The following is a 123848-nucleotide window of genomic DNA, read 5'->3' as shown; positions in this document are numbered from 1 at the left end:
CCTTCTGGCTCACAGCCAGCTGCAACCAGATGTTCAGTTACTGGCTGAGGGCTAGCTGAAAGCAGCTCTTTGTCTGATGAATCCATGCTGTCACTGAGCACGCACTGACTTAGAACTCTAGGCTAGGATCTAGAAAGCCATCAAATGATCCTGTTACCTCAGTTGCCAGCCTTTAATCCACCAGAAAAGGGGGAGGAGAATCCATTAAATTGGATTGTTCTCCTCCAGAATAAAAAGAGGATCACAAGTATTGTGTCCTTGTGTGTTTTTTTTTTAATTATAAAAACACATACATCTATAAAAATAAGTGCCAGGTTTTAAGGAATCAGCATGGGAAAAGGTACAGCAGACTCTTTGGTATGATTTCAAGCTCTTGCTCCTTCACATTGATTCTGCCTCCTCTTTTAAGCTAGAAGTTCATGAAAACTTCCCACAAAGCTGTACAGAACAACATCTTAGGATGTTGTGACACCAGTGGCATCAACAATTTCAGCAGGCAAGATTAGCTCTGTCAGACAGAAACAGTGTGACCTTCAAAACCTCCATATTCTGTATTTTCAAAAATGCTGAGTAAAGCTATCATGTACCTTTTAAGTCTTCAAACATCACAGATGACAATAAGGTATCATATTATGGCTAACCCTGACACATCTCCCTGAGGAGGAAATCTCATAATTCTGTTGCCATAACTAAGAAGGCCCTTTCTTGAATTGCCACTGGGCTGTTCCATATGAAGACACTTTCCTGTGGAAGTCACATTGTTGCTCTGGCTTCCAATGCAGTACGCAGACACAGGGGTGCCCAGGTGGCAGGTTCACCCCTGCATTTTCCTTTTCCATATCCTTGCCATGGCTATTTCTCCCATGCCATTTGGAGGTTCTTTCAAGGACTTTTTTTCTTTTACCGGTAATTTACTGGTAATTTCCCCCCCCCACACACCCTTAATAGAAGTAGGGTAGGGAGAATGGCTGCCATCGGGATTGGGAAGAGAAAATTGCTTACATTCGTTTGCGACTGGGAAAACCCAGATGTTCCCCACCATAAAGCAGCCATCTGAGCTGCAAGCTTTCCCAGAATTTCACAGCAACACAGGTTTGGGGAAGACTGGAGAAAAGCTATGGAAATCCTTAGAGGTGCACAAATGTAACAGGTTGCTGGAGACAAATGGGGAAAATCCTGCATCCCAACAGCATTGAACCTGGGGTCAATAACCCAACAGCATTGAACTTGGGGCCAATAACGTGGGAAAGGCCACACACATGCTGACATCACATGTCTATTTTAAAGTGCTTTAAGCACTGTTTGGGAATACCCATCCACTTCTGCATTGTGGAATACCACACCATGGTATGCTGTTCCCACTCCAGCTTGTGTGGGAAAAGACCTTGGAGGAAAAGTGGGATAAAAATGCATGAAGTAGACAGAGGTTGCAAATTAGCCTGGCTTCCATTTTATGTGAGTGGGGTTTTGAAAATGAAGGAGAGGAACTGTGAACACACATCAGCATTCTCACCAGTACTTTCTTGGATGAAATGCTGGTGCTGAGGGGGTGGCAGACTGAGGGCTGAGGAGGGTCAGGATATTGACTAAGAACCTGGTAGTGCCCACCTCAGGTATGTTTCATGAAGAATGTGAGGTATAAATGTTTTAAACAAAAAAAAATATTGAAGGTTCATCCATCCTCCAAGCCCATCTTACTAAAACAGGCAAAAAGAGTGACAAAAGAAAGTTCCCACATATGCAGAATTGCTTTGCTTGTATTACATTTGACAAGTATAGTGATAGTTTCAGGGAGGTTTAATGCCAAATTATCCCACTGGTTCAGTCCCATCAGTCCCCTTAAGAAGATTGTTTTCCAGATTTGGGGTATGATCCTAAAAGTCTAGGGCCATTATGGAGTAGTCTGTCCATAAGTCACATCTCCTGTCCTTGCTTCAGCTGCAGGTCTCCTGGGAGGAAGAAGCATATGGGAGATACATTCCAGACTCATATCCAGTGACACCTGAAAGACCGGTAAGTCTCCCATGCCCCTTTCAAATGCTGTCAGCTTTCATAGATGGAAACAGCAGTTGAAGGACATAGGTCAAAATCAAGCTCCCACATGCAGCATTCATATTCACAATTGCTTTTCTTATATTCTGTATTTGAAGTATGGAAGCTGTCAATATCTTCAATTATATCTAATACAGAACCCCTGAAACTTCCAAGCAGCTAGTTTCTCTGTGTACTTGGGAGGATCACTTTCCAAACTGGGTGGGGGAGGGGAGTGCAAGAAGGTTCTAGAGTTGCAGGAATCAGACAGAGATATTACAGAGTAGTCTGTTCACTCCGAAGTCACAAATCCTTGCGTCTTTGCTATCTGCTGTAGGTGCAATGTGGGGAAGAAATGATTTACCCCAGCCTATCAGTGGTTCATGTGCAGAGTGCAAAACAGAGAACTGCTTGAAAGTAGACTCTGGGAAGAAATTGAGCCACACACCAGCACCTAGTATAAAAGTAGTGTATTTACAAACTATATACAATACAACTAGTGCGGTGAATAACATTAAACTGAGTGACAAAGTGCTATGCCAGGAACCAACTCTCGACAGAGAGAAATACTGTCTGGCACAGTAGTCCTTATATATACAGCACAGCCAATCACGGCAGTCCACACAATTGCTGACTCCAGCAGGTGCTTTCCCCTGGTTACAGTCCAGCCAGAACCGGCTCACTCCCAAGGTTGATCTGACCTGACCTGTCAGATGCTGTCACTGTAGATCCACCTGCTGCTCCATGCTTCTGTCATGCTGTGGACGGAGGACTCTATATACTGACACAGCCAACAATATGGAATTAGTAGACCTCTTCCAGCCACCTATGAAATGCCAGAAAGACAGGTAAGTGTCTGGAGTGTTCTGGGTTTTCTCCGAGAAAAACAGCTTTGTGGGCTTGCTGCCTGAAGTCTATGAGTGGGTTTATTGCTATCACCTTAGTCTAAAGGGGAACACAAGGTGGGAGTCAGGGTCTAGGATAAATATATATATTATTTAAAAAATATTTTTAGCGGCCTTCCATCCTACAGAGCTCAAGGTGGCTTATAATATTAACAAAATATGTAAAAAGCACTAAGGACAAAACAAAAATGTAAGTGTTCCATAATGTGTGGTAACGGCGAGAAGATAGTCCCCTGATAGCTCTATTCATGTATCTGTCAGAGCTTTGAGCAGGATACCCATCCCAGCAGAAGGAAGATTATCACCACAGTTCAGAACAATAGGTTTTCAGTAGTATTTACTGGCCTGAGAAGTGTCTCTTTGCTTTCATCATGTCCTCTTACTTTTTACTATTCACCTTTCAGAGTTCAGTCATCCTCCAAGCCCTCCCTAAAAATTCACCTGAAAAATCTAGAAGAAAACAAAGAGACAAAATAAAAGCTCCCATAGTAAGCATACAAATGCAGAATTTCTCTGCTTACACTGTGTTTCAAGTGTGAATAACCGTTTTCGCACACAGCTCACCTCGGAGTCATGCCCCTCTTCACTACGCAGCGTCTGGCCGGATTTCCCACCATCTGCGCCGGAGGAGCAGGAAGAGCCACGGCTTCTTCGTCGCAGACGGAAACTGGGTTTTAGCAATTTCCGTTTGTGACGCAGAAGCCGCGGCTCTTCGTGCTCCTCCAGTGCAGATGGTGGGAAATCCGACCAGATGCTGCGCAGTGAAGAGGGACGTGATTCCGAGGTGAGCTGTGTGCGAAAACGGTTCAAGTTGTAGTAAAGTTTAACACTGAATTCCATATCTTCCAAGGGATCAGTTCCCTGTGTGTACTCAAGAGGAGCCCTTTCCAAATGGGAGAGGGGGATAGTGATGGGAGTGGGTTGTCGCCACAAACTTGTTGTCAGCAAATCATGAATCTGTCATCTTTTTGTGTTCTTTCACTGGCAGGTGGTGGAGGAAGAACAGCAGTCCCGCTGCACCATACTGTGAGGACACTCCCTGCAGTCTCATCTAATCTGATGCTGTATGTGGATATATTTGGGACAGCTCATTCTGTGCTGTCATTTTGTAGAAAACAAGAAAAAACTACATTTTGGGAACTGGGTTTCTCATCATTGATTGGCGAACTGTGGCCTGCGGTAACAAATCAATGCACTGTTTTTTTTCCTCTTAAGAATGAATCAGCTAGATACTTTGTGTCTTGGGGTGGTTTCACACAGGAGATTTGGCCCGACCTAGCCCCATCTCCCATTTGGATTAAAAGCGCAAGCACATCGGCCCTCGGAGCCGCACCCGTTCTCACCCCATCCAGATGCCTCCTATCTGCATTAAAGCTACCTGGATTTTCCCGATAGTATTCCCCTGAATTGTATATAGGTCGCGTAATCAGCTGCTGTCTGAATGCCCCTGCACGACTCATAAGCAGAAGAGCTCTGTGATCACGCCAAGCCATTCTAGCATGGTCGGGGGGGTTTTCCCTAACCCCTCTCCAGGGTGCGCTTCTCTGCTTGAGTGTGCACGGGGGATTTTTTTTTTAAAAAACCCTTTCCACAGCTGGTCCGTGATTGAGCCACACTAGCAGTGTGAATGGGCAACCATGGATTGCTGCTGGAATCCTGCAGCTTCAATGACGGCTGATGATAGCCCGAAAATGGATCAAACTCAAGCAAGTTTTTTCTCAATGGGATAATATCACGTCAATTTCACAGTGTGAAACCAGCCTTGGTGCTAATTCTCTTCCAACCTTGATCCTGTGGAAATCCACAATGGAAATACACCCTAAGCATTTGTTTGCACACACCTGGTTCAGAGAGTAGTGTCTCAAATGTGTTGTTCTGCAGTAAATCACTCTGGGCAAGCCAACAAGAAAGGGATTCCAGAGCATATCTGCTACAATCACTAGCTGATCACTTTTCCCAGGGTGAAAGATTTTTAGTTTCTAATATCTGCCAACTCTTCACCCTCTCACTCAGCTCTTTAAAATTGGGAATTTGACCCTGGGTCTCACAGACCCATGTCTGACACTCTAACCATTACAGCCCACTGACTCTCAAATTAGATTTTCTGTGGTGTTCATACACTTCTCTGCTTCCTCCTGGGGGAAGCTCATCTGTTTCTGCTCCTGGGCAACTTCAATGGCACTAACTCAGCTTTGGTTTTGTCTGCACACTGTATTTTAATGGCTTTTCTCTCACCTCAGATTCCCACCTCCCCATTCAGTTTCTATTTTGCAAGACCCAGTGTTTTGAAAGATAAATGGAAACCTTATATGTTTATGGTTGCATGTTATGTATCTGCAATACTTTGCCATCTCCTGCCCGATCTCTCGTTTGTTCTTTTCCTTACAGTTTCACAAGTGGGCAGTATTCATAACACTCCTAACCAGGGTGATGTTTCCATGTTATCAGTATGGCAGTAAAAAGAGCCGCCTTAGGCAAGATACGGATTTCTGCATTCTCAGAGGACACTCTAAGTTTGCAAAGAAGCATCTGCAAATATGCTGTGACTTGGCTAGCCCGATTGCAGAAGCTAAGCAGGGTCGACCCTGGTTAGAATTTGGATGGGAGACCACCAAGGAAGTCCAGGGTTGCTCTGCAGAGGCCAATCCCCTCTGACTGTCTCTTGCCTTGAAAACCCTCTGGGATCACCATAAGCTGACTGACTTGACAGCACTTTTCACCACCACATACACCTGAAAGGCCCTCTTCTGGAACAGCACCATGAGGATTCAGTATGCGCACTGCGGATTCAGTATGCGCCTCGCTCCCTTTGGGAGCGATGGAATATTGAAACTCATTAAAGGAAAAAAAGACAACCGAGGAAAGAATATGCCTTTCTTGATTCCTGAAGAGCTGTTAGTATCCAGAGGGTGTCAGGGGAAGAGTTAAGGTTGAGTGAACATACATTATGAGGCCTTTCTATGGAGATTTCTCAGTCGATATTCTCCTGCCACCTTGTCCAGATACTGTTCACAAGTGCAAATTCGAGGGCTTATTTGTCTGCCATATCCACACACAATATAACCATTGATCTTTCTCATCTTGCTCATTCTCTTCAATAGCACACAGGCATATCTGTCCATTGCCTGACAATTATATGCAGGGCTTTTTTTTTTTTTGGAGCAGGAAAGCAGTTCCAGGTGGCTTGGTGTCAGGTGTGTGGTCTAATATGCAAATGAGTTCATGCTGGGCTTCTATTAAAAAAGCCCTGACTATATGTATTTCTGAACTGGAAGAATTTTTCATAAACACTCCATGTCATCTGTCAAGCCAGTGACTTGAGAAAGTTTATTTCAGCTCAGTAAAAACAGGGCACTTTGCACTACAAAGAGGTGGGTTTTTTTCAAAGACTCCACTTAATCTATTTTGGGTTCCTTCCTTTGCTCTTTTTTAATCTTGCTGGGGGTGGAGTGTGGGGTGGAGATTGGAAAACTTATTTTTTCACAGTTCTGTGATGGGATGTGGTGCTATGTTTGTTTCCCTGCATCTTAAAAGATGGTCCAAATCTAGTTCTGATGTTTGTGAATGTGTATGTTTTTTTGCTACTGAGCATTGCACGTTTATTTAGCTTCTTTAAAAATAATGAAAAAAAATAATAAACAGGAGATCTCACTGACATCCTTTGTCAACCCAGATAATCTAATAAAGATAGTGTCTAGACTGTTGTACCCTTGAGGCTAGCGGACTGTAATGTGCTGTATGGGGTCTGCCCTTGAAGACGGCCCAGAGACTTAAAATTAATAATTTGTTTAAAGTGTGGTGGTCTAGTTGCTGAAGGAATCTAGTAAATTGTTCCATATTGGTGAGAACTTGAAAAAGCTACAGTTGCTGCCAATTTCAAAATACTGATTTGAACCTTTAACCCTCTCTAAAGGACCTGAGACCAACATATTTGCCAGACTATATGTCTCCCAGTATAAGCCCTCAAATGCTACAGTTTCAGTGCTGAGGGAGTTAGGATAGTTTCCTTGCACTTCTTGAGAAAAATTAGAAGTCAAACTATTTGAAAGGATTTCTGGAAACTGATGTGCTGGTTGTTTAAATCGTTGCTGCTGGTTTTGTTTATATGGATGCAGCACAGAAGTATTTTTAATAAAGGAACATGTATCTGTCTTGTAAGGGCTATCTGGAAACCTTCTAAGGAGCACTGCCAATTCATCTTCATATACACAATTAAATATGTGTTGGGTGACTGATAAATATGTTATGCACACACTGACAATTTATGTGTTCTTGTGCATACCACATGTGATTTCAACTTTATGTGCGGTAAAGTATGACTTTTTTAAAAAAAAGCCAGGGCTCAAATCTACCATTGTTGGTGGCGGGGAAAGGTTTTTATGGAACCTGTTAAGCTAATTTTTATACTCACACAAAAGAGGAGGGGAATGCTTAGATTACCTTCAGCCCCCATCCCTACCATGAACCCCACACATCACAGCTCCAGTGTGTGAGTGAGAGAACTTGTATCTGTTTTGAAAAGATACAGAGAAGCCAAAAAAGAAGCTATTTCAGCTAGCATTTAAATGAATGGATCTTGAAAGAGAGCAAAGGAAATCATGTTCCATTTTGTTATAAAAGCACCTGGTGGTACTGTGTAACGGGATGAAACTAAACCAAGGTCAAACAGTTATGCAGCAGGATGTTTTGCTGAGCCAAGCTGATAAGGGCGCATATTCTATGCTTCAGAACAAAGAAACAAAACTTAATATGAGCCAAAACTGAGAAAATGAAGCTTAAGGTTTAATGGCCATAAAAGTGCTGAGGCAGGGGAAATGGGTAGGGGGAAAACACGGGGTGCGCACGTGTTAGAGTGAACGGAATAGGGCAAACAGATTGTGAGCCTGTGGGCCAACTGGTTCACAGGGCCAGCCTAGGCGTGTCAGGGAAGGCTTAAAATTAGCTGCACAGCGATGCAGACTTTGGATTTCTGGGTGGGTTTACTCGCTCTGATTTCTCTGTGCTTTGCAAACCACGCTCAATAAATGCTTGCTCCTCTGACCTACTCGTCCAGAACTCCTTTCTTTCAAGGGACTGGCCTTCTGGCCGTAACAATCTGAATGGCTGTTTTAAGATTACTGAATGCCATCTTTGAATTGTATTAAAACTAGCACCAAATGTTTTTTATCTAATGTTTTAATTTGAATGTTTTATTGTTGTTTTATTATGAATTTGTGAGCCACCCTGAGCCTGCTTCAGCGGAGAGGGCGGGATATAAATCAAATAAACGTAAAACTAAGTCCCCACTGGTGACGCATCTCTGTCAAATGGTCAACTAAGACCTTCCTGTAAGAATTTTTCTGTTGGCTAAAGGTGGATCCAGCCAGATAAATTGGCTTAAAGTTTGTGAATTTGAGAAGTTTTTGAGGAGAATCTTTGCAAAGAATTGCCTAGCAAAAGGAGTATAGTGCTCCAGGCTGATAGGTGGTGGGTGGAGTAGAACTGGAGAAATGAACCTGCTTTTTGGGGTGCTGGTTTCTCCCAACTGGGCAGGTACACTTTTCAGGGAGCTCCAGACATACTGCCAGGAAACCCAGGGAAATTTTTAAAAGGGTAAGTCCCAGCTGATTTAGCAGTGAAGGCCGCTTTTAAGTGGTCAGACATATTTTTATTAGTCAAATATTAATTTATTTGTACACTTTTCTCACTGAAACACAAGGCAGATTAGGGTTGCCAATCCCCAGGTGGGGGCAGGGGATCCCCTGGTTTGGAGGCCCTTCCCCCGCTTCAGGGTCGTCAGAAAGCAGGGGGAGGGGAGAAAAATGTCTGCTGGGAACTCTGTTATTCCCTATGGAGATTTGTTCCCATAGAAAATCATGGAGAACTGATCTGCGGGTATCTGGGGCTCTGGGGGGGCTGTTATTTGGGGTAGAGGCACCAAATTTTCAGTATAGCATCTAGTGCCTCTCCCCAAAATATTCCCCAAGTTTCAAAAAGATTGGACCAGGGGGTCCAATTCTATGAGCCCCAAAAGAAGGTGCCCCTATCTTTCATTATTTCCTATGGAAGGAAGGAATTGAAAAGGTGTGCCATTCCTTTAAATGTGATGGCCAGAACTCCCTTTGGAGTTCAATTATGCTTGTCACAGCCTTGATCTTGGCTCCTCCCCTAATGTCTCCTGGCTCCACCCCCGAAGTCCCCAGATATTTCTTGAATTGGACTTGGCAACCCTACAGATTATAAAATTTTAAAAGGATGTTACATAAACTGTACAATATATACTAAACAATGTGATAAGATTGGACTAGAAAAATTTGAGTTCACTCATAGTTTATTAATTACTTTTGAGGTTTACACTTTGGTTTTTGTAAGTTCCTGTACTAAGGAATGGAAGAAGAAACTACCATTTCCCAAAACTGAATTTAAAAAGTTATTTTCCCTATCAAGTTATGAGAGTTTATATCTCACATAGGCTCCTCTGTGGCTATTTGACTAATGCTCACGTGTATTTACATGTTATCTCATTAACTAGTTCAAAGGGACAAATCAGCTGCAAATGTTTTAATAAGAAGACAGTTTTAATAGGAAGACAGTTACAAGTCAAATGTTTTAATAGGAAGACAGTTACAAGTCAATGGGACTACACTTAGTAACTTCTGAATAAACCTGGGCCATGGAAGCATTAGAGGAGGGTCCCACAGTTCTAGGAATAAGCATCCAAGAATATGTCATTCCTCCAAGGGTTTGCCCCTTCCCCGCTTTATGCTCACAACAGCCCTGTGAGGTAGGCTAGGGGGAGAGAGGCCCAAGGTCATCCGGTGAGCTCCCTGCGGGATTGGAACCCATGGAGTTTTGCTTTCTCATCTCCCCCCCCCCCCCCCGCAGCCCAACACTCTTAACCACTGGTGGAGACATATTTATTACGTTAAGGTACAAGAAAAACGTGCAGGTCTGCGGAGAAAAAGGTGGGGTAGTGGTGATGGAGGAGGAATCCCCTCCTTTTGAAAAAGGCAGAAGAACAAACGGGTCACCATTGCGCCGGCTCCCGGCTCAGTTTCGCTCTCCCCCCCTTCTTCAGTTTCTTTTTCTCCGCCGAGGAAAAGGAAAGTGAAACGGGGAGGTTTCCAAAACAGACTTGCGGTTTTGTTTCCTCAAAAGTTCCTCTTTGCTGGTGACGTTTGGAGAACAGCGCAGTTTATAAAGGGCCCCGGAGCTGCTTCTCGGGTGACTGCGGACTTCCAGTATCGCCTCATCGGTCCTCGAGATGGTAAGAAGGCAGCCACATCGCCGGGGGGGCGGGGGGGGGGGGCGTGTGTGTGTTTGCATGATGCCGGTGGAGCTGCCAGTTGGTCGGAATAGGATGGGCTGCCCCTGCCCTGGCGGCTTTCAAAGCGGCGGGAGAGGCAAAAATCACTTTGCGCAGTGATGGGCATGGAGGATGAAGGGGGTGGGCATCGAACTTTTGTTAAAGACAAGGAGTTTGGAGGCGACGCGCCAAGCAGGGGGTGGGGTGCGAGAGCAATAACTTGTTCTTTACACCGTAAACAGTTCAGTTCTATACCAGGATCATTTGGGGCATGATGGGGGGTGTGGGGAGGGCTGCTCTTTTCTTGATGTGCCACCACGAAACGTTTAAAAGGAAAGAAAAAAGCCTTCTCAGTATTAATATACTATACTGCAGGCACCCACTAGTCTTTTAACTATCCCAAAGGGTTAGTGTACTTTTCCTTAATAACTTGGCTCAGCACGTCAAGGCATTAAGGAAGAGAAGATCAGAGAGAATCTCTTCTTTAAAAAATGAATAGCAATGAGGGAAATAAAAAGATCACTATCACTGTGATCGCACACACACACACACACACACACACACACTAAATAATGCAATTTCAGTGCACTTTCCAACTGGATTTTGCTGCTTCACACAGTAAAATCCAGTTGGAAAGTGCACTGAAAGCGGATTGAAAGTGCATTATTTAGCGTATGTGATTGCAGCCAATAGTGACTCTAACTTCTAATTCTAATATAATAGGTAGGCAAATCTTACCTCAAGGGGCTGCAGAAGATCCACGGCAACTGAGAGCATGTCCCTTCAAAGGTCAGTCTCTCCCTCTGCCTTCTTGGGATCCAGGGAGCAGAATTTCCACACTGACTTCAGATTGAAGACAAGTTTGGAAAAAGATTGATAAGAAACCTGGGAGATGCAACAGCTAGATTCAAGTCCAGGAGCACCTTAGAAACCAAGATTTTTTTGAGCATAAGCTTTTGAGAGTCAAAACCCCCTTCATCAGGTACCCCTTTTGTCAGGTACCCCTTCATCCAGGTACCCTTTTGTCCTAAGCTCATACCTCCAAAATCTGGTTGCTCTCTCAGGTGCCATAGGACTGGCTGTTCTATTACAGACCAACGCAGCCACCCTCTGAAACTCTCCTCTTGGGGGGTGGAGCAGGACTTGATTTTAGCAAGGTTCCCTGGTTTAACGTGTAGGTCAGGGCAAGTCCAGACTTGTTCTTGTGCATGCGCATCTGAAGCCTTCATGCCCCTTTGCCTCTTAGAACTGAAGGGAAAACTGGTCCATTCAAATTTGGGTTGCCAGGTCCAACGCAAGAAATACCTGGGGACTTTGGGGGTGGAGCCAGGAGCAAGGATATGACAAGCATGATGGAACTCCAAAGGGAGTTCTGGCTATCACATTTAAGAGGAGCACATGCCTTTTAAATGCCTTCTCTCTGTTTGGAAATAATCAAGGATAGGGGCACCTTCTTTTGGGGCTTGTAGAATTGGACCCCTGGTCCAATCTTTTTGAAACTTGGGGAGGATTTTGAGGAGAGGCACCAGATGCTATGCTGCAAATTTGGTGCCTCTACCTCAAAAAAAACCAGCCCCCCCAGCCCCAGATACCCACAGATCAGTTCTCCATTATTATGGGAATTAGTCTCCATAGGGAATAATGGAGTACCCAACAGACATTTCCCTCCCTCACCCCTGCTTTCTGATGACCCTGAAGCAGGGGGGAGGGCCTTCAAACTGGGGGAATCCCCTGCCCTCAACTGGGGATTGGCAACCCTAATATTTCAAATAAAAGTGACAGAATTAGATGTGCCCTCTACATACTTCACATTTTGAAGTCTCCATGGCAATTTGCAAAGTGGACTGCAAACATGCAAAGAGGGGGAGAAGGATGTAAATGAAGAGCTGAAACCCAGTGTGGGCCCAGCCTAAGCATGTCCCTGCCTTTCCCTAGCAGGTAATACTGATGTGGGGGTATTTCCAAAAACTTCTTCCTTATGCCTATCAGTTATGCTACAGTCCTGCCATCCTCAAATTCAAATATTGCCTGTGTCATAATAAGGACATCTTCAGAATATCTGCAACATGGACAATATGGATTTTAACACTTAAACCGTTTTCGCACACGGCTCACCCCACAGTCACAATCCTGTTCCCTCCGCAGCGTCCGGTCGGATTTCCCACCATCTGCGCCGAAGTTACAGGAAGTGCCACAGCTTTTGCGTAGCAAACGTAAACCGCTAAAACCCAGTTTACGTTTGCTATGCAAAAGCCGCGGCACTTCCTGTAATTCCGGTGCAGATGGTGGGAAATCCAACAGACGCTGCGGAGGGAATAGGATTGTGACTGCGAGGTAAGCTGTGTGCGAAAACGGTCTTAGAGAATCCTAAAAATTGATGCATGTTGGCTTTTTGGCATCCCGAGCTACAGTTTCCAGGATCAAGGGCCTAAACCAGTATCATTTGATAGTATAAATATCCTATAACTGGCCATAGTGAATTGTTGCTGCTGCTGTACTCACAGGGGAAGGCAGTCCCAGTCAAAAAATGTTAAAAAGACTGATCTGCTGTGAATTACATTGATTCCATACCAATTCTACAAAGTGGTTGTGTAGTTCTGAATTGCAATAGCATGATGTTGTATATATCAATCACCCTCTTATCAGGCTCCCCCGCCCTCCAACTTTCCTATCTTTTGTTCTTTCTTTTCCTTAGGCCTTGTGCTTGAATGTGAAGCTGCTGACAGGAGAGATGCATTCCCTGAACACCACTGCCAGCAGAACCATCTGGGAACTCAAAATCCAAATTGCCCAAAAATCAGGGGTGTCACCATATCAGCAGAAACTGGCCTGCCAAAACAGCAGTCACCTTGACCTCCGTGATGGAGCCCAGCTGTCTGACTTTGGGCTGCAATCTGGAGACACCATCATGATGGTGGTGAAAAATGAAGAGTCCATTACCATTTTCCTGAAGAATGACAGGGGCAGAACCAGCACCTACAATGTCATGCCTTCAGAGAAAGTGGACAACTTCAGAGTCCGGGTTCAGCAGCAAGAGAACATCCAGGCAGAACAGTTCTGGCTGACTTATCAAGGGAGGTCTTTGGAGAATGGCCATAAACTATCAGATCTCAACATTGCCCCACACGGCACCATCTACTTAAATCTGCGCCTGCGTGGTGGCTGGATTGGCCAAGCTGGCCTCCTGAGCTTTGCTCAGTGTTTCTTAGATTTTTAACAACCTTCTCAGTGCTGGGCGGGGGGGGGGGGAGGGGGAGTGGAGAGGAAACACCCACTCTTCTTATTTGTTCAAAAACTGATGCAGATTCTTGTATCTAGTCACACAAATGTAGCCTGTTGTTGCACACAAATATCTGTAACCTGGGAGTAGCAATTCCAACCATGGCATGAGAAGAGAGTCAGAGGATCTTTGGCCTACCCCCGAATGCTCTTGCATGAAGGCTTCTTAGAAACTATTTCTTCCTTCTAAGGCTGACATTAATTTAAATTACTTGCCAGTATTGTCTCTCTTGGGGGGCCTGAAGCAGAAGATGGGTGGTGCCACTTCAGCAACTTTCTTCCTGTTAATTCGTTACCAGTTGGGTGCCAGCTTGCTTTCACCCTCGTTTCCTTTCCAAGGAGTGACAGCCTGGAAATCACATACAGATCAGTGAAGAACTGGAACCAGAACCATCCAGTGCTCTAGGTCTTGGCTGATGAAGGACATGTCTGCCTCCGAATGCTGCCTGTTACTGCAACTTTGTGCTCTCCCAGGTGGCTACCCCTTGCCTTTAAGTAAGGCCTGCTCCACAGTGTTACAGACCACTGCCTGTGAGTTCTGAATTTTTCTCTTGCAAGCCAAGCAAGATGGTTAAAACATCTTCCCACTCTCTGTTTGGTCCTATTTAAATGCTCCAGTATTGTAATTCTGTTGATGTATTGCATAATTCTGAATTGTATTGTGTACTCCATTCCTGTGTTCTGTCCTAGGTACTTTTAGCAGTTGGTATATTAATACAATTTTTCAAAAATCACAAAAACACTGTATGTCTGGCACCCTTCCTCTTTGCACGTATTTCTGAGATTTTTACTAGTTTGTTGTTTCATCTTTCAACCCCAGTGAGTCATTTTCTGGGTAATCAGATTATTGGATAGCTGGAAAGCTTACTTTTATATTGGCCCTATTCTGATGAGAAGGAAAGGAAAGGTCCCCTGTGCAAGCACCAGTCGTTTCCAACTCTGGGGTGACGTTGCTTTCTAATGTTTTGACGGCAGACTTTTTACGGGGTGGTTTGCCATTGCCTTCCCCAGTCATCTACACTTTCCCCCCAGCAAGCTGGGTACTCAGTTTACCAACCTCGGAAGGATGGAAGGCTGTCAACCTTGAGCCAGCAACCTGAACCAGCTTTCGCTGGGATCAAACTGAGGTCATGAGCAGAGGGCTCCGACTGCAATTCTGCAGCTTTACTATTCTGCGCCATGGGGCTCTCTATTCTGATGAGAACTCTGTCCTAAATTGCATTTTTGCGCACTGGCTGACTGCCATCTGCTGGCTGTTCTCAGCTTGCTTGGTACTGCCCAGAGCCTTTTCCTTGGTGGCCCCTGCACTGTGGAGTGTGCTCCCTAAAGAGGATTGGGGAGCATCCCCTCACTGCAAGGCCAGGGCTTTGATGGGTTATGAACAGGCATCTTTTGGGTTGGTAGGGAGAGATTTTGTTTTAAAATTGTTCGGTCTTTGTAATTTTTTAATAAGCCACCTTAAGCCAAAAGGAAGGGAGGGGTATACATATTTTAATAAATAAAAAGTATTGCACAGACAAAAGGGGTGTGTGTGTAGGACCTGCTCTTTTTCTGAGGGTTGCCAGACACTGGGTGTGGCATGGAGATCTTCTGGAATTACAACTGATGTCCAGACTGCAGAAATCTGTTCCCCTGGAGAAAATCAAGGCTGGGGTTTGGGGAGGGGCCTCAGCATGGCACAATGCCATAGAGACCACCCTTCTGAGCAGCCATTTTCTCCAGGGGAGCTGGAGATCAGTTGTAAAAGTAGGAGATCCCCAGGCCCAGCCTGGAGACTGGCAACCCTAGCGTGGTAATGAGATAGATGAGGGGAGGGCCAATAAACTGAAGTTTAATCCCCAGAAGACAAGTGATGCTATCGGGCAATGACAAAGCCGCTTGAGGACTGAGGAGTCAGCATGACCTGGAGGAAGCTGCGCTCCCTTGCAGTAGCAGGTTCATAGATTGGGGATGCTGCTGTATCAATCAGTTAGTGAAAACCTTTATTTGCCTAGAGCAGGGATGGCCAAACTGGGGCTTGGGAACCCCATGTGGCTCTTCCACACATATTGTGTGGCTCTTGAAGCCCCCACTGCCCTGTTGGTCAGCTTGGAGAAGGCACTTGTCTCTTTAAATCACTTCTCAAAGCCAAGCCAGCTGGCAGCTTGGAGAGTGCATTTAAAATTAAAGTTACTTTCTTTCCACTTCTCCCTCCTCCCCGTCTTATTTGTATTCCTTCCTTCCTGTCTTGCAGCTCTCAAACATCTGATGTTTATTCTATATGGCTCTTATGTTCAGCAAGTTTTGCCACCCCTGGCCTAGAGGGTGCTGCTTTGGCTTATAGCTGGAGGCTTATGTCTCTTCCTTAGAACCCTTTAGCAGCTTTGGCTGACACATCAGCTAACAGCCACTCTTCAAAAAGAGTGATTTGGACATACAGTTCCCAACCTGTATGGCTTGAATATACAGTTGCCAACCTCCAGGTGGTAGCTGGAGATCTCCTGGAATTACAACTGATCTCCAGGTGACAGAGATCAGTTTGTCAGTAGATAATGGCTGCTTTGGAAGGTGGACTTTATGGCATATCCCATAGAAGTCCCTTCCCTCCACGAACCCTGACCTGAGGCTCTGCCCACAAATCTCCAGATATTTCTTAACCTGTAGCTGGCAACCCTACTTGGACACAGGGATCTGTGCTCTGATCACATGCAGGTTAGGTTACTGTGATGCACTTTAGGTGCGTGCGGATTCCTTCGAAGGCTGTTTGGAAACTTCATATGGTTCAAAATGTTGCCAGGGTTGGATAAAGGAATTGTGTCACCCCTGTACTGAACTATCTATTGGCTAGCCATTAAAAAAAACCTGCCAATCACATGCTTCTTTATTTAGACACCCTGTGTTATCATCTCAAAGCATCTCCCATGGATCAATTACGTAATCCTCCTCCTGTGCAAACTATTTGGCTTTCTGGTTTGCCCAAGTCTCTTACCTGAGTTGCCTCTCTGTTTTCAAATGCCACATTCCTTGTAGGCCCTCTGAAAGCCCATCACTCAAGGTCACTCCTTTCTCTGGTAGGAAGGTCAATGGCTGTTTTCTCTGTAGTTTCTCTCTGGGAGGCATATTTCACACTGACTCTTGGACCTCCATCAGCTGCCACATCCCACTCTTGCTTGGTCCTGGCTCCTTGCAGACTTACTCCAGCCCTGTTCTCTTTCTTTGTTATCCATTTGTTTTTGGAGACCACTCAAAAGCGCTGGGTTTTGTTTTGTCCCTGTCCCACCTGCCAGTGAATACCCTCTTTCTAAGCTCTGTGTTCCTCCCTGCAGAAATGAGGTGGGTGGCTACCACAGACAGTTTTCCCCCCTCAGTGGTGGCCCTTCAGCTTTGGAATGCCCTCCCCTTTGAGGCTCACCTGTTACATGCTCTATTTCTCCTTAGTATACACAGACATTTAATCTACCCACCTCCTTTAAACCTGATATTCAGGGGCTGCATCTAGCTCAAAGGCTGTTTTATGGACATCATTTTAGTCTGCTGAATGTTGTTTTGATGGCTTGTTTTAATATACATAATTTTTGCTTGTTGCTTTTATGATTTATTTGTTTTGTGACATGGTGAGTGGCCTTAAGCAAGTCTCTCATAAGTACATAAGAGAAATGTTGGATCGGGCCAGTGGCCCATCCAGTCCAACATTTCAAGTCACACAGTGGCCCAAACCCAGATGTCATCAGAAGATCCACCAGTGGGGCTGGAATTCCAGGAGCCATCCCTCTGATGTCTCACAAACACCAAGAATACAGAACATCCCTGCCCCATACATAGTGTTCCATCTATACCTTGTGGCTTAGTCAATGATGGATCTCTGCTCCATACATTTATCCAATCCCCTCCTGAAGTTGTCTTATGCTTGTAGCAGCAACCATTCCTTATGGCAGTGAATTTCACATGTTACTTACTCTTTTGGTAAACTGCCCATAAGTTCTTTTTTTTTTTTGTGAGAAAGGGAGAAAAATACTTATTTCTCTACCTTCTCTATCCCATGTATAATTTTGTAAATCTCGATCATACCACCCATCAATCATAATTTCTTCAAACTAAAGAGCCCTAACCTCTAACTTTTCTTCACAGGGAAGGTGATCCATCCTCAATCATTTTAGTTGCCTTTTTCTGCATCTTTTCCAATGCTATAATATCTTGTTTGAAGTGGAGTGACCAGGACTACACAATATTGAGGGTAAGTGCTGAAACCCTGAACTTGATTCAGTATTCAATCTGGAGCCAGTGCAGCTGATAGAGCACCGGTTGTATATGTGCTCTCAAGGGGGTCCCATTAGGACCAGCGCAGCTGCATTCTGGCCCAGTTGAAGTTTCCAGAGCAAGTTCAAGGGCAGCCCTGCATTGAGTGATTTACAATAGACCAATCTATAGGTGACTGTTGCATGGATAACTGTAGCTAGGTCAGCATGGGATAAGTAGTGGGTCAATTGCTGGGCTTGGTGCAGATGAAAAAAACACCATCCTGGCTGTATTTGTGACCTGTGCCTCCAAAGAAAGGGAGGCATCAAGAGTTATGCTCAAAATCCTGACAAAGAGATGTGGTAACAGCCGTATCCCATCAGGAGCAGGTAACAGAAGCCCTCCCTGGCCCAGCCACAGTACCTCTGTCTTCAATGAGGAAGAAGAAGACCACAGATGTGTACCCTGCCCTTCTCTCTGAATCAGAGTCTCAGAGCAGCTTACAATCTCCTTCCCCCACGATAGACACCCTGTGAGGTGGGTGGGGCTGAGAGAGCTCTTACAGCAGCTGCCCTTTCAAGGACAACTACGAGAACTATGGCTCACCCAAGGCCATTCCAGCAGCTGCAAGTGGAGGAGTGAGGAATCAAACCCGGTTCTCCCAGTCCATGCACCTAACCACTACACCAAACTGGCTCTGAGTTCAGTTCAGTTTAGTTCAATGAGTTCAGTTCAGACGGTTCTGTTTTAACCATTCCATCATGGCCGCCAAACAACTGGTCAGCTCTTCTGGGATGGCATCTGGCTATTCATTCACTAATAGATACAACTGGGTATAATCAGCATATTGATGGCAGCTTAGCCCAAGTCTCCAGACTAGCTGGGTGAGAGGGTGCATATAGATGTTAAACAGCATTGGAGAGAGGATCGCCCCCTGAGGAATGCCTCACATTAAAAGACCAGCGCCACTCTCTGTCCCCACCCTTGGAGAAAGGAGCACAGCCATTATAAGGCAGTTCCACATATATATTCTAGTGATGGCAAGGTAGTGGGTCAACAAATTATGGTTGATTGTCAAATGCTGAAAAATCTAACAATATTAGCAGCGTCAGCCTGCCCTGGTCCAACTGTCCATGGAGGTCATCTGTAAGGGTGACCAGTACCACCTCTGTCCCATGATGCACCAAACTGGAATGGATCCAAAGCCGATGTCTCATCCAGAAAGCTCTGTAGCTGCCCATTCAACTAAGGAAGGGATGGAAACTGATCCTGAGAATGAGTCAAATCAACCCACCTATTTGCTTTGAGAAAGATCTGATGGGGCACCTCTAGGTGCCAATCAGTACCCCACCTCTGATTTTGCCAGTTTGTGGTACCCCAAAGGAGGTGCTAGTGGTGACCCAAGATGACATGTGGAGTCAGAGAGTGAGACAGGAACTCTTTCTGATAGAGTTGCCAAGTCTTAGTTGGTAATTTTTTTTGGAAATTTGGGGGCTGAGTCTGGAGAAGGTAGAATTTGGGGATGGGAGGGAACTCAGTGAGGTATAATACAATACAGTCTAACCTCCAAATCAGCCATTTTCTCCAGGGCAACTGAGCTCTATAGTCTGGAGAACAGTTGAAATTCCAGAGATCTCCAGGCCCTACCTGGAAGCTGACAACTCTACTTTTTAATCACCAATGAGGGACACAATAGAGTAATGGCTTGGAGACAGATGGACTAGTGTGTGCATGTTTGTGTGGTGGAGACAGTCTCTGGCCACAGGGGGCACCCCTGCTACAGGGATGGGCAGCTATTGTCTGGCTGGAAAGAGAATCCTCCAGCCTCACAGCTTTCAAGCAAACGTGGCTTGCTCATTGCAAGAGGGAAAGCATGGGAGGTGCTTCTGCAGCTCCACTGAAGAAGGCTTCTCTGGGATGAACAGAGCAGGGAAATAAAGCATGGGCATTCTCTTGCTATAACACAAAGCTCCCAGAGAGCAGGGCAGGGCATGCCATAGTTGCAGGATAGGAGAAAGAAGGAGCAAGAAGATCCTGGCTGTGCCAAAAGACTTCTGGAGAGAGGATCCCAAGAGGGGTGTGCGCATCTGCCTGGACATCTCCTGCCCATCCCCTAAGCTGGGGAAGGACCCATGATGGGCTACTGGGATTTCTTCTGGGAATTCTGGAACTATGAGACCTCCAAGGTGATTGTAGTGAAGAATCGGCAACTGGGAGTGATCTACAGACTGGTCCAGCTGCTTATCCTGGTCTATTTTATTTGGTAAGTGTTCCCACAAAATCTTCAATGGGAAGAGGAGAGATGCAGGTCTGGAACCATTCTTGGTGGGTGGCTATGGCATGCACCTTCTTTATTAGCTTTACCTATCAGGGGAAGACGGGATGCATGGACATTTTATATGTGTATGTGTGTGTGTGGTGTGCATTTGGGCGACACAGTCAATGTATACGGTGCTGTTCATAGTCTCCTAAGTAAAAGTCAGAAGTCCCTGCCCATAAGAAATTTACCATTTAAATTATGTCTTTTAATCTAGGTATTGTTTTGATATAAATAAGGCAGCTCACCTGCAGTATGCCATGGCCTCTAGCGATGCGCCCTCTATAACCACCCATTTGTCCCTATTAAAGTGAAATACCAGCTGAAAGCATGCCACTGTAATACATCTGCTTTACAAAATGCTAAAATATTTACAGTTTCAAATCCCTGCACTTAAACAGATCCAGGTTGTGAGATCTGGTTCTCAAGTCTATCTCATGGGCAGTGCCAAAGACAAAAGATGTACAGCTGCCATTGGTCAGTTTGATATCTGTCAATGTGCTTTATACCTGGGGAGATGAGGCCAACCCCAGAAGGTCCCAGGTTCAATCCCTGACATCTCTAGGTCAAGGATCTCAGGAAGCAAACTTTGGGAAACACCTGCTTGAGCTGCGGTAGAGCTGCTGGCAGCCAGAGTCAGTGGCATACACTAACGGCCTGGCACTGCATTAGGCAGCTTCCTGTCCTCCCATCCCCATTACCCTGACATTTCAAATGGCTTCATTTGATCCAGAGTCTTGCTTCAGAGCTTAGATTCAATTCCAGGGCTTAACCTCTGAAAGTGTGAAATGGGGCATTAATATAATTTACATTCTGTTCAGTTTGGACAGTCTCCCAGCATTGCTTTCCCAGTCTCTGACACTGTGATGCTAGCAGAAGATAAAAGAATATTAAACAGGCATTTTCTATCCCACTGGCTGATCTTGCCCAAATGGAACAAATTCTCTACACTTGTGTGGTCCAATAACTCTCCCTGGTAGACAAAGCCAAGAACTTGCTTCAGGGCTTAATTTCAACAGGAGGTTGAAATATGTTAAGCCCCAGAGCATATTTCAGAAGGTGGTTTTGGGCTCTTGTTACAATCCCCCCAGTTTGGTGGGGATCCCACATACCAGCTGGGTCAGAGTTGGAGCATGTACACAGAGCTTCTCTGTTGGCTAGCTGTAACCAATCACATCCAGTCTCTCCACAAGTCTGACATAAATTAGTACCACATTTTTTGAAAAAAAAACCTTTCATCCATCACAGGTATGTGTTCATCATCCAGAAGGGTTACCAGGAGAGCGAGTCAGGCCCTGAGAGCTCTGTCATCACCAAGGTGAAGGGAGTCACCCGCTCACAACAGAAAGTTTGGGATGTGGAGGAGTACGTGAAGCCACCAGAGGTGAGGAGGACATGACAGTGCCCCCTGCAGGCAGGGAAGTAAGATGCATCCAAAAGCCAAAGGGCAGTGGTTGGATCCAGAGGTAGACTCTTCAGGGCTGACCTAACAGATTCTGGGCAAAGTTAGGAAAGAATCTTGCCTGAGGCTCTGCAGAGCCATTGATGGGTTGGGATACCTTGTAATCATACAACATGAATCTGTGTGTGTGTGCTTGGAAGTCCCATTATGTGCAATGGGCTGACTTTCATATAACAGTGCATAGGATTAAAGCCTCAAACTGCCAATAGCTTTCATCCTTTTTACATCCTGGATGTACATTGATAGAGGATTCACCTTTCCATTTTATACTGTACAAGTCTACCTTGTCTTCCTAGCCCACCTGTACACTTTCTCTTCATATCCTTCATCTATTTTACTTTACTCCCCCCACCTTTATTTATTATTGACTTGGTCCAATCTTATTCCACCCTTCCTCCTAGGAACTCAGGGTGCATACATGGTTCTCTCCTGTGCCCTGTATCTTCACAAGAACCCTGTGGGGTAGGCTAGGCTGAGAGGGAATGACTTGCCCAAGATCTCTCAGTAAGTTTCATGGCAAACAGGAATTTGAATCTAGAGTCCAGCACTCTAACCGCTACACCACTGACTTAAAAAAAATTCCCCCAAAGGCAAAACAAAATACCATATGCAGCCTTGATGTGATCAAGGGTCACCCAGTTTGGAATTCTGATCCATCTTGTGATGACCAGTGGCGTGCTTTGGAAAATATACAGCACTGCTATTGCATGAAACTTTACCTTGGTCTGTATACCTTGAACTGGTGCTACGTTAGGTTTTTGTTTCCTCCCTTTCTCTGTCCCTTAAGTGAGAGGAAGGGATGGAACCAGAGTCCACCCTGGTAAGGAAGGGAGGCAAAGCATTTTGATAGAATTTACTTGTGACATTCAGTAGTGACTTATCCTCATTGTAAGCAGGGCTGGATTAACAATTAGGCCAAGCAGGCACTGGCCTATGGGCCCCCATGCCTTTAGGGGGCCTGGGGTGGCTTCCCCCCCGGCCCCGATTTTCCTCCTCCTTGCAGCCAGCAATTGAGCTGCTCTTTGCCCAACTTGCCTGGTGCGGCTGATGCTGGCATTGTTGCCAAGTTTGCCTCTCTCTGCCTCTCCCCTACGGTTTTGTCAAAGGGGCTTTTCAGAAGGTGCCTGCAGGCTGCGGCAGGGGCCATAAGCAGTGGGGCAGCTGCTCCAACTCTAAGATAATTTGTGTGGGGTCCCTGGAGATTTTGACTGCCTAGGGGCCTCCACAGGGTTTAATCTGGCCCTGATCGTAAGCAGTGGTCCATTGCTTAGATTGCTATGTGGTGTTCTCTTGAACAGGCAGAGGCTGAGTTAACTGAATGAATAGAATATTACCCACTCATGAAGCTGCACCCTTCTCCTATCTTCTCCCCCCTCTCCTCTCACCCACTATATTCTTGGGGAGGGGTCATGACTCAGTAGTAGAGCATCCGCTTGGCATGCAGAAGGTCCCAAGTTCAATTCCCAGCATCTCCAGCTAAAAGGATCAGGCAGTAAATCATGAGACCCCACAAAACTACTCAGGCAATACTGATCTTGATGGACTAAGGGTCTGATTCAGTATAAGGCAGCTTTATGTGTGTTCATGTGTATTTTCTGCAGGGAGGGAGTGTATTCAGTATCATCACCCGTGTCCAAGTCACCCCTTCACAGACTCAGAAGACCTGCCCTGAGGTAGGAGAGCTGAAGTCAGAAGATGTCTACAGCTTGTCCCATTTCCCACCCCCATTTAGCTTTTCACTTCCTGGTTCCTTTGAAAGTTATTACTTCCTTAGAAATGCACTAACCGCTCTACAATTTCTGTGGACATAATTGTCACGTTTTCCTTCACAAAATGCATTTATTAATCTGGTTTATTAATCTGAACTTCCAGCTGGCACTTTTTGACATTTTAATTTGATGTTATGAGCACTGTAGGATAACTAAAAGTTTGAAGTTACACACAGAGATACAAAAATTAAACAAAATATCTTAATGCAGTGCACTTTAAATGTTCATTAAAAAACAAAATGGGTCTTTTAACCATAGAGGTCACACTAGGGTTGCCAGGTCCCTCCTGGCAGCCAGTGGGAGATGGGGGTGGGTTTGCCAGGAGCAGGAAGTTTCATCCAACAAGTCAGCAAAGTGCCCACATGACTTCCAAAGTGACCTGGAAGTGATGTAGGCTAAAATGTTGGTTGTTTCTCTCTTTCGTTTGGGGGGGGGGTGTAGTTTCCCCAGCTGGCCTGCTGATTGTCAGCAGAGAGGTGGGTCTGGCAGAGTGGGACCCCTGCCCCCACCGGGGGTCTGGCAACCCTAGGTCACACAGTGTGCAGTACACACTGCATATAATAAACTCTTAGTAGCACACTGTGAAGTACACACCCCATACAATATAGTATATGCTCAATAGCACTGACTGGAACTAATAAACCAATGAAATCTGACAATATGTATTTCAGCCAAAAAGACCTTCAGTAGTCCCAATTTAATATCACTTCAAATATCATATTTGAAGGTTCTTGTATCGTAGTTGACTGTTTCAGGTATTGTGTGGGCATTCCAAAGTATATATTGTGGCACAGAGATACTCTGTGGAAGCTCTACATCTAGCTCATGATCTTTATAGCCAATCCAAAGGGAATGAGATACGGTATAACCATACTGCATGCAGTGATTCCGTCACCCACCGTGTGCATATGTGTGCTGCAGCAGTAAATTAAGATAAGTGCATGTGATATGAAATTGGGACCACTGAAGAAGGACTTTTTGGGCAAATTGTGCCTAGTCAGATTTGAATGGTTTATCACTTTAACAATATTTTAAATTTCACTGTATTATTAAAGATATATTTTGGGTTTTATTAATCTGTGCTTGTAACCACAGCATTTAGGAATCCAATTCCATTTCTGGGTTGGGTTTTTGCACCTTCTTTGGTGTTACTGTGCATACTGTGCCAATTATTTTTTGTTAATTTCTTTTCAGTATGGAAGAAGAGGCTTGTTTTAAGAGCTCCCTGCTTTCTTTTAGACTACATCAAAGGGGTTTCTTATTTTTTTATTAGTTTATTTATACAATTTATATCCCACCCATCCCGCTAAGGCAGGCTCAGGGTGCATGGCATTTGGTGGCATTCTGGTTCAGAGTGTAACTGTTTGTATTCTATGCAATTTAGGTGAGAAAAAGAATAAACAAGTATTTCCTTTTAGTCATTCCAGAAAGAATTAATTCAAAAGCTATATTAGTTGTATTCTTCGTGAAGGGTACAACCCACCCTGAAATTTTGCCTGTGCAAGTCCCTTTGAAATGAATGGGAGCTGAGCCAGAACCCAGACTTTTAAAAAACCAGACAAAGAAAACAATCTGACTTGAAAGTTCTTGATAAACAGGAAACCAGGGAAGATGGAAACCCATAATCCATGAAGGGATGCCTTTGCCTGCCCCTGAAATACAGCAGTTCTTATCCCCCTTCTTACTATTCTCTCTCCTGCCCTCCATAGAGTGCGAAGGTGCGCAGTGCCATGTGTCGCTCTGATAGTGACTGTGTGATGGGTGACATGGACATGCTGGGGAATGGTGAGTAACTGCACAGTCATGTCAAGGTTTGGCATAATGTAGAAGCTAAGAGGCAGAACTGGGAAGACCTTGGTTCAACCCTGGTGCCTCTTTTGCAGATTCACTAGGTGGATTTCAGACACACAATCCTTTTTTTTGCATAAGAGCACAATAATACCACCTGGACTAAGAGAAGGCTGTGGGATAGTCACTGTCCATATGTGCACTGTATCCCGTTCCTGTATCCCATGCATCTTTCCCTATAGGAGAGAAGACCGGTCGCTGTGTCCCTGCCAATAAGACCTGTGAGATCATGGCCTGGTGTCCAGTGGAAAATGGAGCAGCTGCCAGGTAATGAGAGGCACTGTAGGGAACTCAGGGTGGACCATGTGGCAGCAGAAGTCCCTTTCCAACCCACACTTGGTTCTAAGTCACTTTGCCAATGAGAAGTGCATTGAAAAGTTTGTACCACTGGAGGTTGATGGGACTGCTGAAGAATGTTGAGAGTCACATGAGAGAAACTTGGTTGCCTGTGGTGTTTTGAATTACCTATTACCTCCAGTAGGCAGGTATTCATTACAAAAACATGTTTGGTCATGGATGACAGCAAGACAAAATAAATGTGTGTGTGGTTGTGTAAGTACCTCTTGCACAACAGTGCCTCTAGCACAACACCTTTGGGTCTCGGACCCAAATTATACATGGAATTGGCAGATGTGGGGCTGTCCCAACTGTGTGATTTCTAAAGGGATGAAGGAGCACTCAGGTAGGGGCTGCTGACCCCTTCTCCCGGCCTCCCATGCTCTTACTCCCACTGTGCAGTCAAGCGCACCGATGAAGTCCCTGGCCAGGTCCCCTTTCATTGATCTCTGATGCCAGAACTGAGCACAGACAGGAGAAAAACATTTGGGATGGAGACAGGACCGGTCCTGCTACTAGGTGACTGCCTAGGGCGCCAGCCTTCTGGGGGTACCAAATTGAGTGTCCCCACATGACTTGGTGACATAATCAGTGTGTGTGTGGTGGGGGGCACACCAGAAGTTAGCCTTGCCTAGGGTGCTAGATGGTCTAGGGGCAGCCCTGGATGGAGAGGCTGATGGGGTGGAATCAACAGTGGAATTCCTCTTTGCTGCTTTGAATTGCACCCCACCCAGTTTATACATGACTGGGACAGATCTGAGTTTAGAACAGAGGTCAACCACATTCACCTGTATTTTGGGCTCCTTTTTCTACCTTTTTTTTGACAACCAAGCTCTTGTGAAGCTCCTGGTCATTTACTGGGGCTTTCTGAGAGGTTTGTGTCTAATGTATGATTTTGTATGAAGGGGTGGTGGCAGTGGATCCTCCTTGGGGAGACATACATTTGGAATGTCAGTTTGCTCAGTGACAGTTGATTGCTTAGGTTACCTGCAGACATTAAAAAAATAGCCTCAGTTTAATCCACAGTGAAATGATGCAAACACAGTGCATTAAATGACTGGAACTAACTGGACTCTGCTTAAGGTATTTTTTTAAACACAGCTACAACTTTGTGACCTTGGGGTGGTGCTACTGAACAAACTGGCATTAAACTGAGATTCCTGCATTTGGATGTAATGTCTAACAAGCATTATTATACATCAGGATTCAAAAGCTAAGGATTTCAATGTGTTGCTCTCTGGCTCATCAGAGATAGTTGGGTGGCCAGGATTTGAATGTTGTCCTAAGCCAGAATTTATTCAAACTGGGGTTTATAAACTATGGTTTAGAGTGTCATCTGAATGCATCCAATGTGTTTCTTGGGATCTTCCTCACATCCAAGCAAAATGGAGGGCCAGGTTTGTAGATATTAACAACAGAAAGGAGCTGAGCTTTTAGTGCCAAGAAGGAGGTGAGTGTGGCCCTTTCTATCTCTGCTTCTTACTTCTTGTTTTGGTTCACTAGTGAGGAGCTGGGGAAGATGGCACCGGAGTTCACCATCCTCATCAAGAATAACATTCATTTCCCTCGCTTCCGCTTTTCCAAGTAAGAACTTTCAAGGGTCTGGTGCTGATGACCATGGGAGAGCTCTAGGGGTAGGATGGGGTTCCAGGTCAAGGTGACTACTCATCCCAATGTGAAGGAAGCTGGTCAGAAAACTAGAGGTGGGTGGTGACTTGGACAGATGTTTAAAGATTGGCTATGGAGTGGGCAAACTGGCTTCCTTTAATCCACTTCTTGCTAACTACGCCAAAATGTTTCTGTGAAAGGACCATTCAGAACAGTACTGGGCTTTCTGATCCTCACTCTGTCTCTTCCAAGAGGGAACATCAAGGAAAACAAAGATGGCTACCTGAGGAATTGCACCTTCAATGAGACCACGGATCTCTACTGTCCCATCTTCAAGCTGGGCTTCATTGTGGCACAAGCAGGCGAGAACTTCACTGAGCTGGCTGAAACGGTATCCATGACACATTAGAATTGCCCCTCTTTCTGACCAGACCTTTTGATTGAATTCTAGTGGCCACTAATTTAAGATAAAAATGAAACAAATTTGTGCAAGAGGGTAGGTATGGTGTGGCACCTCCATTTGCTGAGGCAGTGTACTTCTGAATATCAGAACGGGTTCTTCCATTGTTTGAATTGCAACAGTACTCAAGCTTCATCACCAGCCCTTCTGAAGGATATGCTATGTGCCCTCTTAGCTGGGGGGTGTATTTGTAGGATCTGTTCCTTTAAATCCTTGCAGCATGTTGGTAACAATGATTATAATAAGTGCTAAAGAAAGTCTGGGAAATTACTCAAGAGAGACCTTTTAAAATCCACTATAGGCTTCTCTGCTTTCATAGAATCATAGAGTTGGAAGGGACCTTCAGGTCATCTAGTCCAACCCACAAATACCTCCCCCTTACACACCCAGTGGCACCTGTTCTAGGCCCAGAAGATGGAGGGGGGGAACCCCTCCAGGATCCCTGGCCAAAATGTCCTGGAGAAAAATTGCTGTATGGTGAACAGCATTCCCTGGGTATGTAAGAAAGGGCCACAAGGACTAAGCACCGATGCAACCCTTGCTGCCCTTCTTCTCACGATCTGCCCAGTTCATAGGCTGGCACACAGGCAAAGCCTCCAAAGAGGGCCATTGAGTCCAGGCTCCTCTTCCACCACATCTCTGCAGGAGAGCCCACCACCTCCCAAGGAAGCCTGTTCCACTGAGGAATCACTCTGTCAGTACATTCTTCCTAATGTTTATTTGAAAACTCTTCTGATGTAATTTCAACCTGTTGGTTCTGGTCCAACCTTCTGGGGCAACAGAAAACAATTCTGCACCAGCCCTTCAAGTGCTTGAAGATGGTGATCGTATCACCTCTCAGTTGTTTCCTTTCCAGGCTAAACCTACCCAGCTCTTTCAGCCTTTCCTCGTAGGACTTTCCTCCAGGCCCTTCACCATCTTTGTTGCCCTCCTCTGGACACATTCCAGCTCTTCTATGTTCTTCTTAAATTGTGGTGCCCAAAACTGAACACAATACTCTAGGTGAGGTCTAATCAGAGCAGAGTAAAGTGATACCATCACATCACATGATCTGGACACTATACTTCTGTTGATATAGCCCAAACTTGCACTTGCCTTTCTAGCCACCACATTATACTGCTGACTCATGTTCAGTGTATGGTGATGATGATGATATTGGATTTATATCCTGCCCTCCACTCCAAATCTCAGAGCAGCTCACAATCTCCTTTATCTTCCTCCCCCACAACAAACACCCTGTGAAGTGGGTGGGGCTGAGAGGGCTCTCACAGCAGCTGCCCTTTCAAGGACAGCCTCTGCCAGAACTATGGCTGACCCATGGCCATTCCAGCAGGTGCAAGTGGAGGAGTGGGGAATCAAACCCTGTTCGTCCGCACACTTAACCACTACACCAAACTGACTCTCAAGTCCCTTAAGACCTCTAGATCCTTTTCACACAAACTACTACCAAGTCAAGTTTTCCCCATCTTATAATTATGCACTGGATTATTCCTACCTACATGCAGAACTTTACATTTATCTCTGTTAAAATTCATTTTATTTGTTTTAGCCCAGTTTTCTAGCCTGTCAAGATCATCTTGGATCCTGACTCTCTTCTACTGTATTTGCAACCCCTCTCAATTTAGTATCATCTGCAAATTTAATAAGCATTTCCTCTATTCCATCATCCAAATAATTTATTAAAGATATTAAACAAAACAGGTCCCAGGACAGATCCTTGAGGCACTCCAGTTGTCACTGCTCTCCAAGAGGATGAGGAACCATTCACAAACACTCTTCGGGTGCTATCTATCAATTAGTTACATTTATTCTGGGTTAAAATTTGGCAATATAAATAAAAGCTGTGGTTTAATTTTGGGCAGTAAGCAAGGGATTCCTAGGATTAGTGAGTTGTAGTTATGTGGTCAACCGACCTGTGATTGTATTATGAAATGTAGCTCTCACATGACGAAATTAGTAGAAAGATATAATTTGACTGCTATATAATTTATAGCATGTATGTATAATCAGCACTGAAGGCAGGTCCAGAAGTTACTTCATTGTTACACTTTTCATGTTTAACTAGCATTGTTTTATTCACAAAACCTATCTGGATTTCCCAAGGGAAAATTATGGTGTGTAAGTGATATTTCTAGCTTATCCATTTGATCCTCCATTACGCTTTAGATCACAACAGCATCTGGCTACTGACTGAAAAAGTTGATGTCTTTTGCTAGGTCATAATGTTTTAAAGCTGCGATAAAGTGTACCACCTGAACATGCAGTAAAATACAATCTTAGCAACCTCTGCCCTAACCCTGGTGGATACCAGCAATCATATTGACACTTGATTTAATACCATTGGTCAAACTGAGGAGCTTGCAGCCACCTCAGGTAGTCAAGACAGAGTGCTTCTACAAGCTCTTCTTTTGCAGGCTTCCCTGGCACAGGTCCCAGGGCCATAGACAATAAGGGGGCACTAGAGGTGGTGCCTCTAGTGAAAGGGAACATTGGGGATGATTGGGTGAGGCATTGCAAATTCTATAGGAGGCACTGCAGTGAAAGGGAAGATTGGGAATGATTGGGTGAGGCACTGCAAATTCTATAGGAGGCACTGCAGTGAAAGGGAAGATTGGGGATGATTGGGTGAGGCACTGCAAATTCTATAGGAGGCACCGCCCCCAGTGGCACCCTGGGCTTTGGCCCTGACTGGTCCAGATCTACTTTTGCTTTCTATCTTGAAATGTTCTGTGCCATATTGCAGAGCCCTCACCTGAGACCAGACCACACATGATCCTGACCAGATCAGCACATGTATTTTTTAAAACTAAAAAGAGCAGCTCAGGGGGAGAGTTAAAGACTGGCACAACAGACCTTGATTTGCTCCCGCACTGCTTCTGAATCCAATGCCTCCTTGATAGCTTTATGCCTTAGAAGGGAAAAAGACAGGAAGCTGTATTGTGCTGTCTTTTTCCCTCCTGGAGGCTAAAGCAACTCAGAGGATTGCTAACAGAGGTAATGGTGCTGGAGGAAGGAGAAAGATTTAATTCCCCTTTCAGTGTTGCAGCTCCAATCCATATTGCCCACCTTGGGTAGCTTTTGACAACTAAAATAAACCTCGAGTCCAGTCTTAAACACCCAGTAGAACAGTGATTCAGAATTAGTTCCTACCACAATTCCATCCTCTCCCTTTCTCTCCAGAGGGAAGCCATAGGAAGTCCTGACCTCATATTCCTGTTGGGAAACTGTAAGGTCAGCTGTGAGGTAGAAGCATAACAAGGACAGAGCTGGAGAAGGAAGGAGAGCAAAACTTGAACCTAGAGGCATTTTCTTTTTCTTCTTTGCGCTTCAAAAATAAACTTTTATTGGATTTTGCAGCATTACATAGGTATAATAGAAATAACACAATCGAAAACAGGATAACATAAACTTAGACAAAAGATAAACGCAGTGTAAACTAGAATGAGTTACAGTTCAAGAATAAAATTGCATAAAGAGACTAGAGGCATTTCCCACTCTTTTTAGCAGTTTTGGCTCTCTGCAAATGTTCTTCAAAGTGCTGATAAGTCTTTGATAGAGCTCTCAGCTTCCACCTGAAGGTTCCAGATTGTTAAACAGAATATCTGTTAGTGAACAGATATTCTTAGTTTTCACTCTCTCAGCTCTATAGAACTCACTTTTTAGAACTTTCATTTGGCTGTTCTTAACATGTTTCTCAGACAATAACCTTGAATCAAAAACAGTTAATTTCACATTTGCTCTGACCTTCTCACCATCCAGTATGCATCACTGCTAATTCTTTGGATTTATGACGGGATTCACACTTAGCCTTTCTACATAAACTCTTTCCCCCCCTTACGTTGAGAATTATACTTGAAAGACTCATGGGGTCATTCACACTAAGCCTTGGCTCTTTCCCATTTACCCATTAAGATTTTCCCTTCACACATGAAGAAGTGGGCAAAAGCTCGCTCTGGAAACCTCATATTGAAATAAGTGTACTTAATCTTTACAGTACCACCAGGCATTCATTTTATTTGGAATACTGTGTGCTGTTCTGGTCAATGCATGTCAAAAAATATATGCCCTGGAAAAACACTGGAAAAGATGCAGAAAAGGGCAACTAAAATGATAAGGGGATGGAACACTTTCCTATGAAGAAAGATTAAAGAGGTTAGGCCACCTTAGCCTGGAGAAATGATGACTGAAAGGTGAATGATAGAGATTTACAAAATTGTGCACAGGATAGAGAAAGAAAATAAGTACTTTTCTTCCTTTCTCACAATTCAAGGACTTGTGAGCATTCAATGAAATTATTGAGCAGTAGGCTTAGAACAGATAAAAGGAAATACTTCTTCACCCAAAAGGTAATTAACACATGGAATCCCCTGCTGCAGGAAGCGGTGGTGGCTACAAGATAGCCTCAAGAGGGGATTGGATAAACTTGTGGAGCGGAGGTCCATCTGTGGCTTAGCCAAAACATATAGATAGAACACACTGTCTGGGGCAGTGATGCTTTGTATTCTTGGTGCTTGGGGGCAACAGTGGGAGGAAATCTGGTGTTGTGGCCCTGCTGCTGGACCTCCTAATGGCATCTGGGTTTTGGCCACTGTGTGATACAGTGCTGGACTGAATGGGTCATTGATTTGATCCAACATGGCTTCTCTTATATTCTTATTTCACGCTCACAATCATTCTACATAGATTCCAGCTTTTGGACAGCTGTAGGGGGTAGAAATTATCTACTCTTATGTAGAAGCCCACTAGTGTCTCCACGGCAACTGAACAACCTTGGGCCAGGCACTTTCAGATTTTTTAAAAAATTCTTAACCTACCTCACAAGATAATTGTGAAGATAAAACAGGAGAGGAGGCTGGTTGGTTCAGGTGCCCCAGGCAGGATCCACCTAGAGCAGGGATGGCCAACAGTAGCTCTCCAGATGTTTTTTGCCTACAACTCCCATCAGCCCCAGCCATTGGCCATGCTGGCTGGGGCTGATGGGAGTTGTAGACAAAAAACATCTGGAGAGCTACCGTTGGCCACCCAGGACCTAGGGCATTTAACATTCCTCCCTGCTTCCATGGTTAGAATCTTTGTCCAAAGCCCTGCAGACTAGTATGAGGCTGTTCCCCCCTCCCCATGTACCCTTCAGAATTGCCCATGCCTGTTGCCACCTGTCTGTTCAAATCCCAGCCAGGGATATTGCTTCCAAGCCATGGCCTCTGCCAGCCAAGGAGGTTGCATTTGCCAATTCCGGGTAGCTGGCTGGCCTTTAATTGCCTTTCTTTTCACATCAATCAGCCCTAATAGCTCCTCTGGGATAGAGTATATTATCAGTTGCTTCAGTAAAGCTGGTCTCTCAGCCATCCGGGCAGCTCTGAGCTTTGTAATTGACAGAAAAAGCGGTCAAGGGGCTTCAGATTAGCTCTTATGGGCCAGGCAGTGGACTTGAGTCTATTACTTAACCCAGGGAGGTTCAGATACTTTGCTCCTACATGGACGTGAGAAGTCTTTGCAAGATCTTTGGAGGTGGGGGTGGGGGAGAGACACAGATAGTACGTGCTGGAAACTCACCTTTATAACAATTGGTTTGTTCCAGGGCTTTCTTTGTAGCAGGAACTCCTTTGCACATTAGGCCATACACCTCAGATGTTGCCAGTCCTCCAAGAGCTTACAGTAGGCCCTGTCCTAAGAGCTCTGTAAGCTCTTGGAGGATTGGCTACGTCAGGGGTGTGTGGCTTAATATACAAAGGAGTTCCTGCTACAAAAAAGCCCTATCAGTTTGCAGATAGAGACAGGATTATAAGGGGACAGCTGCTTGGTTTAAGTAATGTGAATCTCAAAGCAGCATCCAGTAGAGTAAGCTCCCAACTCCAAAATATAACAGGGTTGAGCACGTTAGCTGCTTCCATTAGCCTGCCTTGCCAGTGACTAATGCACAACTCAGTTTTCCACAATCCATATTGCAAACCTCAGTTTTCCATCACAGCCTGGGTTTGTGGTTCCTGGACCAGTCACCTGCAGTGTGCCATGAGGCATGTGCAGGATGACCCCATCTGGTGGGTGGTGCTAACAAATGTGAGTTCTGCCTGTGTTTCTCAGGTGAGGCACTAATGTGGCTTGGATTGGGCCAGCTTGTCTATTAACTGGTTTTGGAATTGTCAGCGGCTCTGTGGAAGAGATCAGGGTACAGATGCCTAACAATGATTATGAAATCAGATATGGTTAATAAGGACAGGTTCAGGCTGTGAGTGTGTAAAGTGCTGTCAAATCACAGCTGGCTTATGGGGACTCTAGCAAGGGGCTTGCAAGGCAAGTGAGAGGCAGAGGTGGTCTGCTGTTGCCTTCCTCTGCAGAGCCTTCCTTGGAGGTCTCCCTTCCAAGTACCAACTCTGCTTAGCTTCCAAGATCTGTCAAGACTGGGCTATATACTATGCTGCCTCCCTACCAGTGGCTTATGTAAAATCTTTGTTTAATGCAAAGGAAGTTTGCAGTCTATAATAGGTTGGCAATTTCTGCTAATATCTTAGAAAAGGGAAAGCCCACCTGAACTACATGAAATGTTGGTTTGCGTACTGGGTCAAGGCTCTCCAGATCTGAATCACCTTCCTTGCAGCCAGACTGCAGTGGTAGGAAACTTATTTTCCTGAGCTCCACATGGTCCAGTTCAGAACAGGACCACATTGCAAGTGGAGAAGGAGGTTTCAGCCTTCCACTATACTATTTTCCAAAGCTAAAAGCAGAAAGGGGTGGGGTATTATTTGCCCTACTATGTGGCTGCTCGGGCACTGAATATTACTGGAATGCCTTTGCTCAACTGCAAAGGAGAACTTCACCTTCTGATCCAGTTCCTAATTCCTTTCTTGACACAGGCATTTCTCTTTAGCTCCATGTTATTCTTGTCCCCTGGATCCCACTTCCTGCTCTAAGCTTATTAATCTTTAAGGTTTTATCTGTTTTACCTGTTTTAAATGTTTAATCCTTTACATGTTTAAATATTGTTTAATTTTATGTCGGATCTATTATTGGAAGCCGCCCTGAGCCACTCGTGGGAAGGGCGGGATATAAATTCTAAATAAATAAATAAATAAGCCCAGGATTGACCAAACCATTGTGAGACAATAGAGGATGGGTGGAAAGTGCTGTCAAGTTGCAGCTGACTTATGGTGACCCTGCAGGGTTTCCAAGGCAAGAGATGTTCAGAGGGGGTTCACCGTTGCCTGCCTCTGTGCAGTGACTCCTTTGGTGGTCTCCCTTCCCAGAATGAACCAGGGTTGACTCTACTTAGCTTCTGAGATCTGATGAGGTTGGGCTATCCAGGTCAGAGTGAGACGATAGATATCCGCTCATAAATGGCACTTAAATGCAAAAGTGTTCCTTTCTGAAATGTTAATAAGGAAATGAATATTCCAGCATGTTCTCAATGGACCATATCCATTATAGACCATGTAATATAATGACTTTCAGTTTTGTTCTGTTCAGAACTGCACTCTCTTCCTCACTTGGGGTGCTGAAAACACATTGTCCCTGGTATTTGGAAGCAGGCAATGGGAAAGGAGAGCACAAAAAAGTATTCAGAAGGCAGCTTTGCCATTGCTAATTCTGCACCTGCTTTCTTTTCTTAGGGTGGTGTGATTGGAGTTATCATCAACTGGAATTGTAACCTGGACCTGCCGGACTCCACATGCAACCCCCGATATTCCTTCCGCAGGCTGGATCCCAAGTGGGCTCAGGCGTCCTCTGGCTACAATTACAGGTAACACCACACTCTGCTCAAGCCATTTTGTTGCCCTGAGGAAAAATAACATTGCAGCTTCTTCCTCAGTGTCTTATTATTGTTGGTGGGTGGATATGATTATATGCTTCTGAATGAGTCACTGTTCTGCATATGCTGCTTGATGTAGACTTGGGGAAAGATGCAGCAGGCAGCCTCCTCTAGAGGCACGAAATTCTGCTGCTTCTTTGTAGTGCTGGAGGTCCCAAGTAGCTGTGCTGGTACAAAAATCAAACATATGTAATGCTCTTCATTTAAGAGCCTTCAGAGTGACACAAAACAGCGTGCAGGGTTGAGAGGACTTCAGAATTCGTTGTCAAGCTGGATGTTGAAAAAAGGGGCAGGGGGAGATTTTGGGTCATGGTTTTAAGGCTTTTGTATGTATCCTTAATACAGTGTCATGTAGACTTAATGGGTGCCTGATTGATCAAATATCGGTTGCAGCTTTGACCCTTCTGGAAAGACATCATGATGATGGCTGCCTCCAGCTGCCAAAGTTAATCAGACATCTAACAGGAAACAGAAGACCCTTCAAAGGCTGAGGGCAGAAGAAAAACCTGGTAGCTCTTATAATCAGTGATGCTCCCCACCTCAGTTAGTAGTCTTCCAAGTCTGTCATTTCTCAAAGGCTAAAGGTGCATATCTGGGTAGATGAATTAATATTTTCTAAGTCAGCTGCCTGTTGTCTGCTGAAGAAAGGTTAAAATGCTTGGGGCTCTATAGCTTGGAGAAACGCCGACTGCGGGGTGACATGATAAAGGTTTACAAGATTATGAATGGGATGGAGAAAGTAGAGAAAGAAGTACTTTTCTCCCTTTCTCACAATACACAAACTCGTGGGCATTCAGTGAAATTGCTAAGCAGTCAGGTTAGAACGGATAAAAGGAAGTAATTCTTCCCCCAAAGGGTGATTAACATGTGGAATTCACTGCCACAGGATTACAAGCATAGCCAGATTCAAGAGGGGTTTGGATAAAAATATGGGGCAGAGGTCCATCAGTAGCTATTAGCCACAGCATATTATTGGAACTGTCTGGGGCAGTGATGCTCTGTATTTTTGGTGCTTTGGGGCAGGGGGGGGGAGCGGCAAAGTGGAAGGGCTTCTAGCCCCGTTTGTGAACCTCTTTTTTTTGGTCATTGTGTGACACAGAGTGTTGGACTGGATGGGTCATTGGCCTGATCCAACATGGCTTCTCTAATGTCCGTAGGACGTGATCAGAGACCTGAGCAGGGGAGGGGAGGGGAGTTGGTGCCAATAACAATGAGATAATTTCACTCCACTGCTAACTCCGCTTTTGGCATCCAGGTTTGCCAAGTATTACCAGTGCAGCGGGAAGAGCACTCGCACCTTGATCAAGGCCTATGGGATTCGCATTGATGTGATTGTGCATGGGCAAGTGAGTGAGATGTGGGTCTTTCCTATCCCTCCTCCCCAGTGGTTTGCTACTTTCCCAGTTCTGCAGTGGTACAAGACTGGGCTACACTCAATAAGACCACACTGCTAGCGGTGAAGGTCCTCTGGTTGCTGATGCCTTACACTGTGTTGGTGCTGAGGTCCTTTCCTCTTTTCAACAGGCAGGCAAGTTCAGTCTTATTCCCACCATCATTAACTTGGCCACAGCCTTGACATCTGTGGGAGTGGTGAGTATTTGTGCCTCTGCTGTTGCTTTGTTCTGGGATGGAGGCTTCCTTAGGACCAGATTTATCCATCTTGTGCCCTCTTCTCTAGGGTTCCTTCCTCTGCGACTGGATTTTATTGACCTTCATGAACAAGAATGAAGTGTACAGTGCTCGAAAGTTTGACCAGGTACAGGCTTGTTGTTTGCGTGCCAGGAAAGCTGGTTCAAGAGATATTAGTTTTTCCACCTTGGGCCCTAAACAAACACTCCACCTCACACAATTGTTGCCAGGCCTTTGTGAGGCTTTGTTGTTCTGCTTGAACCTGCCTAGAAGTAAGACCACCGAAAAGGGAGGGGCCATGGTCACTGGCATCAACAGAACTGAGCCAGTCATGAAACTTGTTTCCATAGGATGTTCGGTCTGGGTGGTGCCTGTGTGTGTGGGGAGGGGGAGTGGCCCTTGTCAACTCTGCTGGGAAGGCATTCCGTGATGCAGTTTTCAGGGAAAGCCGAGAAAGCACAAGAGCTGTCTACTGTTGAGGAATCTGTGATGGCCTTCCAAAGAATTTCAGGCTGACCCAGAATCATTTGAAAAATCTATGCTTTAGAACTGATCAGGAGTGCAACAATGAAATCAACTGCATGTGGGGAGGTGGTGCAATTTTTGTATGCTAATGAGTTCTCCCTTGACACCTCATTGAGAAGAATGCTCCAGTTTAGTCCAATCTCTATCTGTTGCATTTCTGTTCTCAGAAGGGGCTAATTTTTTTTAATGATCCTGCAGCAGTCCTTGTCCTTGGAACAGTCCATTCTACCCAACAACTCCCCCTGGGCTGGCTGCAGACCACACCTTAAGTCTTGCAGGATGGAAGGAGCAAGGGGGGTACAGCCAATTTTAGTTCACCTGGTCTTCCTTCCCTCCCCCATTGCCAGTTTGGGACTCCACTCATCTGTAAAATCCAGCCACTAACTCCCCCTTCTTTCTCCCACCTCTGGCCAGATGACCAAGAGCCCAAAGATGACCCCAACCACGGAATTCAGCACTAGCACTTCCTGCACCCCGGACTCCTCGCTTGCAGATTCCAAGGCTCCTATCCACCTCTGAGCCACGGGCCCTGTGCCTCTTCCCAAGTTTCCAGGCCTGCTCATGCATCTGATGGACTCATCTCTTTCCCTCTGACTGCTCCTGCTGTAATAAATTCATTAGCCTTCAGTGGTGCCACAGGCTTCTTCACTATAACGCCCCCAAACAGCAATACTTGTTGAATCCCCCCCTGCCCCCATACAAGGTGCTTAGCAAAGAGAATTTAATAAACCCGGCTTTAGATCTGGGTTTCCAGTTAGCCAGACTTCATACCTTTTCACCCTGGCTCTAACAAAGTGAGCATAGGCTGGTCATTTCCTCCTGCGCAGGCTGCAGCAGACAGCTCAGCCAAGTAGTGCCATCCAGGCCCAATAGCACAATACTGGCTTGCAGAGAGAGGCTGCCCAGTGTGTCTCAGGCATTCCTTCAGGCATTCTCAGCATGATTCTGGTCAGTCTTTTTCCATCAAGGGTGTTAATCTGATGCATTTAGTCATCCTGTAAAGCAGAGACCTGGACCGATTTCCCACTAAACTTGCACCACTCTCTCTCCTCTTCTCTGCGGGGCTGCTGCTGGATTTTGCACAGACTGCCCCGGACTAGCAAGTTGCTCTTCAAGTTCTCTCCACAGCAGGCAAGATCCTCTGAAAACCAGTTTGTCTGCCACGGAGGGAACTTGAAAAGGGGCGGGGCAACTCACCAGCTGGAGACAGCTTTTGCAAAATCCAGGAGCAGCCCCGCAGGGAAAAGGAGCAACAAGACCGAAACAAGATGAGTGGGAAGTCAGTCACAGCGGTTCATCAGCCTGGTTTTGCCTCTTTCACAGGAGGTAGGTAACTTTTTAAGGTGAACGTATGGCCTTAGCTTGAGTTCAGGATAAAACTGTCCCAGGTGCCCAGATGTTTAGGGGATTAGTGCAGTCCAGTGATCACTCAGCAAGCATCTCTGCTTCTGTTGCTCCTCAGTGGCAATACCTGGCAAGGGTGGGGGGATTGTACTGAATACACCTGGTAAGTGGTGAGGATAATGTATAGGCTGGCCTTCGGGCATTCCTAGGATAAAGGTCCGGGCAGGGTGGCATGATGGAGAAGCAGGTGGGACTCAGGAACCTTTCACTGCATTTCAGACCTTCAACTGGTGCAGGGTTTCTCTACTCCTGCCAAACTTCCCTTCATAATGTTTTAGGGGCCAGAAGTCTCTTGTTCACATTTAAACTATGGAGAACATTTGCTAGTTGCTTGCCCTCTTTCTTCATTTTGGAATTCCGCACCCCCCCCCCCCCGGAGTACCACAATCCTTACCCCCCCTTGCCATGCTTGCTTGCATGTCCTGTGGATGGCTGCACAGCCCTGCTGCTGCTAAGTGCTCGCTGAGTGGGCTAAGTCAATTAGAAAAGCATTTGGAGGTAATTGAGGAAGGCGAGCAGGCCGATTGATGTTCCTAATCTGATTGTCCAGCTCTTCCCCCTCCAGAGAAATCCCAGCACATTACCAGCTCCCACTACTCATGAGTGGAGTTTGCCTCAGACAGAATTCCTTTCATGCCCCTACTAGGTGCATCACCAACTAGGAGAGGTCTACTTCTGAGCCTGACAGATGAACGGAAGCAGCTTGAAGGAAGCAATGATGCCTCAGGAGATGCAGCAAGAGGACCTCTCCCAACACAATCAAACTCTAAGGTCTTTGGGAAAGAAGAGACCATAGAGTTGCAAGAACTCTACCTGCTAGGGCCACAAAGAAATTTGCAAGCCACTGGGGTTGAAAGACGCAATGATGAAGGCCCTTGCTTGGCTATGAAAACAGAATGCAGTGGCAGCGTAGACTAAGAACCCTTGACCTTTTTAGCATCAGGGTCCTGCTCTTAGTCTGCTTACCAGGCAGGCTCTTGGCCATCAAGTGAAAGGGAAGCCCAGTTCCTGTACTTTTGACAATTACTCAGAAGAGGGAATTCTGGATGATAGAAGGTCAAGGGCTCTTAGTCTACTCTGCCATTGCATTGTTTTCTTAGCCAAGCAAAGGCCTTCATGTCATTGCATCTCTCAACCCCAGCAACTTGTGAAGAGGTGAGAAAAGTTGTGACTACTGAAATTTCCCTTTCTTACACCCTCCTCAGAGGCAAGACAGGTTCTGGTTACTCTGGTTTTGCCTTTGAAAACTAAATAAAATAGTGGTGATGCTGCTGGTGCTGTCCTGGGGTGGCACACAGCCTTCTTGTAGGCCTCAACTCAGCAGCTGAAGAGAAACAACACAAGCAGCAGCCTACGCAGATAACCAAAGGCAGGGAAAAAATAGCACCCCGGTCTTATTTTCTGGAAAATCACCTGCCCTCTGAAGAGGAGAAAGAGGAATATTTCTCCATCTATATAGGGCACGTCATACAGCCTTGCTGGCATCTCCTACTGCATTCTCAGAAAAAAATAAAAATAAAAGCCAGGCAGCCAAAGAAGCCAAGCATTAACTGGATCATGTTGCTTCCACAATCCAATTACATTCAGATTTCTCTGCACCCTTGGGAAAGGTTTGGTTTCCCCCTCTTTATCAAGGTGAATGCTGGTCAGCTCAGCTTCATAACTGTCCTAATGGAGTACAAGGTGATGAAAATGGAGTACTAGACACTGTTGAGCTTGCTCCTGCAGTCAAGCAGCCATAAAATCTGATACAAGCGGGAAAGGGAGTACCTTGGGAGAATGCTGGGAAAAGGTACTGGAGCCATTGGTTAAAATCATTAATGTCTCACTGAGGGCCCGCTCCCTGAAGGGAGCAATTAGACTTCTGCTTGGAGAAAACCCTTCATTGGCTAGGATGAGGTGGGCGCTTATTGTGTGGAGGTGAAACAGCTCCAGTAGTTCTTGGATGACACATCTGCCCATAGCCCATTTAAATCTGGTCTTAGGTCTGGGTTCAGAACTGAGATGGTTTTAACTGATGAATGATCTTTGTTCAAAAATAGACAGGAGACACATGAACCTCAGAACATTGGTCCATCCAGGTCAGTGTTGTCTACTCAGACTGGAAGCAAGTTTCCAGGTTGTTAGGTAGAGGTCTTTCATATCACCTACTACCTGATCCTTTCAACCAAAGATGCTGAGGATTGAACCTGGGACCTTCTGCAGGCAAAGCATAAGCTCTACCACTGAGCCATGGCCCCTCAGTCATCCCTGTTGACTACTCCATTCTTATCCATTGGATAGAATATAGAACTGATGTTGAGAGAATAGCCCTTCAGTGGCTTTGGTCTTTTCTCTCTGATGGGGTAGTTTACACCGGTGGAGCAGAATCAACAGAGTGGGACTTATTCTGTAGAGTAGAACCCACAGGGTTCTCTTCCATCATTCACGCTCCTTTCTATATTAAACTGTCAAATGAGATTGTCTGGAGCTTTGGGGCTGTATGTCATCAGTATGCATATGGCTCCTGCTCTGCCTTTTGTTATCCAGGCCTCTAGATGCATCCATCTTGGTTCTGAACTGGTGCTTTGAAGCTGTGGTCAGGTGGCTAAGGCAGAAGAAGCTGAAATATTATCCAGACAAAACAGAGGTGATGAGGGTCAGGAAGGCTGATGTTCCACAGGATTTGGAACCACATGTTCTAGATAGAGTGCAGTTGGGCATTTGCAGAACAGTTTAAGAGCTTGGGGATGCTCATTAACCCAACTTTGCTGTTAAAAAAGCAGGTTGGCATAGCGGCCAAGATTGCCTTCTGTCAACCACATCTTTGCCAATTCCTATTTTTCTTAGGCTCAGCTGACATGGCCATGCTGATCCATGCTTTAGTAGCCTTGCGGTTGGCACTATCTTAAAACAGTTACACTGGCTGCCATTTTGTTTCCAAATCTGATTCAAGATGCTGAGTATGACCATTAAAGTCATTCATGGCCTTAGACCCATTTGTCTAAAAGACCATTTCATCCCATGCCAACGATGTGTGCCAGCTATGGCCCTCATATTGCCACCTACTGGCTATTCTCCTGCTTAAGGTAGATAACTTGGCATCAATCAGGGCCTTCACCCTTGTAAGTCCCACTTTGTGGAAGGGGCTCCCTGGGGGGGAGGGGCATCTTAGGAATTTTAGGAGGTTTTGTGAGGCCATTTTATTTGCCAGGGCTTTTATTGAGGTATAAACTGCAGGCATCTTGGGGCCAGAGTTATTCATGGTTCTATTTTGTTGCTTTTAAATGATGGTTACAAATAATAATTATTTGTAAGCTGCCTTGAGCTACAAGAAAATGTGGGATATAAATGGGGGGGGGGGTGGACTCCAAGGCAAGCTTTATCAACATGCCTGTGCAAATTTCCAGCCTTTTTAGACCCAGGAGCCAGTTTTTAACAGGCTCCACTAGCCCCACACTGTACCCTGCTTGAGTGGACCTATTCAAACAACTGACCAAGAAATTCCTCAAGCTCCTGTTTGGTAGCTGATGTGATGTGTTGAAGCCACAGGTTGTACAGATCTGCTCTAATGCATGAGTGAGACCGCTTCTTTCTGCTGCTGCTTTCTCTTCAAGTAACAGCAGTCGAGTAATTGGTGTAATCCACTTAATACCAAGACAGAATGCAACTGGAAGGTCAACGGTAGTGCTGCAGAAGGCGAGTGGGGGGCTTTGCTTCCCCCTCCCCTCTTCGACCCAATCTGCCCAGACTTTGCAAGGATCCATTAGGAGCACTAATGACTTCTTTACTAATGCATGAGCAGAGAAACTGCCTTGCTGTTCCCAACATTCGCTGAGGGTCGAGGAAGGATGTTGCTGCCCCCTCCCCCAATTGATGGGATGATGATGTGGGCATGGTAAGACTGGAGTGTTGTGATGTGGGAGTAAAGAAATGCACTAAATGAGCCTCTGAAGCAGAGCTTCTAGATAACCATAAAGGCCCTTGACACCATTAGAGGTGGATCAGCTTCCCTGGGAGGCTTCTCTACATGTGGATGAGCACAAAAAGGCTGATTGTGAAACAAGTCTTCAGTTGCTCTTGCCTTCTCAAAAGAGGGAAGCTGTTACTGACACCCTGAGATCTTCTGGTCTCACAGAAACCCAACAATCTCACAGCTGTTCCCCTAAAGGCTCTGTGGCGGGAAAGAGAGATTGACATGAGTTACAAAGCTATGCTTTGTGGACTTTCTCTGCCCAATGTGCATATGTGTCTGAGGAAGGGAAGCCTCCAAATTGTTATGACTCTAAAGTACTCTCAGGGCTCCATATCTGACAGAATAACCATCTCAGCACTGTTTTATATATTCTCCATAAGAAGGCAACAGGGTCACGAGCTGCCTTCAGTCCTTGGTGTCAGAGGAATGAAGAGGACAGGAAGGGCTGGCCTCACTGTGCTCATCAGGAAAAAATGTTGGCAGTTGTTGGAACCCCCCCCAGTTTATTTATGATTTCTTTTAAAAGCCCAATACAGAAATACAATAAAATTTGGGCAGGAGAAAGACACCCCTCCTCATCCCCCACCACTGGCAGAACCTTCCCCAGAGCCCAGCAAAAATGGGGGGCTGGAAGCAGCAAGAGGGATGTCTGGACTGGGTTTAGCACAGTCTGGTTCCCTGTTTCTTCCCAAGCCATTTCACAGTTGCTTGTACTGTCTGTTTCCCTGGAGCATGTAAGAAATGCCAAGTTTCTAAGCATGTTTTGGCCTGGGGCAAAGCTGAACCAGCAGCTCAAGTTCCATGGCTGTCCAATTAGGGGTGCAAACGTGAGCCCAGTTACTTTGCCTGACAAGGTGGAAAGGCCAACTGAGGGTTCTCTGACAAGGTGTCAGAGAAACTGAGGGTTCATCTGTAGTAGCCATTTAATGGTTTCCAGCAAGTAGGCCATGTTGTAGTGCTGGGCAATGCTCTGGAAGATCTTCAGATGCTCCATGAAGGTCTATGTTGGAAGGAGATGAGAGGAAATTAGAAACGAATTAGAAAAAGGGCTTGAACTAAGCATGAAAAGAAGGATGCTCACACCCATGTGACTGCTGCTCTTAGGGAAATGGAAGGAGGTGGCCGAAATATACCTTGGTAGGCAGGAGAAGGTCAAAGTCCCCAGCGCAGCTGCAGTACATGGACATGTGCGTGTCCTTAATGCCTTTGCACTTCTGGCACACCTGGAAGAAAAATGGCACTTGGAAGCAGGGTCTATGCTTGCTTGGAGTCACCTAAAAATGCACCTGCCCTATATTTTTGGCGCAAGCTCAACAGCTATCCCCCAAATAGAACCACATGGTCCAAAGGACTGGAAGGCTGCTACCCTCCTTCTCTCCCCACTCCCAGTGACAGATGGCAAGAATAATTAAGTGTGCTACTACAAGAGCCCACAGAGCAAATATTTGCTGATGCAAGGGAGCCAGGCCACATTCTACAGAAAAGGGAAGAGAGAACTTGCTTTGTATCACCAACTCTTTCGTGACTGATGATGAAAGACCTTAAGATCCCAGCACAGTTAAACACTTCATCCCATAGCAGAACTGCTTGCAATTGCAGGACTTCAGGCTGCAGATGTGAAACTGCATGACTGAATGCCCCTTTATTTTTTAAAAAAGAAAAAGGATAAGAGACCTCCTTGCAGATGAAGGGAGACAGATGAATTTCAGGGAGAAACAAGCCCACCTAGCATTCTCCACAATGGACTAGTTTCCTATGCACAGTCTGAAGTATCACCTAGAAATGGTTCTAACCTCATGATAAGCTGTTGGGTCTAAAAGCCCTCCAAGAGGACCACTTCTCTTAAACACACTGAAGTTGGGATTATTAGTAGTGATTGAGTACTAGGTGCTTAGGACTTGAGAGCTAAAACTAACCCATAATTCTCAGGCCCAGCTGGAGAAATTGTGAGGCTCTACAATCTACCATGACCTGGGCTATCCCTCCTCACCAGATCCTGAAGCGTAAAGGCCATCATCTTCTTCTGCAAGGCTTCCACCAGAGCCATCTCTATGGCATCAGAGTCGTAGTGGGCATGACAATTGGAACACTCCCAATTGGGCAGGACGGAGCCATCCTGGAAGGCAACACGCACAGAGAGATGGAGGTGAGTGGCTTCCAAACAGCAAGTTAAGTTGGAAGTTATTGAAGGCATCAGGCTTGATCCAGGGAGCCCACATTAGACTACTCATTTTTAAGCAGAGGGTTATCTCTAAGCAAAGGAAAACAAGCATGCCACCACTGGAGGAGGGTGCCCTGGTGAAGGCTACTACTCTCAGTTTCTCCAGGTTGCAAATCCCTGCCTGGAACCGGTGCAAATCCCTTTGGGGTGCCACTCCCTCCTACCATTCTAGACCTGCCTGTTTCACAGCACCTTCTGCTTGTTTTCTTGGGCTGGAATATTTTTTCCCTGCTCATGGTTGAGAGGACTGGGAGCTGGGACATCCAGGTTTGCCATGGGAGCTGGGACATCCTGCTCTGCCATGGAAGTCCATCTGGGTGTCAGTGGGACAGTCACTCTCTTGAGCCTAACCTACCTCACAGGGTTGTTAAGATAAAATGGAGGACAGGAAATGCTGCTGCAAACTGCTTTGGGTCTCCACTGAGGAGAAAAATGGGATATAAATACATTCTTAAGGAATGGATTTCAGAACTGAGCTATTGCAGATGGCTCTCATTTGATTCACCGATGCCCAGTGGTGACCTTGGGCCAGCCACACACTCTTGGCCTAACATGCCTCACAAGGTTGTTGTGAGAATATAGTGGAGAGGAGGAGGATGTAAGCTGCTTTGGGTCCCTGCTGGAGAGAAAGGCAGGGTACCAATGAAGTGAATAAAACATGCTCTCACTGCGTTATCGCTTCCTTATAGAATAACATTTTTGGTATAATGTAATATCCCTAACGCTTATGCTTTGTTTCAGATTTTTGTAATCCCAGTCCTATTATACTGCTTACGTCTTGTCTTACTGATTGCATTGACTTACACCATGCAATCCACTTCAAGTCTCAGTATGAAAGACAGATAAGACCCTTTGACAGTCATCTCGGAAAGAACCAAGGCAATAGTTGCCCTGTGGCAGGGGACACTCCCGATAACCTGAAAGCATAGGTGGGGGGTAAATGGGTGTCATTTTAAGTAGCTTCATCCAGTACCCCACAGGAGCCATTCAGGCAGCTGACATCAATTCCTCCAGCCAATGAGGAAGTGGGTTTGAAAAGACAGACATCAAGCCAGGAGTATTGAGTCATTGTTGGGAGCTTGGTGAGAAGAGGCAACAGTGGCAGCCTTGTGGCACATGGGCTACCCATTACCTGGGAGAGGGCTGGGTCCTTGCAGAGGTCCAAGTCCCTGCAGAAGTTGCAATTCCTGCAGATCACCTCCGGGAGAACGTAGGAGCGACAGGGGTCCCGAAACTGGGCCTCTTCTGAGAATTCACCCACTTCAATTAAGCGAAGCAGGTCCCGCTTCAGTTTGCTCACCTGGTTGGTGATGTTAGTGTCCAGAGACAAAACCTGGGAGAGAAGGAACAGATAAGAGCCACCTAGCAATTCAGCTTGTGTGAGTGTGTGTGTGGAACCTTAGCATCTTCTCCTCACTGGAATTTTATAATTTGCCTACTCTTACAGGCACCTCACTTGCATTCTCCTCCACCATCATCTCTCCTGGTTTGGGCTCAAGCCAGCAGGGGCTGTAGATCAGCACATCCTGGCAACTCCTCTTACCTGACAGACACATTTAATGAACTCCAGTGCTGGGTTGTTGAATATCAGGTATGAGCCAGGCAGGGCTGGAAACAGCTCTGAAGGCTCTGTGGTACGGCGAGAACCGCTCACTTTCTTCTGGATCTTCTGGGTGATGGTGAAGAAGCTCTGGGTGAGTTCGTTGGCAACATACTCCTGTGAGAAGGTGATCATGCCTGAGGGTGGGGACAGAGTACATAACAGACAAACATATATGGGCTGTAACTTGGTGGGCAGACCCAAGCCTCTTCCAATTGTCAAATGACACATTCTTATTTCTGAGCCATTTCTAGGGTGCAAAGGCCATCCCTTCCACCTCACAACCTTTCCACCTTACAATCACCTTGCAAGGCAGGCTAATAATCATCCCATTTAACAGATGGAAAAGAGCAACATGCTCAAAAAAACACTTTTAAAAAGTAGTTATTTATATTTTTTTTAAAAGGGGACTTGCCAGATAAAGACACTTAACATTTGCTGCCCATACAATGATCCTGAAGGGTAAGTGCTGTTATGTGCTATTACTTATCCACGTGGAGCAGATTAAGCAGCTGAAGAAGTCCAGTTTCCTTAAGCACTTCTGCGACTTTGTGGCTAAGCTGGGATCTGAGCCAGGGGCTCTCTAGCTCAGCATTCTCACTTGCTACACTACACAACAGTTTATGCAAAGTATGGGGAGTGAAGCAGTCTGGTCCTCACCAGGCATAGCACCTGTCTCTGCCATGGGCTCCTGGGAGATCTGGCTGTTTGCTCGTCTCTTGATGGGGGTGTTGCCAGGGGAATTACGCCGCATTTCCTCCTTCATGCTATGGTACAAAGCAACAATGTAGGCTGGGAAAGACACACAAGAATGGTAAGAGGACATGCAATGATCCCTCTTCATGGGAGAAGCAATGACTTTGGTCCCACTTTCCTGGGAGTGGAAGAGGGAAGCAATGGCTTCATCCGAGAAAAGACCTTGTTGGATTTGACTGGCCACATGGAAAAGTAGGTAGACAAATGCAATCTGAATGACTTTTCCAAGTGCTGAGCAAGCAGTAGAACTGAGATGCAGATAAAGATTATGAACACTCTGATAGGGCATTATTCTCCCAGGGAGGTGGGAAGCCTTGAACCTCACCAGACACAATCATGAGGAAGTAATTCTGACAAGAGGCTGCCTGAGGTAAGTATTGCATGATGTTCCAGTTGTTTTCTAGCTGTTCTTCCACACCATCTTCTTCCACTTCTGCTTCTTCATCATCCAACTCCTCCCCTTCACTGCTTTCCTCATCTGCTGCCTCCTTATTGCCCGTCTCCTTCTGCAACAAATGGTTTAAAATCAGTACTTGTAGCCCATGTTTATCTCTCCCATTCTGAAGCCTCTGGAAACACACTCATGTTCTTGATCTCTGAAAGGATTAACTCCTCTGTCTCTGAAGAGTGTCAGGCAGGAAGGCCTGAATGTCACTACAGGTAAATCTCATGGACTCAAAACCTGCCAACCACCCTTCTTGGTGGGCCTCTTACCTCCCCACAGGGGACACTGGAGGCCACTTTGCCCTTGATTCCACCATAGTTGGCTGGATCCATCCAGAGCAAGAACTCCCAGCAGCGCGAGAAGGAGATTGTCAAGGAGTGGAAGATTTCCTTCGAATGGATGCTGGAAGAGAAAAGATGGCCATTACTTCAAAAGACAGAGGGTATGCCTGCTGGGACAAAGAGGGACTTCTCCTAATGCTAAATATGTCATCATGAGAACATAAACTGAGCATACGAAGCTGCCTTATACTGAATCAGACCCTCAGTCCATCAAAGTCAGTATTGTCTACTCAGACTGGCAGTGGCTCCTCCAGGGTCTCAAGCTGATGTTTTTCATGCCTACTTGCCTGGACCCTTTTTAGTTGGAGATGCCGGGGATTGAACCTGGGACCTTCTGCTTACCAAGCAGATGCTCTACCACTGAGCTACCGTCCCTTCCTGAGCAAAGCCCATCAGCCAACACCCTACGAAGCAGCAGCTTTACTGGATATCAAAGTGCATCAGTCAACATCCTGTCCCATATTGAAGAAATCAAAAGTGAATTATGCAAGAGCTCATGTAGCATCCATGACTAAAATGGAAGCCCCGGATCATCTTTTTAAATATCACCAGTCTAAGAGGCCACTATTCTCTCAGCCTGAACACTCTTCCCCCTTCAGTCTGCAATACAGCAGTAATATTGATCAATTTTAAAGGGTTATTGTAAGAATTACTGAAAGAATGCTTCCAACATTATACCAATAATAATAAAACTGTCCATTTGGCATGATTTATTCTGGATACCAGGGCATGGGGGTGGCGTACACTGCACAGCCTGAACCACAGTCTGCACTTCTACATCTGTCTAGGATGCTGGAGGGCAGGAAAGTGGGTGCCAGGCTATTCAGGCTCAAGAAGTACACATTCCAGGCTGTGCTGAATTCCCAGAGTGCTTTCTTTTCAAGAGGATGGTGTTGGAGAAAGCAGCAGGAATTTTGTTTTCCTGATCTGGTTCAAAAGTCTCAGATCTGTAGCCATCCCTTCCCATGGCATTGCCCGTAACAAGGCACACCTGTTGGTGATGTACTCTACATAGGCGAGGGCATCCTCTATGCGGCGTTTCTTGGTGCACAAGATTATGCGGTTGAAGTTGGCATAAACCACTGAGGAGCCAAGGCGCTTGAACTCTGCAACCAATCTGGGGGAGAAAGCAAGAGGTGAAAACAGGAGTCATGCTCATATATTTCTAGAACTTGTGGCTTGGCTCTTCCTCCAACTTCTTTGCTTTGGACTGACCAACGTAATCTGCAGAAGGGATTGTTTTCTTTTTGAGTACAGTGATGCTAACTGGGAGGCTACAGGAGAGTAAAGAGTTCTTGGCTTTGTCCACTGTGCTGGCCAACTGAAAACTCCTGTAACTCCCACAATACTAGAACTTGTGGCAACTGAACTAAAAGATCAGAATCAGGCAGAAGATTCTGAACAAAAAGATCTGAATCAAACACTTCTTCCATAAATACCCATCTTAATGTACAGAATTCTCTGGTATAAAGAATGCAGATAAATGGAACATTTTTGTATAGAAGAAAAATACAAAATGATAGCAGGGAAAAGCCACCACATCCATACTTGACTTGTCATGCTCCAGAGGAGCCCAGCTGGCATCTGTTGAAGACTGAAAGTTGCAGTAGTTGGACCTTTAGTTTCATCCAACCAGCTAGTCTTATGTGCAGGATGAAAGTACAAGAGAATATTGGTCTGAAAGTAGGGGTGGGCATGGACTGGAAAAATTTCTACAGATTTTTTCAGTTTATGAATCAGTTCATAGTTTGCGAGATCCATGGGGATTTAAATGCCTCCTGAGCTGACTGCCCTAGCAGACTGCCTAAAAAAAATTACAGTCCATGGGTGGTCTGTCAAAGCAGCAAATAGATGAACCAGGCAAACAGACTGTGAACCAACCCCCCATTGGTGGCGAATTTTGGTCTGTGGATCAGTCCATACCCATCCCTACTGGAAAGCCTTGATGCTACTAACTAGCCCGTGAGCAAAAGGAGATTTGGCTAAATAGTACATAACTTTATTTGCCCCTTCATACCCCTGTAAGTACAACTCATTGGAAGGCAAGGGAGGACTCACTGCAAGAACAACTTCTTCATCATGTTGTGCAGTGTGCGGTGCAGTGCAGGGTCATAGAGCAATGATGTTGGTGAGCGTAGCCAGCGGTAGAAGTGAATCACTTGGTTATCAGCATAGACATTGTGGTACTGTGTGATCTCCTTCACCCAGCCTACCACCATGCTCTTCAGGATCCTGTGAAAGCATACAAAATCCTCTTTGTATGACACACACCGAGCCAGAAGCTGCCACACCTTTCTGGTTTTCAAACTGCCTTGAGCTTGAGACAGTAGGGTGGCCCTGCTAATTCTATCATTGATAACTGAGATGGCCCCCTGCAAAAAACTAAGCCACAGACCATACCTGAAAGTGTGGGAACAGAGAGCTGTTTCATCATAGCTGGCTGGGATACTGGCTTGGTTCCCTGTGACCATGTCCTCCAGCGATGCCTGCTGAATCACATCGAAGCTAACGCACATGCTGGATGCCCCCTCCATGTCGTTGATGTGGTGCGACTGCAGGATGGTGTTCACAGCAAGGCTCTGGATATCCAGTTCCACACACACTGCAGTAGTGGGGGGAAAAAAAGGGTCAGGAGCAAGAGGGCATGGCAGCAACTCTACATGACCCTGGCTGGCAAAATGTGCATCTCACTCTTAATTTCTAAGGAGGCAGAGCTGAGAAAAGGGCCAAAATTGTCTCCCCCTCTTCCCGTAGCTGTAGTGAAGCAAAAATGTTTGCATCACTTTTAGCTATCAAATTAGCTAGGTAAATGCTAGGTTTACCTTTTGTTAGGTAAACGGATGCCAAAATGCAAGACGGTGTGCCACCTTCAGACCTGCTTCTTTTGTTCTTGTTAACTCTGATGACTAGAAGCTGCTATGTTATTTTCCTTCAAACCAGACTACCATAACTTATCAACTTTACCACTGGAAATTACCAAGGACAAGGGAAAACCTGACCTATCAATTGTCCACCCACCCACAAATTCATGAAGACTGGTAGGTGCTCAAGAGTTCTCATGCAGTGTAACTGGACAAAATTGCACCAAACATTAGTTACTACTGCCTTTGAAATCTGGCCATGGATTCAGATTCACTCTAAATGTTACCCCTGAAAAAGACAGCTTTTTCTTTGATGCACTGTGCAACAGAGAACCCGACATCGTTTCACTAACTTAATAAAATGCTGGTGGTGGAAAATGCCATCAAATCGCAGCTGACTTATGGCAACCCTGTAGGGTTTTCAAGGCAAGAGACATTCAGAGGTGGTTTGTCACTGCCTGTGTGGTGTGATACTCGTCTTCCTTGATGGTTTCCCATCCAAAAGCTAACCGGGACCCTGCTTAGCTTCTGAGACTGTCCCTGTCCCTAAAGATATCCAGCTGTCCTCAAATGGAGCCAGGGTTTTTTTGGCCCTGGCTCTGACCTAGTGAAACTCTCTGCCAAACACCACCAGGGCCCTGTGGGACTTAATGCAACTGCACAGGGCTGGTAAGGCAGAAATATTCTGCCAGGCCTTTGGATGAGGACAGCGATGGTTCCATCACAGCGGGCACCCCCTTCCTTTTTTCATCCATCTTTGCTTTGGCCCTCTCCTCACCTCCCTGTGACTTTATGACACAGTCCAAAGTGGGGTAGCAAAGAAATATATGACACCATCTGAAATAATATAGCTGTCCTTTTCGATTTATTGGTGTAAATCACCTAGAGCCTTACATTGGAGGGAATAGACAACGCATAAATTGAATATAATAAATAGTTTGGGCCATCCAGGTTACACCAACTTCAGAAAACATCTATGAATATTACCTAGTGAGGCATAGATGGTGACCACACAGCATGCTTGTTTCAGCCTCCAGGCTGTAAATTTTAGACAACTGCCCTCAAGTACAGCTCCCTTCTACTAGTCAGCGATAGTTCATGAGTCCTACCAAGATTTTATGGAAGTGAGTGGGTGGTAGTGTTTTAGGCTCACTTAAGGTTACTCCTGAATCAGATGGATTTTCCTCTGAAGCATAGTGTGGTGTGGGACTGGGCACCAAACAACTTGTTCAGACCATCAAAAATAGTGAAATGGGCCAGAATTTTGATACTTTGAAGTTGCACAATATTTGGACATTTTTCTTCAGGAGAAACTGTTCCCACTGCAGTCTGAGTTAGTAGTTCCATTACATACAAGGGCTTCCTTTTCTCCCATTACTCACCTGTGGAATAGCAGCCCAGGTGATTGATCTCTACAGAGACCCCCTCATCAAACTCCATGACCAGGCTACTCACCAGTGGAATAGCAGCCTGGATGATTGATCTCTACAGAGACCTTCTCATCAAACTCCATGACCAGGCGACTGTCATCTGCCTCTCTACCCCCCAGGTCTGGGCGGGAGGTTGGAGAAAGCCACAGAAGATGGTTGTGGTGGTGGAGGTGGCGGGAGAAGAACAGGTCTGTGCCGAAGGTGGAAATGTCATCAGGAAGGTTCCCAATAGGAATGTGATAATATCTAGGCAGAGGTGTGCAGGGGAGAACACGGAAAAATCAGCAGAAAGCAGGAATAAGACTACAGAAAGAAACCTAGCCTAGCTATTTGTTTAGGCTTCATTGTTGGGTTTCTCATTCAAGCTCTGGAAACCCACATGGCCTGAAGCACAATGAGATAACAGGTGTGCAACCAGCTCCTATGATTAGCAGGGAATAAGAATTCCCTGGATTGCCCAAAGGAACAAAACAAAAACAGTCCAATGGTGCCTTAAAGACTAACAACATTTATTTCAGCATAAGCTTTTATAAGTCAGAGCTTACTTCCTTCAGAGGCTATGGCATCATGTATTCATGATTTTAGTCATTTGTATGCATGTTAATTTATGTATTCATAAGTTCTGTAACTGATGTAAGGCTCAGCTGTTGGTCAGTTATTGCACAAAAAGTTCAGGACTGATGCTTAACAAGACACTTCTTTAGTGTAGCTGAAGAAATAGCAGAATTATTATTCATGTTCTAAAATTTAGCATTAAAGTCTGCCGTGAGAGTTTTAATTAGTGATTATCAAGAAGTATCCTAGTTCATCTGTTCTTACCCTTATGAATTAATTAGCTTTAGGTGTCAGTGATTTTACTCAGAAGATACACTGATGTTAAGAGTTAGAAGAATTTATTTTTTGGTCCTATCTATCACTTTCTCTGTATAATATGCTATGTAAGAGTCTGATCAGACTTTCCATAGTGGCTTCCAGTCAAAAGGGACTATTTTTTGGTGAGACTGTCTTATGTGCTGGGCTTCCCATTTTACAAAGTATTCTGCCTGGGAGCTTAAAACCTCATTTGCCTTATTCATAAAAGAAATGGTATTTAGCGCAAATTTAGAACGACAGGAGATTGGATTTTAATCACATGTATTTCCTCTGGAAGTATTGGCTTAATTTGCACCATTTCTATTTTCAAAGTTTTTGCCTATCAAATGCTTTATTCTAAATAAAATCATTAACTCGGTGAAGTTCTTTCATTGTTCTGCTAGAAAAAGATCTGACTAATGATATTTCATTGTGCTGTCAGAGTTGAATCTCTGAAGGTTTGCCTTAAACAGACCTAATGAACATGTTTTGTGCTGTATTCAGCTAATGATGCTTTTGCCTCTCAAAACCTGAATTCGATGCAGATCTCTAGACTGGGTGTGAATAAAATAATTCCTCACAGTGGAAAGAAAGACGCATCTGAAGAAGGGAGCTCTGACTCAGGCCAGCTCATGCTGCAGTCTTTGAACTCATGAACATGACATATACTGAATGAGACCTCTGGTCCACCAAGTGTGGTCACTGTTGTCAGCTAAGCTGGCAGCAGCTCTAAGCTGGGCTCTCAGGCAGAGGATCCACTGTTTTAATGTTACAACAGACAAACGTGGCTACCCCTGCCCCTCTGGATTAAACACAGCGGGCCTAGACCCTTTGCCTGCTGCTCTTCAACATCTGATCTCAAGGACCCAAAAGTGGAAAACACAATCTCCAGGTTTAGATGAACATGCAAAGCTGCCTTAAATTGAGTTAGACCATTAGTCTATCAAGAACAGCTGATCTCAGCTGAAGTAATTTACAACACCTACTACTTGTCTCTTTGTCACTGGAGTTGCCAGAGGCTGAGCAAGGAACATTCCTACATGAAAAGCCTGCATCTACCACTGAGTCATGGCCTGGCCCACCACCCATTCCAGAGATCCCAATGCCTACCTGCTCATTTCAAAGGCCTGAGAGAGGCATGTGTCCAGGTTGAGGTAGTGCCGGATCATGCGCCTGGCAGCATGGCGCTGCCAGTCCAGGACTCCATAGCTGATGTCATCAATTACCTGGACAGGAACCAGCGGGAACTCCTCAAAGACAGGCATCCCATTCACCAACCTCTTCAAGTCCCAATTTGACTGCACAGCAATCAGGGAGGGCCCCCTGCGCTCATCCTGACACAGAGAGGAAAGAAGCATTTGGATGGTGGGGGCAGAAGGACAAGGTACATTCAGAAGCAGAAAGGGCAAATAAATTTTTTTTCCCAAAGGGAGGGAAGGGAAGGGAAGGCAGGGAATCAGCCTTCTGGATGGATGGCTGCTTTCCTTGCCCTTCAACAGTCTGCTTGTCACGCCTGGCTTATACTATGAAAGCTGAGCAGGAACAATGTAAAAAACGAATTAGACAAAATAAATCAATTTATTGTACAGTGCACTTAAAATACAAATTAAAAACAGAGGCCTTGAACTTAACCTTTAGATTGAAACAATTGCCCTGATCCGAATAGCCCAGGCTAGCCAAATCTTGTCAGATCTCATAAGCTAAGCAGCAAGTATTTGGATGGGAGACCCCCACCCTCCCAAGGAATACAAAGGCTGGATGTCTCTTGCCTTGAAAACCCTTTGGGGTCACCATAAGTCAGCTGTGACTTGACAGCACTTTCTACCACCCCCACTGAAACCACTGGACTAAATGGTCCTCAATGTACATTAAATAATACAAATAACTATTCACAAGTTGATGACATACATGAGACCACAATCACGGTAAACAGGACCAAATGTGTTTTGGCCCAATAGGCTTTCATCAGTGGTCACTAGTACATAGATAGACATATACATCAAGAACAATTGTTGATATAATAAGCCAAAACAGGTGTTGATTGATTCACATTTTATACTATTTGGCCAAATGGTGACATTATCAGGATCATGGAGCTTGTTTCATGATTTTCATGCTCACAAATTAAAATGTGTGGTTGTGAATTACATCTAATTTTGGCAGTACCCTGACCTAGCCCTGACCAGTGTTGGCTAGGATTTGGAAGGGAGATCTCTAAGGAAAAATCAGGGTTGTGACACAGAGGCAGGCAATGGCAAGCCACCCCTGAAATGTCTCTTGCCTTAAAAACAAGTCTAGCTTGCTACCTGGTGGTGCAGAACACTAAAATAGAACTTCTGTCTGCCAGACAATATTAGGACCTCCTGGCTATACTACCTACACTGCCATATGATAATAATAATTTTAGCAGTTCATACTCTCATGGCATCTATGTATACACCAACCAGACATTAATTTGTGGATATTGAATTTGTATTTTTAAATGTACACTAAGGATTTCTTAGTCTGGTGATTTCAATCTAGAGGCTAAATTCAAGGCTTATGTTTTTAATTTGTATTTTAAGCATAGTGTACAATACTCTGATTTACTTTGTTCCTGCACAGGAGGTGGTGTTGAACAGGTGGAGGAACTCAGCCCCCGATGGAACAGCCCCCTGGCATGCAGCAGAACACAAGCAGCTTTGGTGAGAAATGCCTGTGGATGGCACAAGGAAGGCTCAATGTGAACAAGTGAAACCTTTTGTGAGACCCATCCTGTGAGGCTTTGGATCAGATGATGAATGCTTTGTAGCACTGAAGTTTTAGTTTTACCTTGTAGCCCAGCAGCAGGCGCTGGATTGCCCTGTAGACTGTCTTGAGGTCTGTCTCAGCCCGCACTTCGAAAGTGTGCTTCTCTGGTGGAAGCAGCTCTCGGCCCACCTTCTCCACCATAATGTGGTGCTCTGCTGAGTACATACTGGTGAGGTTTGGCATCTGATTACTCCGTACCTAATTCAAACATGCCATGTTAGTTGAGGGAAGGAATGACATGACAGAATTATTTGCAAATTAAACATCTGGCCTGCAGATACCACAAGATGGCTGTCTGCAGTCATCAGTGTAGAGAGACTTTAAGCAGGATCTCTAGAAATGTGCAGGGCCTATACTACAATTCTGACATCTGGCCTTAAAATGACAGAACGTGGTGCCTGCTCCTCTTTATGACTACCTCTGGGCTCAGAGATTCTAACTCCTGGATGCCTCGGACCATGGTTCTCACTCCCTTAATGAATTCCATTTCATATTTAAAGGGGGGGAAATGCTTTGGGGCTGCTTGTGTATATCTCAGATAAAGAACTAGCGCTTCCTCACCAGTACCAAATGAAAGGCCCGGAGATCTTTGGAATACCAGTGCAATGGGAGAAAGCAGAACAGCTCACAATTGCCTGCCTACAGCTGCCCCAAGGGTGATGAGAGAGGCAATATTAAAAGAGTTTACAATGCATCTCTCCATCATGAACTGGCTTTGAACTGAACTGACAAGCACATGTTCAAGAAAATCAAATGCTGCTTCAGTCAGTCTTGCTTTTCTCCCCCTTTTGTTTTAGGTGGACTATCTGATATTAAAACATATGGGGGAAGGGGGAGAGGAGCTGGTATGAATGTTCAAGCATTTATCCATTAATGTGTCACCACATTAATTTTTTAAAAGCAAGTCAAAATGGCTCCAGGGATTTGGGGGAAGTGGGAGGACTACAGCAGAAGAGAAAGGCTTGTTGACGATATTTGGAGAGGGTAGCCAATCAGCATTTCTGCAAAACTTACAAAGACGTTTTCTCCCCCAGAGTTCAGCACTACAGAGGAATGTTTGCCCTGATTACAAGGAGGGATTTTCTAGGAAAGCCTAAAAATTTCAGATCTGTAGTCATCCTCGGTTCCAAGAAGATCTTACCGTGTCTACCACAAAGACAGATGCTTTGCGTTGAGAGGGGATGAAGAGGCCAAAGAGTGCCTTCTTGCCTTGGGAGTTATGATATAGGTAGATGTGCTTGATACTGCCTGGAAAAGTAGAACAAAGTCCTGTATCAGAGCAGAAGGGCCTTCCAACTCAGCAGCACCCACAGGCTTTATGGCCTTCCTTATTACCTGGCTCTAGGTAGCTGAACTGGGCCAGAGAGCGCATCTCCAGGTGTTCCAAGTCAAAGGCTTCGGTCTCTCGGCCAGTAAGATGCCTAACTAGATGCCTGTTCACCATGCATATGCAGCCCAGGCAGATCAAGGCTCGCATTATTAATGGCACCTGAGAAAGAAGAACCAGTTGTTAAGCATATGTAATTCACAGCATAGGTCTTAGCTACTACTAACATTTCACATCAGGAGTGTGACCTCCAGCTGCCCAGGAGGAACACCCTGAAACATATGAAAATATAAGTGGCGATGTATGATAGTTTTGCTGAAGAGCCGAAAGTAATTTGAGGAGCCTTTCTTCCTTTGGTGTGCATAAATACAAACTACAATTCTTCAATCAAACTATGGTTCTTCTCTGGAAAAACAAGCAAAACTATTGTCTAATTGCCTACCTCCACCGCCCTCCTGTATGGGATAAGACCATGGGTTACCTGGGTCTCATATACTCCCTCAATGTCTGGGGCAGAGAGACTGGCATTTATTTCATTGATGTGCTCCTGATACATATCCTCAGGCACAGAGTACTCATACAAATTGCAGACAGGGTTCAAGCGAGGAAGGGTTCTGTTCACCTGCCAAGAGAACAAAAGGAATCAAAAAATGTTCTATAGGCTAGTTTACATGTTCCAAGGGCAATGGGGAACTCTATCATGCTCTTCTGTGCCATTCTGTGGCAGCAGAGTGAGGGGTTCCCAAAAAGCTCTCCAGTGTTAAAGATATAAAATGTTACATTTCTGGGGCTTTGTTGAACAATTCTCAGAAGGGAAAACATGAGTGGGCTGAATTATGGACCTGCAGGAAGTCACCTGTGCTCAGCAGAAGTCCACCCTGGAAAAGCAAGACAGGAGAAAAACCCAGCAAAGGAAGTCCCCTTCACTTCCTGCAGTCAAATGAAGTCTTTCCTTCTGACTTGAGATCTAATCCTTGGATTCTTTTGCAACATTGGACGAAAAGAGCAATGGGGAGAAGAGGTACAAAACTGGGGCAGAGTGCAGTGGGAAGATGGAGAAGGGGTGGTTTAGAAATCTACTTTGCTGTTAGCATACTAGATGCATGGTCTTTCAGAATCCTGGAAAGGTTTGCGGCACTGAAAACTTGACTTGGTGTCAACTAAGTGACCTGCCAGCTGTTTTGCAGAATTAAGTTGGATTCTAAGCTTTGTGCAGGAAGCTCATAATAAGAGAAGCCATGTTGGATCAGGCCAATGGCCCATCCAGTCCAACACTGTGTGTCATACAGTGGCCAAAAAATCCAGGTGCCATCAGGAGGTCCATCAGTGGGGCCAGGACAGTACAAGCTCAAAACAGACAGAAGCTGGATCAGCCTTTGTGGCAGACAGGGAATAAAACATGATCCCAATTCATTTATTGCTACATGGGCCAACATACTACACATTACGGTAGATTCACAGCTGTTGTTGAAAAGTGGCAATCATGCACTTACCCTCTCCCTCAATATAGTAGAATTCACCTCATGACATGATACTGCTCACATCTCTGCCTATGCATAATTATCAGCTAAAGATGTTGAGCATGGATGCAAATACCCAGAACGTCACAATGCTATGAGTCAAGTTCTCCTACAGTCAAATTTGACTACAAGAAGAAAGATTAACAGCCAAAGTTATAGAAAACACACAAAAGTACACAAAAACAGTAGTTGCATGTCTTGCTCCTCTAAGAGCACCATTTAGCATGGACCTTAGTCCACACCTTCCTGTCTTTTCTAACTAAACACCTGCAAATGCTCTGCAGTACAGATACATTCAAGTGCCTATAACAGATTCTGTTTCAAAATTACAAAATTCTGGATCCAGTCTTGAACAGACAGCCTTGAAGGCCTGTCTCCACTCTACCCATCTTCAGCCTGCAACATGTGAGCCAAGCAAGGAGACCAACACACCTTCCTATAGACAGGGCCCTCTTCTGGTTTAGGGATGCGCTGGTTGACATAGAACATACGTGGAACATTCAGCTTAAGGCAGTGCAAGTCGCTCCCAATCAAAGCCCACAGCTTGAACAGGCCTGGCTGGCTGGTCTCAGCAATCTAGGGAAGAAAGTAGGTTAGAGAAAGAAGGGAACTTTTGAGATCTGAAGAGGCAAGGTTCACTTTGATGGGATGATTTCTGACCTTTTCACCCACAGAAATTTGCAAATGGAAAGGGAACAAGATACATATATACCTATATACATACACAGACCAAACAGAAGTTGCTGTTATTGGCTATATTTCTTTAAAATATTCAGAATTGATATTCTGATTTCAGCATATGAGTGTAGAGCTCTTTGTATACAGAGGTCTTCACTAGGCATTACCCACTATTCTTATTCCTGGAGCTAACGTGAAAAGAGTAGTAGTTATACACTATGTTTGTATAAACAGTAGTAAGATAACTTCTAACATATTTTCTCTGTAATACTTGGTAAATTTTAAAACAACACACTAAATACTGGTCAGACTCCGAAATACTGCATACAAGGGTCCTCATATGAGTTTGGGCCAGACCCAAAGTGGGAGACAGGGTGGCACCAATAAACTAAGAACTCAAGGAGGCAAAAAAAAAATGTGTTAACACAGGGACAGATTACCCCATACCTTGAATCCTACAAATTAAACAGCTCTATACAAATGGAGCCTGGGCCTCTGTAACTATAGTTGCTAGATATCTACTAATATCACATTACTGAAATTCTGAAAACATGTAGTCCTATAAAAATGGCCTTCCGCCCTTGGATTGGGACCATCAGGCTCTTGCTTCTTTTGGCATGCATAATGATAGGAGCACTAAGAGGGCAAGAAGAACACACTCAGTAGTGAAGAGGATTTCATCACGGCTCTGCCCCTTGGCTCATTTTGCACTGTGACACACATCCTGGTTCTCAGCATGCATTTCCCAGTTCTCTTGTTCTGCTGACCCATAGTCTAGGTTTAAACACCCATGAGGTGTGGCTCTCTCTGTTCCTGTCATGTGTCACTCATGTCACATACAAAGATGGAAGATCACTGCTTGACAGTAGCCTTCTCAGTTCAAATGGAAATAAAAAACTTTCTGGAAACCCCATTCGTACAGGACCAATAAGTCAGGCCATCAGTTTGTTCAGGGCTGACAAATAATAAACACACATCATTGATGCACTCTGTTGTTAACTAAGCAGATGCGATGCCCCCAGACAGTTCAGGCGCCAACAAATAGCCTTGCTCAACTAAGCTGCTTGCTCAGATACCTTTTAAAGCAAAGCCCAATTTTCAGATACACGCGCAGAGACGAAAGCTCTTGTGCGAGCTGCAAGGCAGCCAGCGTGGCCTCCAGGGAACACCCTCCAAGAGCTGAAAAGCCAGCTGATAACTGAGCAGTGGCACTGAATCCCAATGTTTGTCTACATAAAGCTTCCTTGCACTGTTCCACACACAAATCAAGATTTGTGAGATCTGGGTTCAACTCCCCTCTCTGCCATGAAAACTCACTGGGTGATTTTGAGGCAATCATACACACTCATCTTAGCCTACCTTACAGGGTTGTTATGGAGATGGAGGGGAAGAGGACGTGTCAGATAAAAATGCACTAAATAAATAAACAAACATGCATTTTCTGTGAGAGGAGCAACTTTTTAAAGCTACAGGGGAAGACTGGGGCATAGAGATGGAGGATCTCAACAGGGGGTATCTCCTGATATGCAGTATCCCTGCAGATTATTCTCTGACTTTACCTGTTTACTCAGGAATTGTATTATTACTGTTATTATTATCTACTGGAATTGGCAAAATAAATCTAGTTCATTACTATTATTTTAATGATGAGTACTACCCTTATTTAGAAGCTCAAAGCACTTTCCTATTCAGGGGTGGCCAACGGTAGCTCTCCAGATGTTTTTTGCCTACAACTCCCACAAGCCCCAGCCAGCATGGCCAATGGCTGGGGTTGATGGGAGTTGTAGGCAAAAAAAAAAAAAGCTACCGTTGGCCACCCCTGCCATCAATGACTCTTTATAGCAAGCTCAGTGAAATAAGCCTGTATTGTCAGGGATTTTCTTGGTCACAACAGGCTCTGTTTGAATGTGAGGCAGGAGCTGATGCACTTCTGGGAGGTGGTTGTCTGTGCTGCTGTACAGGGGACATAAGGAGAAGGCGCCATTCAAATACTTGTCTGAACACTTTCTTGAGAAGCAATGGCTATTCGCAAATACAGAAAGGGAAACTGGAAGTGGGTGCAGCTTGGGAGCTGTGGAGAGGAATTTTGGGAGGAATGGAGAGGGTGTGGATGAATCAGTCTGCAGCTCTACCCTGAAGAGAAGGAAGAGAAAGAAAGGAGAACAAAACAGGCCCAACCCCCCAGCAAAAACTGCTGGGAGAGGAAAAGAATGAAACATTAGCACAGCCAGTGCCCTGGCCGCTGTCACTCTGCCACACTACACCACATTGGCTCTAATGTAGAGTTAGGAAAGAGGTTCATTTCTGTCTTCTCAGTCTAGGCTTGCCCACACTACATTATGCTCAGAGCAGGCCATCTGCACCCAAGCATCACAGCTCTCACTCCTCTGTTTGCAAATGTGCTTTACCTGCACAATCTGCCATGGTATGTCCAAGATGCTGCGAGCTGTCCTGCGCAAGTAGCTGCCCAGCCCTCTGGCAGGACCATCCCGGATCAGCCCCCCACCAAAGACTTCCTCGCCATCTGCCAACCGCCGCCTTTTCCGGCGTTCGAGGCGCTGCCGAGCCTGAAGTTCCCACTTCTTCTTGTGGTACCGCAGCCAGACTAGGCGCTCTTCCTGTGGGGGGAAAGAGGCAGAGAGATGCAGCTGTTGGCCAAACTGTTTAACAACCCTGAACCTATTCGCAAATACGGAAAGGGAAACTGGAAGTGTAAACTGAAAATATGTCAAATAATATACTGAATGACAGATTCTGTAAATCACAGTGTAATCCACATAGTAAACCAGGGATAATCCCACCCCTGGCATTTACACAAGCCCAACTGATCATACCCTAAGAGACAGAATTGGTAGTCTGTCCTTCCTTTACTCAATCTCAATTACCATTCCATTTTCTCAAGAAAATGCCCAGGAACAAAGGCAGCCTTTTACTATCCGGTGGCTATTCCAGAACCATGGCAACAACATTACTTGCCTTTGTGGTGCCAGTGGGTGGGGGTGCACCCAGAATCTCCCTCCAGGACTGAGTTAATTCCAGATTCTGGGACTGCAGCTGGCTCTCCTCAGCTGTAGGGATGCGTTTGCGTTTGCTTGACAGGGGAACCCTTGGTTGCAAGGGCTTGGCAATCCCAAAATCTTCCATGTCGGCAGTCTGTGAGCTTTGAGTGTCATCCTGCGGCACATTGGCAGTGACCTGAGTGGGAAACACAACGGCTAGTCAGATCCAGCTGGCAGAGATGGCAACAAAGGCGTCTTCCAGGCTTTGGGTAATCCCAGTTTCCCAAAGAATGAATCCCTCCTTACAACATGGTATCAGCTCACAGGCAAACTGCAACACAACAAATTAATCTAACAAAGCCTTGACCTTCTAGACATAGCCTCCAGAATCTGCAGCTCTGAATGAAGAAGGGGTGGAAGTGGAAGGTGGGATATCACTGGCTGTGCATGCCGATTATCAACAATGATAAAACCTAGAGTTCCACAAAATAGGAATGAAATTACAACAAAAATACTGTGGAAAAATAACGAAAGAATCCTGAAAGTACTTAAATCGAGATTGGTGCTCCAGGATCCGGACCCTTACCTGTCTTGTAGTATTGCCTATGTAAATTCTTGGACAGCCACACAGGATCGCGTGCACAACATTACTTGACAAACAGGAACTAAAATGTCTTAATTTAATTTTTATGTCACTGGTAGGGTGTACAAATTCTTTAGTTTGTATCACTAAAGGGCAGACCCTGCACCTGCCGCAAGAAGGTTGCACCTGCGGAGTTGGGTGAATGTCTTTGTGCGCTTTAAAGTCAAGAAATTGACACAGGAACTGAGAATCTTTTATGAACTTTATTTCTATCCTTGCACATTGCATTTGAGATTTAAGAACTTTTGTAGCAGTAATGAGTTGCGTTGTAATATTGGTGAATCACAACTGAATAATTATTAGAATTGTTAAGTACTTTCAGGATTCTTTCATTATTTTTCCACAGTATTTTTGTTGTAATTTCATGATTATCAACAATGGGCAAAAGTAAGGTTGGTAATTGACCCAGCTGGTCAGTTATATAAACTAAGAGCTAGACAGTTATCACAAGAGTTATTTGGCACTGTTTGTGTCTTTCTGTTTCTAGGGAGGAATCCAATGTTACTTCTTTATCCCAGAAATCCACAGATGCAACCTGACACCATTTTAAATCTTCGTGCCTGCTCAGCATTTAGTACAGGTTGCTGATGAGGCCAGATCTTAAGATCACTACCCGAGATACCTGCTCTTGCCCACCACTTTTATTTTATTTTTGTAACATCCAACCAGATGTTCTGGTAAACTCCACAGACTGCATACTGTTTGGTTGATTCTAATAACAGGTCTTGTATGGATTTTGTTCTTGTTTTGGGATTTTACTTTGGATCATCATGGCAGTCTACAACTTCATAAGAGGTGGACTAACTTATAATAGAGCATGAGATGGACAAACACAATATTTTTATCAGCCTAATACCTACTACCTATACAAGGAAAGAGTTATCAAACCTCTGGAGCTTTCCCTCAGCAACAGCAGCTAAGCAAATTATTAAAAGGAAGGATTCAACACCTGTCTTAATAGCATGACTGTTTGTTATTGCTTTCATGCTGGTACCATTTCACTCAGGCCTTTAACATCTCATTCATTGCTCTTGGATTGCTAAGCACCAGCTTCTGAGATCCTGTTCTATCAGTCTGAGGTGGTTCTTGTCGGAGCGGGAGTAGCAGAGTGAGGGAGATGACTTGCCCGACACAGGGCTTCAGGAAAGAAAATCAGGCAGACACGTGCAACTAGTGCCAAAAGGTGTATTAACATATATACACAACAAGTGCTCTCTTGTGCAGTCTATACAATATCACCTCCACGGACAAAGTGCTTCGCCTAACCACCATCTCACAGGGAGAGACCTGTGTGATGCACACACAGATCATATATAGTCCAAGCAGCCAATCCTGGCCGTGCTGACTCAGCAGATTGCATCACTTGGCTTCTGCCGGCTCAAGCCGGTCTGCTGATCAGGTCACTGTGACCTAGCCTGGCAGCTAGATCACCAGCTGTCATACTGTAGCTGTCGGACTGGGTTTATGTAGATTCTTGCTCCAACACACCTCCTAATCTATTTAAACCCAGTGCACCAAAACACTTTACACAGTTTACATACATGTCCACCAGCAACATTACAGTTCATATTTACGTAGCTCGGAACCCTTTCCGGAATTCGTTCAGGAACTCATCATGATTGTAAAACACATCATCGTGTTCCTGTTCAGCCAGCTCTTTCAGACGCTTGGCTTCAGCCTCCTTCTCCCTTGCCTCGCACTCTGCCACCCAGGCTTTCCATTTCTTAGCCTTTTCTTTTAACATTTCCTCAAATCCGGGTGGGTCTGGATTGACAGTCAGAGTGACATAGGGACACTTGTACCTAGCGGGACGTTGGCCTTTGGTGGACCTGGCAGACACCCGTGGCCCTGTGCTTGGACCAGCTTTGTCTTCTTCGGGTTGCTCTGTTCCCACCTCCTGGGCTGGTTGCTCTGCCCCTGTAATTGGGTGTTGAACCTCCTGACTCTCACACTTTACCTCCAGTTCCTGCATTTGAGGCTCTGCCTCCTGACTCTGCTCGTCGGGCTCTGTGCCAGCATTCGGCTCACCTTCTCCAGCCCCACTGGGTGCCACCTCCTGGGCTGGAGTTCTGGGCTGCGCTCCAACATCGTTATCGCTACTTGGGAGCAGGACAAATTGTTTCTGCAAGGAGTGCAACCTTGGCCAGCTGCTTTCTTCATTGAACTGGGCACTCTTACTAAGTGTTATCTTGCATTTGCTATTGCAGAAACGATAACACCTGGCCCTTGGCTTGTAGCCCAGAAAAATTAGGCTCTCTGCCCGGACATCCCCCTCCCCGCTACTCGTGGAGTGGATGCCAACCCGAGCCCGTGACCCAAAGACTTTTAAAGAACTCAAATCTGGGGTCTTGTTCAACAGTAACCTGTAAGGCACATTTTTCACAGTATTACACCAAACCCTATTTTGCAAAAAAACAGCTGCATGTATGGTTTCTGCCCAATAGGTCATTGGCAGTTGTGCATCCTCTAACATGCAATACATCACATTCTGCAATACAGCCCCATGCCCATTTTCTCGGGGCGTTGCCGGGTTCGTCAGACGGTGGGCGATGCCCTTGTTCTCCAGCCAACGTTTCATCTGGTTAGATAAGAATTCCCCCCCTCTGTCGGTTTGTACAGCTAGGAGATTAACCCCTAATTGTCTCTCCACTGTTTTGACCCACTTGGTGAATGTCTTATACACCTCAGACTTATGCACCATGGTGAAAACCCACGCGTACCTCGTGTGGTCGTCGGTGGCCACCAAGCAGTATCTCCTCCCCGACAGACTCTTTGGCAATGGGCCAATAACGTCTAAATGGACTAGTTCCAGGGCTCGTGTGCTTTCCCTTGAGCTTTCTTTAGCAACAGCACACGCCTTGCTTTTGGTCTTCTTGCAGACCTGGCAATCCAAGTAACATTTGCAAGGATTTACTTTCAAACTAGGCACAAGCTCCAGGGTTTTCTTTAACGCCCTAAATCCGCAGTGCCCAAGTCTCCTATGGAGCAAATGTATACAATTATTGTGCACAGGCTCATTCGACACCTGAGCCACCTGGGCACAATCACTCTGGACCACATACAGTTTACCTTCCCTCTTTCCTGTCACAAGCAACTTTCCCCCACCTCCCAGGATTTTGCAGCAGGTTTTCTCAAATCTCACCTGGTATCCCTGGTCAAACAGTGTGCTAACACTCAACAGGTTAGACTGCAGTGAGGGTACATACAACACGTTTTGCAACATACATTTCAGTGCAGGAAATTCCACATTGCCTGAGCAAACAGAATTGGCAGTGGTCCCATCAGCCAATCTCACATACTTATGCTCAGGACTGTCAATGTTTTTCAACAACTCCTTCTCGCAGCAGAGATGGCTCGTTGCCCCGGAGTCTAAAATCCAAGCAGACCCTGTGCTCTCTACTGCAGACGTGACCAGCCGGGTTGCTTCCTCACACGGGCTGGCGGTCCTCCGCTCTCGCCGCACACGCCCCCGCCTCTTCTCCCTCTCAGGGCAAGCTCGGAGCAGGTGCTGCGACGACCCGCATCCATAGCAGCGACGGACTGCAAACGCAGTCGGCTCCACTTCCTCCACCTTCGGACGCCTGCCAGCAGCAAAAGCTGGCTCATTCTTGGCTGTCTTCCCGGACACACCGATAACAGCACGCTGCCCGGCCGACACCCCCGGACAGCTCACGGCCGCAATTCTCTCTTGGAAGTCAAGCAGGTGGGCACAGACGTATTCCATGGTCAGGGTCGCTACGTCCACCGTCTCCAGAGAAGTTATCAGGGGAGTGTACTCAGGTGGCAACGACGACAGCAAAATGTACACTCTGTCGTCTGGAGCTACAGTCTTGCCTCTTGCCTCCAGCTCAACGAAACAGTCCGTTAGCCGTTTGATGTGATCTTTCACACACCCTCCAGCCGGCATAACGGTGCGGAACATCCTCCTTGTCAAGGCCATGAGGGAACCAGCAGTGGTGCTAACATGCACCGCACTCAACGCGTCCCAGGCAGCCTTGGGAGTGTCCTTCCCTCGCACATAAACCAGCTGGTCATCTCCTATAGACAGCACTATGTTGGCCAGTGCCTTATCCGAAAACACAGCCTCGGCAGGAGATAAGTCAGCAGGGGGGTTACTCACGAACAGCCATTGCCCTTCACGCTTGAGGTAGTGTTGCATTCTCAGGCTCCACACCGCGTAGTTGGCTGAGGTGAGCTTCTCAACGGCTACTCCAAGCTGTTGCTGAGCCATCGTGCCGACTCCTCCTCACGGCTGGCTGCCGACGTCCCTCTGGCTCTCAAACAGAGAACGGTGGTGCTTCTGTGTCCTTCACCGGCGTTCCTCGCCTCCGGCTCTTTCCAAACTCACAGTCAGCTCAACTCTCAACTCTCTCCTCCGCGCAGCGGAAGCGCCCTGGGCCCATAACCCTGTCGGAGCGGGAGTAGCAGAGTGAGGGAGATGACTTGCCCGACACAGGGCTTCAGGAAAGAAAATCAGGCAGACACGTGCAACTAGTGCCAAAAGGTGTATTAACATATATACACAACAAGTGCTCTCTTGTGCAGTCTATACAATATCACCTCCACGGACAAAGTGCTTCGCCTAACCACCATCTCACAGGGAGAGACCTGTGTGATGCACACACAGATCATATATAGTCCAAGCAGCCAATCCTGGCCGTGCTGACTCAGCAGATTGCATCACTTGGCTTCTGCCGGCTCAAGCCGGTCTGCTGATCAGGTCACTGTGACCTAGCCTGGCAGCTAGATCACCAGCTGTCATACTGTAGCTGTCGGACTGGGTTTATGTAGATTCTTGCTCCAACAGTTCTTAGCTTCATTAGATGGTTCCTTTTCCACTGCAGTGGCTGAAGTATCATACTACTACCCACAAGACAGACAACAGATAACATTCTTTGTTTCCTCCTAGCTGCTTTTAATCATTACTGGGGGCCTAGATGAATAATTACACACCAGGCACCTGGAGGGGGGAGTAGCTGTAACTCTGATGCAAAACTGAACTGTCCTGGTCTTTAAGCCTAATCCTGGAAACCTCAGAGGAAGGGAAAGGCTGTAGCTCAGTGGCTGAGCATTTGCTTTGTTGTGTTGTTGTTGTTCAGTTGCACAGTCGAGTCCGACTCTTTGCGACCCCATGGACAAAGTCATGCCAGGTCCTCTTGTCTTCCTCCACCCTCCGAAGTCTGCTCAAATTCGTGTTTGTTACATCAGTAACATTGTCCAGCCATCTCATCTTTTGCGTCCCCTTCTTCTTTTGCCTTCTGTCTTTCCTAGCATCAGGATCTTCTCCAGGGAGTGTTCCCTTCTCATTTGGTGGCCAAAGTATTTGAGCTTCAGCTTCAGCATATGACCTTCCGGGGAATAGTCTGGGTTGATTTCCCTTAGGACTGACTGATTTGATCTTCTTGTAGTCCAAGGGACTCTCAAGAGTCTTCTCCAGCACCACATCTCAAAAGCATCTATTCTTCTGCGCTCGGCCTTCCTTATGGTCCAGCTCTCACAGCCATACATTACTTCTGGGAATATCATCGCTTTGACTATACGGACTTTTGTTGGCAGGGTGATGACTCTACTTTTTATTATACTGCCCAGGTTCGCCATAGCTGTCCTCCCAAGGAGCAAACGTCTTTTAATTTTATGGCTACAGTCACCATCTGCAGTGATCTTGGATTCCAGAAATGTGAAATCTGTCACTACTTCCACGTCTTCCCCTTCTATTTGCCAAGGTGTGATGGGGCCAGATGCCATGATCTTAGCTTTTTTGATGTTGAGTTTCAAGCCTACTTTTGTTCTTTCCTCTTTCACCCTCAACAAGAGGTTCTTTAGGTCCTCCTCACTGCATATCAATCTGATTTCTGTGTTGCCCATCAGGTGATGTCCACGTGTAGAGTCGCCTTTTAGGTTGTTGGAAGAGGGTGTTCGCTATGACCAGCTTGTTCTCTTGACAAAACTCTATTAGCCTTTGCCTGGCTTCATTTTGTCTTCAAGGCCAAACTTGCCGGTTGTTCCGGTCACCTTTTGACTTCCTACTTTGGCATTCCAGTCCCCTATGATGAGGAGGACATATTTTTTGGGTGTTAATTCTAGAAGGTGTTGTAGATCTTCATAGAACTGGTCCACTTCAGCCTCTTCTGCATCAGTGGTTGGGGCATAGACTTGAATTACTGTGATACTGAATGGTTTGCCTTGGATATGGACCAAGATCATTCTGTCATTTTTGAGATTGTATCCCATTACTGCCTTCCTCACTCTCTTGTTAACTATAAAGGCCACACCATTTCTTCTACGGGACTCTTGGCCACAATAATAGATGTAGTGATCCTCTGAGTTAAATCCACCCATTTCTGTCCATTTTAGTTCACTGTTATGTAGTGGATCCCAAGTTCAATCTTTAGCATCTCCAGCTGAAAGAATCTCATAGGCAAGTGATCTGAAATCCCTCCTGAAATCATGAAGAGCCACTTCCAGAAAGAGTAGACAACACTGACCTTGATAAACCAGAGGTCTGGTTCAGTATAAAGCAGCTTCATATGATGACTAGGAAGGGCACAGGACAATTCCTGCTTGTGGTGGGTTTTAACTTTGCTTCCTTCCAATTAAATTGTGTCCAAATCTTTGACTACCACTTGCAGTAGTCAGCTGACAAACTCAGGGTGGAAGTATTCATTATCCACTACAAGAGGCAAGGAGAGTTGACCTGAATTATGGGGAAGACCTTTCTCCACATCCCATGCTTGGTTCCAGCTCTTTGCTCTTTGATGATGTGGCTGATTAGCAGTGCTCCCAAATGGCAGCCCAGCAGCTCTGCTGGGCAGGGTTGGGCTTCTGGGAAAATTCTTCAGAAGAACTGGCCCTATTACCAACTGAGAATAAGGAATCTGCCAACTAGGATGCTGGGGCTCTCCTTGCCAGAGTAAGCCCAGAAACGCCATTCCCTTCCAATGGCTAAATCTGACTTTCTCACTGTTGGCACATGGTGGGTATGAGGGCAGGAGCACTCCTTATCAGGGTCAGAGCCAACATATAGTGGAACGTTCCATGAAAGTCCTATTGCTGTTAAAGAAGACAAAGCCAGATAATGTGAGAGTGAAGAAATTATAGGGATGGGCCTCCTCTTGCTGGAACTGATCAAGCAGGAGATCATTTGCATAGTCTAGCTTCCAAAATAAAATAGAAGGAATAATCCAGTTCAGCATAGCCTTCATCATGGAAACAGAATGGGTTGGGAGAGCTAGCAGATGTAATTGTTATGGTATTGGACAAGGACCAGGGAGCCCAGGTACAAAACCCCACTCAGCCATGACACTTGCCAGGCAACCTTGGGCTAGTCTCTCTCTCTTAGCCTGACCTACAGAGTTGTTTTGAGGATAAAATGGAAGAGGAGAGAAACATACACACCAATCGGCTCCTTGGATGTCAGAAAAAAAAAACATGCTAGAGAGAGGCCCTCACCAGTCTTCTCACTCAAAACTTCATATCGTTGAGGCTGCTTCCCAATTAAAGAATAAAAACCAGCACAGTTGTTACATTTATATGCATGCAACACAGTTTGCTTTTCAGAGATTTCAGCCTTCTTCTGCTTACCTGTCTCTTGCCCTCACTTGTGAATAGCTCACTGATTTTCTTCTGTTTGTAGACATCATTTTTCTCCAAGAGTTTCTTGTGCAGCCAGTCAGGATGGCGTACTCGAGGAACTGGGTTCTTCACCTGCCAAGAAACTGCAGATTACTTTTCTGTCAGGCTCTGGCAGTTATCCTTGGCTTTTTTCTAACCCTGCCAGGACCCTACCACTTATTCATCAGCAGAAGGAAGTCAACACCACTAAGAATGCATACAACCACTTTGTAGTCCTCCAGTGTTCCCAAGGTAATCATGTGCTAATTAAGTCATACTTACTAATCTTAGATTCTTTACCCAAATTCTATGTACAGAACTATTTATGAAGACGTAGACATGGATGGGAATATATTAGGCTTCCACACGTGGAAACTGGTGCAGTATCTGGAAGACTTCTGTTTTCATTAACAAAATCAGATAGATGCAGCAAATAGTTCAGCTTTTAAAAGGCTGGAACCTGTATCTTGGTTCTTCTTGCAATAAGTAGCCAATGTTATGTAACATTTTTAAGCTCTGCCCACACAAGCAAAACAGCATAAGATGTCTAAGTTTTTCAACTAGATATTTTGAGAGTACAAAACAAGATCCATAATATGGAAAAAAAGTACAGAGTTTGCTTAATATAATTTAATGAGCATGATTTTTCTTTGTATAGATTTTGTTTCTCCATGATGCAAATACTACAAGCTCATTTGGGTTTTGGCAGAAACAGAGGCACATGGAGTTAATTAGGTACAGAAAGGATTCCTTCACGGAAGGAAACCACTACCTATGTTTCTTTGAATGTGGCCCCCCACAAAGCTGTTAGAAACTTGGATGACAAATTCTGCAGAAATCTAGATTTATGGTGCACAGTGAATAGCTGCAGACTATAAACAATCCTGGCCTTATTAAGGCAGCATGAACAAAGGATACTGTATAAATATGCATAAATCCAGAGTTCCCATAAACACATGGAACTCTTGTGATTTGGTCTGCATCATCCATTACAGTACAGAGGCCAGCTATAGGTATGGCACCCCCACCATTCTGAAACAAGTGGGACAACTCAGTCTATGCATTAGAGTCTTCATGTTTACAATAAACTACTGGAACAGGGCAATGGAGCTTAATAGGACAGCTCATCATAACATCATATGAAAGCCCAGGCTCCCACTAATCATTCCCCCCCTTTCCTCACTCACCTGCTGCAGCGCTGCTGGGATGGTGATAATTTTCTGGATAGTGCTGCCCAGTCTCTCAATGTAATAGTCCCAGTCTAGGATCTGCAATCAGATACAGAGAACTATGGTTAAGCACAAGGAGAATGAAGAAAAAGACTTGTGCAGGAAAAAAACAACAACATTATGCCAGCAACAATGGGCAGCCCTGAAAACATACCGTTCGGATGTCAAAATCCTGCAAAGAAGGGCTCTTCAGCCATTTCCGAAGATAGTGCCTTCGTACTGAGAGCTCTGCCTGGAAAATGGCCAGTGGGATGGCCCTGGGCAAAACAAAGAGTGCATTACTAAAAGTGGTCTTGAAGACAAGCAGAGAGCCCCTTCAGGCTTTTTCATCCTGTCAGTCATCAGGGAGGTTGGACTTAGCTCCTTATTTTGGTCTGTGTTTCACACACCCCCCCCCCCAACTACAAAAACAAAACCATTGCCTCTTTCAGCTCCTTGATATACCTCTCAGTGACTGGGGAGCCTTCTGGTTTCTTAGAGATAATAAATCGACAGCTCAGGCCTGCATCCTTCACCATCTGATCCCCCAGGAACTCGGCCAGGCGCTTAGCTGTGCTGATAGAGGTGGATTTTTGCTCGCCATAATCCTCCAGTTTGCGTGACATGGATCGGTTTTCAGAGATCAGTTCAAACAGCTCTGAGTCAGGCATGTTGGCAGCCTGTGAAAATAATTGTGGTAAATAGTTGTCAGCAGTTGCCAGTTTCAGCTCTGAGACCTGAAGATGCTGCCCGCTGACAGCAAGTTAGCCCCTTACTTGGTAACAAGAGATGTTTCAGTCAAATTCTGAGAGTAACCCAAAAGGGGGAGGGGGGAATCAAAATAACAGAACTAAAATCTGTCTCTATTCCTTAAGACTAGAAGATAGCCAATGTAACCCTCATCTTCAGAAAAGGTTCCAGAAGAGATCTGGGAAATTATAGGCTGGTCAGTCTAATAACAATACTGGGTAAGTAGGTGGAATCTGTTTTCAACAAAATATGAACCAAAGCTATTAAAGAAGAATAAGCATGGATTCCATAAGGGAAGATCTTGTGTCACTAACCTTTTAGAGATCTTTGAGAGGGTGGCTGTGTGGACAGGGATGACCAAGTAGATGTTGCTTACCTAAGCTTCCAGAAAACTTTTGATAAAGCTCCTCATCAAAGGCAACGAAGTAAACTAAGCAGTCATGGAATAAGAGGACAAGTCTTCTTGTGGATTAAAAACTGATTAATAGGAAACAGAGTGAGTATAAATGGGCAGTTTTCACAGTGGAAGGTGGCAAATCGTGGGGTACTGCAAGGCTTGGTTCTAGGTCTGGTGCTTTTAAACTTGGTCAATATTGATTTGGAGTTGGGAGTAAGCAGTGAAGTGCCTAAAATTGTACATGATGCTAAGTTGTTCAGTGCTGTGAGAACCAGTGAGGACTGGGGGTATTCCAGAGAGATCTCTTGAGGCTGGGAGAGTGTGCATCACTGTGGCAAAAGAGATTCAACATGGACAAGTGCAGAGTAATGCATATTGATGCAAAAATCCTAACTATAAAAATATGTTGATGGGGTCCAAATCTTGGAGCTGTGGTAGATAACTCAATGAAAATGTTAACTCAGTGTGTAACTGTAATAAAAATGGTAAATGCTATCCTGGAGATTATTTAGAAGGGGACTGAAAACACATCAGCCAGTATTGTAATGCCCCTGTATAAATCTATGGTGCAGCAATTAATAATAAAAAAATATACATATTAAAAAAAAATCTATGGTGCAGCCTCATTTGGAATATTGTGTACAGTTCTGGTCACTGCACTTCAAACAAGATATTACAGCATTGGAAAAGATGCAGAAAAGAGCAACTAAGAGAGCAATCCTAAAGAGGTCTACTCTGAATTCTACTAAGGTCTATTCAATAGGGCTTACTCCCAAGAAAGTGACTTTAGGATTGCACTGTAAATTGCTTAAGGGGATGGAACACCTCCCCTATGAAGAAAAACTAAAGAGGTTAGGGCTCTTAGCTTGCAGAAATGATGACTGAGGGATGACATGATAAGAGGTGTACATAATTATACATGTGATAGAGAAAATAAAGACGTGTTTATTTATCTAAGTATTTTTCTCCCTTTCTCACAATACACGAACTCATGGGCATTCAATGAAATGAATGAGCAGTAAAGCTTACAACAGGTAAAAGGATGTACTTTTCACCAGAGTAATTAACAAGTGGAATTCACTGCTGAAAGAAGTTGTGGTGGCTACAAGCATAGACAGTTTCAAGAGGGGATTGGATAAACATATGGAGCAGAGATCCAGCAGTGGCTATTAGCCACCAGGTATAGATAGAACACTATGTCTGGGACAGTGATGCTCTGTATTCTTAGTGCTTGGACAGGCAACAGTGAGAGGGCTTCTGGAGTTCTGGCCTGCTGGTGGTTTTGGCACTGCATGACACAGAGCGTTGGACTGGATAGGCCATTGGACTGGTCCAACATGGCTTCTCTTATGTTCTTACGTGAGATCTGGCTATGGAAAATAGGCCATATAATGTGCATTCAGCAGATCTGTAGATTTTAATATGCTTATGCAAAGCTGGGGAAGCATCTGACAAGCAGAAGCCTAACTCTAATTGGACAGAAACTCAAATGGCCAAGGTCCATGGACAAGACTCCATATGTCTATTACTATTCCAATCCACCCTACTTCCGGCTACATCTGCTTCTTAAAAATTATATGGGGAAGCCACTGAAAATGGTAGCTCTGTGTCCAGTCCTGCTCCCTCAATGTGTAGTTCAATCACTCAGTATCATATGATGTTCATTTTTATCTTACTGCAAGTGGCTACCAAAGATATATATCAATGATGAAGAATTGCATACTGTAGTGAGATCAGGGCACGGGATAAGATGAGCTAAACAAGGAGGGGAAAGCCTTGCTGATTTTACTGACCAGATATGCCACAAGCCTTTTAGTTCGATTACCTCCACTCCCATACACATATTCTGTGGAGATCTGATTTCTTTAATGCAGTCAAACCTGTGATTCTCCTATGGCATAACTCACCTTGCTGTAAAGGACATCAAGCCAATAGTCAGCCACTTTGGCAACTGATGCGTAGACCTCCTCCAAGGTGGTACCCTTCAAGAAAGCCTCAAACACAGATGACTGGAAGATCTTAACCAGCTGCAACTCCCCACGTCGCTTCACCTCGAACCCTTTCAGCTCCGCAAGGGAGCCATCTTCATTAAACACAGCATATCTGGGAGCCGGATTATACATATCAGCTTTCAAAGAACAGAAACTATCCCCACCACCTCAATGTACTTAAGTTAGGGACTACATTAGATTCCAACTTTTTTAGGAATAGAAAAGAGACCTTTTGCAAGTCTCCACTTATTTACTATTTAGCAGTGATGGTTCAACAGTCTTACCATTTTCCAATTCCTGCTCTGTGCCAGTGATGGAACTGCTCTACTGTCACTGAGCGTTTTCTGGCTTTTTACCTTTTCTTCAGTTTCTTGCCCTCTTCCTTCGAGGCAGGCAGAATCATTGCCAGATACGGCCCATCCACTTCAAAGAAAATGCTGTTCTCTGAGCGAGTAACGTATGTCAGTGAGGATGGGTCCACCAACTCCTGATATTGATCATTTGTAAACCCTTCCTGTAAGCACAGGGCAACAGATTTATTCTATTGCTGCTCCAGTACAGCATCTTAAATAAATTGTCAATGGAAGACTGGAGATCCAAGGACATGGAGTGAAACTAAACATCTCCCTTACAGAGGGTGACAAGATACACCACTGCTTGGAGCCACAGCTTATAGCCCTGCTTGGCAGCTCTACCCTGTCTGCCTGGAGATGGTGGTAAATTTGGTAGGGTAAACAGGAAATTCAGGGAAGCCATACCATCTACTCCAGTGTGAACTGCTCTGTGGCTCTCCAAGCTCCCAGGCAATTTCCAGTCCTGCTATCAGGAATCCTTTCAGTTGGAAATTTCAGGGATTGAGTTTGGACTGTTCCATGTATAGAACATAATGTGCCAGTGATCTCTTCCAAACTAATCTACTTATCTTAACCACTTAAAGGTTGTTCTCCACAGTGTGGTGAAATAACTAATTTCATGGGTAGCTGTGTAAAAATGACAACCACAGAAGATAAACACTTAATCAGGACTCTGCTAGACTCATATGGTAACCTAAAACTGCCTCCTGTACATCTACCAGCATCTCCAGATCAATTTTTTCCAGTATGCCTAGGTGTGGAATGGCCATTCATAGAGTAATAGAGTTGCCAGAAATACAACCAGGTTGTCCTAAAATAAAGGCAAAAGGAAACCACTAAAGATATTAAGCTTGGAGTAATTTTATACAAGGAGAAGGGAACGGGGTCCCACAATGGTTGAATGAAAAAACAATGCCCTTTATGCAGAGGGACAGAAGAGAGAACCAGGACACAAAGATTTATTAAAAAGTGTGACTTGTAAATGTATTTGGAGTTATGTTTGTTCTTCTGTGCCTACATAAAAGAATAGCTTGGGCAACATGCATTAAGGAACAAAAAAGAAATTAGATTTGAATTGCCACAAAATGCAAGATTCTCAAAGTTTACCCTAAATATAAGGTAATTGGGAGTAGGTAGCCAGGGAAAATGTGGGGCTGTTAACACAAGATACACCACTGCTTGGAGCCACAGCTTATAGTGCTGTTTGGCAGCTCTACCCCGTCTTAAAGAGAACTAAACTTGCATTTCCCTAAAAGTTCCTTGCAGCAGCAGCACTAAGACCGTTTTTATTTGTTACAAGAGTGACAAAAAGTAGCTTCAGAGGTGAACTCCTTGTCAAGGTCTAAAGACCAGGGTCAGATAAGTAAACTTCACTTCTCCCATGACCATTTTCTGAAGGCTTGTAAAATAGCAAAGAATTTGCTTTAAGGTCAGCTGAACTGGCCTAACAGGTCTGCTGGGGCTTTCCGATCCCCCACTAAGGCATTAACCTTCCTCACCTTCACCATAATGTTCAACATTGCACCTGGATATGAGATTGTCACTTTGGGCTTCTTGGCATTGGTGGAGTGGATAACAAAATTTTCTGGGAAGCTGTTTGGAAGGACACACCAGATCCCATCAGTGTCCAGCTCCAGTGGTCTCCTTGAAAGGATAAACAGGAGAACATTTACAGATGGTGATCAGAGGACATATTACAAGAATTTACGGCTGAAAGAGCTTAATGCTGCCAAAAGTGCCTAAGAGATGGAGAGGCAGCACCCTCCAGAGACAAGTACTGGATCTTCTGCAAGTCTGATCAACACAAGAAGCTTGCTTCTTTCTTTTGTATGAAACAGAAAGCAGCAGACCTTCAAAACAAAGCCTTCTTATTGTAGATGGAACACAGCACATGAACAGCACTGTACAACAGGAGAAAAAACAAATGTACAAGAATCAGCTGCTGAAAAGAAATTCTCACATTGGAAAACATATCATCACACCTTTGGAGCAATTAGCTCACCATTAGATTCTTTGATAGCTATTTGTTGTTTTTATGATTTTTGTTTTTCTGGAAAGGTGGCCTAGCTATTTTAAAAGTAAAATAGGGGAATGTAAAAACAAACAGTATTAACTTGCTCTAAAAGAGAGCTGATCCCAGCTAACTCCTGAATGCAATTCAAGTACTTACCCAATTTGCTCAATCAATTCCCTGGCTTGCGTGATGATGTTTGCGCCAGTGAAGCAGACAATTCCAGCCATTTCCATAGAGTACCACCGAGCCCTGTGAGAGGAGTAAAGAGAACATAAAAAAAGGCCAGCTGCATCAGATATGTAGTCCATCTAGTCCAGCATCCCATTTCACACAATGGTTTACCAGTTGCCTTGAAGGGTCTACAAACAGGACAGAGAGGCCAAGGTCTCATTGATGTTACCTCCTAGCACTGGTTTTCAGAGGCTTATTGCTTCTGAATATGTCAGTTCCCTTTACTCACCATAGCCAGTAGCCATTGACTGACCAATCCACTATGAATCTGTCCTTTTAAAACCACCTACACAGGTGGCTATCACAACCTCTCACTGAGTAAAGAAGTGCTTTCTTTTGTTTGTCCTATACCTATTGCAAATCAACTTCACTGGATGTCCCGGAGTTTTAGTATTATTGGAGAGGGGAAAAACCTTCCCTCTATCCACTTTCTCCACCCCATGCATAATTCTCAGACTCTTCAGTTTTTCTTCACAGGAATGGTGCTCCAGCCCCTGGTTGCCTTCTTCTGTACTTTTTCCAGTTCTGCAATATTGTTTTTGAGATATGACAACCAGAACTGTACACACACAGTATTCCAGATGCGTCTGTACCAAAACTTTACACAAGGGCATTCATGGTCATTTTATTCTTAGAAGGGAGACTGATGAGAAAAGGGTAAGGAGTAATTTGTTTATGAATAGTTATTGTAAACTACTTCAAGTATGATTCTAACCAAAAGGCGTAGCATGATGGCGGTGAAAATGCAACTATGAAGAAGTCTACAATTCAAATCTCACCTTAAGGAAGTCTCTGTTCTATCAGTCTTCCTCTGCTATTTATTTATCCATCCATAAGCTAGTTCCCAATATTCCACCATTCTTTAACAAGACTGGGAAACAGAACACAGGTATACTGCAGGTGATGGCAAGGTGTGCCATATAACTCTGGAGGTCTTGATCATCTATATCTGGACAGCAGTGCAGCTATGTATTTTATGCACAGAGTACACAGTCTGTCTGTCATGTACCTTGCATCCATGATTATAGGCATTTTGTTAGCAGGGATAATAGTGACCTCCTTCATCAGCTTTGAATGTTTAAAATGCACAACATGCATTCAGTATTAATAGCAGAATTCTAACTAAGATTTTTCCCACATGGGCTATCTGTCCTGGGTTTGATGCTGTTAGGATGTGGATCTATTCCCTATTACTTTGAGGTGCATTTGTATGCCTTTGAGGATTTCCCCAACTTTTCTCTAATCTTTCCCAAACTGACTTTGCTTCAAGATTTTGAGAAAGACTGGAGAAAAGTCTGGATGGCTGCTGTGTGGGTGGGAAAATTCAGATTTTCCTGGCCCCACCTACACAGCAGCCATTTTCTCTGGTTATGTCCCTGCAGTGGCCATTTCATCATCTTCTTCTAAAAGGGGGATTTTGAGATTAAAAAATCAGCAATTGAATATTGTTATATTATAGCTATCTGTGTACTAGGTTCTTTGGATTGCCAGCTTTCATTTTTTTAAAAGTCAGTTTCTCACTTCTTTTGTTACATAGATATATAGAGAAAGACATCTCTGCAACAAAAGGCACTAAAAGCAGACTTTTTTAAAAATGAAAGCTGTCAGTTTAGAGAACCTGGCACATAGTTTGACATTAAAATATTCAACTGCCAATGTAAACAATCCTGGAAAAATGTACCATGTGGAAGCTCCGTTGCTGCTATGCTGTATTGGCAGCTGCAAAGTTAGGGGAAATGCCAAAGAAGGAGGTACTATGGGACAGGAGAACTAGGAGGTGATTAGACAGAGAGCTAGGAAATAAGTCTTTCTCTCTCAAGAAGCCAGCAAAAAATTATGAGAAAGACCTATGGCTATTGCTGTTCTTTGAGAGGAGAGCATTCATGTATTTCTACTCCCACTCACCCTTTGCGCATGACGTAGCCATAAAAGGAGTTGAGAATGCACTTGTGTGCCAGTTGCAAGGAGTCATACAAAATCTCCATATTCTTGCAGCGCTTCACTTCAGAAGCATCACCCATCTCCATGGCTGCAGCCAGTTTCTTCTTCCACACCTGGGACAAACAGATATAAGTAAAGGACATATAACCTATTCAAGCCACAGGCTTTCTCCAGCTACCCTCAATTTAATGGTTTACAATATGGCTGAGCACAAAGCTGGTATAGCCTCTGCCCAGGGTTCAGAACTCAGCCAACACCATGCTGTGATAGTTGTTCTTCTGAAACCTAGAAGTATAAGCATTCTTTCTTCAATGAGAAAAATATTACAGTGACACTACTATCCTAAGTACAGCCAGACATTACTATGACCACTGCCAATGGACTTAGAAAGGCGCAATTCTGCCTAGGAATGCACTGTAAAAGTTGAAGTTCACCTATAAGGGTAGGGATAGTTTAAACACAAGGAAATGCAGAACAGAGTATCACTGCCTCACTGACCACTACAGAGACACTGGCAATGCACTATGTCATGGGAAAGACAGAGGCCCTTAAATCTACCCTATCAATTAGTCAGTGGTTGGACACCATATTGAAGATAACTCCTTAGATAAAATTAAACCATTTTTTCTAGCCCTTTTCATCCCACCAAAAAGTAATTCATTGCACAGTTTGTGAGCTGAACATCTCACATAGCTCTTAACTAACTGCCTGACTTGGTTCACTAAATGTCTAACTAGCTCTGCTGTATCATCCACCACACCAGAGGTATGACAACTGTGCTAACACAAACTGCTCAGTTTCACATCTTACTGATGACTTTTCTTTATGGCTGGTGCATTTTTAGGGTTATTTAAAAAAAATTGTGGGTTATCCCCAGCATTTGGAATGGAAGCAGGTAATTTTAAAGGCTTTGAAACAGCATCCTAAAATTAACACGATCCAGTGAATGGCAGCCAGTGAAAAATAGCAACCTGCCATTCTATTAACAACTTCAGCTCAAACCCCATCCTTCTTTAGATCTTGCATCACTTCCAAAAAGCTCACTGTCTGCTTGTGTGTGACCCTTAATGCAGTGAAGTACTTCCTCTGAAGTTTCAGTGGAATTGCTCATGAGCAGTTTGTTGCACAGCAGACTCTAATTGCTGAGACTCTCAGCATGGCCCATTCCACCAATCTTTACAAAGACAGGGGGATGCTCTGATAGGTGCCAGGACACAAAGGCCTTTACAAGATCTGTGAACACTTTTGAAAACAAGGAGCATACCTTGTGTAGTCCCTTGAACTCATAACGACGATCCCTGAAAGCCCGCACAGTGTCTACATAGAAGGAGTTTTCTCGCTGGCAGATGGTGGTGACTCGCTCCTCCACTCTGGTCACATGGATTTTCTTGTAGGCTTTACGACAGTAATCTGTTCAAGAGTTGGGTACAAAGAGCTCATTCCAAAACAGACAACTCCCAAATTGCAGCAGGGGAAAACACTTGTCATCACTGAGGTATGGGAGACTCCACATAAGAGAACATAGTGCATGTCGGGTCACAGCTGTCAATGTGACAGGTTGAGAAAAAAAGCTCCAGCACCATCAGCCAAGCCAATCCCACATACATATCCCAGAATACAGCATTTACATTTTGTTCTCACCTGTTAAACGTTTCTTCTCATATTTGGCTTGCTCCTCTCTAGACATCCCATGGAATGCCTGGGGTGGTCCACCAGGGAAGAGAGAAGGGAACTTTTCAGACTCCAGCTGTTGCTGGATCCGGTGGTACTCGCTGCGGCTTGCTGGCACTGAGATGTTGGTAGGATAGAGAAAGACAACTGTGAATAAATCTGCAGAGCTGGAGAATTCAGATACAGCAAAGGAGCTTTACTTAGCCAAGTGGACAGCAGAGATCGACACTCACTGAATTCTCCTCTCCACTGCCAGGTCATCCTTCGCTGACAATTGGCACCTGGCTTGTTGAAGTCACAGGCAGCACAGGTGGCCTCATCCACCATTGCTGATGGCTGAAAAGAAAGCAGAGACAGATTAAATTGGGTGTGACAGAGGAGGCCACAAAAGTTCTAAGGCCAGGTAAACAAGGATATTTACACCAGGCCCGACACCAGAAGATGGACAAGTAAGAGGTCTTTTAGTAATTCCTGAATTTACTAATTTACCAATTCATAGTAAATAAATGGGCAATCTTCGCAGTGGAAGACGGTAAGCAGTGGGGTGCTGCAGGGCTAGGTACTGAGTCCCACACTCTTTAACTTGTTCATTAATGACACGGAGCGTTGGACTGGATGGGACATTGGCCTGATCCAACATGGCTTCTCTTATGTTCATGTTACTCTCTTAATGAGGAGCTGTCTGCACCAAAGTCTGCCTATATCTGTAGATCCTCCAGCTCTGACACCCACTAGAGGCAGCAGTGGCTAGAGTGACCCCTGCAGCACTTAAGAGCCGGTTCTTCAGGGGTCACTTGACTCAGAGCTTGCCAACAATGGGTATCTGACCCCACAACCATTCATCCTGCAGCATGCCAGTCAACTGAACTGAGTGGCTCCTGCTGTGCTAGGGAAGCTACTGGAGCTTGGCTTTCCATTCTCCTGACTGGCAGCAGCCCTCCACAGCACCAGCCTACCAGGAACTTTCTCTGTAAGTTAAATGAGCAGTCTGCCCTTACTTCTAACATTCACTTCCAACAGAAAAGAGCTGCCATCATTCACTCTCAGTAGCCTCTCACTAGAAAGAGGAAGCACACTGCAATGTAAATTTATTTCCCTTCCTCAGTTTTCCTGGTGGCAGCAGCTGTTGCATGAAATAGGAAGGGGGAATAACAAGCAAAAGGCCCAATTGCAATGTGAGCTGGGAGGCCACTAACAGTGCAGTACATATTGCTAACAAGGAGAGGTCTGAAATGTTCCCTGAGAGACTAGGTGAAAGGGCTTCACTTCTGTGATTCTGTAGCACAAGCTGCAGGTAACAGCCTCGTTCTTTTGAATGAGACAATAGAACAAAGAATCCTGTCCTGAATGCACTCCAGGATCTTGAACCACAAATCAGAGCTCCACTTCCTACAATGTGGGCTTTTTTCCTGTGACTCAGAAGTTGCCAACAGCAAATGCGTTGTCCAAAACATTTATGTTCTTATGGCAGAGTGCCTGTTAGAATAAGATGCAAACCACAAGAACACCACCTCATTCCTCTGACAACCCACTGTGCCCACCTGCAGTCTGTTGGTCAAGATGATGTTGGGATACATGGCCCCCACGTCCAGATGATAGATTAGAGGACACTCAATCCTGTTGGGAACGTCCTTCAAGGAGTTCAGCTTGACTTTGATTTCATCACAAACCTGAGACAAGAATAAATAGTTTAAATGCAAAGCAGTTCAGCACAGACAAGGATATCTCACCAAGTCCTGCATCAGCAGTTTATGTTGCCCTCTGAACATAGTAACAAGACTTATATTGAACTGGATAGACTTAAATGTGGGCCATGTGTAACTCTCCAAACTGTTCAAAAATGGGAACTCTTTACATACCACTGAACCATATCCCAATAAAATGGTGAGGAAACAGAACAGAGATTAAAGTTACCAGCAACTGGAAGGAAAGGCACACTGTACAATGTCAAGGGAGACAATGTAAAGGCCAAGAACCCAACCACTGATGTCTCCTTCTCTGACCCAGGTCCAGGTAATACTAGTTTATCCATATATTAAAAAAGTCAAAGTTACCTCCTGAAAGTTGGTAACTTGATCTAGCGGTACACTTTCCTCTTCCTCAATGGCATGGCGCATTGTCTTTTCTACACGCTGTAGCAGGAAGTCAAAGGCAGCAGGATTCTAGAAAAAATAAGGGCATGTAGAGTTAAGCATTATGTCTGTGTCAATAATTGTCAGTGCAGTGATAGTCCTGTGCTAGAATACTGCACAACATGGGCAAGGACAAAGTAATTCACTGCCCTGAAGAGGTATTAATTCTTCCAGTGCATCCTGACTACTACATAGGTTGATCATAAGCAGTCTAGTCCAACAGACAAGAGAATGAATGTAGTTTGGAAAGTAGCAGCAATGTAGGTGCTTTCTGGTGAAAAAGATGCAGGCCCACTTCCCCCAGAAAGTGGAGACTCAGACCAGTACTGGTTTTTCCTTAGCCCTGAATCCCTGTACCCGTGGTCAGGACAACATGCAGGGTTCTACTCCCCATTCAGCACCAGAGTTAAATTACAGTAATTAGGTTGGATCCAAACTCAAGAATCCAATGGCAGAATAGAACTTTCCTGCCCCCCTCTCCCACTGCACCTGACCCCAAAGATCTCCACAACATGCTGATCCAAAGCACATACCATCCTAAAGCGGCAGGGAATGTCACTGCGGAAGACCCCGGATTCCAGTGCTTCCACATGGCCCCCGACATACGTCTCTGAGTCCAGCACATGCCCATCATTAGTGAGCTTGTTGAACTCCTGCTCTCGCTTGTTGGGGAAGATGATGTTGGCATGATAGGCTTGGACCATGAGCAGTGCTTCACACAGTGTCCCAGAGCCCTTTCGCAGCACCTGGTGGAGGAGAAGGAAACACGAAATTTACCAGAAATCTCTTCCTTCAGGCATTCACTAAGATGAGAAGCTGTTCCCAGCCCCTTCAAGGACGCAGGACTTCTGGAAGTTTCTGGAATCATTTTGAGGAAGTCACTCTCTGTTCAGAGGATTCCACAGAAGACGAATAACCCAAGCTATGCTAGACAAAACATCTATGAGCTCTGAGCCTTGAACAGTACCCATCTTTACAGAGCAAAAAGACAGGTGGTCATCCCCAAATTCTATCATCCTCTTCATTTTAATTACAGTGTCACTCCTCTTACAAGATGTTGTCCTCCTTTAAAAACATGAACATCTTGTATAAGTCAGGGTGGTATAGTAGTGATATGTTAAATAAATTTTAAAATAAAAATTCACCAGCTGTGCAACAAAGAGGCTTAACTGGTATCATCCATCTTGACTGTGGCCAAATGACTCATCAAATTAGAAACCATGTAAATCAGCTAGGTCAGCATACATGATAATCTTGCACATGCTTGTATGGGTAATTATGCAGACCTACATGCAATTTTTAAAGACGTTATTTCATGAAGAGAAGTCCTTCCTGTACAGAAATGGACATGGTTGAAATACTGTAAATTCTGGGCAGTAAGGCATCAGGAAAAAAAGCAGGCATATAGAGAAGATTTCATATAAAGGCACTTTTAGGTGATTAGATTTCAGCAAAGGTTCCCATTAATCTGTCTGGGCTCCTTTACTGTATCCTCAGTGTGACAGTTTATTGGTCTTACCAGAACAAGACTGAAGCTCCAACACACTCACCTCATCAGGCTCCATTGGGATGATGGTGCACAAGGCAAAGATGAAAGGGTGAACATACTTCATGTACATGTAATAGGTAGCAACAGCATCAGACACTGAGTAGGTGGCCAGAGTCTGGAGAAGAAATTACACAAAATCTGCCCTGAATATATGGTGGTGAGAAGAACTTGGAGCACTTTTAATTTTTCTGCCCCAAAGACTGCATATTGGTTCTGCACAAACAACATGTCAAGACATTCTTTTAACCTGCAGCATGGACAATAAATGGAGGATCCTTGGCTGTATGCTGCTATATATCCGTCAGTGGAGGCTTTTAGTGGTAAGAAATCCCCCCCCCCCCGCTACATGCTGATTTAACAGTTAAAAACATAAGCTCAACCCAGTGACAGCCAACCTTCTGAGCACATGTCTCAAAATAAGACCCAGTGCACCAGTTTGGTGTATACTACATATATTCATAACTGTCCTGTGCCTTGGTATGCTCTGAAGAAGAGATTGGATTTATACCCTGCCCTTCACTTGGGAGTCTCAGAGTAGCTTACAATCTCCTTCCCTTCCTAACCCCACAACACATGCCCTGTGAGGTAGGTGGGTTGAGAGAGCTTTTTCAAGAACTGGAACTGACCCAAGGTCAATCCAGTGGTTGCATGTGAAGGAGTGTGGAATCAAACCCAGTTCTCCCAGATTAGAGTCTGCACACTTAACCACTACACCAAACTGGCCTCTAGTTTACTGACCTAAAGAGAATGCGACAACATAACAGGTAAGGGAAAGGCAAGAGTGTAGATCTCAGCATGCCACAGCCAGATCCATATTCTGTCATTCTCCTTTCCAATACTTGTAAGCAGAAGTTGATCACCCAGTGCTGGCTCTACACTTTTTGCTGCCTACAGACACTCTGCCCATTTTGGTCTAACTCTAAGCAGCTAATCCTCCCTGCTGCCACACCCCCTTTAAGGCCCTCCATGTAAAACAAAACAAATAGTGTAAAAAACAGTGTGGCAAGCCACATGTATTTTATGGACCTTCCTAAGTTCTCAAGAGATTCCTACTTCTAGCAAAAGTTAGCCCAATCTTTCAGTTGCTTAAGGCAACCAACACAATAAATGAACGCTTGTAAAATCTCTGGAAGCCCTGGAAAATGAGTGGGCTTCCCATCAGTATATCTAATCCTCCAAACAGCCTCATTTGTGGACACTTAAAGCCATGGATTGGGACCATGCAGAGACACAAAGGATTCTATTGCAGAAAAATATACTTATCAAAAATGGAGGGAGGAGGTAAAATCCCCCCCACAAAGGAATGCTGTCTGTGCAAGTGCAGACAATGTACACAGAGCAAACAGAGGGAGAGGAGAAGCCAGCCAAGTCAATGGCACATCTGGACATCAGCACCAACTCTGCAACTGCTGCTTTTCTCAGCTGATATGTAGGCGACCAGGAAGGGGAGGAGACCTGAGACCTACTGCAGTGCCCTCTCCACTGCTGACAACTTTGCTACTGCTGCCCCACCATGGAGGAGAGGAGCCTGTGAGCTACTATGCACCTCCCCACTTACTGCAGAAGCCAGCCATACTACCAATGCTTCTCCAGACAGAGGAAGAGAACTGGAAGCCATCCTGCTTCCCCTCCCCCACCAAGTCAGCAGTGATGTAGGTGGGTAGGGGAAGAGGAGCTGGCAGCTGCCATTGCTCACACTCTCCGAGTGAGCTAGGGGAAGGCTGGGTGGCTAGATCAGTGGGGAGTTGGACAGGTGAGAGGAGGTATTAGGTGAAATTCCCCCTTCTCACAAATTTCAGAGGTCCCTACTTGTTCTATTCTAAAAGAGGTGTAGGAGTGTGAAGAAGCAAAGACTCTCTGGATCCTTGGTACGATAGAAGTTAGTCAATCTCTGAAAATCTACTGCCTAACTACCTCAGTTGACCTAATGGAAAAGCCAGCCTGTGGAACAGAGAACCTTCCTCCTGAACAAAAGAGCAGAGAAAGCGATCCGCATAAAGAAGAAACACTTCCTCCATACAGGGGATCTATTATAAGGTCAGAAACCTATATTCAACAATTGGAATAAATAAAGCATCTCTGCAAAGGCCTGGAAAGCAGTGCATATGTGGCAGCAACAGCAAACACCCCCTGGCCACCTGAAACGGATTTCTAGGCCAGTTTGTATCATGTAGTAGCTAACAGAATGGACTGTGTGATTTGAACATAAGAGAAGCCATGTTAGATCAGGCCAATGGCCCATCCAGTCCAACACTCTGTGTCACACAGTGGCAAAATTTTTATACACACACACACACACACACAGTGGCTAATAGCCACTGATGGACCTCTGCTCCATATTTTTATCTAAACCCCTCTTGAAGGTGGCTATGCTTGTGGCCACCACCACCTCCTGTGGCAGTGAATTCCACATGTTAATCACCCTTTGGGTGAAGTAGTACTTCCTTTTATCCGTTTTAACCTGTCTGCTCAGCAATTTCATCGAATGCCCACGAGTTCTTCTATTGTGAGAAAGGGAGAAAAGTACTTCTTTCTCTACTTTCTCCATCCCATGCATTATCTTGTAAACCTCTATCATGTCACCCCGCAGTCGACGTTTCTCCAAGCTAAAGTCCCAAGAGTGTCAACCTTTCTTCATAGGGAAAGTGCTCCAGCCCTTTAATCATTCTAGTTGCCCTTTTCTGGACTTTCTCCAATGCTATAATATCCTTTTTGAGGTGCGGCGACCAGAACTGCACACAGTACTCCAAATGAGACTGTACCATCGATTTATACAGGGGCATTATGATACTGGCTGATTTGTTTTCAGTTCCCTTCCTAATAATTCCCAGCATGGCGTTGGCCTTTTTTATTGCAAACGCACACTGTCTTGACATTTTCAGTGAGTTATCTACCACGACCCCAAGATCTCTCTCTTGGTCAGTCTCTGCCAGTTCACACCCCATCAACTTGTATTTGGCAAGGTCCTAGTTCCAATCTCACCTCTGCCATGACTCACCAGGTGGCTTTTAGCAAGTTATTCTTGCTCAGACACCCCCTGACAATTCTGTAACATAGGAATAAGTATACTGGCTTATATTACAGCATAGTTTATCAAAATAATTACAATAAGATAATGTATGTATGGAACTCTGAAAACAGAAAGTCCTACTTAAATGTTAAATATTATTTAGTCTTCAGCAGAAGCTGCTGAAACAATTTGCTAACTTAAATTAAAAACAAAACAAAATCTATCAAGATTCTGCAAGAGTGCACAGGGAAGCAATGACAGCTATGCGGTTCCACTATTTTCATTTACTCTGCTTTGCTATGTAAAGGCTACATTCTGTTCAGGATCAATAGAGGATCTGAGAAGTGATTTCAACCTCTCCCCCGCCCCCTGATGAACTGGCAGAGTTGGTTATGTCCCGCTCCTTGTCAATGAGAGGGATGGAAGCACCTGAGGTTCTTCAGTAGCCATCCGGCACATCTCTTCAGGATCCAGCTCTACGGGGTCATAACCCAGCTTTGCTTTAGCAGCTGCTTTTAAGTTGTGGCTTCCTACTGGGAGGTAACTGTCTCTCTTAACCCACCTATAGACGGAAGCACAAAAACAAAAAAAAGTGGCAGAATGGTTAGTATACGAGAAATACCAACCAAGGAGGTATGGAACAAAGTCAAATGAAGTATAATTTGGAGTAGAAAACTAAGTGAGAGGCTGGGAAGTACTGTCCAGTCTTTCTGCTTTCAGGGACCCTATTTCCCCAGACAGCCCTGAACCTTTGTTGACCATTGCAAAATATTCTGTAGTCCAACAGGAGTCCTGCTCAGGCCCAATGAATCTTAACAATTAAAATTGTTGAATACACCCGGGATATATTTGTGTTGTGAGGAAACAATGGTTTTTGCTAGGCCAACAATCTTCCAGGATACTCCTCTACTACTGTCACTCTTCTGACTATGGACCCCATTATAAGCTTCCAAGGAATCCCGGGATCCTCTGGAAAACTATTTGAAACATGTTAACCTAGGAGAATACTCAGATGCTAACCGGCCCACTGCAAAATAAAATTCAGTCCAAAGGTCAAGCTATTGAGGCCCATTCTGGCTGACGTTCCCTTTTGAGGTGGGGGATCTCCTCTAGTGGAACCTTGGTAAAATATCTTTCTTGCTTGACTTTCCCTAACCTTCATAGAGTCTTCATGTTAGCTTGCTTTAATGTCCTTCCTTCTGTTGTGCGGTATGGGAGGTTTAAGAAGATTCCATATTCCAACAGGTTTTGTGATTGTGGATCAAGGAATATAGAAAGTACTGAACATGTTCTCCTGCACTATACATTTTACTGTGATATTAGTGCCATTTACTTAGATCCTCTTCTTCAAAATCACAAGGGACGATCTGACGGTGATAAGACTCTCTTCCTATTGTCCACATAAACCTGAGATTATTGAGACTGTGGCTAAATATCTGTGCTGTGCTTCTAAGAGGAGAGGAATGTTTCAAATGTTGGGGTAATACATGTTTTCTCCCTTGCTGATTGTGTACGTCTATGCTGTTATGCCAATAAAGGTTGTTGTTGTTAATGAGGCACAGAAACTAATGTTTTCCCTGAAGAAAGACTGTTCAGCAGACTAACAGTGCAATCCTAAACAGATTTACGCTTTTCTAAACTCATTGCCTTAAATGAGTTTAAAAAGAAATAACTCTGTTTAGGACTATGCTGTAAGCCCCCAATGGAGAGGATGCAACAAGATAAAAGGAGAGACCACTCATTACCTGAGACAATCCATGTGGATGCACTGAGAAGCTTTGTATTCCCCTTGGCTGTCCTTTTGGAACCCGATCTCTTGCTTCATGTTCATTCCATGAACTGCCGCTCTGGTCTCCACAAAGGGCCTGGGGATGATGGAGAATTCAGGCTGTCTCCAAAATAACTATTGGACTAACCAGGGAGTTATTGTTGATATTGCTATTTTGCATTATTACAGGAATCCTAATGGTAAACCCAATAATGAAGCGTCAACACTGTCTGACTTATAGAACAAAGTTTTTGTTTCTGTTCAGGAAACTGCCTCAAACATGCTCATCACACTTAAGCCTTCTGATGTATACAGGATCACTATATAATGGCCAAATCCCGTACCATTATGAGATGTATATTACTATGAAAGAATGGCAAAATCCAATTGCAAACAGTTGCCATGTGAAAGCATCCAGTATGATTTTGAACACACCCAACAGCCTGCTGCAGCAGGGTTGGCAAGTGATTCTTCTAGGAGATGTACTGATCATTATTAACCTTTTCACAGAGGAATCCCCCATTACATTCCAGAGTTCCTCAGAAGTCTGTTTGAAATCCACTGGTTACAGCAAAACAAAGGTAACTTAAGCTTTCCAAAGGTTGAATGCTTATAAGGCTCAAAAATTAACTCCAGCCAGTTCTCACCAGTCAAAGAAGTCTCCGTTGTAAGTCACCATGATTGTGGGCTTGGTCTCCTGCACATGCTCAAACCATCGTTGGATAAGATGGGCCTGATTTTAGAAAGAAGAGCAGCCGCACACATTTAGAGATCACTGTTATAAGAGAACAATGTGCTTATTCTACTTCTCTCATATTTGGAAACACTGCTGTCAGGGAAGCAGTGTCAGATGTTGCTTTACCAGCATAGCCCTGCAGGTAACCAAAGCATCCCAAGACACAAGAAACCTACTTACCTCATCTGGTTCATTAAAGACACAGAAAGGACCCTCATATTCTGGTTTGGGAGTAAATTCAAAATCTTCAATGTCCTCTGAAACTATCTCCCTGTTTGTTATCAGGAAACCCTGGGAGAAAAAACAAAGGGGAATTGGATTGGTCTTCTGGTGAAAGACATTTTTGGAAGCAATTTGTGACCCAAACAACTCAAAAATGAATTGCAGTTTGTGATCCCTTCCAGTGGGGCTGCAGGGACTTGAAAAGCCCAATTCCTTGGGCTTAGGTACTACTCAATAACAGCTGCAAGTAAGAACCTGAATGAATGTCCCATGAGACAAGCCAACTGAACTCTAGCAAATTAAATTCAAACATGACAGTATTTTAAGAAACAGGTATATTATATGCAGCAGTAGAAACTTCAGATCTCTCTCTCTCTGTATCACTCTATCTGCAGATAAACACACACTCCCTCCTATTGACATGTACTCTTGGCATTACAAAAGAATGAGCAAACAGAGACATAAGTCAGTGCAATGATCCTGGATCAAGTAATTTTACATTTCTATCCTCCAACAAATGGATGGACTGAAAGGCATTTGAATCTGCTTATTTTCCTCTTCCCTCTCCACCCCTTTTCCCTTCCATACTACTGCGTGTTTAACACTGTTTCAATTGTTCTACATTGTAAACCATCATATTGATTGTGCAGTCTAAGTGCAATGCCTTGAGCTGTAGCAAGAAATGTTGGGTTCAGTTACAAGTATTAGCTGAGGCACAAGGCACCAGTCTGAAGGAGTACTCTTTATTTCTTGCACAGCTGACACGGGAAGAAATATGAAACATGTTTTCACTGAAATAACCTTTTAACATTTAATGAACTCTTTCCCCTTGAAATACATATAACAAATTTATTTGGTTGAGTGAATTTGTAAAAAACAATCCCTTGAACACACAGAGACCTCCTACTTTCCTTGTTGGTGGCCCAGAAAGGGGCTAGCTGCTTCACTATTAGCTCTGATGTTAGTAAATAAATAAAGGATTTGGTAGGGAAATATCCCACTACCATCCTCCATATAGCAAGGGAATTAGAGGAGTGCAGTAAAATCAAATAGACATACCTGTAAATATGTAGTGTTAGACCAGTAAACAAGTACACATACCTGGCCGTCAATCATGTAGGAGATCATCATTATCTGGTCTGTTTCCGCATCAGGAAACTTTAAAGGGAGTTTAGTGGTCTCAATGTCAAAAGCTAGAACAACAGGATCCTGGCCAGAATCAAAATGTTCACATCATTATCAGTACAGAAACAGCTCCCTCTACAAGTGGCTTCAGGGGCCCTTGTCTGGGCACCTTCAGAGATAAGATGGGTGGCAACTGCAAAAAAAAAAGGCCTTTCAGTAGTACTGCCCCATTTACAGACAATTTTGACGCATTTGTGAGGTGCCACCGCTTCTAGCATTCAGGCACCAGATTAGATTGTTCTGTTCACCAAGGCTTTTATGGGTAGAATGTGGCTTCCATTGTTTTATTGATTTACCGGTTGCTGCCATTAGCTATTTGTGTCCATATTTATTTGTCTGCTCTTATCTACTACGTTATGCTTTCCCGGCACTCTGTAATTTAATTTTGGATGTATTATTTTAATGTTTAATGTTGAGCAAATAAGAAGAATTAAAAGGGATAGAAAATTAAATGAAAACAAATACTCACTGGCCGCTCTACCAGGTCATCTCGGCGGGTGATTTCAGGAGGAAAGCTGCTGCCCCGATAGCGGACATTGTACCAGTGAGCCTGTCAAAGGAGAAGAGAACAAAGGAAGTTTCAAAGAATCTGACAAAGAGAGCTGTGTTTCTCGAAAGCTTATGCTACAATAAAATTTGTTAGTCTCAAAGGTGCTACTGGATTTTTTACTATTTTGCAGCAACAGACTAACATGGCTAACACCTCTGGATCTATGCTCAAAGAAATGGGTTTTGCTAATGCTCCTCTCAATGCAGTAATGATATGCTAAGTGAATCTTGACTGGCACATTAATTTATTTAAAACATGTTTATGCCAGCATTCCACCCAATCAGTGTCCTGAAGGCAGCGAGTGTTAATTTTGTAAAAAACTGAACAACAAAAAATACCCTTAAAATTGTAAAATAATTCAAAAAATACATAACGAACATGACAAGTATGGGATAAAAGATGCAAAGGAAGCAAAAAGGAAGGAATCTAAGTCAGATTAAACTCTACAAAGAAAAAGGATAAAAGGGTTGAGTAGGATAAACTATAACCCAAAGGCAGGAATCCTTGTGGATAGAGAAAGTGGCTTTTGTCTCTCACTCTTGGGAAAAGAAAATCTGGGAGTGAGGATTCCCTAGGGGAATGAATGTCAGAAGCATTGCTTTGCTGCCATAGTATGCAGCTTCCAAGCAGCACATTTCCTCACATGATCATGGTAGAGGCACAAGTATTATGGAAAAGCCCATAGCTAAGAAACAGTGTACATGTTTTGCATATACAAGGTCTCATGTTCAGTTCCTAGCACCTGAAGGGCAGGTAACTGCCCACTTTTTTACAAGGGAGATTTATAAACAGAATATTATGTTTAGTAACTACTTCTCAACAACATCTTGTCACTAGTAATCAAGGATGAGAAGCAGATCTTCCCCAATTTTCACTCACCACATGGATCTTTAGATCAATGGACAGACGGATATGGTAGGGGACATCATACTCCCTCATGTCAAGAATATTGTCCATCTGGTCTGCAGTCTTCTTAGAGGGCCCCTCCTCTTCACTGGCCAGGTTGCCCCCCGTCAGAGCACTGCACAAAGAAGTGGCTAGCTCAGATTAAAATGCATTTACAATCATGCCTTTGAGGGGAATTTACAAATTTTTGCAGCACTGTCAAAGCCACTTTTTTGTGGCTTCTTGTCATACCATTCCAGTAATTTTGGATGCATTGAACCACAATGCTGTGGTTCCTCCTACTTAAATGTAACTATCCAGAGAATCTGGATGCAAAATGTCATATGGGCAAAGTCTATGAAGAAGAGGAGATTGGATTTACACCTTGCCCTTCACTTGGAATCTCAGAGCAGCTTACGATCTCCTGTCCAGTCCACTCCCCACAACAGACACCCTGTGCAGTACTTGGGGCTGAGAGAGTTCTTTCAAGAACTGCTCTTGAAAGGAACAGCTCTAGAGAGTTATGACTGACCCAAGGTCATACCAGAAGGTGGAGGAGTGGGGAATCAGACCTGGTTCTCCCAGATTTAGAGTTCACACACTTAACCGCTAAACTAAACTGGTTCTCTTCCATCAGGGCCATATGTGGGTGGGAAAAAAGCTAGATGAGAGGCTTCTTTTCCACCAGGACTAGATGTGGGTGGGAAGAAAGCCATATAACTGGTACCATTTGAGTGATTCTTGTATCCAACTGTACCAGAACATCATGAGAAACCGACACATGAAAATGGCCCTTAGACTGTCATGGTTACATATAAATGATCCCTTTGCTTAGGGGAGGATGACAGTGGAGTCTGTACAAAAACTGGGAAGGTCCTTTCCCCAGCAGAAGCAGCCTCTGCAACTCAAAGGGGATGACAGCAGTCTTCCATCATTCAAATAATGGTGTAATAAAAGTAGCATTGCTTTCTATCAGGACAGGGCAGCCAAAGATCTGCTTCAGCTGAGGCAGCAGCGCAGACATTAGAAGGAGCAAGCATTATCAATTTATCAGCCAGTTGCATTGAGAGAAAAAAAGCTGACATTATTTGCAAACACGAGAATAGGAAGGAAAATGCTTCTCAACAAAGATTAATTTATTTATGACAAACCCAAAATTCAGTGGGCAGCAGGCAGCAACCTCTTCAAGTGAATGCAACAGAACACTGTCTGGCATACTGAAGATTTAGTTCAACACAGTCCAAACAGAACTTGCCAGGACCTAAGACCAGACCTTAGGCTTATTTACCTGGCTAGCATGGTGGTGTAGGTATCTGTCACTAGGTCCTGTTCCCTGTTCTTCTTCACAACAGGTGTGATCTCCCTGCGCACTTTTATTAGGTCATCTACTGTATTGAAGGAGAGCTTGAGGTAGTTTCGCTTCAGACCAACCAGATGATTTGGCTACAAGAGAAAGAGGCTGTTTACGAAGAATTCACTGAGATGGAAGAAGGAAGCAATACAATAACCAAAAGAAAGCAAGAGAAAAATAAGAGAAAAGGCAGAGTCACAGCATAAGGGAGGCCTGGGATCAATTTATCTAAAAGACCCTACCTCTTTCTATGAAACTGTTAACCAACTGCACTTCTCTGCATAGCTGGAGATTGTTCACTCTCTTGCTACCCACACTTAGGGCTCTCTCTGCTGTTCCACCCTCCTAATAAAATGGCCTCCCCATAGAAATGAGGAAGGACCTCACTTTGCCAAGTTTTTGAAATAAATATAAAACAGTTCTTCCAAAGGTATCTGGCTGATTCCTTTATTGAAGCACAGCCATGACTGAGACATTTCTGTAGATCTGATTTGAGATTTATGATTCTCTTTTAATTGTAGTTAATTAGTTGTGAATGTTTTCAGCTGTTAGCTATCTTTGAGCAGCATGTAGTAAGTTCTGGTGGGCCAAGAAGCAAGGAAAAACAACCAGCCAAAGTGTGCACAGTGGAAAGGAGTAGCCTTGTAAATAGTTGCAGAGAACAGTAACTGATCCCGAGCTTCTGCATGCAATGCATGTGCTCTTCCAACACACTATGGACACTAGCCATAAACAGTAACTAATGCAGGTTAGGAAGAAACAAAATGGTAACAATAACTGGGGGAGTTCCATATGCCTTGTGCAGAGATACAGAGATGCTATAGGCCACTGGCTACCTGAATCACCATTCCATTTCTCCTTCTCCCCAAATTGTGCAATTCTCCTAGAATCTCCCAGCAATGTCATTGAAGTGTTCCTTACCAAATCAAGATCCTCTTTGGGTACAGTGTCAAGCTTTGCTATTTTCCCTTGGAACTTCTTAGAAAGGAAGGATGATACTTCTCGGTCACAACCCTAGAAAAACCACTGTCTGTTAGAGGGCAATGTATAATTTTACCCATGAGAACAATAGATTTCAAAGCTTCTGTCCTCTGGAACTTTCTGCAAGAGTGTTGCATAACCTGTATGTGTTGAAGAAGTTTGTGGTGCACTTTCTAAGGTGCAGCATTAGTCCATGGAGAGCACTGGCCAGGCCTGCTAGATTTCTCTATTGCTCCCTTTGAATAACAAGGATACCCCAGAATGCATCCAATACATCCTGTAAACAATGAAGGTACAATGGGCAGAAGTTGGTAGGCAGGTTTTCATGGTTCAGCCTGACTAAACTTTGTACTCAGGAATTCCTGATAAGCTTCCAAGAAGCTGCACCTTCCATGGCGCTCTGGAACATTGTCTGAAAACTATTACAAACGTATGCAGGGTCCTGCCTATTAGACTAGAGCTTCTAAGCCAGCTGTTACTGCACATATGCAGACAGAAACACAAACACCGTCTCTATAAAGCATGTTCACATTTAAAGCAATTTAATTGGCTCCAGAGAACTTTCAGATCACTAATGTTGTGCAGTTTTAGGAGCAACCTTTTTTTTGTACCAGTTTTGTACCAACCTTTCGGGTTGCAATATAGAAGTATGGCCTATAGGGCAATGCCACCTAGAAAAGAGAAAAGATGGTGAGACACAAGCATACAAAACAACAAAGAAGGAGAGACTTTTTTCCCAATGAGCTTTGCAACATTCATCTCTTAGTGCTCTAATAAAATGATGTTTTCCCCCTCCATGAATGAAAGGAAGGTGTGAAAAAACTGCCCCTCTCAGTCTGCAAAGCCCCTGGCCCTCGTTGAGGCCAGATGATGTCTCTGGGGCCAGTATTACCAAAAGTTGTTGGTTTGCTGATCGTAAGGATCTATGGGGCTCATACAGGGAGAGGCGGTCCTGAAGGTATGCTGGTCCCTGGCCGTATAGGGCTTTAAAGGTAAGTACCAACACCTTGAACTGGATCCGGAACTCAGCTTAATTGACAAAGGACAAGAGAAGCAAAGCAGAATAAATCCCATGTAGATGACAAGTAACTAATTTAGAATATATGCTTATTCACAACAGCTTAGAAGACAAACCTCTTGGATACTCTTTTCCTTTTCATCATGTACATCATTCAAGTTCCATGAGAAGCTAAACATGCCATCAGTTACTCATTTCTACACAGTGCTCCCTCTGCAATTTTTCAGCAAGTTCTTTAAGAGGTATACATTTCACCTGCCCTGTTCCCCTTCTTCTTAAACTCACCTTAAACCTACTCCCATCCTCCTGGATAAAATAATAGTCCACAGCACTGACCAAGCGTTTATCTTCATCCAGAACTTCAGTCTAGAACAGAGAATGCCGCTGGATTCAACCAATTCAACAGACAGTTCTATTACCCACCCCCCAAAGATCCATCTAAACCTTAATTTGAGAATATAAGAGCAAAAAGATTCTTAAACTTATGTATCACTCAGATTTTTTTTTCAGAGAAGAAAGCCATGCCTGTTATGAAACTGGGGATTCTGAGCAGTGGACAGTGCCTATCCCCAATGCTCTCAATATTAAGTAATTCAATTTTAGATTCTTTTGTCTCAGGATCTTATGATGTCATCATAGCATGCCTTGTACATGATGAAAGGCATAGCAAGAAGTTAAATTTGAATCTAAGGAAGTCCTGCTGCTTCACATAGGTGAGGTTCCACTTCAGTCAATCGCAGAGAACACATTTTCAAGAAAATGATCTTAAACTTAGTTTATCAGTTACACCCTGCATAGCTACTTCTATTAAAATGTTCCTTATTCATTTCATTTTCTATCAAGATCAATGTCTGGGTGCTGGCTCCCTTAGCTTGTAGGAAAAGTGATGAACAATCATAGGGAAAGTCATTTTGGCATTCAGCAGAAAAAATGTCACTGAAACTCCAGAGAGGAGACTTTAAAGGAAAAGTAAAAACAGAGAGTCATACTGGATGCATGTTGATCAACCAGCCTGTTCTCTCTGCAGGTTCCTTCATCCTTTCAAACCCAAACTGTCCATCTATCTTGTCTGTCCACTGGCTGCGCTCCAAGCGCCTCAGGGCAGAGAGTGAGGAGCCATCATCACTGTGGCAAGAGAATGCAAGAAAAATCAGTATTCCATTGGCAAAATCATATCAGCAGTAGAGCCAGTAAACACACACACACAACAGTTGCAGCCAGTGTATACTGCAATTCCAAGAGTACAGAAAAGCTGGAAAAAAATACAGGAAGTGGAATATAACTCACCAAGAATCTCAGCTCTCGCTTTCTTTCATTTAAAAGAAAACTTCTAGTGCAAGGATATTTTGTTGCATGACCATAAAAAGTTTCCTACAGTTGTCTCCTAAGCCAGTGTTTACTAAGCGCTGAGCATGATCAGAATGCATCCAGTTGCAGAAAGTGCATGAGCACTAGGCCTTGTGCATGTTCACCTGATACAATGTGCACACATAAGCAGGGAATTTTGCTTACTATCAATCATAATACACGTTGTCTATTTGGACATTATGTATATGGGCCAGGGAATATATGAAATCCTTGTATCCATCATCTGCTGGTTGTACAAGTTAAGCGGACAACAGACAATTGTTCTTGCTGCCATTCTTGCACATTTCCATTTTTTGCAGGGGAACACAACTGTTGCTAACATGCTTCCATTTAGGTTCATCACAAAAACCCTCAGTCCCTAATTCTGATGCCAGAGTGCTTTTCTTTGCTGTGCTAGCTTCTGCCAAGGAAATGTTCTAACCATTTCGCACCAAAAGGTTCTTTGCTCTGACTGGAACTGGACTATTTAAAATTGCCTACTAAAGTCACACTCATATGTCACCAATCAGCACAAGGTTGGAGATGTGTATCATGGGAAAAAAATGGCATTTTTCAGATTCAGGTATCAGGGAGCCAAAAAATATCAGTATCCCCAGCTATTTGGGTTCCAGACAGCAGTTCTGGTATTTGGATATGTTTCTTCCTCCTCAGATTTCTGATATTATTCTTCTCCACTATTTCCTTTGGGCAATCTTTGTTGGGGGTTGGAGGGGCTGCTTTTTAAGCTAATTACACCAAGATTGCCACAGAACTGCTGGTGCCTGTTCACTAAATAATTGCCTAGTTTCAAATTAACTGGACCAATAGGTCCAGTTCTTTGGTCCCTCAACAAGGTTCCCCCACCCATACTCCACTGTTTCCTCTGGGGGGAGATTCCAAGATTTCTCCATGGCAAACAATAACTGAACACTGAAAAACAAGCTAAGTAGCCACTGGACCAAAGCCACCCAAAGCAAATAGAACCAACAAGCCCAAAGAATTAATGCAGAACTAGGATATCCTGGCAAAAGCACAGAAACATGTGGCAAGCCTAACACAGCCATTATCAAACCAGAGAATCCTCCTTTAAAAAACATTTTTTTTTGTTTTTTAATCTGTTGTAAAACCAACGAATATTCTGTTGGAGAATGCAATTCACTATTGAACGTAAAAATCCAATGCAAACCAACTTGAGCAAGGAAAACAATGCTGCAGCTTGCAAAACTCATACAATGAATTTCAAAGCACAGAACCCAAATCAACCTGGCAAGCTGATACCAAGTCCTGGCAAGAAGACATGGACAGTGATACAGAGCAAAATTCAAGGAAAATGCAGTCATGGGAGCTTTAAAAAATGGTAGCTCCCAATATTCCTCATTAATCTGAAATATTTCCAGGAGTGTTCAGGAGTCCCATTTATCTGGTATCTGGGAAATCACAGATACCATCAGGACACCCAAATATATCCGGAAAGTAACAATAAGGTATTTTTAGGATATATACTTGGACCAGAAATATCCAAACACATAGCCATATCCAAGATTGCTACCAAACACACTCCCTCCCAGCCTAGATAGCTCCCTTCTTTTATTGTATTTGAGAGTTTTTCCAGGCCCCTGAACATCACTCTTGTCCTCTGATCAGCCAGGTGCTCCTGTCACCCTCCTCAGCTTCCCAAGCCATGAAAGAAAAAAAATATATATATATATATATATATATATATATATATATATATATATTTAATCTGACCGCTTGCCATATCATTGAAACCAGAATCTGTCCTCAAATCATTCGTGTGGCCATTGAAGTGCTCATCAACCACAACAATACAGTCTTCTTGCTCTTTTAAAATTCAAAATTACCTTGGATTATTTGCTATCTGAACACTTACACCACAGTCTTGGGAATTAGATGTTTGATTAAACCTGCATGGCTATGTTAGTTCTGCCTTCTCTTTTGTCATCTCTTCTCATGAGTGCAGTAATTTGCAGTGTGTAAATGCTATTGAGGCAGGTTTCTAGTTGCTAATTTGAGTGCCTGATATAATTTTGATTGCTTGAGCTCACTAATTCTCCAGTTCATCAGTTTGAATCATTCCTTTCTATAATTTTTGCATCTGCTTTCAGTGTATTTGGATTTTCAGTGTTCCTTTCAAGCTTGCAGAAGTGTTAAACCGCCACTGCCACTGATCCTTTATAGACATTTAGAGCCAGATAGGGTGCATTTCTTTAAACTGGATGTACCATCACCTTTAGCACATGAAGAAAAAGATGTAGCAGCAGGAAGCATATGCTATTTCAGTGTGAATTTTACTTTAATAGTTTTATATACTTTTGTTCACCTTTTTCTGGTAAAGGACCCAATGCAGCACATCTTGGAAAGTGGGGGGCATTCACACGGACACACATCAAAGGTACCTGCCCTTTTTTTAGTAGAAGTGCCAACACAGTTCTGCTGATCCTTCATTTCACCCATACTGTGTACCTAAACAGTTAATCAAGTGGCAAGGAAAATGACTCTCTGCACATAAGAGCAAGTGGGGTTTAGTGGTTAGAATGCTGAACTAGGATCTGGGAGATCCAACTCCAATTTCCTATTCTGACATGGAAGTTTCCTGGGTGAACATTCTCAGCCTAACCTACCTCACAGGCTTGATGCGAGGATAAAACAGAGGAGAAGAGAACGTGCCAGCTGCTTTGGTTCCCCACTAGGGAAATGGTGGGGTACAAATAAAAAAAAATACTCAAATACATCACTTCAGGTATTGACTGCTAAAGGACAGTGAGCACCAGCAAAGAAAAGGTCCCATTCCTGAGGCAGGGGCGGTGGGGGGGGGGACGTCACAGATGCTTAGAGACCAAGAAATATTGGTTGATATCACTTCATGTAATCAATCAATCAATTCTTTATTACAGTCCAAAGACCAGCCGGTTTGAAGCAAGTAGAAAGCAGGTTTTTAAAAGTACATAAAAATAAGTTCTAAATCAATTACATTCCCTTAATCACACAAATTCCTTTTCCTAAGAACTAATACACAGAATTTTGCTGCCGCACATGTTACCCGTTTCTGACTATGTCTGCAATATTTCAAGTCTGAGGTCGATATAGTCTTGCAAGGGTTTGAATTTAGAAAGTAATGGGATAAGTATTAGACATCTGTCATCCTGATACAGGTTACAATGTAAAAGTATATGTGTGATGGTCTCAATTGCATTACTCGAACAAGGGCAACAGCGCTGTTGGCTAGGCAAGTTGGAAAATCTACCACTTAAAACGTTAAATCACGTCACGTAGAAAAAGATTTGAGTCCACTGGCACCTTTAAGACCAACAAAGTTTTATTCAAGGTATGAGCTCTCGTGGGCAAGCACATTTCCTTAGGTAAAATCGTGCGTGTACACACAACTTAAATAAAACGTTACTGGTTTTAAAGGTGCCGCTGGACTCAAACTTTTTTTCTGCTGCTTCAGGCCAACACGGACTGGCTGATAGCAAAAACGTCCGACAGCTTCGAGGGCAGACCAAGGCCCCTCCCCCTCGGCACTCTGCACATGCACAGCCGTGCGTCCTCATCCCCCCCCCCCCCTCACCGCGGCGTCTCTTCGTCGGCAGCATCTCCAGCGCCGGCGTCCCCCTGCCAGCGGCGGCGCCCACCGCCCTTCTTCTGAGCCATCCCAGCCAAGATTTGCCGGCCGCCTCAGTCCCCCTCAGAATTTCGCGCGCTTAGGGAAACCTCGCGACATGTACCACAACTCTCGCGCGATTAGCTATCACGAACGGCCGGGCGTGCAAAACTAAGACTGCGTTCGTGTATCACTACCTATCACGACCCGGTTTCTGGGGCCGCCCTCCTGCTCTCCATCCAATGGGAGGAAAGGTAGACGCCCCCTTCCGTGTCTATTGTCGCCTCCAGAATTTGTACTGCCAGGCCACGCCCCCAATGGCTGTAGCTGCTGAGTCCTTTCTCTGCCTTGCTTTCAGTGCGGACTTTGGCAACTTTCCACATCGGCCGACAGGATTATATTAAAATCAATCATCCTTCATGCTCTCTATTTAGAATCCACGGGTGGGAATGCCCGCCCCATTTAGTCCCGCCCCTCTAAAAAAAAAGCATTCGCCTTTTTTCCCAGTCTGGATTTGGCTTCGTTTCTTGCCACGCCCCTTTATCTAGTGTAGTCCCTTCCCCTTTCGCTGATTGGCTAATATTGTGGGTAGATGCCACGCGGGGGTGATGTGGGGTTGTCCAAAGGGACCCGAAGAAAAAGCCCTTTGATTTCTATTGGGGCAAGGAGGGTTGAGCGCATGCTCAGTGGCTGCGCTCCCTTCTCAGGTCTGCGGGATGTCTCCGGTGCTTTCCAAGCCCGAATCGGGGCCCCTGCCCCAGAAGTTGCTTGCGCGTTATTTGCTCCTGCTGCGGCTCTACCCGGTGCTCACTAAAGCCGTGTCCAGGTGCGTGTAAAGATTAGCCGGGTCTACAGTTCTGAGTTCGCTTGCCTGCGAGTAAGACCCATCGAACTCAACGGGACTTACTTCCGAGTAAGCATGCAGCCATGTCCTGATTCAGTTTCCGAGTCGCAGTCGTTATGTATGCTTAGCTGAGAACAAGACTCTCTGGACACTGTGGGCCTTACTTCCGAGTAAATCTGCTAACCAGCAATGTTCCCTCTAAGCTGCAGAGTCTTGTGAGCAAAAATTCTTCTACTTTGTGAGCTACTGGTATTAAAGTTAGATCCAAATAGGCAGCCGAGTTGGTCTGAGGTAGAACAAAATAGGAGTCAATTGCACCTTTAAGACCAACTAAGTTGGTCTTAAAGGTGCAGTTGACTCCTTTTTTGTTCTGGTATTAAAGTTGTGAGCTATTGCATAAGTTATTGTGTTCTGGGGTCATCCTTCCTGAACTAAGACAAAAATGTGTGAGCTGGAGGCTGAAAATCTGTGAGCTAGCTCACGCTAACTCAGAGGGAACACTGCTTACCAATACTGTCCTTTTTCCTTTCCCTCTGTAATGTCTGTTGAGTCTCCGTGACGTCGAAGAGTGCGGTGCCTAGCAACTTTCCTATCCTTTTCTGCATGCTGTCACAAAATGGATCGCTGCCTTTTCTGGGCGTGGAATGCGAGGACAAACTTGTGCATTCCAAACCTTGCAGCATCAGCCTCAGGCATTGTTAAGCCCCCTGAAGTATCCTGAGGCTTCAGTTCAGATAAACATGCATGCTGTTGGGTAGCCTTAATCGATGGAAAACAATCCTTGGTAAACCCCCGATTATCCTAAGTAGCTGCTTTACTGTCTTGAAAGCCTCCACCTTCAAATCCACACTTTCAGCGGGACTTAATTTATTAATAAATATGCTCACAGTTCAATCGTATGCATGTCTAATCAGGAAAAGTCCTGTTATATTCAATGGTTCTTACTCCTGAATAAATATGCAGAACGGCCGTAATTTATACAAAACATACAACTTGATCCCAAGCGGGTTTACTCAGCAATAAGACCCACTTAATTCCAAGGGATTTAATTTCTTGGGAAAGTAGTGCTGCAGCTCTTAGTAAAATTTGTAGTTTAAACTTAAGCATGTTTACTCAGAAGTGAGTTCTGCTATGTTCAGTGGGGCTTACTCCCAAGAAAGTGTGCACAATCTTGGACTCTTTAGGTCTTCCCCTCAACCAGTTCAATGCCTGTTTTGGTACATTGAGTCAAGGAGACTTAATAAAACTAGCGCACTTGGCATTGTGTCCTTACAACCTGATTGGGGAGGGGTTTCCTGTTTAGGCAGCGGCTGTGGCTCAGTAGTAGAGCATCTGCTTGGTATGCAGAAAGGTCCCAAGTTCAACCCCAGGCATCTCCAGTAAAGGGGACCAAGTAGTTGGTGTGGAAGATCTCTGTCTAAGTTCGTGGAAAGCTGCTGCCAGGCTGAGTAGTTGATACTGATCTTGATGGATGAAAGGTCTGATTCAGTATAAGTGTGTTCAGTATAAGTAAACACATGTGTTCATGTTTACTGAGAGGTAGTAGCCTTATAATTAGTCTATTATTTGGTTGTGGAAGCAAGTTTTCTGGAAAACATTTTGTTGCAAAGCCTGCATGGTTTAGAGGTTTGTTTTGGGGAGTTTGGAAGTTGACATTTATCCATAGATTTCATACTTGGATAGGTGAGTTATTAACTTTTAGCAGCACAAGCAAGTGAACTGGGATTCTTTAGAAGTGTTCAGGTTTGGGCAAGGCTGCCTTGCATGTTTTACCCATCAGGGATGTTTTATCCATCAGGGTTCAGCATCTGTTCAGCATCAGCCAATGATTGTCATGCTCTATAAGTACCTCGAACACCTGAGAGATGTTTGGCCTGCTCTCATTGCCCTTGCTTAATTGGCTCTTCTTCTCTAGTGTGACTAGTTGCCTTTACTCCTGGGGCATGGATCTATGGTGTTATGGTATGCAGCACAAGGGAATGTGGAAGCAAAATGTTCAGGATGTCTCTGGTTGTTGCAAGGTGTCTTAAGTATTGGCAGGTGCAGCTCCTTAAAGTTTTCTGCAAGCATAAGCTTGTCACTGAGAGAGGCTGCCAAGTGCAACACCCATGCATGGCAGGGACTGCTGTAAGCGCCACTGCCTTGGCACATGATCTTTTAATCTTTCCTAGTGTGGGAGTTGGGGTGTTTGGGCTCTCCCCTGGCTTCTTGCGCATGAAGAAGTTGCTTCACTTTCTGCTTTCTCAAGACAAAAATTGGGAGTAAAGCTGTGGGAGGAGGCGCTATGGCAGTCTGTTTTAACACCTTACAGACTGTGCTCCATCTAGCCCCATGCTGTCTCCTCTGACTGGCAGTGGCTCTCCAGGGATGGAGATCTTTTCCTGGTGGTACTGTTTGCAATCCTGACAATGTCAGAAATATTGGGATCTTCTGAATTCAAAACTACTGCTTTACCCCTGAGCTATGGCCCCTCCCTTGAAAGCCCTTATTCTATAAGAACCTTTCCAAATCATGTTCCTTGCACATATTCTGAGTTATGGTGTTCCTCCCTGTTTGAGTAATGACTATTAATTTTTATGCAATCATTTAGCGGGAGGTAATAGTCTCTCAGTTTGCTTCTGCTTCTAGATCTATGTACTGCATGTAAACATGGTGCAAACCCCCAGTTTAAAACAAATTAAGAGCAAGGGAAGGAGCCCCATAGCACAGGCCTGTCCAAGGACCCTGAGCTTCCCAGCCAGACCCCAGCATGGAAGGTGGATGCATTCCCTTTTGGCTGAGAAGCTGTTGCACCAGAGATGGTGGTGGCAGCCCGTGTAGTTCTAAGTGGACAAATCAGACTAGTCTTGATCAGCGTTCCCTCTAAGCTGCAGTCTTGTGAGCAAAAATTCTACTTTGTGAGCTACTGGTGTTAATGTTTTGAACTACTGCAGGGGTGGACAACGGTAGCTCTCCAGATGTTTTTTGGCTACAACTCCCATCAGCCCCAGCCATTGGCTATGCTGGCTGGGGCTGATGGGAGTTGTAGGCAAAAAAAAAATCTGGAGAGCTACCGTTGGCCACCCTTGAGCTACTGGCACTAAGTTGTGAGCTACTGCATACATTATTGAGCTCTGGGGTCATCCTTCCTGAGTGAAGACAAAAATGTGTGAGCTGGAGGCTAAAATCTGTGAGCCAGCTCATGCTAACTCAGCTTAGAGGGAACACTGGTCTTGATACTTGATAGGTCCTCCATATTCTGAAGTGCACCTGAAGAATAGGTACTTGGGATAAAAAACATTGAAAGATTGGTTGTTTACATTTGCTGTTTGTCTTCCTTTATGCTAGTGTTTGATCAGCCATGGTGAGAAACAGGATGATGGGCTCAATAATGCTTTTGGTATGATTCATCAGAGCTCATTCTATGCTCTTAAATCCAAGATGAAGTTGCTGAATGTAACTGCTTCTGTCATGAACCACAGTAGCACAAGTCTTTACTGATATTTCTGTTGAGGCAGATTGGTGTGGCTTGGAGTGTGGGGGGGGGTTGGGGTAGAGGGGAACCGCAAGGAATGCTAGTCATAGCTGGCCTATGCATGGAGATAGGGCACGTGGTATGGATATCTGGAATTTCCTTTTGGGCTGCAGGTGGGGGATTTCACCTTTGTATTAACCATCCACCCTGGAGGGGGAAAAAAAGTAAAATCTCCCTGCTTGGAGAGAACATTTTCTCCTTGAGATGCTAAAGTGAGAATCTTCTCCCTTACGTTCTTCCTTTCAGTAGGCAGAGACAACACAATTACCATGGGGGATTCGAATGAATGCTGTTGTGGTTTTATGCATCCCTTCCTGTGCCTGGGGCTGAGCATCACTCTTGTCTGGATGAGTTGCTTACATGACCTTTTTGGTGGTGGCCCCGGACACTGATCTTCTCTCCCCTCTTCTCCTCATAGTGCCCTTCTGTCAGCTCTCGGGAGCCTCCTGTCTCAGATCATTGAGAAAAGCCGGAAAAAGAAAGGCCCTTCAAAAAGTTTTGACTTGGGAGAGCCTTTGAGATTTGCCACCTATGGGTAAGTTTGTGGGTGGGGGGGAGGAGGAGGAGGAGGAAGAGACCACACCTTGGAAAATTTGAGCAGATTGCTGGATTGCAACGTGTTGTGTCAAAAGCCTATCAAGATCTAAAGGGTGTATCTGTGGCTGCTTTTGAGAACAGGCAGTTGTTGCTACTCCCTGCAGCCACAGTAAGGGCTGGCTAGTTCACGCCCATCTGCGAACTTCATAACTTGATGCCTTTTGGTTACCTGACCCTAGCTCCCAGCATTAAGGGTACATTTCCTTTTTATTCTCTGCCTACCCAAATCATACAGTCAGTTTTGTCTTTTCGTGTTCTTTTCCCCAATCCCCTTTCCTTGAGGTCTGTTTTCCACAATTGTGCCAAGCTGTGAGGACCAGTTTGGTGTAGTGGTTAAGTGCGTGGACTGGGTTTGATTTCCCACTCCTCCACGTGCACCTGCTGAGTGACCTTGGGTCAGTCACAGATCTTGAAAGAGCTTCTCTCTCAGCCCTACCTACCTCACAGGTTGTCTGTTGTGGGGAGAGGAAAGGAAAGGAGATTGTAAACTGCTCTTTGATTCCAAATGAAGAGCGGGGTATAAATCCAATCTCTTCTTCTTCCTTCATCCCATCTCTTTTTAATTTTAAATAACTGGTTCTGTCAGCATACTGCCTCTTCTGTAGCCTTTTCTTCAGCCTCTCTACCTGTGGATCTTCTCCCACACTTTTCCAGACCTTGCCCTCTTAACCTGCTGTGGGTGCCTCTGTTCCCCCTTTCAAGCCAACAGCATCGTGTCCTGTCTGTGTCTCTGTCTCTCATGTGAATCCCCCCACCACCCGAACTGACCTTTCGCATCCCTCACAGAATCTGCACAGCTAACAATCCATTCCTGGCAATTTAACTCTGCACTGTGGGAATATTGGCAAATATTTCATTACATCATAGCAGCTCTGCCAATAGCTGCCTGGAAACGTGTAGGTATTTTTCACACCAGCAGCCGGGCTTAAGGTGAGCCGTTTACACCTTGCTAATTTGCAATATGAAAAACACACAGACTTTTCTGTCCTGCTTGGTTTGCCAGGTTCCTGTTCACAGGGCCACTGAGTCACTACTTCTACATGTACTTGGACCAGTTCTTCCCTCCTGATGTGCCTTTTTCTACGGTCAAGAGACTTTTGCTGGACCGGGTCATTGTTGCCCCAGCCTTCCTTGTGCTCTTTTTCTATGTCATGAACCTACTGGAGGTAAGCCCCAGTCTTTGGCTTATGGCAACAGGACTGGTTCACATGCTCAGGTTCATCCCTTGATGCCCATAGGCCACACAGGCAAGGCCCCACTCGATCTTAACATCTTAGGATCTTTCTGGTGTTGCTTTGAGTGGCCCAGACACAGTGCTTTTCAGTGAAACTGGCGTGTGTCTTCCCTGATGGTTGGTTCAGAAGGTGTGCTACTCATAGATCATCGCTGAGCCTGTGAACAGGTTCTGTTGTAAGACGTCTATTTGTGATCATGCCCGGCAACTTCATGAAAAAGGAAAGGACTGTCTTCGGTCTTTGATCTTTCATGACCGACTCCCACATTTGCTGAAGCTGTTGGCAGTGAGCTTTGAACATCAGGTGTTTGTGAATGATGTCCAGGTGTTTAAAGAACTGAGTGATAAGTATGTACTGTATGGGCTGGGCCACAGATAAGCAGAAATGTGGAGTTGCTTTTCCCGCCCACCACCCTGGTCCTCAATGCCCAAGAAAATTCTAGGTTCCCAGACACTCTTTGTCAGGATATGTTGGTTTCAAATGCCTGTCCAAAATCTGGATATCTTGTCATGATCACTTTAACGTAGGGGGTCAGTCACTAGATTTCCTTGAGGTTAATCTGGTGTCCACCCTCTTAGTTTTCAAGCTAGAGGTGGCAGAGAGGTGCTGAAACTGGCACTCTCAGCAACAGCACTTGCAGACCAGGCTCTTTGGAGAAATGAGTTTTCAGGTGCCACTATACAAGGGAACTGCAAAAAAAGAAAAATCAAAGCACTTAATGGGGTGGTGGTGGTGGTGGAGCATGCTCTGTTATCTCTTTAATGGGCTCCAGGAGTTTTGGGAGAGGGGGGAGGGCTTGGTGCGCTCATCTGTTGCTATGCCTGTTTTCCAGGGGAAAGACACAACAGCCTTCATGAAGAAGATGAATTCCAGTTATTGGCCAGCCCTTAAAATGAACTGGAAAATGTGGACTCCAATCCAGTTTATTAATGTTAAATATATCCCTGTGCAGGTGAGTGCTGTTCCTTCCATCCCCCTTTGTGGTGTGTGGGTGAGGTTGGAAAGCCTTCCTTCCCCATGTGGTATGTTTAATTCACATATGCTTTCTAGCAGTATGACAGAGAAGAAGCTCACGCGCAACTGCATGTGTGGATTTGGCCTTTTAAATTGGTTCTCTTATTTCCCTGTTTAAAGACAGGACAATGGAAATGGTGTGTGTGTGTATGTATGTTGCAGCTTGTCCAAGGCCACTGCTGGTTTGCTCAGTGGGATCCCATCTAACTGTAAAGCTGTGTTTGATTTTTCCAGACACCCCAGAGCTACAATAATGTGAGTTCTGCTGAATCAGACCAAAAGTCTGTTCAGCCTTCTGTTTCCAGCAGAGGTGACCTTTGGGTGATCAGAATCAGAGCATGAATGCAATGTCCCTCCTCCCCTATCATAGCATCTGCTGTTCAGAGATATCCTGCCTCTGTACATGGAGGTTCCATTTAAGTTTCATGGTAAGAGTTGATGGGCCCAGTCTCCTCTACAAAATGGAAGTCTTCTTAACCAGCCACTATTGCCATGCATATTGAATGGCTGTGAATTCTGTGCAGGTGTGGTGGAAGAAATCCTTCATTTGGTCAATGTGAAAAAATGTCTTGGTGAACTAACTTGAGTCCTGATCTTGCGAGAGAAGAAAGAAAGAGGAAAATTCCATCTGTCCACTCTGTTGAAAACTGTATAGACCACTGTCCCAGTTCCTCAGTACTTTGCCTTTTCCCTGACATGTATCCAGCTATCTGTGGACCTTGCAGAACAGGGCCTCCCTATTTCCCTTCTGCTGCAGCCCACTGAGCCCCTTCCCTCTCCCCAAATGTGGTTTCTGGGATTCAGCAGACCCCTGGGAATTGTATAGGGAACAAAATGGGGGGGTCTGCAGTGGGAGGGGAAGTTGGCGGGCAAGCATTACTGCCACCTTTTCTGCAAACAAAAACACCATTCTGTCAGAGGAACTTCCTGGTTAGGTACATGCCAGAATCTTTTTTCCCCCTAATCTAAAAAATCCCAGGTGAGCTACTTCATCATTTATGGATGATGTATACATTCAAGTTCTGGTTATTAACACACACCTCTCCCCATAATCTGTACAGTCTTCATCTGTGCTTTTCCTATGATCCTTTGTTGTACACAAGGGCTTTCCACTTTACAGATAGTCACCAAGTATGAGGTCTGACCATTTGCCAAAGGAGTGTTGTGGCCAGGTGGAGACTTGAACCTAGGCCCTTTCTGCTACAAAAGCCCCCCAGAATCCCCCTGAACCCCTCCATCCCAGCTTGAGTCCGCAGGGATAGTTGATCTGGAATAATCCTGAATCGAACTCCTTTTGCAGACAGCTGATTTTTCCTCTCTGTCTTCTCTGTTTTCTTCTCCCATCAGTTCCGAGTGCTGTTTGGAAACCTGGTGGCCCTCTTCTGGTTTGCCTACCTGGCCTCCGTCAAGAAGTGACTGTGCGGGAGCTGTGGAGTTGGGCTCAGCAGTTCCCTCTGTTGGAGAAACCGAACCTTTGCACTTGGTGGGAGACGAAAAGGCGGCTCTGCCTTGAGAGAACCGGTTGCTGCTGCTTTTAAGGAGTTCTGGAATGATTACCACTCCCTGTGATCCAAGCTGCTGCCTTCTCCTTGCAATTACTGGAGCCTGGTGAAAGGGCCAGCTCCCTTGGAGAGCTGTGATTCTCACCATTGTATTTGTCCTAACCTAACTGAGCCTTTATCGGGTTTCATTTATTTTAATATTGTTCCTAATTTTCGCTGAGGCCAGCAACAGGCAATAACTGATTTTGTTTAAAAAATGGTGCTTAATAGGGTGGGTGAATCTGTGCCCTGGGACTGGGGAATCCCACCACAAGCCTTTTTTTTTTGGTCTCTGAAAACAAAAAGAAATAAAATTTTAAAAAATATTTTCAATGGTAAACAAAATACTTGATTTTAGCTTGTACCCATGGTATCTTATTTCCCTCGAGTGCAGGATTCTATTAAAAACAAAGCTGCTTTCACAGAACTCTCAACAATAGATTAAGAGTGCAATCCTCAGTGGAGCTGCACCCATTGAAGTCCACTGAAGTCAGCTCGCTTAGAAGGGCATAACTCTGCTTAGGATGGCTTTGCGATGTTCTGCACTGAAACAGAATTCTGTGTAATTGCATTTTCCCCTCTTCAGTTCTATTTCTAAACTTGCATAATGATGCCCATGCTATGGCTCATGTTGTCCTTTTCCTGGGCCTTAAAGAAGCAGAGATGGTGTACCACGTGTTGAAACAACTTTGGACTTCATGGTCAAGGTGATAAGAAGGATATTGCTCTTTTGGAGCTGGCTGCAATCTTTTATTTATTTCTTTTTGGACATTTGCATTCTGGTTGCTCAAAGCAGATCTAAACAAAGTTGAAGACATGCAAATATACTATAAATATGCAATTAGCTGTGAAAGCTCAGTCCCCTCCAGAGGAGCCCATACAGCACTGCAAAGAGAAGCCCCCAGTCTAATGTGGAGAACTGCAGCCACCACCAGAAATGAGAGCAGGCCAAATTCTCTCTTTAAAAGGACTGCCTTGGATGTCTTTCTGAGGGTTGGTATGGATTCCTCTCCCTCTCAGGAAGCCTGTTCCATGGGGAGGAGGCAGCACCCGAGAAGACAGGGGTCCCCAACGTGGTGCCCGTGGCTGCCGTGGTGCCTGTGGACACCTTTCCTGGCACCTGCCAAGTGTTTCTAGAAAGTGATTGGAACCAGTTGGGGCTTCTGCCCAGCAAGGCTTCTGATTGGCTATTGGAGATTTGATTGGCTGTGCCACCACAGCACAAACATCTTTGCTATGTGACTGAAAATGAGCTGTGGTAGCCATTTTGTGACTGGCTCCACCTTCCACACTAACCATTTTGTAGATCTGCGCACCACGCTGTGTCAGAAGTCCAAAGGTGCCCACAGGCTCAAAAAGGTTGAGGATTCATTCTAAGACATGAGGATGACAGAGGGGCCAGTTGCAGCCCAGGCACCAAGAACGGCAATGTCCCAAGCTGTCAGTGAAGGCTGAGTTGGGTTGGAAATGAATAACTTTCAGTTCAGACCAGCTGCTGACCTCTCTCCTCCTGTGGCAAAAGTCCTCTTTGCCCTGCCTGCCTGTTTGTAATATGCACCGGTCAAAATGAGGCACATGAAGGTTGATCTAGCTCTGCACATGGCTTTTAATTCTTGCAAACTCTTGCAACAAGTAGGGGGTCAATCTGGTCACATTTGTAAAAATTTCAGTTTTTCCTGAAGGAGCTCAAGAGCAGCATTATGTGCTTCTCTGTTTAACCTTCATAGTAAGCCCGTAAGGAAAGCCAGGTCACAAGTGCACTGTTGTGCCCAGGGTCACCCAGAAATTTCAGTGTGAATTGGAACCCAGGTCTCCCTAATTTAACCTTCCACCACGCTAGTTTTCTGTGCCTCCAGCCTTCTTGCTAGGTCGAAAATCCTTGGGAGTAAAATCAATACATCAGCATCAGTCATGCGACCTAGAAAAGCATTTTAAAGCAAGTGTTGTTCTTTGGAGACAAGGGAGTTGTTTGCAGAGCTTCTCTTTCGACGTTGCATCAACTTCCAGCATGTTTTGACTGCTGATGTCACATGTTGGAATATAACGAAGGATGAGCGGTGCTGAGTTAAACGGTTTTGCTTTATTTCTTTAACTTTCTGAATCTGTCACGGAAGAATCTCATTCTGTTACCGTTCTGTTAAATGTAATGCTTTTGTGGAGTTGATCGCATCTTACTAGCTTAACAGAGCCAGTCTTTGAAAAACAAATTACTAGCTCTGCTTGAAACTGGGGGCTGCTCCTGATGAGTGTGTTTGAGTCGATGGATCCAGATGATGCTCTCTTGTTCATCTGAAGGGCTCAGAGGTCGGGGTGCTGCCTTGAACTCTCTGGGCCTTCATCTCTTGCTGATGGATTCAGGAGGAGGGCTTTATCTTCCAGTTTATTAAATGGGGGCTATTGCTGTGCCTCAGATTTGTAGTTCTCTTTTAAACAGATACTGTCTCTTTGGCCAAAGTTTGTTCCCTTTGCAGTTCACAGCCATTGGAATCTGTCTTGAAGATATTAGGAATAAATGAGGAGGGGGGAGTTGGGGGAGGAACTTGGAGCTCAAGAGTTCATGGGAAGGTTTTGCTTGTAGCTTGTTTGATTAGCTTGATCTTGACACGGTTCAGGAAAGCCAAGTGCTGAGCTGAGCACTACAGAGGTTAGAGGACTGGATTACGACTGTGTAGACGCAGGTCCAAACCCTTGCTTGGCCATGACATTTACTGGGTGATGTTTGGCCACCCATTGTCTCTCTCTCTCTCTGAAGCTAGCCTACCTCACAGGGTTGCTGTGAAGATTAAGTGGAGGAGGACTGGCGTGGAATCCTTTCTCAGGCCATGAGACTCATTGTGGGGTTACTTTGGGCTAGTCACTCCTTCTCAGGCTAAAGCCTCAGGCAAGGCAGTTTGTTTATTTAGACAATTTATATTCCTTCATTTCCCAAAACGGGCTCAGGGTGGATCACAACGTTCTAAAAACAGTATAAAAAACAGTTAAAAACCACATCAATGTGATAAATACAGTTTGATAGATCATAATAAGTTATAAATAAATAGTGGCTCAGTTGGCACATGTTATATAAACTGAGAGTCTAAAACAGTAGATAAAGTTCTTCCATGCATTCTGCTCTGAGCATCTTGAAGGATGGGAGGGATTCAACATGGGAGTGAATGGCAGTGGGAGGTGCATTCAGTTGCAGGTCCCAGAGAGCAAAAGGTAGTGAACACATTATGAGCAAGACTGCTGAGGAAGAGAACTAGGGGAACATCACTTCCAGGAGCTGTGCGCATTGTGGGGGGCCCATGGGGCTGGGCAAGTCAGGCCATTTGTTCTCACATGATGTTTGGGCTGGGTCTGGGTGTGTGAGGAGGGCCCCCCGAGTTGAATCTTTGTCTGAGGGTGCCTGGATGCTCTCAGGAGTCCTAACCAAGAACACCCACCCATCAGTTAAGGAACCAGAAGGAGTGACTGTTCAGAAAACAAACAAAGCTCCTTTTGGCCAAGACAGCTTGTGCATAGTAAGCCAAGAAGTGTTCGCTCATTTCAGGGGAAGAAACAAGGTTGGGAATGAGGATGGAGCCTCTCTCTCTCCCTTCTCTGCCCTGTTCAGAATGAGGCCACCCATTTCCTTTATGCATGTGCAGCTCTCAGGTCCCAAGTGGTGGATGAGGGACAGGACAGGACCACACTGCTGTAAAAGGGGGAAGTGATCTCAAGACGCTCTTCAGAAAACCTCTGGCTTCTGAAAGCAGTTATTAGCAAAATCAGCCACCAGGTGGCACCTGTGCTTTTCCAGCCAAAGTTGTGCATTTTGGGGAAATCGGCCTGCAAAGATTGCAGCAAGAAAGGGGGCACAGAGATCCTGCTTAGAGGTGAGCCAGAATGACAGAAATGTAAGTCAAGGACACCTGGCCTGAGGCAAAGACAAATGCAGGTTTAAATAAAACCCAGAGCTGAGAATTCGCACTTTATGTGTAATGCTTTCTTGTAATGTAATCCTTACAACAACCATGTAAATAGATCAAGATGGGTAGCTGTGTTAGTCATACCCTACCACAATTTTTTTTAACAACCCTATAAAGACAGGCAAGTATATTGATTTCCCCTTATTGCAAAAGGGGAACTTGGACTGGGAGAGAGATGGCTTCACCCAAGACAGCAAGACTTGAATCAGTGAATTCTCAATCTATATAACTACTTTACTAGATCTTATGTTCAAGCAGGTAGGAACACATGTATAGTGCTACTGCATCTTGGCTTGGTTGTTCCAATTGGTGGGTGCAAATCCTTTCTTAAAATTGCTTCCTGGCTAATTTGTAAAATTCTGTGAAAATACAGTCTAACTCTTTATCTCATTACGTATACTAACCCATCTTCCAATATATTTTAATGTATTCTTTTTTTCTAATGGCAAACTAGAATTGTGTTTATATGTGTGTTACATGTTTAAAATTAAACCTCTGAGAAACCTATGCCCTCATTTTAACCCAGAGCTAACATTACAACAGACTCTCATTGATTGTACTTCACACCCAGGATACTTAATGGCATAGACATGAATCTGCTATTCTGACTTATATTGCCCTTCATTGTTGTTTCAAACTAGTCAACACAAACTAACAAACACCAGACCCCAACTTGTGATTCTTTTAATCTGTTAAAAAACATTTCCATGACTTTGCGTACGAACTCACTGCGCACTTTCTCTATATTTAGGACTGCTTGCCATTTCACACTATTGTCTGATGCAGTGTGCTTCTAGCACATGAAAGCTTACATTCTGAATAAAACTTTGTTGGTCTTAGAGGTGCAACTTGACTCCTGGTTTGTTATACTGCTTCAGACCAACTCAGCTGTCCACCTACATCTATCTACAGTCAAACTAGTTAATCATTAACTGACATTAAAATGTCAAGAAGATACCAACACACAGTCCAGCAGAAACAGGTAGAGCTGCAGCAAAGAAGATGGGGGCACCAGAACCCAATGAACAAGCACTGATTATTGAAGGCTTTGGAAAGCAAGAATGGTTTTACCTGCTGCATTAAAAACCCCCCCAAGTTAAGTGCCTGGTGAACAGATGAAAGGAAAGTTTTCCAAAAGCAGGGGGCCACCACAGAAAAAGTCCTGTCTACAGGAATCCCCTCTTGCACTTCAGAAGAGGGAGAACTCAGAATGGGACCTCTGTTGAAGAGCTTGAGAGGGTGGGCCTTCATTGGAACCGGTGGCTCCTTATATTCTGCTTGTGGTAGGCCATGCAGTGTGAATGAGTGGAAGACTGATGGAGGGCTACCAAGTATCATCACTGCTTTCCTTTGTCCTTGCCCTTTGTAGCAGCTTCAAAGACAGAAGTGACCCTATTGAAGCTTTCCTAGTAGAGAAAGGCTTTGCCTGTTACATTCTGGTGCATCCTGCTACTACTGCTATAGACCTAGGAACAAGGCTGTTTATTAAAAACTGGTCAATGTCCACCATGATGGCTGGTCCTGCTTTGTGGGGCACGAGGTGCTGTTTACATCCTTAGCTTTACATGTTCTGTTGCTGCATCAGGGTGACTGTGCTGTGAGCCTCAAGTTGGGGCAGTTCATTCTGGATGACAGCAGAATGGGAGAGGGAACATGGGGTTCAAACCTACTTACCTGAAGGCTGGCCAGGCAATGCTTCCTGGCTTCAAGTTCTGTGTCCTGGAACTGTAGGCTAAGGCAAGCTCATTTCTCATTCAAGTGGCCTCGAGCAAGCAATTTGCTCTCATTCTCTGTTCCTCCTCTATAAACTAGGGCGGTGTTATGTATGTACCTTAAAGTATGTACTTCCTGCTGGCTCATTGGAGCCAGGAAAGCAGAGCTTGGGTACTGTATAACAATGGGTAGTAGGATCCAAATACCTGCCGCCCTGCAGCTATCACAGACCCCTGCCTGTTTGAATGAACCAATGGCAGGTTAGCACAGGAGATTAGAGTTGTATATAGGTTTGGCCCACAGGCCCTTTGTCAGTCTTTGTTGGGAGCAGCCTTCACCATGCTTTCCTTAATAAAGAGCTGTCCTCACTATGATCTTGTCTCTGCAATGCTTTGAACCCACTATATTATAGGAGGGGACGTTAATGGCTGCAGATCCACTGACAGGATAAACCAGTGAATGGTAGTAAATCAGTTGCATGTAAAACAATGTTTAAAAAAAGTGACAAAGCCCAAAGAGGCAGCATGGTGTAACACTTAGAGGGGCAGACTAGAACCAAGGTTCAGTTCCCCCACACTGCTGTGAAGACTTGCTGAGTGACCTTGGGCCAGTCGCCCTCTTTCAACCTAACCTACTTCATATGGTTGTGAAGAGAAGACAGAGGAAGAGAGAGAAAAGTTGTAAGTCATTTGGGTCCCCTGTGGGGAGAAAAGCAGGGGATATGATAAAAAATGAAATGGCTAAATGCCACAGGAGAGTGTCCCAAAGGGAAATAGTGGCTGTCTCTCTCTCCCTTGGGTTTGGTGCTGCTTGTCTCCCCATTTCCAGGGCTTCCTCCTCAGAAGTCACCTTCAGGAAAGGCCCTTAAAGGCTTTTCACAGTATAAAGAAGGAAGAATGGGTGAGGGGAAGGACTTGGAAAGCTGACTGCCTCTCTCTGCTGTATGTGCACTAAACTGAAGCATCATCTAGTGTTAGAAACAAATCTCTGTGTTACTTATTTGTATATAGCTGGAAGGGAGTGTGGCAGTTTCCTAGGGAAATTACTCCCTCCCCCAAAAAAACACAAGCTCTATTAGCTAAGTGAAGGTGGAAGAGGTTTTCTCTGGTCTTTGGTGGTGTTGGGAAATAAAACTTATTTTTGTGGATGGATGAGGAAGGGGGGGAAAGACCTTTTAAAAACATGCTTTTACACAGCCCTCTCCATGAGCAGAATGTGAATGCGCCAGGTGTGAGAGGACTGTGATAAGAACACAAAATCTGTAATGGAAAAGTAAATCCAGTTTGGGGCCAGCTACAAATGCCACGTCAGAGTTCGAAGCACTGCAGGAATATCTGAAGAACTGATAATTGAATTAGAGCAGTTAGCAAGACATTGCAGTCGTGTCGGCTGAGGGAGCCAGTTGCCGCTCAGTGCCAGGCCTCCCTGTGTTCCTGGCAAATTCCTTGAGGAAGGGATTTGGTCTCTCTCCTGCTGGGGCTGCAACTCCACACTTTTGCTGACTGGGCTTGCTGTGAACATGCATGGTGGTTCTGCAGGCCTGTTACACAGCCTACTGAGGGTTGCCAAGGGGCCCCCTGGCCACTGGTGAGGGGTGGAGTGTAAGGATTTCCAAATCTAAGCTGGGAATGTCCTGGAGGTTTGGGAACGGAGTCTGGGGAGGACAGGGACCTTAGTGGTTGCAATGCCACAGAGCCCACTCTCCAAAGAATCCATTTTCTCCAGGGCAAATGATTTCTGTAGTCTGGAGATAAGATGTAATTCTGGGAGATGCCCAAGTCCTATCTGGAGGCTGGCATCTCTAAGTCTTCTGAAGGTGGCTTGAGGATTGGACCTCTGGCATAGAAGAAGGAATTGTGGTAGAAGCAGCTTCTCGCACCCAATCTGTATCTGCTGAGCCATCTACAAAACTAGAAAAGAAAAACTATAACTGAGTAAACCCTGTCTCAGATTGACTCCTGGTACCAGTGTAAGTATTGAAATGGGTACAGCTAGAAACCAGAAGATTCAAATCATTTTTCCTTGTTTGCTGGAACCTTCTGGCTTGTTGGCTGAGCAGGGCTGCCTCTGTACCATTTTGAACACTTCTCTGGGTTGAGGTCCACCTTCCTGTTTTCTGTCCTTCTAGACTTCCTTCCAACTCAAGTCTGATGGTGCACTTTAGCTGGCTTTGCCCTTAGTGAGGCACAATGCCACAGAGTCCACCCTCTATCCACTTCTTCCAGGAGAGCTGATCTCTGTAGTCTGACGATGAGCTGTAATTCAGGGGTGGGGGCAACAGAATCCCCAGGTCCCACCTGGAGGCTGGCATTCCAACTTAGCAATGAGGAGCAGAGAGACACACCTGCTGCCTGCCTGGCTGTGTCATGTAATGAAAGGGAGCAGATCCAGAAATAAAAATGCCTCCCCAAGGGCAGTGTTACAAGGCAGAAGGCTGAGGCTGCAAGTAAGGTTGCCAGCCTCTAGGTGGGACCTGGAGTCCTCTCAGAATTACAACTGGTTTTTAGACTAGAGAGACCAGTTCATCTGGAAGAAATAGCAGCTTCAGCAGGTGGACTTTTTGGCATCACATCTCTGCTGAGTTCCCTTCCCAAACAACAATCTCCCTGGCACCACCCCCAAATCTCCAAGAATTTCCCAAGCTGGAGTTGACAGCCCTGGCTGAAAGACTGAGGCCAGCAGCAGCAGTGGTGAGAGACAGGAAAGCCTTGCATTCCCTTTCATTTGCTCCCCCTACCTTGGTGGCAGCAACTAGAAGCCTCTTTTCTAGGATGGGGATAAAGCAAAGGGAGATGTTTGTCCTGCTTCCTATTGATGTGTCAGGTAGGCACAGAAGCGGGGCCAGAAGGAAAGATGGCAGCCATGATTCGTGTCAGAATGATACAAGCATATTTGACATGCATTTGGGCCTGCTCCATCTTCTTGGACTCTTTAAAGAAACCAGGTCCAAGGTTTGGCTCCCAGTAGGGGTCACTCTTGGTTTTGAATTCAGGAGCCCTTTCCTCCACATTTCAGCTGCTCAGAGTTCCTCTCTACGCAGAGAGCAGCAGCTCCTCTTCCCCATTGCCTAGATGTCAGCTGAAGGACCAAAGGACTGGGTCCCACAGGGGACTGAAGAAGAAGAAGACTGCAGATTTATACCCCGCCCTTCTCTCTGAATCAGAGACTCAGAGTGGCTTACAATCGCCTATATCTTCTCCCCCCACAATAGACACCCTGTGAGGTGGGTGGGGTTTAGAGGGCTCTCACAGAAGCTGCCCTTTCAAGGACAACTCCTGTGATAGCTGTGGCTAACCCAAGGCCATTCCAGCAGCTACAAGTGGAGGAGTGGGGAATTAAAGCTGGTTCTCCCAGATAAGAGTCTGCACACTTAACCAGTACACCAAACTGGCTCTCCCTACACCAAACTGATAGGAAGATCTCAGAGAGGCTAGAAGCAGGTCTTTTTTCAGGGGGAACATGGTGAAATGGAGTTCCCGAACCTCTTCATGGAAACAAAATTCTCAAAAAATGTTTAAAAGTTCATGAGAGGCACCTTTGTGTTTCTCCTTCATTTCCCTCTAAAGAGTTCCAGAACCTCTTTTTTCCACAGAAAAGGCTCTGGCTAGAAGCACAGAGGGGCTGCACTCGAATGGCTATGGATGTGTGTGTAGAGAAACCACAAACACAACAGCATAACTCTCTCGGATCCAAAAGAACTACTGAAGGGGCAGCCCCTAAATAATTAATTAATACCCCCAATAATAATATTTGTCATATTGAGTAAAAATATGCTTTGCCTTCAAACTAAGGTGTAAAACTGCCGTTAGAAACTGACCACCGCCCAGCGGGTGTGAGCTGCAGCTATAAGATTAAATAAGGGAACAGCCTCCTACAGGTGACTTGCTGTGTATATATATATAGAGTAAAGGGGGCCGTGTCATGGAAATTTACTAGAAGGAGCTCTGTGAAGGCAGGATCTTTGAAATCTGATAAGCTTGCGCCAGCCTGCTTGCTTGCATGAAAACTGTATGCATACAGGAAAATGGATCTCAGTCAATTTGGGGGCCTATGACCGACTGAGTTCTGCTTATGGTACCGTAAAGTAAACCTCGCTTTAAACAGTAAGTCTGTGCGGACCTCTGCTTCACTACCACTTCAGATTTCCAGCGTCCGAATCCCCTCTTGCTCAGCCTAGCCTACCTCACAGAGGTGTTGTTGCAAGGATAAACAGGGGTCATGGATGCAGACAGGTAGCAGAAAGATAGGTGACCTCCATCATATTCCTAGAGGTCTTTCAGATGCTGTGACCAGCGACTTGGGTTTGCTCTTAAGAAGTGGCAGATAGTCCTACTTGAGTCCCTGGCAAGTGGACCTCTCTTTTTGATGTATTTGTGATTTCAAGTGGTGAGTTGTTGGGAGGCTTGTCGCTCACCCCCTTGAGTGTTGCTAAAAGAGGAAGTGGAGGTGGTGCGCTTACTGGGGGGGATGTAAAGAAGGGCCTATGGGAAGGGCACCACCTTCCCTTTCAGAAGTGCTCGGTGGCAGAAGCTGAAATCTTTTCCAGGTCCTACTAAATGAACTGTCACCACTTTGAATTCCTCTTTACCCAACTATACATTTCCTTTCCTTTTCTAAGGAATTTTGAATCTGTTTTAATCAGTTCTATTATGATCAAAGAGAAGTTGGAAGAGAGGAGGGGCAGAAAGGGAAACCCTGCAGAATTTTAGCATTTCACACTATAGATCAGGGGTGTCAAACTCATTTGTTACGAGGGCCGGATTTAACACAAATGCAGCTTTGTGGGGCCAAGCCATGTGTGTCACAAAATATAATGCCAAGTAGCGGAGGTATAAACTTTATAAAGGATACAGATAAACACAATAAAACTTAAATACAAACATGTATTTTAACTTAAATACAACATGCTTTAAACTCTTGTGATATTTTGTTTAAAATGGAAAGGTGGGGGAATAGTGGAATTTGGCAATGCAATTTTTAAAACAAAATATGAAATGGCTGGGCATTGCAAGCTCCTCCCCCTCACACTACCTCTGGGTTTACTCAGACTGACAATGGTTCTCCAGTGTAATATCCCCCCTTAGGCTGTGGGTTCCCAGGTTAGAGTATTCACTAGGCACCAGTTCCCAGTTCCATTCAACATAGACAGCTGGCTCAAAGCATCAACCCTTTATTTGCAAGCTGCTTCAACTGGCCATAAATGCTGCAAAAAGTGAAACTCCTTACTGTCACTCAATTGAAATACATTGCAGCACAAACTTGCAAGGAAAACATAGAATGGATTTTTCATTAACATCTCTGGGTTTAGAGACCTTAATGGAAAATCCATTCTGTGTTTTCCTTGCAGTTTTGCAAGCCCAAAAGCCAGCAAAGACAAGGCAGAAGGAGCTGGGGTCATCAGCAGCCTCAGAGCTTAAAAGGGTAAGGACAGGAGGAGGAGGAGAAGGGGGAGAAAACTGACAGGGGCCTGATTGAAGCCCTGGGCTGGCTGGGTGTGGCCTGAGGAGGCCAGGATTTTGACATCCCTGCTGTAGATATTCAGAGGCAGGCAATGCCTTCCCAAACTTTCCTGTGCTCCTGCTACAGTCCCACCCTGTGGTATGTAACTTTTAAAAAAACCCTGCAAAGGCTATAGTTTCAAATGGGTGCATTGATTTCTCTACAAAGATGGAGTTTTTTTGAAATATTTTTTCTTTGTCTATGGTCTGCTTGCATTCAATTTCTCTACAAAGAGAAATCAAAAGAAAAGAAAAATCCCTCTTTTAAAAGAGAATAAGAGAATAATAGCTGTATCTAAAAAAGTGATTTTTTTAAAAAAAGAAGAAATAACAAAGCTTTTTTGAATGTTAGGTGTTCACTTAAAAGGTCTCACGAGCACACCTAAAAATATAAAGTGAGATGCACCCTTGGGGTGCATGAGGTACCTTATATACAACTCGTATTTAACAGAGACTTTGCTCTTTCTAGGTACTAATACCTTACATATTCTTCTGTAACTTATTGTATCTGCGTATCTTGTGGTTCATTTTATGTTAATCCTGCTTTGCCTATCCGACAACTGTTGGGGGCAACCTTCACCCACTCTTAGTGAACTAATTACAGTTTTTATTTGATTGTATTTCTAACCAGCCTTTCTTTGCAAGGTCTCTTGTCCCTTCCCCACCTTTCCATTGTGACTATAAAAGTATGATCCAAATGGATGTATACTTCAGTGCATCTGATGAAGTGAACCCAGACTCACCAAAGCTTATGCTAAAATAAAATTTGTTATTCTTTAAGGAGCCACTGGGGTATGGTTTTATGTTGATCCCAAATAGAAACTCAGCAAAATATATGCACACTAAAAAACGAAAGAAACCACCCTCCCAGTCCTGGCTTTTGATACTGTTGCAACTCTGTTCCCAGAGAGTTTCTAAATTTTAGAAAAGGAGATGATAAAAGGCAATATATTTCTGAGTCTATCTGGGATTAGAATTGCCAAAGCCAGTTTCCAGGTGGTGCCTGGAAATCTCCCAGAATTACAGCTGATCATCAGACTACTTGGATCAGTCTCCTTGAAGAAAATGGCTGCTTTGGACGATGGACCAAATGGCATTATACCTCCCTGAGGTCCTTCCCCATGATCCATCCCCACATCTCCAGGAATTTCCCAATGCAGAGTTGGCAACAATCCCGATGGAGGAGACTTTTGGTTTTCAGAGTCAGAAGATCTTTTCATTGGACTTCTTCAAACATTGGACTTTGTCAGACTCCAGACCAGCACATGGGTACCTTGATTCTTCCTAATTTGTTTTAAGAATGAAAAACAGCCCCAGAAAGCTGAAATTGGGAGCAGAGCCCTACTGTGGAGAGGAAAAGGCTTCTTAGCTTGTTCCTTTCCTTCCATTTTGTTACTCAGAATCACTCCCCACAAGCCTTTTCTCTCTGTGTGGGAAAAGAATATGAACACAATCTGAAGGGTGAGATGATTTATCATAGACAAACACCTGCTGGGGAAAGAGTTAAAAACAGCCTCTTTTCCTGATTCAGTCTCCTGTGGCCACTTTCCTTAAAAAAAAAAAAAGTTGGAAGAAACACAGAACTGCCTGCTATGCGTACGTTGTCCCTGGGTGAAGCTCAATTTAGTTCAGAGTTCAAGTTCATTGCTTTCATTAGCTACAATTACAGAATGCATAACAAGCTTTTGCCAATGAATATTCAAGCTGCCGCACAAGAGATTCATTCTGCAAACCTTCCTCGCTGTGCACACAGGCAAGCTCAATTACTGGGAGTCACAGATGCAACTGGCTCAGCAGCTCGCCTTCTTATTGTAGCTGTTTGGAGGGCCATGGTGGGGGGTAGGAACCCCAGGCTGAAACAAAGGTACCAATGTGTACAGCTGCCGGACGTGGAGGCCAGAGGTCTGCAGCCCCTAGAAGGGGAAGTTTGGTCCTCCTGGCCTCTGAAACTCATTGCTGCTTGCATGCGCCTAAGATGCTTCCTATTGGCTGCTTTCTCCTTCCATTCCCCCCACCCCCTCATTTGCTGGTACACCTCTCTTTTCTAACCCTCCTTTCAAGAGCAATCAGTCCAAAGGTTACCAGGTTGCAGGTTTGTGCCCTAAGGCTCAGGTTTGAGGGCTA

General features: G+C 44.7%; 4 protein-coding genes across 5 annotated transcripts; 3 read left to right on the top strand and 1 right to left on the bottom strand.

Annotated features, from left to right (window-relative positions):
* Positions 1–12892: 12892 nt before the first annotated feature.
* Positions 12893–14240, top strand: ISG15 (ISG15 ubiquitin like modifier). Its single transcript, XM_060249466.1, has one exon. It carries the CDS (start codon positions 12953–12955, stop codon positions 13436–13438), a length of 486 nt encoding a protein of 161 aa, XP_060105449.1. The 5' UTR covers positions 12893–12952; the 3' UTR covers positions 13439–14240.
* A 5299-nt stretch (positions 14241–19539) lies between these two features.
* P2RX2 (purinergic receptor P2X 2) lies at positions 19540–38090 on the top strand. Of its 2 annotated transcripts, XM_060249229.1 has the most exons (12): positions 19540–19978; positions 21281–21416; positions 23096–23167; positions 24973–25048; positions 25294–25378; positions 26951–27031; positions 27308–27446; positions 35120–35250; positions 36575–36665; positions 36844–36909; positions 36998–37075; positions 37888–38090. In XM_060249229.1, exons 1-12 carry the CDS (start codon positions 19848–19850, stop codon positions 37990–37992), a joined length of 1191 nt encoding a protein of 396 aa, XP_060105212.1. In that variant the 5' UTR covers positions 19540–19847; the 3' UTR covers positions 37993–38090. The 2 variants fall into 2 exon arrangements, with proteins under 2 accessions (XP_060105212.1, XP_060105213.1); XM_060249230.1 differs by lacking the exon at positions 23096–23167.
* A 5225-nt stretch (positions 38091–43315) lies between these two features.
* POLE (DNA polymerase epsilon, catalytic subunit) lies at positions 43316–101943 on the bottom strand. Its single transcript, XM_060250191.1, has 49 exons — positions 101786–101943; positions 97839–97974; positions 97135–97215; positions 96458–96502; positions 95772–95864; positions 94788–94942; positions 93494–93635; positions 92534–92614; positions 91981–92088; positions 90838–90948; positions 90569–90654; positions 89899–90018; positions 88583–88715; positions 85145–85258; positions 84128–84340; positions 83517–83624; positions 83004–83132; positions 81696–81798; positions 81433–81579; positions 81056–81201; positions 79756–79904; positions 77776–77868; positions 77105–77249; positions 75609–75766; positions 75169–75364; positions 72580–72794; positions 72290–72392; positions 72094–72174; positions 70877–70999; positions 62626–62848; positions 62062–62267; positions 59408–59551; positions 57937–58077; positions 57464–57617; positions 57270–57376; positions 56150–56326; positions 54449–54672; positions 52512–52732; positions 50596–50797; positions 50254–50427; positions 49187–49312; positions 48124–48256; positions 47735–47915; positions 47314–47445; positions 46597–46790; positions 46186–46386; positions 44823–44948; positions 43966–44055; positions 43316–43832 (listed from the first exon to the last, which is right to left on the bottom strand). Exons 1-49 carry the CDS (start codon positions 101866–101868, stop codon positions 43722–43724), a joined length of 6864 nt encoding a protein of 2287 aa, XP_060106174.1. The 5' UTR covers positions 101869–101943; the 3' UTR covers positions 43316–43721.
* Positions 101944–102121: 178 nt separating this feature from the next.
* On the top strand, positions 102122–110889 carry PXMP2 (peroxisomal membrane protein 2). The gene is made up of 5 exons (XM_060250190.1): positions 102122–102644; positions 106595–106711; positions 107777–107939; positions 108841–108960; positions 110370–110889. The coding sequence occupies exons 1-5, from the start codon at positions 102535–102537 to the stop codon at positions 110436–110438; spliced, it is 579 nt and encodes a 192-aa protein (XP_060106173.1). The 5' UTR covers positions 102122–102534; the 3' UTR covers positions 110439–110889.
* The last annotated feature ends 12959 nt before the right edge of the window (positions 110890–123848 follow it).

The sequence above is a fragment of the Heteronotia binoei genome, chromosome 11, assembly GCF_032191835.1.
Source record: "Heteronotia binoei isolate CCM8104 ecotype False Entrance Well chromosome 11, APGP_CSIRO_Hbin_v1, whole genome shotgun sequence".
Taxonomy (NCBI): domain Eukaryota; kingdom Metazoa; phylum Chordata; class Lepidosauria; order Squamata; family Gekkonidae; genus Heteronotia; species Heteronotia binoei.
This window is presented reverse-complemented; position numbering and strand designations above follow the sequence as displayed.

Excerpts from the sequence above, each read along its gene's own strand:
- P2RX2 (XM_060249229.1), top strand. The coding sequence starts at position 19,848 with ATGATGGGCTACTGGGATTTCTTCTGGGAATTCTGGAACTATGAGACC. Across the intron at positions 21,417-23,095 it reads AGTACGTGAAGCCACCAGAG|GGAGGGAGTGTATTCAGTAT; the intron begins GTGAGGAGGACA and ends TATTTTCTGCAG. Across the intron at positions 27,032-27,307 it reads CCTCGCTTCCGCTTTTCCAA|AGGGAACATCAAGGAAAACA; the intron begins GTAAGAACTTTC and ends GTCTCTTCCAAG.
- ISG15 (XM_060249466.1), top strand. The coding sequence starts at position 12,953 with ATGCATTCCCTGAACACCACTGCCAGCAGAACCATCTGGGAACTCAAA.
- PXMP2 (XM_060250190.1), top strand. The coding sequence starts at position 102,535 with ATGTCTCCGGTGCTTTCCAAGCCCGAATCGGGGCCCCTGCCCCAGAAG. Across the intron at positions 106,712-107,776 it reads TTGAGATTTGCCACCTATGG|GTTCCTGTTCACAGGGCCAC; the intron begins GTAAGTTTGTGG and ends TTGGTTTGCCAG. Across the intron at positions 107,940-108,840 it reads ATGTCATGAACCTACTGGAG|GGGAAAGACACAACAGCCTT; the intron begins GTAAGCCCCAGT and ends CCTGTTTTCCAG.
- POLE (XM_060250191.1), bottom strand. The coding sequence starts at position 101,868 with ATGGCTCAGAAGAAGGGCGGTGGGCGCCGCCGCTGGCAGGGGGACGCC. Across the intron at positions 77,250-77,775 it reads GAATTGATTGAGCAAATTGG|GAGACCACTGGAGCTGGACA; the intron begins GTAAGTACTTGA and ends TATCCTTTCAAG. Across the intron at positions 57,377-57,463 it reads GTTCAGCTACCTAGAGCCAG|GCAGTATCAAGCACATCTAC; the intron begins GTAATAAGGAAG and ends CTACTTTTCCAG.